This window comes from Microtus pennsylvanicus, chromosome 8 (assembly GCF_037038515.1).
Source record: "Microtus pennsylvanicus isolate mMicPen1 chromosome 8, mMicPen1.hap1, whole genome shotgun sequence".
Taxonomy (NCBI): Eukaryota; Metazoa; Chordata; class Mammalia; order Rodentia; family Cricetidae; genus Microtus; species Microtus pennsylvanicus.
This window is the reverse complement of record NC_134586.1, coordinates 79318290-79462468: the sequence shown is the minus strand read 5'-3', so window position 1 is coordinate 79462468 and position 144179 is coordinate 79318290. Positions and strand designations below refer to the sequence as shown.

Genomic DNA, 144179 nt, shown 5'->3' with positions numbered 1-144179 from the left:
AGACTTCATCTCTGCAGAATAATTTTCATAGTGCTAGAAAGCTCAATGCATGCTACCAAAGGAAAAAAACTAATCATCAGTCTTACTCAATCTGAACCTTGTGAGCTACAATAATGAGAGGCTTTGCAAGTCATGCCCATTTGTGCAATAGTGGCACCAACATTATAGGTGTAAACAACCATCCTCTGATTGGCTAAAATCTGGTGCCATCAGATGAAACCAATTCCTGTCAGCATTATTGGGCCAAGAATCTGTGACTAGACAGATCATAGACCTAGGGGAGGACTTGCTACTATTAAACTGACTCTTCATAACGCATTGTTATATCCATAGATTAATATATCTTTCATTCTTCATCTGAGAGACTTCTAATTTTAGTGGATGGTGAGTAACACAATGTCTAATAACTGGCCTAGGTACAGAGGATAAGAGACTTCACAAAGTCCAGTCCTAAAAGGAGTACTTCCTTCTTCCAAGGCTCTCAGATCATTGATGAAGAGGATCTAGAAAGAGTTTAAGAGCCAGGGGCAGAACTACACTGAACTCCATAGAAGAGAAAGTAGGAAGTACACTTGAACGCATTGGCACAAGAGACCACTTCCTAAATATAACTCCAGTAGCACAGACCCTGAGAAAAAAAATTAATAAATGTGACCTCCTGAAACTGAAAAGCTGTAAAGCAAAGGACATGGTCAACAAGACAAAACAGCAACACAGATTGGGAAAAGATCTTCACCAACCCCACATTGGACAGAGAGATGATCTCCAAAATACACAAAGAACTCAAGAAATTGGTCACCAAATAAAAACAAATAATCCAATAAAATATGTGGTACAGACCTAATCAGAGAACTCTCAATAGAGAAATCTAAAATGGCTGAAAGACACTTAAGGAAATGCTCAACATCCTTAGTCATCAGAGAAATGCAAATCAAAACAACTCTGAGATTCCATCTTACACCTGTAAGAATGGCCAAAATCAAAAACACTGATGGCAACTTATGTTGGAGAAGATGTGGGGTAAAGGGAACACTCCTCCATTGCTGGTGGGATTGAAAATTGGTACAGCCCCTTTAGATATCATTATGGCGATTTCTCAGAAAATTAGGAAACAACCTTCCTCAAGACCCAATAATACCTCTTTTGGGTATATATCCAAAGGATCTCAATTGTACCACAAGGACATGTGCTCAGCTATGTTCATAGCAGCATTGTTGATCATAGCTAGAAGCTGAAAACAGTCTTAATTCCCCTTGACCAAAGAATGGATAAGGAAAATGTGGTACATTTATACAGTAGAGTACTACACAGCAGAAAAAATAACAACACCTTGAATTTTGCAGGAAAATGGATGGAGCTAGAAAACATTTTGAGTGAAGTAACCCGGACACAGAAAGACAATTATCACATGTACTCAGTCATAAATGATTTTTAAACATAAAGAAAACCAGCCTACAAACCACAATCCCATAGAACTTAGACAACAATGAGGACACTAAGAGAGACTTACATAGATCTAATCTACATGGGAAGTAGAAAAAGACAAGATCTCCTGAGTAAATTGGGAGCATGGGTACCTTGGGGGAGGGTTGAAGGGGAGCAGAGGAAAATGTAGAACTCAATAAAAATCAATAAAAAATTTCAATTTCAATATTTCAACCTATTTTACAGTTAAATTAACCTGTGATTTCTGGTTTACAGAAAGAAATAGGATTTCATTTCAGTTCACAAAATATTCTAAAAAAAAACCCTGCATTTTTCTTGTTTTACTTAATTGCAGACTCTGAGAAAGCTGAGGAATGCTGATTAGTGTGGAAGTTAGTTTTAGTTCTCTGGATTCTATTAGCTACAATACACAATCTTTTACTGTTTTATTGCATTTCAAATTAAAATATAATTTTATTAATTAAAATTATAAATTAATTTGTAGCTAAGCCACAGAAATACTAATGATACAGTTTAACAGATATAAAGTCAGAAGTCAATTTTGAAGGTTGGAGATCCAACTTAGCAATTAAGAACACTTACTGCTGTTGAAGAAGACACAGGTTTGGTTTCCAGCCCCCACATGGCCACCTGCAACTCCAATTCCAAGGGATTAGAGGTTCTTGTCTGACCTCCACAGGTTCTTGCATGCATGTGATATACACACATACATACAAAATCAAATAAGTAAATAAATAAGTTCAAGTCCATTTTGGTGATTGTATTCAATTTTATTGTGCTTTTACAACTCCAAAATGGAATTGATACTTGAAAATCAGAATTATTAGGATAGGTCTAACAAAAGGAGGGTCATAAGAAATACCCTTTGGTGCATATGGCCACATCTGATACTTTTTTTCCATGCCTGTAGATCTGGTTTAAAGTAGGCTATACTCAAGTCCCCACAAGTACAACCTGATAACTTTGCTTACCACATGTCTTAGACCTTGTGGATTGGCATGGGAAGCCCGCAGGAACTACCTGGTACTCACAAATCTGTAAGCTGTGACACATTCTTGGCTGATGAATGATGGGGTGGATGGAAATGCTTCCTTTTCTCAAACCTTACATGATGGTCAATTGATGGAGGAGAGTCATCTGTCTTTGTGTTACTCTCATTGGTTAATAAAGAAACTGCCTTGGCTTTTTGATAGGGCAGGATTTAGATAATAAGTGGAGTAGACAGAACAGAATGCTAGGAGAAAGAAAGCATAGTTGGTCAGATGCCATGGAGCCAGCTGCCAGGTCAGACATGCTGAATCTTTCCTGGTAAGCCACCACCTCGTGGTGCTACACAGATTACTAAATATGGGTTAGAGCAAGATGTGAGAATTAGCCCATAAGAGGCTGAAACGAATGGGCCAGGCAGTGTTTAAATGAATACAGTTTCTGTGTTGTTATTTTGAGGGTGTAAAGCTAGCCGTGCGGGAACCGGCTGGAGGAAAAGCTGGCCCGCAGCTCCTTCTACAGTCAATTCTTATATACAGCATAAGGTTCATCATACATTCCTACAAGGAACATCCACTGACTGTAGCAGTGACCAGTTAGTATTTGTGTTGGTATTTCTTCCTCTCTGCTGGGACTTGTGCATCAGTTATCTTGGTCTTAGTGTCTGTGTGATGCTGGGATTGACTACCTACCACAGGCTCTGCAATTTATAAAGAAAAGAAATTCATTCGTTAGTTGTGAGACTGAGAAGTACACTATCATGGTGTAAGCAAATAGCAAGAACTGCTAATGAGTGTGTGAACAGGAGCATTCATCTTGGCACTGCATGCTTTACTGGTTATTTGTTGATTTATTGCCCCAGGACAGCCTTGAACATTCTAGCCATCAACAATGACCTTAAATTCCTGACCTTTTCCCCTTCACTTTAGGGTAGGGATTATGGGCAGGTGCCACCAATCTTGACACCTATGGTCTTGTATCACCTAGTTTTGATATGGACAGGGGGAATGGATAAAGCACGTTTGCATTTGATGTTATGAGGGGACTTCTATATTCTGTATTATAAACCGGAATCAACATGTATATGCTATTGCTAGTACAGCATAAGCACACTGCTAATGGCATGTTCTGGATTAACTCTTCAGCACAAAGGGCTCTGGAGAAATAGGCAATTGATATCAGTAGACACTCAATGGACTCAGTATCCATACAAGTGCTTGAGTGCAGCCATCCAGAGGACAGGGAAGAGTTCGATAGGTAAAACTATGAGAGACATGGTCATCACAGCTCTCAGAATACAGGTCATTGCTTGAGAGCAGAAGGAAGATGAAGCCTTTGCCCCCATCCTTATGCAAAGCATGAATGATGTCTGCATGAGAGGGAAGGGAATTTCCCAAAGTGAGTGTTAACCCACTGTCTTCTTGGGCCATTTGTTCTCAGAATGAAACACAACTTAAATTCAGGTGCTGTCTCTACACATTAGTGTTTGTGGTGAGCCAGTTATTATTTCAAGAACAAGGTAGCTGGGGTTGCTAGGATTGTGGATGCCTGGAAGTGGGAACCAAGGGGCCATTTTGGAAAGTAGCCACAAGGCTTTCACAGCACTTCTCTCTGAATCCTTGGGCTCACTTCTGAAAAACTACTTTGCTGTGGCTGGAAGGGTTTTGCCTCCCTTGGCAAACTCATAGAGTGGCACTCCAACCAAAGTGATGGCATTTGGCAGTGGAACTCATAATAAATCATGGCGAACCTTCATGATCTGTTAGTGTCTTGGCAAGAAGAACTCTCTCCCACACACGGACACAGCAAGGAGTCAACCACCCAGAAAGCAAAAAAGAGGTCTCTGCGTCTCTCTCTTGACCTCCCAGTCTCCAGACTGTGAGAAACTTGGTTCTGCTAAGTTGCAGAATTCTTGTCTTTTTTTTTTTTTTGCCACAGCAGGCTAAGCTGGTTTCGTACAATCTTCCATCGTATCGATGAATTTTTTCCTTGAGTTCATACAGTGCTAGGCAAGTTGAGTTATTCTATAATACTTTTAATGAGGCAAATGTATGCATGTGGGTGCTGATTAGTAACTAGTTTCAAAATATATTTTGCATGCTCAAAGTAAGGTTTAAAATGGTTCTATTTAATAAAGCTGACAGACTAAAAATAAAATTTAATGTTATTTACTAGTAATCATTTCGGGGAAAAGGTGAGTTCATATTCTTAGTACTCATCTTATTCTCAGCACTATTGGAATTTTCGAGACCCAGTCTTTTGTTCCTTTAGGGAATAATTTGATTTAAGAGGTAGTGGGGTTGTGAGCAATTTTTATTTTTGCTGTCATTTTCTGCCTAAAAAATCCTATAGTGCTTTAAACAATAACTGTACCAGTCAAAAACACTATCTTTTACCACTCAGGACTGGAGACAAAACAACAAGGAAAGCAAGCCTTAATCAAGACAGGATGGTATTCAGTCTCTCCAGGAGGGAGGTACAGCATCAAACCAGTTACTTCCTATATAAGAAGACAAGGAAAGAAATAATTGTGAATAGTAAGCACCCATGCTCAAGCATACTTCTTGAGAGTCATTGCTCTGGCTGTGAGCCATTTTCTAAACACCCCATTAAAGCTCCAGTGCATGGTAGAACAGTCTGGAATCACGCCTAGGAGACCATCTGAACTCTGACACAGAGATTGATAATCAGTTCCTATTATCTTCCTGATGCAGTACAGGTTAAAAAACAAAGCAAAACAAAATTCTTGTCTTGAAAAGGTAATGAGAAGAGATGTAGATGAAGCAGGTGTTAAATAAAGGAGGGGTTTCAGCATCAGCTCTCTCTCCCCCATTTAGAGGCTGTAGATGGGAGTTCACATAACCAGAGGTACTGCGTAGCTAGTTAAGCTATTGGAACCAGTAACCACCAGGTGGCGCCAAACTGCAACTGGGAAGCAGGATAGATTTGGTTGTATTCACAGATCTCAATCACTGATAGATTCCAGGATCTGAAGGCCAGTTCACTAACCTGGAATGAAGTCACCTCATCTTCACCTGGACCTTAAAACAGTCCTGTGTGATTGTGGCAAAATGTTGCTGTCACAGTTAACAGGAAACTCTTGTAGATGAGTAATTTCTGAATAATACTATCACATTAACACCAGATCAGATTTTATATTTCTATTAAAAGTGTTCAACTTGCCAGTTCCATTAGGTTATTGGCATCAGGAAGAGAGGAGATGGACCAAATGCTAAATGTATTCTTAAGAATGTATTCTTAAAAATGTCTTAGGAGACAAAAGGTAGAAATTTAGAAAGTCAACACTTTTCTCCAACTTTCCACTGTCTTTATCACTTGGTCCATCTTGTCAGCAAGGAAAAGGGTACCTGAGTCATTGTGCCTTTAGCATGCTCTGAGCTCTGAGAGCCATGGTGCATCCATTTTCTTGAAGTAGGAAGTCTTCTCCTTGTTCTGTCCCTTATACTCTTGTGGGTAAGAGTGGTACCACACTTTACTTTAATGCCCAAGCCATATATTCATTGCATATTCCTCTTCTGACCCAATTAACTACTTTTTACAATCATTATAAAATATAATGATAAAACCCTTTTCTCTATTTCATGGTTTTTTTTGTTCCTGAAATAAAAGTAGAAAACTTTCTTTATATGTATCCCCTCGTGGCCCTGATTCAGAGTGACCAGAATTTTGTATTTTTAAGATTTTATTTTTATTTCATTTATGTGTATGTATGCGGTGTGTCCACTTAAAGAGGCAAGAAAAGGGCACCGTACCCTTTAAAGTTAGAGGTACAGCTGGGAGATGGGTGATGGCGGCAGAGGCAAAAACGTTTGTCACCACTAAGCCATTTTTTTCCAGCTCACAAACAATCCCATCTTGTTTAAGGATGGGGGTGGCATAACTCCCTGTGGTTACCACTCTCCTCTGAAGCCATGAAAATAAACGTTTATACCTGCCTTTATCTAGGGAAATCAAAATACACTATTTGGAAAGTTACCTGTGAGTATCCCCATTAAGTGTAACAAAGAGAACATTTTTTCTTAACATCATCCAAATGTTTCCATAGGAAAGACTGAATGGTGGCACTGAGGTTGAGCAAGCTTGAGCTGTCACCTGTTGGTATCTGAAACACCCTGGGAGGAATGAGAGGGAGCTCCATTCTCTGCTGACCGCGGTGGGGGACTGGCAACTCACAAGGACATGGTTGTTAAAGATCCCAAAGCCTTGAAACAGGCAGAAGAGACTTAAAAAAAAAATGAACTGTAAAATGCCACCTATCATACAGTCTACATTTCCACTTGGAGCTTTCTGAAAATTCATTAGTAAATTTACATTGCTCAGAGATCCTTTATGGAAACGAGTTCCTGGTAGAAGAAACTGAAGATAGACTGAGTGGGTATTAGGGCTAGCCATCTACAGAAGGCGAGTTAGGGATGAAAGGAAGAATTCAGTCATGTGACTGATCACATGTCCACCTCCTTACCAAAGCCCTCATTGTGGACCATAATGTGCACCAACACACAAGGTTAGATTTCCTAGCGATCATTCTATGTTTTTATTTAGAAAGAATAGCCATGCTTAGCCAGTTCAATGTTGAGCTGAGTGGGGAGCAAGGATCTGAAGACAGTAATATTTCAGTATAAAGTCTGTAGTCTTTAGAACTCTAAATTACATAAATCTGTTGGAGGCAGGTCATTTGTTGGTTCCTGGCAGCCCGGCTAGTTTAGACCTGAAATAATCACACAGAAACTGTATTAATTAAATCACTGCTTGGCCTGTTAGCTCTAACTTCTTACTCGCTAACTCTTACATATTAATCTAACCCATTTCAAGTAATCTGTATATTGCCACGTGGCTGTGGCTTACCGGCAATGTTCCCAGCATCTGTTTCCAGCGGGCTACATGACTTCTCTCTGACTCTGCCTTCTTCCTCCCAGCATTCTGTTTAGATTTCCCCACATAGCTCTGTTTCCTGTGCAGGCCCAAGACAGTTTCTTTATTAACCAATAGCAATCACAGCATACAGAGGGAAATCCCACATCATAAATCAATGATTTTTATTCAAATTGGTTTAATTTTAATTTCTCAGGTGTGTGTTTTGCCTGCTTGTTTGCTTGTTTTTGAGACATGGTATCTCTACATAACCGTGGATGTTCTGGAACTCTTCACATAGACCATGTTAGCCTTCCTGCCTCTGCCATGCAAGTACTGGGATTAAAGGCATAAGACACCACACCCTCCTTTCTCTCGGTCTTTTTTTTTTTTTTTTTTGAGAAAACTCTTCCTCTGATGCAAAAGGCACATCTAAGAGTCACTGCATCAGTCTTCCCTGCAGCTGGCCTTGCTTTCTCTCAGAGTAGCTCCTGTTACTATCTTAGCTTTTGCTTTCCCTGGCACTGACTTGACCTTTGGGGCTCTTTGATTCCATTTACCAACCTGAGAGCTACATATGAATGCTACTTGTGATTTTAACAGCTGAGCACTGCAATTAGGCACTTTGTGGAAGGGTAGGGGAGCCATTTTATTAAGATCATTAATTCTCTTGTTGTTTATCTCCTGTCTATTTAAACCTTCTGTCTTACTTTCTTCCACCATCCAAGATGGCCGTGACTCACCATGGCTCAGAAATCTGACATGCTGCCTTCTGACTGTGGGACTCTGAGTGAGGGCATGGTGTGGCAGTCAGAAGTTTCCTGACCAGCAAAATACCAGGTTAATACTAATCCTGGTATTGATGTTATTGATGCCTACATTGTTTTTCTCTATTAGCTCCCTCCAATGTGGCCTTCATCTCAGATCTCTAATAACACAACTTTTATTGAAGTCCCAGATGAAGCTCACACTTTAGAAACCAGAGGGCAATTTTCAGGTCACTTACAGTCTGAAGGGACACTAGCCCATTCAGGCACATGGCTCTGGCACGTCTTGCCCTTCTCTGCCATCCCCTCTGCCTTGCTAAAAAATTACACGCCTAAAGCTGGCTCTCAAGGTCAATTCCCTTATGTGGCCACTTCTGCCTCCTAAGATTGACTAACAAGGCTCAGCGATCCAAAGCTCCCCTCCGGTCACCTAATTAACATGCCCAACTAAAATTAAATGCCTAACATGGAGTTTCTTATACCTTTTTAAAATTAACATACTTTTTTATTGGTCCTTTGGGAATTTTATATCATGAATCACAATCCCACCCGTTTCCCATTCCCTTCATATCTACCCCTCAACCTTGTAGTGCTCTCCAAAAGGGCAAATAAATAAAATAAAATAAAAATAAGATAAAAATAAAAGTGCAAGTAATATTAATTAAAGAATAAACAAAAACCTGAAACCAAATAAACAAGAAAAACAAATAACTCACTGGTCTGTTTTCCTCACCCCCCTATCACCTCTTCCATCCTCTTGGTGGCATTGGGAGCTGCTGCTGTCATGCAGTGTACCCCCTGCCCTCCCCTGCTTGTCCAAACAGCTTCCCTTACAAAATGTGCATTGTTCAACGTGTGGCTGGTCAGGTTCGAGGCCTCTGGCTTCTGGTACACTATCGGTGCTGGGCCCTCACCGAAACTCCTCTTGACTATCCTGCTGTTCCTGCCACTATGTTTCTTCAGGACCAGTTTCCTTACATGGTCCAGCAAGTCATAGATGAGGAGACAGATGTTGGTGTGCTAACTCAAAGCCCTGGATGTGTGGTGGTAGCTAAATTATTCTGACTAGGCTGCTAAGACTGCAGCCCCTTGGGTGAGGTGAGGAGCCAGGTCTCCCACACCCTTAGTGAGGTCTGGAGTCAGCTTTCCCAAGTGTGGAGATGCTTCAACACATGGTTTGTGTGGGCCCCTATGGTTACACAGGTAACGGACATCAACACAGGCCCCAGCTGTGGCAGGACCATGGACCCAGACATGACCAACAGTATGTAGTTTGAGTTCAGATGTCACCATGGCCCAGGGTAGCAGCGTGGGCTTCTCATATCAGCATAGGCCCAGTAGCAGAGTGTTTCCCGGACTCCAACATGGCTGCTGGTGGTGGAGGTGATGGCCCAGACCCCGGGTAGTCACATAGTATTTGGTGGTAACAAGAGTTATAGACCTTAACAGAGATCTTAGCTGTGGTAGAGCCAAGGATCTAGGCATGACCCCCAGCCACACCTTGGCCCCAGAGGTCAAGATGTCCTAGATGGCAGTGCAGGCCTCCCGAGTTGGTACGGTCCTGGAAATATCATGATAACACCCTGTACCCTTAGAAACTTCCATTTTCCTAAGTGCCACGTCTGTCTCTTCTCTACCAAAAAAAAAAAGTCCTTTGTCCTCCCTTCTTCCCCTTTCCCTCCCTTATCTACCATCCTCTGTCTTCTGTATTGGTCTCTTATTCCATGTCCTCTGTCCCTCTGGTGCAAAGAAATCTCCTTTGAGCCCAGAACTTGGTCTTGGTGGTCCTGAGCCAATAGTTTTCTTTTCAAACTTGTGGAGTTTTTACACAGACCTGCAAACCTTCCCTCCTCCTCTTTGTATGCATCCTGGGGCACCAATTTTGTTTTTCTCCCAGATAAGTACATAATTCTTTCTCCTCTTTTATCTATTTAGTGATTATTTCATGCCTTTTTCCACTAGAGCATCCCAGAGCTCACTTTGGGGCCTTCTTTTCCTGGATGGTGATCTGCACTCCGACCTCAGGATTTTCAGGTCATCAGCATGCATTCAGCCTCCTGCCTGGTGCTCTTTATGTCACATACACGCTTAGCTATAGTGGATTGCAAACTGAACTCAGGATTTTCCTTTTTAACTCTTATATTCCTCACACAGACCTCATCACAGGGGACAACACACCTACTTACTTACACAAGCAGACCTTTCCAGTCTTCCCCCAGTCCCCTCATGTTGCTCTGACTTCAGACAACACTCAACTGCATCATCTGGCCATCAAATTCCTACGTCTGAAATAGCTGAACCACCATTTGTATCTCTGCTCCTCTTAAGACACTTTTCAACACAGAATCTAGAAGAATCCTTTGGAAAACAAAGTGATATTGCAGCATTCTCTCACTCTTGACCCAATATCTGTTAGGGTAACAAAGACCCTGAGTCCAGAATAATCTACCCTTTTTTATTCCATGTTGTGTGACAAGACTTTTCCTGGGGAGATGCAACATATCCATCAACTTAATCCATATAGAGAGTCCATGACAGTCTCACGTATAGATACCACCAAAGTCCAACTTGGTGAATCAATGAATTGTATTGGTATTGTTTGCAGGAATATAGCTGAGGGGTTACTGACAGGAGCAGAAATGACTCAAAGACAGCTGAATTACCAAAGCCTGCCCCATCATGGGGGACAGCTCACAAAAGCTGGGAAGCTGGAGTACACTGCACAGCCTGCTGGCAGCTCAACAGATTGGTGGGCATCCTCTCCGAGTGACTCCATTGGTCTAAACCTCTTCCAGACAGCCCCGCTGGTCTCTGCCTCTTCCAGGTAGCTGGTATGGTCCTTGAGTCTTCTTTGTAGCTTGTCTAGGAGCACCCCTCAGCCATCTTTGTTCATTCTGGGAGAGAGGGATCTAGTGGATCTGGTCAGTTTCAGAGAGCTCCTGATTTGATCTTGAATTGTTTACCTTCTGTCGTAAGGAGCTTCCCTGGGAGATGGAAGGTTTTGGGCTAGAGGGAAGCTGCTCTAAAACATTCTACAATTGCTTCTTCTTAGCACGGCCCTTCTCCAGCATCTTTACCGATAGTGCACCCTCTGCCTTGAAGGCCACACACCACCCCAGAATCGCAGGTGCTCATTGTCATCCTGAGTCACCTTCACAGCACAGCCTGCTGTGATCGCCAGACCCCACACCCACCACCAGTTTCAAGTTACTGGATCTTATTTATTGCCACGTGACATGTTCTGTGTTTCACTTGCTGTTGGTGTCCTGTCTCTTCTGGGTCATTTTATGCTCCACCATGGCATGGAGGTTTGTTACTTCTGGTCCCACCCAGAGCAATTCTTGACACATAGGAGGCATTTCATAGGTATAGTTTGAGGAAACAAATAACAAAAAAGCAGTATTTCCATCTGACTACAGAACTACCTCTGCTCCCCCAAAGGGACAATATCTGTTACTGATACTACTCTGTACAGTGATTTGTAGAGATAATCTTCTCTCGCCTACTTGTTTAATGTGCCTGTTTCAAGTATTAAACCTCAAGCTGGTGTGTGAGGGAAAAAATACTACCAAAAGCTAAATTCTCCAGAAAATCCAATATGCCTAAAAGTTTGAAACCATATAATATTTGAAAAATATTTGGGAAGAAATCACATTTGGAGGTGTTAAAACCCAGAGCAAATACACACACACACACACACACACACACACACACACACACACACACACGTATTTGAAATATGAACATGGAAGTACAAACTTAATTTTAAAAGTTGAATCCAGAGAAGAAATTTTCCAGCTCATTGAACTGCTGTGATACATTTCATTTTGAGAAAAAGTAGTGATCTTAAGTTAAGAGGGACTCTTTGTCCCATGAGATCCCCTGCATATAATGACTGGACACTTCTGGGAAAATCAAATCAGTCTCTTATTAACCTTTATAATCTGTAAGGATGTGTATGGCCCTGCCATTTCTCTCTCTCTCTCTCTTTCTCTCTCTCTCTCTCTCTCTCTCTCCCTCCCTCCCTCCCTCCCCTCTCTCTCTTTGTGTGTGTTTGTGTGTGTGTGTGTGAGAGAGAGAGAGAGGGCGGGGGGGGGGGAGATCGGGGTTAAATGGAGAAAGTCCAGTAAAACAGTAAAACGTCATTTCCATCCTAGGAGACATCAAATATATATATATATATCGCAGGATATATAAATATATATAGCTGTTATGATATATATGTATGTATATTTATATGTTTAGGGACTGTACTTTTCTTTCAAAGTGATTTAAATTGCTGAGATTTTCAAGTGTGTTTTTCACAAATACCTTTTTGATAGGATTGTATAAGGCTAATCTTGGACGACAGGCTTTCTAGTTTAATGATGATTCTGATTATCTTAGAAGCTAAACTGGTTCCATAGAGATTCAGAGATATTGATGCCGAGAAGGAACACTTAGGGAGGATGCCAAATAAACAGGAGAGAGCATTCTCCGGTAGCTCTTATGGCTGCATCTGCTGCATCCCATCCCTGTCTACCAAGCTCAGCACCTCCAACTCAACATCCGCCGAGAGCGTGAGAAATTGCAGGCGCAGTAGTCCCCACTGCAAGTGCTGTAGTCCCCACTGCAGGTGCTGTAGTCCCCACTGCAGGTGCAGTAATCCCCACTGCACTTGCTGTAGTCCCCACTGCAGGTGCAGTAATCCCCACTGCACTTGCTGTAGTCCCCACTGCAGGTGCTGTAATCCCCACTGCAGGTTCTGTAATCCCCACTGCAGGCGCTATAGTCCCCACTGCAGGCGCTGTAATCCCCACTGCAGGCACTGTAATCCCCACTGCAGGCGCTGTAGTCCCCACTGCAGGCGCTGTAGTCCCCACTGCAGGCGCTGTAATCCCCACTGCAGGCGCTGTAGTCCCCACTGCAGGTGCTGTAATCCCCACTGCAGGCACTGTAGTCCCCACTGCAGGGGCTGTAGTCCCCACTGCAGGTGCTGTAATCCCCACTGCAGGTGCTGTAGTCCCCACTGCAGGCGCTGTAGTCCCCACTGCAGGCGCTGTAGTCCCCACTGCAGGTGCTGTAGTCCCCACTGCAGGCGCTGTAATCCCCACTGCAGGCGCTGTAGTCCCCACTGCAGGCACTGTAATCCCCACTGCAGGCGCTGTAGTCCCCACTGCAGGCACTGTAGTCCCCACTGCAGGGGCTGTAGTCCCCACTGCAGGTGCTGTAATCCCCACTGCAGGTGCTGTAGTCCCCACTGCAGGCGCTGTAGTCCCCACTGCAGGCGCTGTAGTCCCCACTGCAGGTGCTGTAGTCCCCACTGCAGGTGCTGTAATCCCCACTGCAGGTGCTGTAGTCCCCACTGCAGGTGCTGTAGTCCCCACTGCAGGTGCTGTAGTCCCCACTGCAGGTGCTGTAATCCCCACTGCAGGTGCTGTAGTCCCCACTGCAGGTGCTGTAGTCCCCACTGCAGGTGCTGTAGTCCCCACTGCAGGCGCTGTAATCCCCACTGCAGGTGCTGTAATCCCCACTGCACTTGCTGTAGTCCCCACTGCAGGTGCTGTAGTCCCCACTGCACGTGCTGTAGTCCCCACTGCAGGTGCTGTAATCCCCACTGCAGGTGCTGTAGTCCCCACTGCAGGTGCTGTAGTCCCCACTGCAGGTGCTATAGTCCCCACTGCAGGTGCTGTAGTCCCCACTGCAGGTTCTGTAGTCCCCACTGCAGGTGCTGTAGTCCCCACTGCAGGTGCTATAGTCCCCACTGCAGGTGCTGTAATCCCCACTGCAGGTGCTGTAATCCCCACTGCAGGCGCTGTAATACCCACTGCAGGCGCTGTAGTACCCACTGCAGGTGCTGTAATCCCCACTGCAGGCACTGTAGTCCCCACTGCAGGTGCTGTAGTCCCCACTGCAGGTGCTGTAGTCCCCACTGCAGGCGCTGTAGTCCCCACTGCAGGTGCTGTAGTCCCCACTGCAGGTGCTGTAATACCCACTGCAGGTGCTGTAGTCCCCACTGCAGGTGCTGTAGTTCCCACTGCAGGTGCTGTAGTCCCCACTGCAGGTGCTACAGTCCCCACTGCAGGTGCTGTAGTCCCCACTGCAGGCACTGTAGTCCCCACTGCAGGCACTGTAGTCCCCACTGCAGGTGCTGTAGTCCCCACTGCAGGTGCTGTAGTCCCCACTGCAGGTGCTGTAATACCCACTGCAGGTGCTGTAGTCCCCACTGCAGGCGCTGTAGTCCCCACTGCAGGCGCTGTAGTCCCCACTGCAGGCGCTGTAGTCCCCACTGCAGGCGCTGTAGTCCCCACTGCAGGCGCTGTAGTCCCCACTGCAGGCGCTGTAGTCCCCACTGCAGGAGCTGTAGTCCCCACTGCAGGTGCTGTAGTCCCCACTGCAGGCACTGTAGTCCCCCCTGCAGGTGCTGTAATCCCCACTGTAGGCACTGTAGTCCCCACTGCAGGTGCTGTAGTCCCCACTGCAGGTGCTGTAATACCCACTGCAGGTGCTGTAGTCCCCACTGCAGGCACTGTAGTCCCCACTGCAGGTGCTGTACTCCCCACTGCAGGCACTGTAGTACCCACTTACTTTTTTATGCTAACACTGGCTAATTCTCCTGTCATCTTTCCTCCTTGGAAAATCTTTCCAGAAACCCTGAATTAGACATGAGTACTTTGTGCAAAGACAATCGTGTCCACAGACACATGAATGAAATTTGCATACACTGTTATACCATGACAGATTATCATGTACCACATTTTAAATTGCATTTATATATGATGTTGCTATAAACAGGAATACCTGTTTATAATAATAAACCTGAAGATAATTAATAAAATATTAAGCCAACACAGGATTTAAAAATTACACACAAGTTTCTAGTACCAAATCATTGAAGTAATATGACTATAATAACAAAATGAATGATAGATTGCAAATTATTTTAGAATGTTAAAGGAAATTATTTTCTGTGGTATTTGAATTTCCCTTACTTTACACATTTTGCTAATATTTTTACCCCTACTTTTCTTTAGATTATTTCTTCAATTTCAAGGAAATTGTAAATATTGATACATTGTTAAATACGTTTTGAAGTACGTTAGAAGTTTTGATCATATAACTTTGAAATGGGTGGGAGTATACAGGTGAAAGCTTCAAGGCTGTCTGTTTATAGCTGGTTCTGAGCTCAGGAGGTGCTAACTCTGCTCTGGGTCACTGGTTCCACACAAAGAAAACCACACCCAGAATGGGCTTGCTTGCCCTTCAGGCAAATTCAGACAGATGTTTCCTATCCAACCTCTGCTCCAATTTGCTTGTCAGACTTTTCTAAAATTGCTTGCATTTTAATTGTCACAACTAAAATGATCCTTATAAAAAAAGTGGTCTCACCAAATTTGCACCTATTCTCCTGTTCAAAAATGGGACCACCGCTGCTGTCCTTGATCTCCACAGTTTTAGGGTCAACCTGGGCAAAAACACTGGTTTGTATGCAGTCAAAATGGATCATGTCTCTCTGTGTTAATCCCTGTTGTCCAAATCCCAGACTCTTTTTTCTTTCTTATTTATTTATTTATTTATTTATTTATTTATTTTTACATACCAATCCCAGTTCCCCTCCCTTTTCTCCTCCTGCTCCCCCACCTTTCCTTCTTTCCACCTCCCAGCAACTCAAAAGTGAGGGTAAGGCCTCCCCTGAGGAAGTCAACTAAGTATCTCCCATCACCTCACTGAGGGAGGACCAAGCTCCCCTCTACACGTGCCTAGGCTGAACAAGATATCTTTCCATAGAGAATGTGTTCCACAAAATCAGTAGATCCTGGTCCCACGGCCAGTGGCTCCATATACTGCTCAAGTCATATCATTGACAACTGTATTCAGGGAGCCTAGTTCTGTCAGTTCAGAGTCAGTGATGTGCCTCTAGCTTGGGTCAGCTGATTTCTGTGGGTTTCCCCATCATGGTCTTGACCCCTTTGTTCATATTATCTCCCTTCCCTCACTTTATTTGGACTCTGGAAGCTCGACCCAGTGGTTAGTTGTGGATCTCTGCATCTGCTTCCATCTGTTTCTGGAAAAGGGTTCTAGCTTCTCTGGAGTTGTAGACTGTAGACTGGTTATCCTTTACTTTATGGTATTTACTTATGGGTGAGTATATATTGTATTTGTCTTTCTGGGTCTGGGTTATCTCACTTAGATGATGAAAGATGGCTCAAATGTTAAGAGTGCTTGTTCCTCTCGAAGAGGACTCTCGTTCTGCTCCTAATACCCTTGTCTAGATAGATGCTGACAACTATGTGCAACTCAGTTTCATGGGAATCCATCACCCTCTTATGGACTATCACAGGCACGTGCGCTCGTGCGCGTGCGCGCGCGCGCACATACACACACACACACACACACACAAACACACAAACACACAAGCACAACTTAAGAAAAGAAAACAAATGACCCTAAGGGGGGCCTGAAAAGATGGCTCAGTGTGTTCAGACACCTGTCACCAAGCCTGAGAACATGAGTTCCAGCTCAGGTTCCCACACGCTGGAAGGAAAGAACTGACTTCTGTGAGCTGATCTCAGACCTGCATGCATGTGCTGTGGCACCCTTCTCCACAGAAACAAACAAACAAACAGCTTTTTATTCCTAGCCTCTTAAACTGTGGGTCATGAAAATTAATGTGGGGATTGTAAAATTCTGGCACCAGTAAAAGTTTCTAAACGTGCAATTATGAAGTATTAACTCAAAATCCAACGTGTTATGATCTGCGTGTTTCTTGCTGTGCGAGCCCATGATCTGTCACACAGCTTCACTAACGCTTTGGTTCTGACACACAACAAACCACACACTGCCAAGGAGCAGTGCCTGCAACAGCTTGCTCCGGCTAGTGGAGGCCAGTGTGTGTTAGGAATTAGTGTTTTCTCTGTTCACACATCTTTGGCTTCCATACAAGCACAGCGGCTAGTCACATACATTTTTTCCCCACTGTCATTCCTCAGCACATGCCTACTACATGGGAATATCTCTGTATTGCACTGTATTAGACCATTTGCTTATCAAAGCTGTTGTTTGATAGGCTGTTCTGGCTTTCATTTAAAAACTGAACTGCAAAGCATTCCTTAGAGAAAACAATCAAACATTTCTGTCCCATTAGTGCACATTTTAGTTTTCATCTTTAATATGCATGCTTAAAACTGCCTTAAAATACATTTTATCATGATTTGTACAAACCCTTCATTTGTATAAATATTTTATGTATCTATATACTTGGGGTCACATGAAAATAAAGAGAAGAGGAGGTCACAAGTGGACAGAATTTAAGGGGCAACCGCTCACAGGGTGTCTTGTCACTTTGAAACGGTTTCAAACGCTTTGAAGGTCTTTGTACACCGGCCAGTTTTGAGACTCTTGAGGAACAGACATTTAAGGGGAATTTAATGAACTAACCATCAAAATTCTCTTTCTCCTTGTAGGATGAGATACAGAGGTTAAGCGAAAGCACTTCGTCTGGAAAGTACCGGGGTGATGTGGATGGAGGGAACTGAAAGCAATCTGTACGATGGGAAGCAGTAGCCCTGGAGAAGCCTTGCAAATGCTTCTGAGCTAAGTCTTTAAACTATGAGTCATGGGTCATGATCTGTCAAGTATTGCTCTTCGGCTTTCAGTAACCATGAAAGTAGTTTTACCCCTCCCGTGGTGACAGCTAGAGAAGATAAACTCCCACGCAGAGAGGCAGTGGGAGTGTCGGGGGAGATGGTTACAGGCTGTGTGGGAAGCTGTAGGCTGCTGGGTGCTTCATCGTCCTGGGATGGACCCCTACTCATTTAGCCATGGCATTACTCCTTGGAATAGTTTCTTACTCAGTGTGTTCTTCCACCCCTTAAATTTGGTCTGAACTTTCAAAAGCCTGCTTAGTTTTTAAAATGAAAACTTGGGGCTCGTGTCAACTTGTACCAGTATAGGAGATAGATTATGACCCACTCCCATGTGTTTTTAGTATTCAGAATGCATGTGTGTGTTTAAATACATTGTTGGGTTGCTCCATTTAAAATAAAGACACCGTGGATTAAATATATTAAATTCGGCATTTCCCTGGAAACTCCCCAAGGTTTTGGGTCACAGTGTTCACAACTATTGCCAAGGAAATAAGACCTATATTTCATTGTTAGTTAAAGGCTGTGCCTCAGAACTACTGTAGAAGACAATGTACTCCCAACAGAAGCAGCAAATAAAAATGGCTATCCTGTGTTTCACCTTAAAATTAAGCAAATTCACTTTCAGATCTACACACACAAACACACACACAAAATTGCTTTATTACCTTAAAAACCAAATGATTTCAAACTTTAAACACGGTATATATATTTTTCATATATGTTCATAAATATAAATACACATGTATTTATATTTCTATGTGTATAAACACATGCACCCATGTAGAATGATTTAAATACAGTCACTGCCCTTCCCAGTTATTTGTATTACTTCATGGATGCCCAAGGAGGGCTCTGATGTCTGGCCTTGGCTGAAGATCTGACCTCCAGCATCCATAGTTTCTCTGAGGAGCTTTGAGATGATGGGAAGCCAGGGTATCCCCTGTCTTTTCTTTTTGTTTGGTTTTGTTGTTGTTGTTCCTCATTTGTACAGGGTAATTAATCGGACAGCACTGCTGCTTAACCAAGTTCAACCCTTCATCAGCACAACGTGAGGAGAGACTTCCTCTTTATCCACAGTTTTGGTACAAACCCCTTTGCCATTCATTTCTAGAACATACTTTCTTTTAATACATCCATCACTAGAGTCGTGGAGAACACAGAGGAATTTGTAGTGATATTTCATTTGTATTTTAATAAATAAAGCTTGCCTGAAGATCAGAAAGTAAAACAGCCACCTTGGTCAGCCTTAAAGACCAGACAGTGGTCAGCCTTACAGACCGGACAGTGGTGACACACAATTTGAATCCCAGTAGCCACACTACTTTGCCATAACTGGGCAGTAGTGGTGCATGCCTTTAATCCCAGCACTAGAGAGGGATACAAGGCAGGAGGAGACAACTCTCAGTCAGTCTCATTCTGAGGATTCCTGGAGGCAAGATCTCCACTTCAGACTGAGATAGAGGTAAGAGTCCAAGGCTGGCTGTCTTGCTTATGTGACCTTTAGGTTGAACCCCAATATCTGTCTTGGGGTTTTTATTAATCATGCTACGATACGAATAAAATATCACTACAGGAATTGTACCCCATGTCTCCACGTCCATCAAGACAGGGGCCTTGGGTCTTCAGAGGCTGGCAGACTCCCCTGCAACAGAGGAAGAGTAGAATTTCACAAAGATGAGGCCTGGGAGCATCAGGCCTCCAGGGTGATTCACTGGTGCTCCCTTCCTGGTGTCAGAAACCAGGTAGTCTTGCTGTAGCAAAGCCAGGACCAGGCTAAAATTTTCATGAAGTATTTCCTGAAGGGTTAGAATTCCCAAATGTAGGAGAGACCCAGCCAATCACCTTGCTAGCAGGGGGCGGGGTCCCCCGAGGATATTTTTTTTAATTTTTTATTGAGAAAAAGAAAAAAAAAGTTTCCGCCTCCTCCCAGCCTCCCATTTCTCTCCCCTTCCTCCCACCCTTCTCCCCCTCCCCCCACTCCTCTCCTCCTCCCTCTCCAGTCCAAAGAGCAGTCAGGGTTCCCTGCCCTGTGGAAAGTCCAAGGTCCTCCCCCCTCCATCCATGTCTAGGAAGGTGAACATCCAAACTGGCTAGGCTCCCACAAAGGCAGAACATGAAGTAGGATCAAAACCCCGTGCCATTGTCCTTGGCTTCTCATCAGCCCTCATTGTTATTTTTTACTTATAAAGATTGCGGGCGTGCTCCCAGATGCCCCTTCTGCTTTCCTGTTCTCCGTGGGAACCTGTGGTTCTGTAAGTCTATTTCCCCATTAAAGCTGTATATATTATTACAATCTGTGTACATTCATTTACGCCGCTACACCCAAAGACAAGACTTAGAAGGCAGTGTATAGATGCTTCTCACACTCCTGAAGAGGCTGTTACAGCTGGAGAGGCAGTGAGTCTGCCGTTGCTCAGAGAATTAACCTCTGAGGCAGAACCATGAAATATCTATTAGTTCTTGAGACAGACACCAGAAGCAGCGAGGAATGAGCCAGGCAAGGAAAAGCGGGCACCTGTGTCCTGTTTTGAGATTTATTTTTTGGTTTGCGAGAGGTTTGTTAATTTGAGACAAGATCTCACTCTAAATGCCAAGTTCTAAATTTGAACTTGCAGAGATCCTCCTATCTTGAAACTATAGACATAAGCCGCCAGGCCCAGATACAAGCCATGTTCTAGACTGGCTGGAGGAACTCCCAACTCTGAGAAGGCCGTTCTGGGAACCCTGAGACATCGGCTCTATTGGCCTTCAGGCTTCTAGCAGAGCAACAGTTGTGTGCTCGAAGTCCTTTGTGATCAGGGAGACATTTCTTTATCCTCTTCTTGCAGCGAGAATTCCAGCAGGTGCTCACACTGTCCTCCCAGAACCTGCATGGGCAGTAGAAGAGAGGGAGTTCTCACAGGACTGTGTGAGATACCCCTGGTTCCCAACAATTTGTTTCAATCATTGAATAACAGAAGATGAAGAGTCTGACAGCAGCTGTTGTGTAAGAGTATAGGAAGGATGCCTCAAATTTTCCAAACTGTTTACAAATGAAAAAGCAGGCACTTCCTATGTCTCTTTCAAAAGTCTATGATTTTGAACTGTTTATATTTTACATTTTCTTATGCTAGACTCTTGTAATTTAAAAGTTAAAGAAATGATATTATTTTAGGTTTTGGGGTGTTCTTGATTCTCTGGAACCCTAGCAGATTTGTAAAATAGAGAAAATTTTCTTTTGAATTGAATACTTTATAAATAATTGGACATTCTTATACCATAGAAAACATACAATCACAGTTTCCCCTAAGACCTATTTACCTTACTATTCAGATGTGAAAATTTTAATTCTGCTGGGAATCCAACACTAGGTCTTGGATATTCCAGTTTCATATTTGAAAAAGTTTGAATTCCATAGTAAAATTATGTTAGACTAAAATCAAGACATAGTAGAGCAATGTAAAAGTCATATTTGGAGGATCTCTTCCTGTTATACAAGGGCATTAAAGACAGACTGTGGGAGGTTGGAGAGATGACTCAGCAATTAAGAGCAGCCAGTGTTATTCTAAGGATCCCGGCTTAGTTTCTAGCACCCAAATGGGAGTTAACCACCATCTGTAACTGCAGTTTCATGCCTGGTGCCCGCTTTTGGCCTCTGTGGGTACTGCACATATACGGCACATAAATTTGTACATACACTCATACACACAAAATTAAAAGTAAGTAAATCTTTAAAAAAAGATCACCCAGCTTAGAAAAGCAGACTACTGATTCTGTGCCATAATACTAAGTTAAATAAAAATGTGTTTTCTAATATTTGTAATGCACAATGGTAGATTATTTGTCCTGGAGGGATAAGCTCACAGTCTGTGCCAATCTCATTTTCAGAAAAAGCAACTGAGACAACCAATGTTTAAACAGACCTACTACACAACAAGGCTGTCAGGTCAAGTGCCACTGGAGAGTAGCGCAGTGGTTTAAATTCAACTCCTATAAATAGACTTTCTCCTTTGTGAATAAAATAACTTCCAATATAGGATTCTGTATTATTTTATGAGTTTCAAAGCGCTTGGTCAAAATTTTTACATTTGCAATATAACTCTCTGAGTCCTTTGGGACAGAACAATGAGGCCCTCTCCTGGCTTCCACTTAGTAAATTGCTTTGCTTTAAAATATCCACACCCTGCCCATAAGCCATCTGTAAACTTCTAAGGTTCCTGTCCATTCCTTTGTGCATGACCTTTGCAACAGTTTGGAGCGAAGATCTGAAGATCATGGGAAATGAGGGTCACAGACAGTAGGTGGAACTCACAGATTAACATCAGGAAATACTTTTCTTCTTTCTTTTCAACTGAAAACAAAGCATGTTATCTGAAAAATATTCCTTCAGATTGAATGTGTAACACTTCCAGGACTTACTAGCCATTCCACAAACGGAGACTGTAGACATCATTCAGTGGCTGAATTGAATGGATTTCGTCCAAATGCCTGATCTCTAAGTTACTACTCTCTGGGTGGTAAGAGAGAAGAATGATCAAAGGCAAAGTTGATGTTTCAAACAGGCAGGGGGCCTGGAACCCAATGAGGAAGTATATCCATGCTCACTGGAAACAGGAAAGGATACAAGAACGAGGGGAAATGTCACAGGTGCTGAGTGTCAGAGCTCTCCAGGGGCTGATCTGCACCATCAACACCTAGGGTTGCTTCTAAGAACTACAGTGTCCTTTGGGCTTGCTTGCAGTGATAACTGGACATGGGTCCCAGACAGCTGTGATTCTCATTTATCCCATCTCTAATTCATCTCCATATTTCTGCCTTTTCAGGAAGGAAATGTATGCCCATTTCCTGTCTCACATCTTTGCACGATGTATTCTTCTTTGGAACAGAATTTTGCCAAACAAAAGTTGGTTCCAAAAGCAGAATGTGATGCTTTAGAGAGATTCAATTCATGTGTTCTTAAATTTCATATGATCTACCCTGAACTGCCTTTGAAAAGCACACTCAATGGGTGCTGGGTGCTGGGGCTGGAGCAAAAATATATTAAACTGCTTTATTCTTTGAAATGACCATCACAAACTTTAGAGTTAGCTAGGCCCAATTCTCACTCCAGGTGCCTAAATATGATAGAAAATGACATTCCTTCTTATGCATCTGGAAGTTTCAAGCTAACAAGGAAATTTACCCAAAGCATCGTGATCTAGGAGACAGCTGAACACAATCTTGCAATACGACCTTCAGCTGCGGCTCCTCATGTAGCTATTTCTGTGCTTAAGTAGTATTACAGGTGATGCCCTGAGGTTGTGAGAAAATTTCAGTCAATCTCTGGTGGAAATCTTCAGTACCGAAGTGTGGACAGAGTTGTGGTCCCTCCCTGATGGAAGATGCTGGAGGGTTGTCTGGTATCCCAGTTCTCAGAAAATTGTCACCTAATGTGTTAGGACAATTGGTAAAGCTGAGCTTACTTCAGACAAGTGTTGCTAAATTGGCCCTCCTGCCTTTTCAGAGAAACTTGATGGAGGTGAAATCTCAAAAGTATAATCTGCAGTTGCATCTACTGTTTGCTTACCTTCAATTTCTTATCTGTGATTTGGACTTTGGATGCTGTATAGTCAAGCCAAGTCTAAAGCTTCTGTTTCTTGGGTGCCAACATTCGCGTGTCTTGTCTTACTTCATGGGTCTCGGTCTCTCTCTTTCCTCACCCTTGTCCTGACACTTGCGCCCTCAAGGCGTGTAAGCTTCACTTTTCAACAGTCACTTTAGACATACGTCTTGAGGTTTTATTAAAAATGTTAGCTCATTTCCTTGTTTTTCCCTGAACACAAATCGCTGGACAGAATGATCTCTTGTGAGCAGCCCTGGTCACTTAGCTGGCAGATGGCTAGCCCATGATGTTCTTGATGTTCCGTGGCTTGGATACACTGAAGAGATTCAGGACTTCAGGGATCTGTGCTCACTCTGCTCAATCACAGCATTCTGCGCAGAGAGAGTCCAGGGCCTCTCTCCAGAGAGAATGGTGTGAAAAGTGCTAACACCTTACATCCACTCTTCTCCCCACAACACCTTTCCCATGGAGCTTGTCCATTTCTCATTTTTAATGGAAAAATACCTTCTCCTTTGGATTGACAGATTTGAAATATGCTCCTATGTTTCTCTCATGTCACTTAATTTATGTGGTTGATCATAAAGAGGCCAGTAAAGAGGCCCCGGCTTGAGACAAACTGATTCTTCCACACACTTTGGAAACTCTTCCGAGTTTTAGTAATAATGTTCGTGCCATGCCTTGGGGCAGCCTTCCGTTGTGTGAGTGGTGCTAACAGCAAGGGAAGACTTTGGTAATATGTAAAGGTCTCACCCTGCAAGGACAGGTTAGCACCAGCGACCTGCTACTAGAGGCTGCATTTATTCTTGCTGTTCTGACCTCACACTAACATGACATATTCCTATGAATATGAAATGGCAAGGACTTATTTTTTCCTATGGGGAGAAACAAACAAGGTAAATGACATTTTGTGTCAGTTGAAAGACTCCTCAAAGGGCACTCAAAATACCTTATGTCTAGAAACAGTGGTGTGTCATCAGCTGTGTTAAATAACTCAAGTTAAGGGCAGTTTGTTTCCTGTGTTGATTTATTTTTGGAGATGTTTACTTGCCTGCCTGTGCAAGCTATGTGGTTTTTTTCCTTTTGGATATTTTTGAAAATATAGAAAAGCATAAAATTCTAAAAACACCCATGACTTCAGACCCCCTCCCAGAAATGATAATTTTGAAATACTGTAATCTTTTTTTTTTTTTTTTTGGTTTTTCGAGACAGGGTTTCTCTGTGGCTTTGGAGCCTGTCCTGGAACTAGCTCTGTAGACCAGGCTGACCTCGAACTCACAGAGATCCGCCTGCCTCTGCCTCCCGAGTGCTGGGATTAAAGGCATGTGCCACCATCGCCCGGCTAAAATACTGTAATCTTAAATATGCATTTCTTTTAAGCCTAGTTAGCTAGCTCCTGAGAGTGGAGTTACAACATGACAGCTTTTGAACTGGTCTCGAATGCCTGCTGAGTTGAGAGCTGGATTGGGGCAGTCAGACTCACAGAGCAATGCTTGTCACTACTCACTCTGCTTAAAGAATGAATTTAATGCGAGCAAATGGTATCGATAGTCAGCACGGATTACATTGGGTATTTTATCAGCAAACATTTCATTCCTGAACTGGAAATGTCTATATATCTGTCCAACTCTGGAGAGCCATGCCATTGCTTAGTACAGCTGTTCTCTAGGGTGGCAATGCATACAATTCTGAACCTCCTAATATTATTAGACAACATGGAGATTATAAATATGATTCCACCTCAACATAAGAAAACACTCAGCTGCTGATTTGGGCTTATTTCTGAATGACTTTTAAGACTGACTATTTAGATATTAACTAGGTGCTCGTTCTCTCAGGGCAAGAAATGGTAAGATGAAAGACAGGAACATTCCTAGAAATGAGTACTTGACCTGTGTGCTCCTTACAGTAAATTTTACTAATTCTTAACTTCTGTTTATGTGTGTGGTGGTTCTTTAAAGTTGATAGAACGTTTCCATTCAGTGGGCTGGTGGATTTCCTGTAGGACCCCAGCTGCCTGAAGAGGTATGCTGTTTTCTTGTGTTTCCATTGCACCACTAGAGACTCAGAGGGAATCCTCTGTGGTATTTCACATAGGTCGTGGATCTTTTATCTATAGGTTGTGTTTGTACCGAGAGGTGAATATTAATAGCAACGGGTAGCAGAGCTACGGGGGGAGGGGGAGTTCCCTGTGCATGGGCGGATTAACCTTTCAAAATACATGATTCTATTTAAGCCACTTAGTCACTATTTGATTGGAGCCTTGAAGACAAGGTCTCCATGTTACACCCCGCTGTGCCCTATGTGGATCTGAGAGGAGCTTTCATATAGAGTATGGTGAGTAAGGCCCCATGTGTGCCTTTGCTTTCATTTTGCTTGAGCATACTCTAAGTCTTCTTCTTAAAGTATTTCAACTTTCCTCTTGAAATATTGTGTGTGTGTGATTATGAGCCCGGGACTGTTAGCCACCAGAGCACAGATCTGTGTGTTCTAGGTGGGAGATGGCATGGGACTCGTCCCGAGTGTAATAATGTGTGATGGTTTCCTTTAAATATTCATTTTAGAGCACTTTGCCATTTAGGTACTTCACAACCCCGTCATGTAAGCTACTGAAATGAGTGCCTTACTGCACGAGTGCAATTTAGATAAGTTCTATGAGTGATAACTAATTTAAGTAAGCACGTGAATAATTTTACTCCAGTCACGGTCTTAGGCTGTTACAGAGTTGAGCAATACTAATTAAATAGGGATCGATGAAATCGTCGTTCAGTGTTCTCCATGGCTGGGGAACTTCTCCATCAGATTCCTTGTGCTACCGGGTAATCACGTTAAGAAGGGCTCCTAAAGTAGTGTCTTTTGAAAGAATAAAGTGATGAAGTTTATTTAGTTAGTTTCTCCAAAGGAGATTAGGAAACAGATTTTCTGGGAATAGTTTAAATATGAACAGTGAAATTGTTTCCAGAGGAAAGTTGTGTTTGTAGTGGACAGAAGTCGGCTGTGGGCATTGTGACAGAAAGCATCGTGGACTGGATCAACTTTCACAGACTATTTTTCAGATAAGTTATCCTCGATATTTTGAGACATCAAACATTATACCTACGATATATTTTATAGTTAATTCCCTGCCCCGTGTCCTCCTTTCCATTTTGCCACCTATGCATCTGTTCGTCTGGCCCTATCCTGCTGTCTATATCACAGATTGTTCCTGCTCCATCTCCATGAAGTATACATTTAATTAAGACATTGTAGGCTCTCACTATAAGACTTCCCCATTAGATTGGTAGTCATTGTGCCCATTTCCATGACATAAGTGAGGCACAAGGAAGAAATAACTTTTCATCCTGAGAGGCTGTGCGTTAAATTCACTTACTTCTGCTAAAGGATTCTAACCCCCATAGTAGGCAAGGAAATGCTTGGACTAATGTAGAGTAAACAAAGTCCCATCACATTGGCTGTGTCCCTGTGAAAGCTGCTGGGTCTCTATCCAGGGATGGAGAAAGTGAGACCTGAGCAGGGAAAGAGCGCTGCTTGGGTTCTAGTCACCTGAACACTTCTTGCAAAGAATAACTTGAGCCTCATTTTAACTATATTAAAACATTATTCTTTAGTGCTCTGCCATTTAGCTTTATTTATAATTAATTAAGCTATCATCTATTTGTAATTGTGGTGATTCTTAATTTTTAAAATATTTATTTTATGAAGGATTCTTAAGATGGAAGAAACTCACTTTTTACACATATGTCTTTAGCTTTAAATAAGGAGGCAAAAATAAAAATATTTTTCCTGGAAATTACACAGAACATGAGAAAAATCAATTCTATTGGAATTAAAATAGGTCCAAGATAAAATATCTCCATGGTTTTAAGATATAAGGACCACAAGGACCAACACAGCTGCAGTGGATAGGTAGCACAGTCCAAATGAATGAATCCCTTGGTGGATTTGAGCCTTGGGTGACAGAGGAACTGTCACAGGGGTGGTCAGTCCACAGTTAGTAGATTATCTTCAGAAGCGCTCAAGGCTAAGTGTTCCTTGCCTCTGCTGACCTGAAATGCATAAATTCTACAGGAAAAGCTTGGTCTCTAAAGCAGACAGGAGCACCGTAGCTAAGAAGACAGTGCTGAGGGGAACTTGCTCCTTTCATTCTTTTCAAGTTGAAAAGATGGAGAAGTGATTCCTTTGGATGTAAATAAGTATAAGCAAGGGCAGTAGGTGTTCCCAGTCTACTCTCAGAGGGTGGTACCCTTGCCATGTGCTCAGTAGCATCTTTGGGGTGTAGCTATAATCTTTTATTTTTTCCAAGTTTTGTCATTTTTCACAAATTCTCACTTGAAAAGTTTTCTGAGAAATTTTCTGAGAAAATGGCTTCTGTTGTTGAATTTCCAAATAAAACAAGCAAATTGGGTACAGCCGCCCATGGATTTAATTCCAGCAATCAGGAGATAGAAGGATAAGAAATTTATCCTCCACTATGTAGGAAATTCTAAGCTATCCTGGGATACATGAAACCTTGCCAGAAAAAGACAAACAAACAAACAAAAAAACAATACTACCACCACCAACAAAAAACCCTGTATACTGCCCTACACTGGCCCGCAGAACAGTGACACTAAGCGCCCTCATGGTTTGTTGTTGGTTGCTTATTTTAGGGTTGTAATTTAATTACATTTTCCCTTCCTTTTCCTTCCACCAAACCTTTTCACTAGGCCTTCAAATTCATGACCTCTATTTTGACTAATTGTTATCACATGCATATATGTATATATGTATTTACATATAGTCCTGAATATAATCTGCTCAATCTGTATACTGTTACTTGTGTGCTTTCAGAGCTGACTATTTGGCCCTGGATAACCAATATGGCAGATCACCTCTCCCATCCCCAGCTTTCCTCAGTTGCATGCAGTTCTTTGTACAGAGCCTAAACCTCATGGGCATTTCCTCACCCACTTTGCCTTGTCTGTTGGCATTAACCTTGTTCAGCTCATGTTTGGGTGGTCATATTGGTGAGATGATAGTATGGCTATGGCTTCTGATATTACTAGGATACAAAAATGTCACAGCAAACTTCCCTGATCCTTTGCCTCTTACAATCTTTTACAACTCCCCTCTTCAGCAATGTTCCCTGAACCTTACGTGTGGACGTGTTTTCTAGATGTAATCCATTGTGACTGGACTCCACAACTCTGCATTTTGATTGCTTGTAGTTTTCAGTAGTGATCTCTGAAGAATACTTTCCTTAGTGAGGGGTGAAGACTTAGATCGGGTGTAAGGATAAGTATGTACAGATTACTGTTAGAGGTTATGCTGGTTTAGTAAAGTAGTGATTGTGGACTCTGATCCAATAATCATGATTTCACTAGTATTGAGTTAGCTTTCTAGCACTAGGTTTTGTTGCCTTCTTGCTGACTAATTGGTTTTAGTACCAATTAGAGAGCTATTGGTTACCACCCGTGTATGTGTGCCACTACTGTACCTGCAAGGTTTTTATGCTTTGCTGGTCATTGATGTGATTCATAGGCATGATAGTTGAGTAGGACTGTTGGTTGCTTCCCTGCCTTGGAAGCTTGTGTGGTACCTTCTGGTACCATGAAAGCTAATCCTCAGGAATGGGACATTCAGGTCAGTTTCAGATCAGGGGTCTCCGGGTCCTGTTTCTGAAGTGTATGATATCTTTAGCAATAAGAACTTACCCTCCACCTCAGGGTGAGGGGGGACAACCAAAGGGAACAACAATAGGCTGTATGTTTTGGGAAGCTCTTATACAACCCTAGCCAACAATTCTAAAGAGGGATTCTCATATCTGATATTGTTGTTTTTGGTAGGTGACCTTTGGTCTATTTGGAAGGGGCACCATCAGCCCAGATGATAAAAGTTCTTTAAAATGGTATACGTGTATTTATACACTGAAATATATGCATTATAGGGTTTTGTAGGTAAATAATAATATAATCCCTTGTGACTTTTCTCAGCCATCCATATTTTTCCTGCTATATTTTTCTTCTTTCCTGAAGAGACCCCCTTTTCCAATGTACCTTATCAGATCACTTGCATCTTGTTAGTCCTCTTTCCTTTCTGGCTACGCTATTCTATATTTACCTCCCACCACGTTGCTAAAGTTCCCCCCTTTTTCCATTTCCCTGGTAATTATTTGAATTTTACTAGTCTCATTTTATTGTTCCTCAACAACTCCTCCCATCCTAGCAAAGGTTTTGTTTTATCCTCCTGATTTTGGTAATTGAATAATATTCCATAGTGTATATGTACCACGTTTTCACTAGCCACTCATAAATTGAAAGACATTTAGATTGTTTCCATCTCCTAGCTGTTGTGAATGGAGCAGCAATCAACATGTCGAGCGTCTGTGGAGTAGAATATTGATTGCTTTGGGCATATGCCAAAGAGTGGTATAGCGGGCTCACATGGCAGATTTATTTTTTTTTAGCTTTTTGAGAATTATCCACATTGGCTTTCATAATAGTTGTAGTCAGGGGAGTGGAAGACTGCTGCAGGCTCCTCCTTTTGAGAAAGGCCAGCATTGTATCTGCTTCACAGCTGAAATTTAGCGTAGCGGGAACTAACTTGTTGAACATAAGAGACAAGGGGAAAGCCGTTTCCTTTTATTTTAAGTCTAATAGGCCTTCCAATCAAAATACTTCAAATCTGAATTTGTAATTTGAGGCTCTCTAATTGAAATTGTTCAATATATATCTACAATGCAAGAGTTCCTCCCAGGAGAAAGCAAAACAAAGACGAAGAACAAGGGGACACTTACCTTGCTGCAGATGTGGGATCATTCCACACATAAGACTTACTTCCCAGGGTAGAAGTTAGTCATTGATGGGCTCAAGCCCACGTGCACAACAGCAGGGTTTCAATAATCCTAGGCTCACCAATTGCCGTGACTCATGGTACTAGAATGAGCTTTGGATGCTATCTATAGGTAGCAGTTTCTAGTAACAAGGGTGAGGGACTCTGGGTTCTGACTACTGATCCCTGGGCTTGGGAACATTTGGAATTGCAGTCTCCCAAGTGCCAATTTTTCAGCTGACAGAAATGCAGATACCCTGATGGGACTGAATTGCGGAGAATTTGTGGTAGCAAAACTTGCCTGCCGTAAAGCAAAAGATTTCTTAGAAGGAAACAGGTGGTAAAAGTCCCCTGCTTTAACACCATTCTCAGAAATATGAAATGGAAAAAGTACCTCAAACCATAGCTCTTTGGTTCTTTCTTTTGATTTATCCAAATGATGTATAGCCAGAGGTCTCTCATTTTAATTTCCCTAGAGCCATTACTGTAAATGAGACGGGTGTCTCAGTTTCCTTCCCTCCAGTTTCTTCCACACAACAAGCAACTTTGGTGCTAGTTAAGTATGAGACTCCTGCTGGCTAGAGACAGTAAATGAATTAAAGTGTAGAAGATACACTCTTTTATTGCTGCTGTTGGCTGACATCATCATATTCTTAAAACCCCAATAGGGTTTTAAGAATCCAGTACTAGGAGGCCAAAGCAGGAAGTCCAAGCGTTCTGGGACAATATGAGCTACATAGTGAGCCTGAGGCTACACTGAGCTACACAGGGAGACACTGGTCACAAACAAACAAAACTGAGCACCTGCCTCGGCTCTCATTGAAGTTATCAGAAATAGCCTGAAACATTATACTGGTGTGTTAGCTTTGTACTTGTAAATTTGGTAAGTTTCATACTTAACTGTATTGTTTTATTTTTCTAAGCAGGTGTACTTCTATTTCATGTGTGCGTGTACACAATTACTATGGGTGACTCTAGGTATATATAAGACTTCCTGAACAACAGACAGGTTACTTTGTGTAGGAATAGTGATTTAAGCTGAACACAATATCTAAGGCATTATTAGGGAAATGTTTTCTAAATCCTGTACTAGATGCTTTACAGTTCCTTACAAAACCATCTGCTACCATACTTAATATTCAGTTCATTCATTCCCTGTTTCTGGGACACTTACGCATCCCAAGAACTAGACTGTGTCTGGGGTGTTCATTTGTTACAGAACAACCAACTCATAGAATGTAGAGCCTATTGTGGAAGAACGATCTGGCATGAATAATCATACACTCCAAAAATTGTACGGCCAAGAGGACTGAGGAAGTTGTGAATTTGCATACTAAAGGATTTACAGAGACCTGGGAGCAACTGCTTCTTCTGGGAAGAAGAATTCCTGGGAGTAGGGAGCCTAGTGGGCACAAGGGAAGAGAGCCCTGTTCCTCGGAGGGACTTGTCAACGTGGTGACTGGGGAGAACACCAGAGAGAGTCCAGTGACCCATTTGAAGAATTCAGATCCTTTCAGCTGTGCTAACAGCTTCTGTCCCTGTGATGGAAGACCACGGAGATTTGTTATTATGTGTGTATGAAAAGGGCTGATGACAAGATTGTTTTAAGAAGATGGCTATAACATTAGACAGAAAATGGGCAGAGCAACCATTGTCGCCAGGATGTCGCCATAGTGGCAAGTGTGGATGGCAGTGTCAGTGGCTTGCACACTCTGGAGAAACACTGTTTCTTATCAGTTGACTTGACAAAGTATTACATGCACATAAATGTTTGACACATTAGATTGCAGTTTTTAGACGATGCGATTCCCCGTTCTGCTTTGAAGGCGGCAAACGTGGAGACTGGCAACAGCAGCGCTATGAAGTGAGGGTCCTCCCCACAGTCCTAGCGCCAACTGTTAATTCTTGGATGTGTTAGTTGTAGTTTCAGACTTCTAGTGACCATAGAGATGACACAGTTAGGCTGATTCTCCTGAAGATTGACAGCCAGAAAGTCAGAGGCTTAAGAGCTTACATTTAATTAATTTAAGAATTGAGCCAGAAATGCATATAGAGAAACAAAACAAAATCTATAATTTCTAATTTACTGTATTTTTCCTTTATGTTACTTCTTATCCTATTTTATTTTGATGATAATATCAGAGTATAGTATTACTTATTATCATCAACATGTTGGCATAAAATATTTTATGCTTTGAAATTTGCAAAAGGGTACTCACAGAAGTTACTAGAAACAAATAGATAACTAAATATTAAGAATTCTATACCTTCCACTCATGCTTTTTTTTTCTTAAATAAATTTAATGAAGCAAGAACAGAGATTCATGTGCTCATTTACCACACCATATGAACACTTGTTGTTTTTCAGCTTCCTGACTCTGCAGGTGTCTGCCCACTCCTGGCTGGGTCTGCCCGACTTCCCAGTCTCCACCCAGTCAACTCCCAACCACTGTTCCCACTCTACAGAATAGGAATGGCACGAAGGGCAGGCCATTTATGTGTGTGTCTGTGTGTGTGCATGCTTTATGTGTGTATGTGTGTGTATACATTATGTGTGTGTGTATATATTACGTGTGTGCACTGCATGTCCATGTGTATGTTAGTGTACCTGCTTATATGCATGTGAAAGCTGAAGGAATAAATGACATCAGGTGTCCTTGTCTGTCACTCCCCACAGTACTCCTTTAAGACAGAGTCTCTCACTGAACCTGAAGCTAAGATGGCAGCCAGAAAGCCCAAGTAATCCTGTCTATGCCCCACAACACCAGTTACAGATGTGCACAGCCATCTCTGGCTTTTGATGTGCTTGCTAGGGATCAGAACACAGATCTCCATCCTTTCATGGCAGGTTTGTTTGTCTTCCCAAGCTACTGTGAATTTATGACTTTCTGTGATGAACATAATCTAAGTGGAATGTCTATGTGCTATGTTGTGTGTACTGTGTTTTATTATCTCAAAAGTGAGAGTATTGTGCAACCTAACTTGTATGCCTGGGAAATTATCAACACAGGTAGTCATCAGAATGAATATGAATGTAACTGGAAAATATCATAAAAATCTACAAGCACTATGTGTTCAGAAAGCATTGTTGCTTTCTTATGAAGAAGTTAAAATTAGAATCCACAGAACTTATCAGCAACCCCGATTGGCAATGCACATAGATTCCCTGCTAGGAAAAAGGCAAATATTTAACTAGTTAATACACTAAATTAATACTGATATATTACTCTTTTAGTGTTAACAATGTTTTATTAACCTTCTACTGGTGGGTCTCCATTGGGGTCTGGGAGAAAGGCTTAATACATACTCTTTATTCTTTTATTTTCTGTGTATGAGTGTTTTGCCTGTATGTGTGTATATGTGCCATGAATTGCCCAATGTCTTCCAAAGACCAGAACTTAGCAACAGATCCCATGGAACTGGAGTTACATATGATTGTGAGCCTCCATGTAGATATTGATACTCAAACCTGAGTCCTTTGAGAGTCAGTGTTCTTAGCTCCTCAGACAGCCCCTGTTACATATTTTTAAATGCTGAAATATTACAAAAATTCAGTAACTGTCCTTACATATAAAAGAATGTGAATGAACATATATGTATTTCAGCCCAGTATCTTTTAGAATTTTTCACAGTTTTATATACAGATGAGTATAACAATTTTGATGATGGTTTAGTTTTTCCTAAGGATGCATCATAAAAAATGTACTGAACCTGGTTAACGTTTAATTTTAAATTTAGTGAAGGCAGGTTCTGAAATGAAACAGGCTTGCTAAGCAAGTATAATGAGCTACAAATGGAACACCCCAGAGAGAAATACATGTTGTAGAGATGGAATCACTTGTCAGCTTCAACTACCTCCTGTCTTGAGTGAAGGTGTCATGCCTTTTGTGATATTTATATTCTGACACATTCCGACAGCCTAGCATAGACTTGATTGGCACAGCATATTTCCAACCGTGCATCTATTCTCCACATTTCAATTATTTTGGAACTGGATTGTGTAAACTTCTGCTTAAACAATCAAACAACTTAAGCTCTTCACTGGTGTACTGAATTCCATCCAAGAATCCAAGGCAAGTTTTGGTTAAGTCAAACACAAAGCGCCATCTGCTTCTTTAGCAATATAGAGATTCCTTTGTGAAGAGGAGGAAGTGTGTGGAGTGAGGAAGAGAGAGAAGAAATTGATCCAGTGATGGGAAGGAAGAAACATATCTGCTTTTAGCTTGGGAGGATGTCGTCAGCCTCTTGAGCATCTTTCCTTCTGTGGCCTTTGGTGCTAAATCTTTTGATTCTAAAAGTTATGTGTGACTTATACTTTGTTTCACTATGCAAACTAATTTTGAAGCAACTTAAATAGAACTTTAATCTTTTTATTTTCCTATTTTATAGACATAAAAATGCAAAAATTTAAAAAATGTAAATAGTCTACTAAAAACCTGAGCAAACCACTGTTGGTGACAATGATGTATAACCTTCTACTCTTAATTGGAATTTGTTTTTCATGTCCTCCTATGCAGTTAGCGTATGATTGTTTTTCTGTCATTAGGGTAGAAAGTCCTCACTGTGACCCATATTGGGATATGAAAACAAGAAATCCCGGATTTCGGACCTCTAAGGTCCTATTTTTCTTAACAGGATGATGACTTCTCCACGGCAATCTTAAATAACATTAACTGATATTAGAAAAAAAAGAGCCTTAGGGATAATACTTTATAGCAACTTCCACACATTGAACTGTGTCAATGTGATCATGAGTCAAGATGGTAAAGCAACCTACCTCTTCAGAAGGAACCAAACCAGCATGATTGCTGCACTGACTACATCCTTGCATATTATATATGCTCAGGGAAATAGGATACTGTGTTCCAATTTCTAAAATTATATAGAGCAAGTTACCTTCCAGGCAGGCTCTCCAGCTAATGGCAGTCATGTGAGGTGGTACCCTTAGTACCCCCACTTACAGAAGAGGAAGCAGAGGGGCATGAGAATATTAGACTCTTCCCAGAGACCTGCTCACCTTCATTCTGCTGCTCTTCTTCTGTGGCTTAAAAAGCAAATCATAACTGAAGTTGGGGTGGGTGGATGGGAGCAACTCTGGGATTTCCGTCCTATGGTCTTTTTGAAAGTATTGTTCATCTTCATTTTTTTTACCTCATCCATCAAACTTTAATGTAGAACTTTGGGATGGTGACTTGGTCAGGAAATGACCTCCCAGGTAAGCTTGAAGATCTGAGTTCAGGTTTCCAGAATCCACTTATAAAGACAGCTGTTGTGGTGCACATCTGTAATGCCAGTGTGAGTAAGGCAAGGATAGCCTGTCTAGCCAATCAGTGACCACAGATTGAGTTGAAGATAAGGTATGAAGCAATGGAGGACTATACCCAACAACGACCTCTGACCCTCACAAGCATAGACAGGCATGTGTCCCCACAGGAACACATGCATACACATTATACCTACACACACACATACACACAAATAGATTTTTAAAAATAAAACCACTGCACACTCATTGAGTGTACAATGAGCAATATGATCTAAGCACATAGTGGCCATTAATGTGTTAGTTTTGTATCTAATTAGTTATCAAAGCAGAAACTTGACTAGTTGCATTCTTTAGTACTTCAGGCTTAAATATCAGGGGAGTCCAGCCTGAACCCATAGAGGTTAAGAGATTTACTACACAATCCACCTTTGTTTTTGCATTGTTTACTTAACATTCACAAGCAATTTTTAAATTTTACTTATTTTTTAGTTGACATACAAAATGACAGGTTTCTTGATAGCATTTTCATGTATCCCCAGCAATGGTTGACACTTCTGTACCTCCAACCCAATTGCTCTTGTAAAAAGTCATCATCTTTGGTGACTGACCCACCCAGCTACCACCCAGGCCCCAAACCAGTGATTCGAGTTAGCCCATCTCAACATGCACCCGATCTATGAACTGTTGGAACATGTGAAGGGAACAAACCTACAGACCCAAAACAGCAGAATCTTCATAACACAAGACAACAACAGGATACCCAGGAGGAGCCCCAGTAAGAACCTGTTATTGGTGGGATGGTGTAGCAGAAGCCAGATGCCTCAATGACTTGTGGCAACAAAGTCTTGCAAGTAAAGATGGATGCACTAAAGGGAAGGTAAACTGTGCAACTCAACAAGTCCCACCACAGCTCCCACAAAAACATTCTTTTCTCTCTCTCTTATTTTTTGCTTTGTTTTTTATTTTGTTTCTGTTTCTATTTTGTTTTGTTTCTTTGTTTTGCTTGGGTTTTGGCTTTCTTTTAAGTTTAGTTTTGTTTTTGGAAGAAGGTTGCAAAGTCAGAAGGCAGATCCAAGGGGACTTGGAGATGAGTGGGATTGGAATGCATGATGTGAAATCCACAAGGAATCAATGCATGTTTAAAATATCATCATCTTTGGTGTCCAGCTTGGTTATTTCATTTAAGATCTGTTTCAAGTATTTAAAATGTTTAATGAGGTAAAAATCTCTTGAATTACAACGTATAATATATGAAGGAGCTATAATTAAAGGTAGTTGCAGTATGCTTCTAGTACCAGATGGGCCTCTGGCTCAGGAATCCTTGGCTGGTGTTTCTGTCTGCCTGCTAGTCTTCATACCACCCAAGGGAAATTCAGTAAGTTCATGAGCACCCAGTGAAGGAATCAAGTGAAGTCCCAAATTAATGTGTATTGTTTGACACTTGCATGACCATGTCAAAGGTCCCAATGCCCCAAACCCATGGGAGTGGCAAAAGCTTCTTGTGAAAAAGCCCAGAGAGACAGCAAACCCCTCCTCTGCTCTGAGTGGTAATGTTGAGTGTGCGCAGAAAATGTCAGTGGTAGTTTTCTCCCATCCTGAAGACTGCTCTCAGGTAGAGATTTCTCCTACCAAGATTACCTAAATCTGCTTTCTTGTTCAGCTGTATCTACCAGCCCTGCTGCCTTATTTATCTCTACACAATAACCCTGCCTCCCTGTTCTCTGAGTAAAATAAATGCAGTAAGCTTTCCGAGTGCTGCAGCTTCTCCATCAGAGAGCACAGTCCACTGGATCACAGCTTTTCTGTGTTTGTGTGTCTATACTTCATTCCCTCATGACCGCCAATCTGGGCCACCAGCATGCAAGGACATGGCAACCCAACTAGATGTTTTCTGAGCTTTGCTTCCTCTGTGAAAATGTTTTCAGGAAAGTATTTTAGTAGAATTGTTTGTCTTGGGCCTTGAGGTTACCGTAATCTGGGATTAAGTGAGGATGAAGTCTGCAGGTTTCCTTTCCATATGCTCATTTTAAGATTTCCCAGAATCCAAATATTGTGATGTCATTGCCTGTGACATCTTTTAATGAGGTTTCACTTATAACTTATTTATTAAATCCTTTTCTGTAAAACTGATCTTCTAGAACTGCCAGGGTAGGCCTTCTTGCCCCTGCCTGTCAGGTATCTCAGGCTTTGCTCCTCAGTGAGTGCGGGGAATTTTGTAACATCTCTGGAGCATCCTACAAAGAAGAGAGGAAGTTGTGCAATTTTGCATAATTAGGAGAAAAGAAGCTACACTAGTTGGTGGTCCAGTTCCTACAATGGTCCCCAGAGGCATCTGCTTTCATCTAGGAACTGGCTGCCATGGTGGCAACAGATGACTTTGAAACAGCTGTTCCAAGCTGAAAACAAAATGAAACAAAAAGCTACCCTCCCACACTGTGTCTAGGTAGCTCGCCAATCGCTGAAATGAGTTCTCCTCAGTGATCTGGGACAAGCAGACTTTAGGGCTTGTTTTTAAAATTCAACAGAAACTCAAAAAACTCAGAAAGCTTCCCATAGACTCGACTCCCTACAGTTTCTAAAGGGATCATGACAATTACTAGTTTCCAGAGGCATTTCAAATGTGTTGATTGCCTGCAGGAATTGGCTTTCAAAATATACATGAGTCTTGCAATTTTTCAAACTCAAGTGTCTGCTCTGTACCATCTGAGGCACCATGCTGCCTGTGTGACTTTTGACACAGTTTGGGTGACTAAGTCGCAATTAATATTTAATAGAAAAAATGAGAAGTAAAAATTGTGTCTTTTAGTTGTAACATCACTAATTCTCATGTTATTCTGAAAAATCATGGAAATAATTACTAACTCGCATTGAGCAAAATCTGGATTAATGGCATTCTGGGAAGAAAGGCCTTGGTGGCACTGGGTGGTTAGGCACTCCTGGACAGCTTGTCCCTGCAGTGTGGCTAATTGAATTGCAAACATGTCGGTCTGACAGCTTTAACAGTTTATGCCTTACATGTTGGAATACCCAGCCTTCTTCTCCTTGTTACTGGACAATTTCCCTCTGTCATCAGACTCTCCCTTAGCCAAAAGACACAGCCTTTGCTTACACTCAGGGCATTACCTTTTTGCTGAAGCAGGCAGAGACACACTTGGGGTCTATCTTCTCATGACTAGCAGCACTGAAAATAAGACAGGAGTGGAAAAACATGGCTTTTGATGGAAAATGCATTTAACATTTAACAGGAGGCTTTCTCTCTGAGATCGGCAGACTTTTCTTCGCATGAGACATGTCTGAGACTTGCATCCTTTGTATTTATGTATTTTGTCTTTTAGATTCCACATCGACACCTCACCAATGAGAAACATGATGAGACGCTGGTGGCCATCTCCCGCCAATGTGAGGATTATGAAAGGTAACAGCGGCGTTTTACTTTCAGGTTACATTCTTCCTACGGAAATACTCTGCTTTGGCCTTCCCACTGTCAGTAATGATAAGGCTGATAAGACCTCTAAAATCTACTGGACGGAATTGAATGGGGCAGCTAAGAGAAGAGGTGGTGGGTACAAACGAGAACCATTTAAGTTCTTATTTTATTGTCTTCTTCATCATCATTGTCATCATTATGAAACAGGGGGGAGGGACAGGGATAGAAGAGAGAGAGAGAGAGAGAGAGAGAGAGAGAGAGAGAGAGAGAGAAACAATGCATGCCAAGGCATATGTAGGGAGGTCAGAAGATCACTTTGAAGAGTCAGCTCCCCCCTTGCACTGGGGGTCAGGGGTCAAATTCTAGCCATGCAGTTTGCACTGCACGTGTTTTGACCTGCTGAGCCACCTCTCTGACTCCTGCTCGACATGATCTGAATACATTTTCTTTCATTGCTATCCAAGAAACAAGACCACAGTGGGTCATGGAAAACGTTTGATTTTTAAAGTATTTGGTGAAGTTCCATCGAGAAGATTCTGGGCTGGAAATGACTCCTTGATACTTGTGCAAAATTTGCCTAAGGAAGCAACGCTTCCACTAATAAGGTGAAGAAGTGTCTATTTTCATGGCCTGATTTGCTTACTCTTTAGCTCAGGTTCAGGGTGAGAAGCCCACTGCCTCCCTTCCTCAGCCACAGCCTTTATCCTATCCATCATTAAAGTCTTTCCTCCCATCTCCTTCTAGTCCCTGATCCAGTGACTAATGCTCACTTCTCTCTTCCATTATCTTTTATGTGCACGATGCTGTGCTAACTGCTTGTAGGAGGCAGAGTCACACCCTCGCCCTCAGCCGCTTACAAGCAAAAATTGAAAATCTATGTGCATAATTCATCCTAATACATAATAATACTCACAAAAAGGCACAAAGTTGGACGTAGTGATGCACACCCACAGTCTGAGAACACAGGAGACAGAAGCAGGAGACTCTTCACAAGCTTGAGACCAGCCTGGTCTACATAGAAAGATCTAGGTCAGAGCTAGTAAGCAAGACCCTGTCTCAAAATGGGAAACTAAGCAAAAACAAAATGAAAACGGGGAGGTCAGATGAACATACTGCTGTGAAAAGTCAGGGAAAGGCAAGGTGTCTATACTTCAGTGTAGAAATGGACATAGAGATGCATGACTTGCAGCAGTAGTAGGTTGGGCAGGAGTGCCAGGGTCAGGAAACAGGCCATTTGTTTATGTAATGTAAATGGAAGGGAAGCTCAGATGAGGTCCTATGGGGAAGCTAAATAGGTAAGAATTTATTCTGTAGACCAACATTTCTTTGTTCGGGGAGACTACTTTTTGTAATAACTTTCTTTTACACAAAACTTTACACTGGATTTTATCTATTATTGACTGTGTGTGGAAATCAGAGGCATTTTATGGAGTCTCTTTTCTCATTTCCACTTTCTGTGGAGTCTAGACTTTGAGCTAAGCTGTCTGGCTTAGCACTAAGCACCTTTGCCTGTTGAGTCAGCTTGTCAGGCCTTTAATACCTTAAAGGTGAGAGATGATTAAAAATTTATTAAAACTCAGATGCTTAACATAGGCTTTCCACTGGAGACATCTGTGGGGCAGGAGACATATTGTCAGATTCTGAGTTTGTGAACAAGCTTCTTCCAATATGAGGATCATAGTTGTGGTGAAGGGGCTCTTGTTTAAAAGCTTGGACAGGGAACTGACGGCAGGAGAGTCGGCCAACAGCGTCTACAACCGATGAGCGAGAAGAGCAGTAGCGTTAATAAGCAGCGGTGCTCACAGTACCCCATATGTGTACAGCCTCTGGCCTACCTGTGCTCTCCTGTCTTCAAGAGGCGACGCACCTGCCGATATTTTACCATCAGATATTTATTTTATATAGGTTTTAATTACAGCATTTGGCTCACACAAAGGAGGCAATCCTAAAAGCAAAAGCTTGCAATCAAATGAAGTTTTCAGCAACCTTAGTCGCTAGCTTCCTTCTTTCAGAGAGGTACCCAATAGTTTGCACAGACATTTGCTTTTCATGGATTTTTGATAATCCTGGAGTCTTGTATACGTGTTTATAAACAGTGTGTGTCAATTAGTTATATACAGGTAAAACACATAAAGAGTTGTGTGCTCTGAATTTTTGTTACTATGTCTGTTTTTATTTTTAAAAGTATATCACAATATTGACCTTTCGCCATTCCTCTAAACTATTTGAATTCAGTGTCTTTCAAAAGCATAATTAACTTCAATTACGGAAAACTTAGTATTTTGTTGTAAACTAGTTATCATTCTATAGTAATGATGTGGGTGTCTTGCCTCCTCTGTAAGATTTTGCCTACTTTAAGGAAAAGAGTCACCACGTTAACAACAGACGAACAGAATGAAATATGGTATTATGTGCAGTAGTCTGAGGATTAGTCATATTAGAACCTCTGACATTAACAAAGAAAGAGTGGAATAGGAATTGGGGAGGCCACGCCTGTCCCAGCACTTGGGAGGTAGCTGCAGAAGGTTCAGGAGTTAAAGGGCAGTGGAATGAGTTTGAGACCAGCAGAGGCAAGAGGAGACACCGTTTCAAAAAATACAAACCACATGAAAGAATTATGTGGGATGAGAAGAGGTGAGAGAGAAAATGGAGATACCCAGAGTCTGAAAGAAAAAAAAAGTAGAAGCCATTCCTACCCTAACCGTTCTTCTCCTAATCTCCAGTCTCATCCTATGGCTTTAAGAATAAAATGAATCCTTTTTATGCGGCAATAGCTGACTTGTGATAGCCAGCCTCCAACCTACTGATAGCATGCTATTCAGCATAACATGCCTGAAAACCACACAGCCTCCAAGAGTTTGCATTGATTTCATATAGTGTCGAGAATTTTGTCCTTCTGAGAAAAAGAGAAAAAGTTAGGCCTATTTTAGATTATATCTAAAATGCACAGATGACTGACAGGTTAGCCTGCGTGGTGGATGTGGCTAGAGGTTCAGAGAGAGGGAGGAGGTGGGAGGCACATGCTGCGTTGATGTATGCCTGCGGGAAACGGGAAGCTGGAAGAAGGGAGATGAGAGCAAGCAAGGCAGAAAGTGGCACAGAGTTAGTGGATTAGCCTCCCTCCTCACCTCTTCTGAACTAAGTCCTTTCTAACATTTCCAGTCTGCAAGAGCAAAACTCAATGCTCTTGAAGTTTCAGGGTTCATATACCAAACTACATTCCAAAGGAAAAGCAAAGACAAGGCGGAAGCATCCTTGCTTCTCGCTCTCTCTCTCCCTCTGTGTGTGTGTGTGTTGGTGTGGGGGGGGGGGCGGCTTTCTCTGTGTAACAGCCCTTGCTGTCCTGCAGCTCACTTTATAGACCAGTCTGGCCTCATCCTCGCTGAGATTTGCTGTGTCTGCCTCCAGAATGCTGGGATTGAAGGTGTGCGCCACCACGTCAGGCTCACATCTTTGATTCTCAGTGTGAGGGATTACTAAAGTCAACACCGATTTTGGTTTCCATGGTCCACTGTGTTCTATGAGCAGCCTCACTCAGCCTGCTGTGATCCTGGAGACAGGGCTTCATTTTAACTTTTGTAAAGCAGATGTTTTACCCTGATTTTTGTTATAACATTTAGTTTTAGTATTTTTAAACGGATTATGCATTCCAAAACTTGAAGGTACGGCCTAGCAAGGAAACCATAATGATTCATCTTAGTCTAAAGCAGAGTTCATCTCAGAAGAAGGAGGTAATCATCAGGTCTTGTGAATTGCCTGGCATTGAACTCATGCACTGCTGTAGTCTTTGGCCCCATGGTATACATAACCTAATGCCAGCTATTCATAGAGCAAACCCTGTCTTCTGGCAGCAAAATACTGCGCTCTTCCTTCTGCATATCCAAAACATTCAAGTATCTTTTTGTAAAACATTGGTGTACTTTAAGAAAATTAAACAATAGGGTGTTTTTTTCCTCCATGTGAATATCATACTCCCTTCCAGATGCAGTGTTTAGCGGCCAAACAGCTGCTATCTATTTAAAAAGTCTCTTAAAGCCCCATTTATTTGCTCATAAAGGGAAGAGAAGTGTAAGTACGTTTATGGGGTGACAGGCAGATGTTTGGGTTGGAACAGGACAATGGTGGTGGTAATCAGAAACTAAAACGATCTCTTTTGTGGCATTGTAAGCAAGTCTTTTGGCCTCTTTGTTTTTAACCCCCTCTTCTCTTGGTTAAAATGTATTACGAACTGGCAGAGTAAAGGGGCTTCTAAGTAGCTATTTCCTCTATTGCAGAGAAGTCAAATCTGTTTGATGTAGAAGAAAAGTCTCTTGAAGAGCTGAATAAATATGTATTTTCATGATACAAAGAATGCGATACATCATAAATGTTTTACAAATTGTACTAATTTATTTGCAGTAGAACTGTGTCAGTTTTCCAGAAATTATATTTTCCCAAACCAATGAACAAACATCAATGGCACTGGGTTTCTGACATCAGTATAATTAAGTTCTTTGTTTTTATGAACTAAGAAAGACATGTGTCAACCATGTGCTTATGTGTGATGTAACAAAGGAGATTCATCCTTAGTTGGTGGAGAGATTCACAGAGAATTGAGACATGGGGCTGAGGGAGCCATGTGTTTTTCATAGGACTCTGTAAATCTCATTGTAGAAATGCTTTCTGTACAGATCATCAATTTCTAAGGTCCCACTTGTAAGGAAAGCCCAAGCAGCTATTAGGGATGTGCAGTGATGGGTCTTTGTACAGATTTTAATAATTCATGCTCACTCAAACTTTGGACTCTGTGTGGCAATCACTTATAAAACTATTCTGGTCATCCAGGAGGTATTTGGGGATGTTATTGTGAAGTATAGGCTTTTCCCAATAACAAACTCACTATGAACCTAGGAAGGAGCCTCCCTGCCTCTTGGAAGGATGGAAGTTTGTGTGTCTGGAAACTGGAGAATGCAGTTTCTCAGTGGAATATTTCTGAAGTCATGGAAGCTTGGCTCTGATATGGAGGTCTGCACTAGGTCCTGGCAGTCACACACAACACATAGTCAGGGAATGAATTACAGCTTCTCTCCTCTCTCCCCTCCCCCTTCCTTCCTTCAGAAACTCAGAGTCATTCTTTATTGTGTGTAAGGTTTCAGAATTTATGTTCAATTGTCTCCTCCAACCTGATAAGTACACAGACCTTCTAGGGTAATAGCACCCCCTCTCTGTGGCTTGAATCTGAGGCAGCTTCAAACAGATCAGCATTATAGAAGACAATGTATTAGCAAAATTCCAATTTTCAGGGCACGATTGAAATCGGAATTCAGAACTTTTTACAGTTTTCTGACGGGAAGTTGTGTGAATACACTGAAGAACAAGGAGGTAGAAAGAAAGAATGGACTTTGGGAACTGAGTTTACTTTTGGTTTGGACAGATCCCTTGGAAAGATTAGCATCCTGAGGGGACCATGTTCTTTTTCAGTAAACTCACAAGAGCCTCTGCTCAAACATGGCTTTACTGTGGAGACCAGGAAATACACCGAGAAGTCATTTTTATCCCTCCCTTTCAGAAATTTTTATCGTTTGCTAGATTTCTATTGACATAGAGTCTATGTGACATCTTATTTTCCAATGTCCTCTTCCATTAAGCAGGTGTGTAATGACTTATGTCCTTTGTGAATTTATTTCCAAGCCAACCAAATTAGAAGCATTTTTTTTCTTACATCTAGGAAATATTTCTAAATCAAAAATATTTTTGTTTTCAAACCCAATTCTTCTCATTGTTCTTATCATTAAAGTTTCTTTAATCTCTTTATGGTTTGCGCTTTTAATTGTCACAAAAATACTAGCATGTGAAAAGCAAAGATTATTTTGAGATGCAGACTGGTTGTTGAGTTGTCATTCATTTTTCTCTGTAGCACATCACTATTTTAATGCACAACAGTAGGCTAAACCCTCGCATATAAACCAGAAATTAAATATAAACATCACCAACAAAATTCAAAGATATCACCACATCATCCTCATTATTAATTAGAATCGGACACCACTGAGTGCTATTTTCATGATCACACCATAGGTTTGTATAAGGTTGTGCATCATATGGAAATTTACAAATTTAAAGTAGTTGCACAGAAAGAGGCTCTTTGGTATAGGATTCTTCATCATTACCAGTCACTTCCATGTTGTTTGTTTAGCTGTTGCTTAGTTAGCTGCTAAGAGAAAAGCGATTAACTGTAGTGAGTGACAAGTGACAAGAGCCCGGCATGCCAGATTTCTCTAAGCAGCTCACTTCTCTGTACGTGCCAACTAACCTGACATGGCCATCTTCTTATTCTTCTTGTCTTATGCTTTTAGGAGTCTTATTTCTAATAATAAAGTTGGAATATGGTTTGCATCAGTTACTCCTGTGTGTGCCAGTTCTAAGAAGTGCTGCATATATGCAGGGGGGTTAAGAGATTGTGAAATATAGACAAGAAAAAGCAAACACAAACAGAGCTCGAGTTTAATCCCTCATCCAAGTTAACTAGTAGCAGACTACTTTGGGTGTCCTGTGTGCTTGTTTGTGTATAATCAGATCATCAGAGCTGGAGATGGTGTTTGCTCAGCTTATCTTGTTTTTGACAGAGCTTAGCAGGCTGCTCTCCTAAAAGCCGTCTCCCTGCTGGACCTCAGCTCCGTGGAACCACTGCAGCTCCTCTCCGCACGATGTCGCACTCATTCTCTGCTCTGCTGTATTTGCTCTTGAAAATGAGCATTGTGCTGGCTCTTTTCCATTATTCCTAATTTTCAACATTCAAATCAGGGTCCAGTTAAAAAGAAAGTTGCAAGTTGGTTAGCATAATCATGCATCACAATCTTAGAATAAACAATTTGATAAAGATTTAAAAACTTAACTAAATAATGGGTATGGGCCAGAGAGAAGGCTCAATAGGCAAAAGCATTTACCACCAAATTTGATAACTTGACTTTGCTCCTCCAGACCCACATTGTGGAGGGAGGGAGAGAACCATCTCCTCCAAGTTCCCCTCCGACCTCCACATTTGCACTGTGGCACACATGCACAAGTTGCCACACATATCCATGCACACGCAAGCACACACACGCTATAAATACATGGAATAAAACTTTTTTAAAATGGGTACTTGAGAAAATTTTACATCTGAATCCTTTATAATATTTTTATGTGTGTGGGTGTTTGCTCTGCTTTTATGTGTGTGTACCACGTGAGCACCTGGTCCTACCAGTGTCTGAAGAAGACGTAGATCTCCTGGAACTGGAGTTACAGATGGCTGTAAGAAGCCATGTGTGTGAATCTAGGTCTTCTGTGAGAGCAGCAAGTGGTCTTAACTATTGAACCAAATCTCCAGCCCCAATTCCTTTTTTAAAGAAGAACTTATGAAAATGTGCAAGTATTTATTTGGAGAGTATCCAGTCATCTAGCACTATGAATATTTATTTAACCATCAGCTTGTTTTGAGACATTCACCCCTGAATTCTGTCATTTAACATTTGACACAGCAATGTAACAAGCAGATTCAAGTCTTCAGGTACATTCATTTTTAGGTTTTTCGGGTTGACTTCCAAATAGCAGATTTGTTGAGTGAGAATATTAGTAAACTTAAGGAGTTTGATAGGCAGTTCATAATATTTTTGAGCAAAATATAACACATCAGACCATCTCTCCAGAAGGATTATTTTTCCTACATTGTTTTTGCTAGAAACATTGTTCACTATTGAACCAAATAATTCCATCATCATTTTTTCTAACAATGATGCTATTAAACACTAAAGTTAATAACCATCTTTTACTGAAGTTGGTTACTGTGACAGACTGTTTTGGATCTGAACCTCACTGAATCAAGAAGGTTCAGGTATTAGTACAACTTGCTTCTGGGACACAAGAAGACAGTAACGGTCATGAATATGGGTCACTGGAATCTGGTATGGGCTCTCTCCTTCTCTTCTTCTCCCTGGACTCCCGTTTTCTATCTCTTTCAGTCATAAGAGTATTCTGCACTACAGACTCTCTCCACCATTATAGACTAAAGCTTCTGAAACTAGGAAGGCAGCTAAATCCTCCCTCCCTCTGTTGTTTCTGTTGTATTTGTTACATTAACAGGAAGGGGTGACTAACACTGCTTTTGTGTGTCCCCTCACTAAGTAAAGTAATGTCTGCCAGATTTCCTCTTGGCATATCTAACAAGATATCAACAGATCACCATCTACCCACCCATGCTCACCTACCAACTTCTTGAGCTCTGTTCTCTCCCATCAGGGCTGCTACTCTACGGCTTGAAATATAACCCTTTTGTCCAGAATTTTCTTCACCACATCAGGATTCCTGACATTTGGCTGTCTTTTACCTGTTTAATTTTGTGGTTTCTTTTGCCAAGGATGCAAAACTTTCTGAAGTGAGGGAAGAAGACTCAGACCATTGTAGTTGGCTGTGTAGAGGCTGTGACCCCTCAGTCCCACCACAATCCTTTTCTGAGTATCAGTCTTCTCCAACCCAAAGGCTCTGACATCAATTTCTCTGACCTATCCAATCTCAGTTCTTGACCATCCAAGCAACGTTGGGTGTGGGTTCTATCTTATCGAAAGGGCCTTAACTCAAATTAGATGTTGGTTGGTTACTCCCACAACCTTTGTGACACTCTTACACCGGCATAGGCAAATCACTCTTGTAGACTGAATGGTTTGTAGCTGTGTTAGTGTTTACCTTTCTCCTTTGATAGCATGCATTTCAAATGGGTGTTTGTTTTTTGATATATAGCTTTTAAAGTTCCAAATATATTTTGGATATTAGCCCTCTATTGGATATGTAGTTTATAAATAAAAATCTTTTCCAATTTTATAGGTTGTCTCTTTGTCCAAATGATGGTATCCTTTGCCCTACAGAATCTTTTCAGTTTCATGAGGTCACATTTGTTAATTGTTGATCTTAGGACCTGTGCCATCAGTGTTCTGTTAAGAAAATCTTTACCTGTGCCCATGAGTTCAACATTATTCCCCACTTTTTGCTCTATCAGATTCAATGGATCTGGCCTTATGTTCAGGTCTTTGGTCCATTTTGAGCTGATTTTTTTGTGCAAGGTGATACATATGGATATATTTGAATTCTTCTACATACAGCCATCAAATTTGACCAGCACCATTTGTTGAGGTTGCTGTCTTTCTTCATGTGTATTTCTGGCTTCTTCATCAGAAATCTGGTGTCCACAGGTGTGTGGAAGGTGTGCGTATTTCTGTGTATTCAATTCTCTTCCACTGATCAGCATGCCTATTTGTGCCAACTATGTTTGTATTGCTATAGCTTGCTAGTACAATTTGAGATCGGGAATTGTGGTACCTCCCACAGTTTTTTCTTTTTTCAGGATTGTTTTAGATATCCTGTTTGTGTGTGTGTGTGTGTGTGTGTATTTCCATATGAAGCTCAAAATTATCCTTTCACCCTCAGTGAAGAATTGTGTTGGAATTTTATTGGGAAGTACATTGAGTCTATAGACTGATTTTGGTAAAATCGCCAAAATTTTTAATATTTCATATTCCCAATCCATGAGCATGGAGGATCTTCCCATCTTCTGATATCTACTTCAATTTCATTCTTTAATGTCTTAACGAAGATTTACTTCTTGAGGAAGGAAAAGTAACTAATACCTGAGTGTCCCTGTTTCAGAATGCTGGGTACTTTCCTCCTGCAGGTCATTATAGCATTATGCATTACCACCAGACACTCAGTGATTTGCTTCTTTTTCCAACCTAGAATTCAGCAGAATCGGTTGTAACCGTATTTCTAAACCTAGCTTTCTTGGTTTGAAATTGAAAATTAAAGTATTCTGCTTTTTCCCTCAGACCTAAAACTGATGTCTCCATCAAATTCCTCACCTCAGTGTTCAGGGAATGGATGGAGGACACTGAGGAACTAAAGCTTTCTAAGCACAACAAAGCTGGTTCACATCAGAACTCACAGAGACTTAGACAGCATGCATAGGGCCTACACAGCTCTGCACCAGATGGGGTCCTAGAGCTTAAAGAAGTGGACGCATGCTCGCATCCCTAACCCAGAAATCATCTCCAATTGATAGCCTTTTGCAAATGAAAAAGTTAGCTTTCTTCAAGGGAGTCTCACTGGGCAAAGTACTCCAAAGTATAGTCCCTATGCCTGGCAGTAGATAACCAACCCAAAATGAACTCAATGGCATTTTGGAGGTTCTTTGTCTTATAATTTTAAGATAGGACAGGTTTTGTCTTTGTGTGTGTGTGTGTGTGTGTGTGTGTGTGTGTGTGTGTGTGTGTGTTTGTTTTCTAACTTACAGGTCCTGTGCATATATATTGTGGCTTCCAGTTTGGGTTTTTATGAGATTCCTGTGTGAGCAAATGTGTGTTTCTGCATCAATATGCGTTTCTTGCTGTTTTGCCTTGGTTTTCTTTTTCTTGTTGCATTGTTCTGTCATATTCTGATTTGGTTTTTTACATTGTATTATTTTATTATTATTCCTTAGATGCCTGTTTGTTTTCTTATGAGAGACAGAAAGAATATGCATCCAGATGGGAGGGAAGGTGAGGAGGAACTGAGAGGAGTAGGGGGATAGGAAACCACCACCAGAATATACTATATGAAAAATCTGTTTTCAATAAAAGAAAGAAAAGGCAGCTCCTCACATAAAATAAATGAACATATTCTTCTTACAAGTATGTAAATTGGTTTTACATTTAGTAAATGGTAAAATGATTATGTACGCAATAAATAAATAAATCAAACAAAGTATTCTATTTCTAAGGTAGACAGTTGCTGCCCTAACTCCTTGTATTTGGTGATAGGGTTTTCTGGGGGATGGATCACTTTCTGCTCCATCTTCTTCACCTGATGAGAGAACAGTCATCGTCAAGCCCAGAGTAGAGGCATTCAAATAACAAGGCTGCAGAACACAAAGTCTCATTCAATTTCTCTCTTATTTACTAATGGTCTAATTTATTAGCAGTGGCACCATCTCACCAGTGCTTTCTCAGCAAAACTGACTCTACGTCTCTTATCTGTTGACAAGTGATGCACTCACTATCTCAGGACACCACTTAGAAACACATTATTGTGGTTAAGAGCGTGGTTTATTGAGTCAGACCATCTGAGTTCAAATCTTAATTTTTAGGCAAGTCACTTAATCTCTCAAGAAAAATCTTCATATTTTTTTTTATTTTCCTGATAGATCTAAGAATAGTTGTGAGGCTTAAATGAGGCAATACATGCAAAGGCACATAGTGTTTCATCACCATCTGGCTGTCCCTAAAACTACAAGCCAAGGTCACCATGCAGAACATGGCTCACTGGACAATATTTCAAACTTCAACCATTTCTTTTAGAAGCAGTCATGTAAAAGTAGATGCCTCTGGATACACTACCAGAAAATATGGCACTAACTTGCTTTTTTATGATTAGAATATATTGTTAAACAGTATTTGAGGATTTCTTGACCCATGGGAAGCTTCATAAACATTTTTTGGGTAGGTAATGTTGTAGTCATTCCATAGGGCCCCCGAAGGACACTCTGAGATAACTCTCATCTTCACTGGCTGGATGTACAGAGCTCACATACAACATCCACCATTACCACATCCTCTGGACTCAACATTTCTTCTCTAGATAATGCTGCTGGCTGGATTCATGTAAACCGCTTACATAGCACTGCGCGCTCTCTCTCTCTGTCTCTCTGTCTCTGTCTCTGTCTCTCTCTCTCTCTGTGTGTGTGTGTGTGTGTGTGTGTGTGTGTTTCTCTCTCATTAAATTGAGCTTTTGTTTCATGCTAATTCTCCAGGGCTAACCAGGCATCCAACATTTCAATTCATCATCAGCTGCCAAGTGTAGCTTTAAGTGGGACTCCTCAAATTTGATCATTTCCTAGAATAGTTTGCGTAACTCAGGAAAGCACTTATGTTTTTAAATGTATTATAAAAGATAGAGCCCAGGAGTATGTCTACAGCAATGAGTGAAAGGCAATGGCCCAAAGAGGGCTTTCTTGCCCTTCCTGGGCCACCCTAGTCTGTGCACGTGTTATCATCAGGGAGGATGTGCTAGTCCCCATTCTTTGTAGATGATTGCGAGTTAGGGAGACATCCCCATTCTCGAGGTGTAGGTGTGATCTTACTGGCAACAAGACCCAACCTGAAGCTTTAGGTCATTACCATAAACTGATGTGTGTTCCAGACAGACTACAAACAATAAAGGACATTTCCAATAGCTTGGGAAATGTCACTTCTCTAGATATTTGTACTACGATTCTATTAAGTTTTGGTATCCTTGTCTAAATGGTACTCTCTTTTGCCCCAAGTCTTCAGGTTTGCTCTTGCTTTTATTCCCAATAATCTCACTTGGTGTTAGAACAGTTAAACAAAACATTTAAAGATTTCAGAAATAATGAAGCAATACAGTGTACAATTTTAAACAATTTTTTAAATTTTAAATTATGTGTGGGCAGGTATGCCACAGGCACATGTGAAGGTCAGAAGACAACTCTGTAGAGTCTCTTTTCTCATTAACCTTTATGTTGGTTCCATGAATCAAACTCAGCTCACCAGTCTTGTACGGCATGGTTTAAAATTTTTATATATACACAATGCATAGCATGTGTGTTTCTAATCATTTCCTCCATTACCGTTTAACTATTATGCTTCATTCCATAATACAGACTGATATCTAAAACACTTTAATAAATTCCACGTAAAAGGAGTCCTTCTCTCCTCCTGGATTTCCCCTTCTGATTCAAGAATTTCTCTAAGGCAAGCTTAATGAGCTCATTATGAATTAGAACACATTGCTGATCTTTTATACTTCTGAGGGATCTGAACTGTTCTTTATACTTCTGAATAATTCTTTGAACATCCCAGATCACTTCTTCTTCAATATCCAATGTTAACATCCATAACAAATAAAAAACAACATGAAAAGCAGCCCAATATGCCTCAATTTTTACAAACACTGCTGTAGAGTATCCTCTTGCCCACCTTACCAACTCTTTCTCATGGTTTGAGCTGTTTGCTCTTTTCAGTTGGTGCTTATATATATAGTTGTTTTTGAATATAAAGGTCAAGGAGGGTGGCTGGAGAGATGGCTCAGTGCTTAAGAACACTGGCTGTTCTTCCAGAGGACCAGAGTTCAATTCCCAGCACCCACATGTCACCTCATAACTATCTATAATTCCATTTCCATGGGATCTGATACCTTCAGACCAATGCACATAAAATAAATTATTTTTTAAAAAACGGTCAAGGAGGAATGAATACTCATGAACACAAAGTTGCATATCTTGGCACCATAAGGAGTTTTCTACAAGAAGTCTGGTTGTGCCCATATTTAACATTTCAACAACTTTAAATAAATTTGTACATAAATAAGTGAGAACTAGGGGCTGCAGAGATGGCTCAGAGGTTAAGAGCACTGGCTGCTCTTCCAGATGTCCTGAATCAATCCCAGCAGCCTCATGGTGTCTCACAACCATCTATAATGAGATCTGGTGCCCTCTTTTGGCATACAGGCATTCATGCAAGCAGAACACTGTATACATAATAAATAGATTTTTTTCAAAGTGAGAACTAATATATAAGTGGTATATCTATGATAAAATACCTGTGTCAGGATAGGTAATGCTGTAAGCATAGTGCTCTGAAGACTGAGATAGGATGATCAAGGTATTGAAGAAAGAAAAGCAAAGAAAGACCTCATGTTTTCTGCAAACATCTGTAGGCCACATACCCATGCACACATTTCTTTATATGAACACGGAGAACAATCTGGTGATCTGCTCATAATAGTGAACACCACAGTCCTGTGGAACTGAAGGAAGAACAAACATGTTTATTGTGTTTTCTAGTATTTTTTAGCTTAAGTGAATGTATTTTGCATGATGTAAAAATACCCAATAATGTAAAAACAGGGGTCTAGGAATGGATGTAGCTCATTGGTACAGCCTGCCATGTGTAAGGCCCTGAACTGGGGCTCTGGAAAATCTTTATACAAATAAAGTAAAAATAAAACAAGCTGCCATAGAAAAGTATGGGATTCAGTAGGTAAATAAATGAGCTAATATAACATAGCGGAATACCTAGATTTTTTAATGCCATTATCAAAAAACGTGGCATTTAAGATAAGCACTGGAGATCATATGAAGCAGTTGCTTTAATTTACATATGAGAAAAATGAGATCTTCACACACACAGGGGATTCTTGCAACACAAATGTTGAATGAGCTGTATGTGTTAATGTGACAGGGACTGCAGAGTTGAAGGGCTCTGTAAACCACAGCTGGCTGGTGACAGAGGTATTCCTAGAGTCCAGCTCTTCCCGTTGCATTCTAGGGCTCACCTCCATGGTGGCACACGCTCTCCATAAAACACAGATAAGCACACACCCCCTCTGCTCTCATCTGCCTGACCTAATGGTGGATAAATATGATCATGGGTCCGTTTGAGAAATGTTAATTTTATTTAGATTTAAAAAATTTTTTTCTGTTGAAGCATTCTTAGATACAGAATGCAAACCCACGAGACACAAAAGGCTGAGTATTGGTGGGGATGTCCTAGTGTGGAACCCACAGCTGCAGAAAGCCACCAGGATGGAGCTGCCTCGGGGTCTGCGTGGCATGACTCCAGCATCAACTTCAGTACTGTCAACGAAGTTGCTAGCTGCGGAACCTCTGCTTAGCTGGGGGTTCTGGACTTTCCTCACACCTCAGAACTTCCTTTCCTGCCCCTTACTCATCCACACTCATCGTTAGAGTCCACTCACAGGTCAGCCTCAGTTTCTAAAGCCACCAAATTTCCCCTTGACCCTCAACTCCGACTCCCCGCCCCCAACGCCAAGTCTTACTTTTACTTGCAGCCAGTCTCTTATCGCAAAGTAATCTTTGCTTCCACTCTAACCTCGCAGATCAAAGAATCAGTTTCCCTTTCTGACACTGTCCTCCTGGCTCAGTTATCTTCCAGTTTGCTCTCAGAACAGGGCCTGAACAGAGGAGCTGAAGTAGCCAGCTGAAGAGGCCAGGGAGCCAGAAATCTGCTGGGGGAGAAAGAACAACAAGCTCTCCAAGAATGTTAAAACAAATCAACAAAAATTCCGTGGGAAAATAGATGGAAAGGTAACAGCTGGCAGATGGTTCCCTGATCTTTAAACCACAACGGGCAGCCAGTCACAGCTCTGTGGACTGAATTGCTCAGCCATGGCAATAGGAGGTACTGTCACCAGCAGGCTGTGGGTGTTACCTAATGCTCCGAGGGAACCTGCTGGTCGGGGCTTGTGCTGGGCCCCTTCGTAGGCGCACAGATTCTGGAGACCCAACAGCTGCCGACTGCCGCAGCTCTGTGTGAAGATGAAAAGCGATGCTTTGACGTGTGAAAAACCCCCTCAGCCTGGTGCGATCTAACTAGGTACAGTTTTGAGAAACTGGCTCTAAATAAAGAGTACGGAGGGCCCTCCTATAAAGTTTTTTGAGAAATCTTAGATTGTTAATATTCTACTTAATTTTGAAATTATGCAAAAGAGACTTTGTGATTCTTGTAGTGCCTTCTCCGCAAAAAGTCTTCCCCAGTTGGCAGTTGGCAAAGACTTCTGCATCCTCTGCTGCGGTTGCTGTCACTGGTTTGGGTAGTAACATAGGCAGGGGAAGTTTAAGAGGATATAGCAGTCTTTTGGGGGACAGGAAAGGGACCAAGTAGAAGTGGTCACATCACCCTGTCTCACAAACAGAATTAATGCCAAATGTCACCCCAACTTTGACAGAGCCCATTCAAGTATGCATGCACTGTCCTCTGGGCACTACTTGCCTACATAGGCTCCCCCCTTTTTCCCCTGGGCAGGAACACCATTCAAAGGTTGTGGGTTTGACAAGCAAACAAAACAACAAAAGTCTCCGCCATCATCCTTCAAGTCAGGTGTGGGTCAGCAATCTTCAAGGCAGATAAGCCACCTGATACATCACCTGATGTCGTCTCACAGCTTCCTGAACCTCGATTTTTCCCTTGGGGTGCTACAAGAATGCTTTGCCTGGAGTGTTGTGATTCCGAGTGTATGTCTGACCAGCTTCTCTTCTTTGGAGCCTTCCTTTCTGGCTACTGCAGCTTGGTGCCCAGAATCGGTCCCAGTAGAGTGCAGGGGAACTGAGGGAGATAAGAATCAGCTCAGTGAGAAACTTCATCTGCTCATCTTGTCAGGGGTTAACGTCTGTAACTGCTGGTTAGCAGCTGCCACTTCCTCTTCCATCTCCGGAGCTATGCTTGCCTTTGGCATGCTGGCTTTTCCTGTGTATCCACTGAGCCACCCAGAGATCCTTCTAGGCTACCCTGGGCCAAATTCTTTTCTTACAAGCCTCATGCTGACTTCTTACTTATATTCTGGGACAGGCTGACCTTAAATTCCTATCTCCTGCTCCTGCCTTCCCAGTGCTGGGGTTAAAGGCATTTGCCACTATGCCCAGCTAATTTTTTATCTGAACTGTCTGTATTCTCTTTGAGGCCAGGTACAGGCCTCCAAGTTTTATCAGCCTGTCTAGCTTGCTCCAAAATTTTCCTTTCTCCTAAACTGCTTTGCAGTTTTGCATCTCTGGCCTTCAGCAAGGATCCAGAAGATCTCCTTACAAGATTTATACTCACCTATAAATCCCTTTTGTTATTGTCTTCAATACTTTGTCTTTTAATTTTTTTTAAACAAATTTAAACACCTCAGGACCATGTGAGTTCTTTGAGGCTCAGTGCCATAGAGGTTCCCGGCCTACAGTCACTTGAAACATTCTCTTTGCCTGATTTAGTCAATATTAACTACTTAAATTTCCAAGTGTATACTGTGGTTTTGTTTGTTTGTCGTATGTCTTTAGGACAATTTCACCAGTGGTTAGATTTTAAAAGAATAACCTTGGTACAGGCCTGATGTTACTCTCAGCTGTCACCTGGAGGTAGACAAGGAAAGGCGGGAAGAATGGTACACCTTTGAGTGAGGCTAACAGCAATGGAGATCAGCAAGCAGCCACAGAGCAGACTGCTACTGTTCCGAGAGAGGGGAAGGGGCTGAGTTTTCAGGAAAGGGTTGGGAAGCCTAATGTATTTGGGAAAGCATGCTTAGAAAAGGGATGTAAATAAGAGGAGGAAATGTTGTGTGGACTCACAAAGCTTCATATCCATGGCCTCGTGAGTACCTGCATGGAAGGTGGGGTTTCTAAAAAACGAACTTGATCTCACTAAGCACCCAGCAATTCTTCCTATTGTTTTAGGAGATGCAATTTTTTTAAGGACTGTATTTATTGTGTATGTGCATGCTTGCATGCAAGTGTGTGTGTGTGTGTGTGTGTGTGTTTGTACACCTTTAGGTACAATCAATGCCAAAGTATGCCTGTCAGAGGACAATTTTGGGGAGTCGGGTTTCTTCTCCCCAGGGGATTTTTCAGCCTGAGTTATCCTCCTGGCCCTAAGTAAGTCCATTTTGAACCCAAGACCACCAGCTTTCTTTATCTTTGCCCTTCACTTTAACTAGAACTTCCAAGCCAGGCTTATTGTGGAACTCAGTTGTGGCCTCACTCACTACAGCATTGTTTGGAGGCAGGATAGAACTGTGGGTTTTGTTGGTCTTAACAGAAACCTCAGAATATGAGCTTTACAGGCCTGGATTTTTTGCTCAGTTCGTTGGTTTTTTTAGTTTGGTTGATTGATATGTTGTCCTAACCACTAAGAAATCTGTGGCCTGTCATTGTTGAGTAACTGTTTGTAGGATGGATGATAAAATCTAATCCTATTTTTTTAAAAAAATTATTTAGCAATGAACAAAACTTTCTTTATGCTCAGAAGTGAGTAAAAATTACTTGTTTTTGCAGCCTTTGCATAAAAATATTCACTTATATGATGTTTTCCAGTGTAGAATGTCACAATGTCTATAGTTCAATAAAAAAGTGTAATAGTAAATATATATGCAATCAGTTTTGGAAGTTATGGGCCATATACACAGAGTATTTATAGAAAGTTTGTTGAGTTAAAATAATCTGTTATTAGTTTCCTTTTTTTTTTCTCATGAAAATGGAGCCTGACCTGTATATCGAGGGCAGACTTCTTATGAGAGAAGTTCCATGGAGAGGTCCGCAGGGAGGTGAAAACCTTCCAGTTCTGAGTTTCTATTTATGCTGAATATTTCGCAATTTGCAGTTTAAATATCACAGTGGGAATATTCCTCTTCCTTTTCTGGAATATTTAGTGCTGATCAGTACAAAGTGACTTCGTGATGATCCCATATTTATTTATTTAGTTGGTTTACTTTATTTGCATTAACTTCACAAATACCAGAGAAAATGTCTTGGCCTCTGTAAGTGATAATGTGGGGAAACTACTGAACTATACCAACCTGTGGGCAGCAAGGTTTACTTGGGACCAAATTGCCAGTGCCATTACTGATGGGGTGGACAGAGAGAAGAGCAAGCGGCACAAAATCAAGCATATTTTCTATGACAGCCAGCAGGGTAGGTGTCTGAGCTCATATGGCTGTTGACCAGGAACTAGTTGACCTTTGGGAAAATATTAAGAGGAGTCTCCTGAGAGATTAAGGGTGGTTTCTGGCAATCAGGAACACACCTAAGCTGATCTGCTTTCTGGTAAACCCACTTTTAGTCTTGTTTATATGATGATAATTGTTCTGTTTACCGGGCCAAGTTCTTCTGTTTAGGGCAAAGTTGTCAGCGCCACTTTTTTTTTTGAGGGGTTGGGGTGCAGCTTTGGACCTAACATTTCAGCTTTTTGTTGACACTAAGGAATGATGAGTCCTTTACTACTTGCTGTTGACAGGGGCCATAACAAGAGGGGAGTCTTGAATGCTGGTCAAAACAGAGTCAAACCAGCAGGCGATGGTAAGAGTCCTGAGGAATGGTTTACTGACCTTTGGATAATTTCACTAGTTCTCTCCTGAAGGAACCTAAAAAGACAAGGAGCAATGATTATGAGAAGGATAGAAGCCAGGGAGACATAGAAGCCAGGGCCCCAGCGAAGACCACAACAAGAATCCCAAATTGGAGCTGGACTTTGAAGGGCAGAGTTTGCAAGCCAGTTCATTTTCACTTCTTCAGATTAATTCATACTGGCTTCTGGCAAGTCCATGGCTTGCCAGTTCTGCAGGATCACCTGTGGCTAGGGAGGTGAGTCTGTTCTGAAACAGATTCAGAGCCACTGGTCATTCCTGGATGGTGTCTGCCAGTCTAGAGGAAATCCGCTGTGAGAGAGTTAGAGTAGGGGCATAAGGTAAGCTAAGGAGCTAAGGGAAATCTTTCCTTGCTATGCCCAGGTTTGTCTTTTTGCCTGGGAACTCTGGAAGACAAAGAGAACACACACCCAACAGGAAGGGAAGGAAGGGGACCTATGACCCATGGGTCCAAGTCACAACTCCCTAAAAACTTGCATGAATCTTTTAAATGTGACAAAAGGGATATGTTTTAGAAATATTAGTATGACCACTGTCTGGAACCTTCACTGAACTTATAGAAGAGGCAGCTAATAAGAGCCTGAAAACAGCTTGAGCAAACTGATACCTTTGAGCCAGAGCAAAGTAAATCCTGAAGTTACTGTCTTTGCCAGCATTCTCTTGCTGTGAAAAGACATCACAACTGTGGAACTGTTGTAAAGGAAAAGCATTTAGTTGAGGCTTGCTTACAGTTTCAGAGGTGTTTTCACAGAGGGAAGCATGGTGGCACACAGGCAGACATGGTGCTGCAGAAGTAGCTGAGAGTTATACATCAGGATCTGTAGGGAGCTGGAAGAGAGCCACTGACTCCAGTGTGGGCTCTTGAAACCTCAGAGCCAACCTCAGTGACACACTTCCTCCAACAAGGCCACACTTCCTAATCCTTTCAAATAGTAATCATTCAAATATATCAGCCATAGGGGCTTTTCTTATTCATACTACTGCAGTTATCAACATGGTAAAAGCATAAACATTTGATTGTAATAGTTACAGAAAAAGAAACTAGAATGAAGGGGAAAGAACTTGAGGATGCAAAAGATGGTTTTGGAATAAAATACTCCTCTGTACAGAGGGCTGGATATATAGACTTGACAGAGAAGGTTGACATATATTTGACAGAATAAGAAGTACTTTAAGTCTATATTTAAAAAATACACAAAATAAATTTTGAGTCTGTGACTATAATAAAATTCCTATTACCAAGACTAGATTAACAATTTATCACAACTTTGTTGATTAATTTTAATCTTTAGTTTTAACCAGGTATTGAACACAATGAAAATGTAAGTCATTAAACATACATACATCTCTAAGCCTGTTTCTTTTAACTGGAGTAGACCATTATAACTTTAGGAATTTATAAACCTTAATCATCAAACATATGATATTTTTAAGTTCTATTTTCCATAAACCTTGCTCATGATTTTATCTTTACTTGTCATTTTTCATTCTCAAGGCAAAAACCATCATACAAAATTCCATCCTAATCCAAAATATCTTCGAGACCTGCTGTTGCCTCCTTAACGTAGGGAGACAAACTAAACCATCTTGAAAGCCTGCTGTTGCCTCCTTAATCTGAAAAATTAGGTACACAAGCAGAACCCACAGGGCTAACTCTTTTATGGATACTGCCATAGCTGGTTTACACCGTGTAGTCAACTTAACCAAAATGTCAAAAGGCACAAGTTATATCTCCATTTAACCTTAGTAAAGTTGGCTGCCAGTCACATGGTTGCTTCCATTCTGATGAGGCCATCAGATAAAATGGCAGCAAGCCACATGGTTGCTATTCACGCCAAGAGGTGAGCCAATCAGGTACACACACTCGTGCCTGTTAATGTATTTCCTAAACAAGAGGTGAATCCAAGTTACATACAAACAAGAGGAAGATTAATGAAAGTGTTTGCTTTTATTCCAAAACCATCTTTTACATCCTCAATTTCTTTCCCCTTCATTTTTGTTCCTTGTTCTGTGTATAAATTTTAAACTATCAACCCTTTTTGTTACAAGTGTTAAGGTTAGCTTTGTTACAGATTTTATAGATATTTTAAATCACATCCAGTAAATTTACAAATAATACTGAGATAAGGAGCTTACACAATGGTCTTATAAATTCTGAAGTAAAAAGCTTTTATACTTTAGCAGAAGTCTTTAGCGAGAGATTATTTAGAGAAGTAAACATCTGTGATTACATTTTGTCATTTTTAAAGATGGTAATAAAAACCAAGGGAGGGAGTATGAGATAAGAGCAGTAATATCTATTTGGGAATAGTTTACTTTCAGCTGTTTTTATGCATTTAGTGCCATCCTGGGCTCCTCTTTTGCTCTCCTTATCCCAGTCACAGAGTCAGGTGGACAGTTTCATACAGCACAGAGACTTTGGGGGAAATATTTGAACAAGAATTCTTGGGTCTGGAAAGAGCAGACCACAGCCCAGCTCCAGGGCCAGCTTTTCTAAGGAGTAGAACAACTTATGACAATATCTATTACTGTCCATGCTCAAGAGTCAGAATCTCTAGACGATCAGAAGGGGGGCCAGAGCAAGAGGGCAAAGACGACTTAGAGATATGAGACACTCAAGAGTGGGGAGTAGAGAAAGCTTCAAGATAAGGGAATTTGGGGATCATTTGCTTGTGTGGTGGCAGACATTATTACAATCTGTGACAATTAGGCCCTGGGCATGCCCTTGTCCAGCCATTGAGACTGATGTTCAAGTTTGTGTCGAGGTCAGGCTGTTTGCAGGAAGACAGTAAGGCTTAATGGAATCTCTTGAGTCTGAGGGGAAAAAAAGGTTAGAAAAGTCAGGGAAGGTGTCATGACACTAATTCTGAGTGGAAAGAATTTATGGCTAGAGACGGAGCAAGCTCCTGGAGGGAGAGAGAAGAGGCAGGAGGGGAGACAAGGGTTTCCACAAGAGCAAGGAGGAGGTGGGAGAGACTTAGGGAAGCTGCTGTAGGAGTCCTGTCCAGAGGATTCTAATAACATAGGAAATGAGACACACAGAGAAAGGAAAGGGTAAGGTGACAGTCTTAATTCGAGGATGTCCCCAAAGGGAAAGAGACTTGTGAGAAAGATGTCTAGGATCCACAGAGGGGTAATTCCTCCTTTTTATACTAGGTGCCCAGGAGCCAAATTTTACCAATTACCCTGTCAATCCTTCATTCCAACAGGATTAGAAAGGATTCAGTCTAGTGCAAGTCTGACATTTCTGTCTTGTAGTCTATGACACTTCTTTGTTCTTTCCTTGGAATTCATGATAAACCTCTAGAACATTACAAACTAATGCTCTGTAGCAATTCGCTCAGCTTCTCTACACTCATGTTTCCTCAAAATTGTATTTTAATGTGTTCTACTATCTGATTATAAATTGGAATTTTCTGATGATTTTGACTATCATTTGTATAAGCTGCAGCTATCTCCCAAGGTTCTCTCATTTTTAGATTCCTATGTGCATGGGTTTGTACTTGTGTGTATATGTGTGTGCATGTACATGCATATATATGTGTGTGTGTGTACTCATGTGTACATGTGACTATGCATGTTTGTGAGTGTGCACATGTGTGTATGCACATGTATGTTCACATGAGTATGTGCAGGATAAGAGGCTAATATCAGATATCTTCCTCAGATACTTTCTTGACAGAATCTCTCTTAAACTGGTCAGCAGCAAGCATCAGGGAGCCTCCTGTAGCCACCACACTCCTGTCAGGAACAGAACTGCAGGCTCTTTCCATATCTGGCTTTTTTGTTTTTTTTCTTCACATGAGTGTCCAGGGTTTGAGCTTGGGTCTTCATGCTTTTATGACAAGTGGTGTACTGACTGAGCTATCTCCTCAGCCCAAAGATTCTCTGTTATTCTTTAGTATTTACTTTAATACCAAATATTTTTTGATTAAGATACAATGAAATTATATAAACATCCCATTCTTCGTCAAACAATGCTATTGACATAGAAATTAATAGTTCATTTGTTAACTACATTGCCCTTTGCTTGTTCTGTGGACTAAACCCTGGCACTGTGCGCATGTTAAGCCAGCACGCTACCATGGAGTTACTCTTAAGCCTTAAACTGTAACTTTATTTTCATTCACTTTGGTGTTGAAAGTATTTAACCAGTTCTTAAAGAGTTCCCTGTTTTCTAGAACAAAAAGAAATCCTAAGTTCATAAATTCCATATCCATATGAACATGGCAAAGAGAATAATGTAGATTACTCCAGTCTACATATATAGCTTTGACAGTTCTTTTAATCTCATATACTATGTCCCTATCCTTTTGTCGAGCTATTAAGAGCAAGCCTCTGTGTTGAGGTGGGAAAAGTTACAGAACATTTTCAATCAAATCATCACTGACTGCTACTATATGTGGGGTGATTATATATATATATATATATATATATATATATATATATATATATATATATATATATATCAAGCGCTTTCTAAAATGTTCATAGTGTAGCTACACAGTGCATGTAATTCTGTTGTAGAGAATATCCGACATGGATTGTGATTACACAGATACTTAATTAAAAAAATAAATAAGTAGAGGTGCTCTTTTTGGTTGGCCATTTACTAAAACTGTGGTAATTTAAGGATTAGCATGGTCTCTGCACAAAGCAGAAATGCGAATTCATGATGTATTCTGTATTTTGAACAGAAATATATTTTATTAAAACTCTAAAAATGTATTAAGCAAAATAAGCGAGCCATAACTTGTATTCACACGGAATCCATACATTATGCTCCTCTACCCATTCTCCCTATCCTTCAACATCTCAATCTCTGAAGTTAATTCAAGATGAAAACCTCAGGGAACGAAAATCAACACCGATTTCCTGATGAACTAGATGCAGAGCGCCCTCTAGAGACAGCATTAAATTAGTGCAGTATTTCCAACTCTAAGGAGGTAGGTAGAGAAAAGGCCAGACAGTGAAGGGAGCCAAAGTGCACCTGCTCTGGTCTTCTCGGGGTTGGTGGTTCTTCTAGACACAGCCACAAGAAGATTGACCAAAACACTTGACATCAGAAGAGTGACCTGGATGATCCAAAATGTAGGGAATAAACCAGGATGCAGCCAAGAATGCAGAAGGGCAATAACAACATTTATATCCTAGTCACCTGGACCTTAATGTCAGAAATGAAATACAATTTTAAAGTGTTATTTACATTATTAAAAACACATGGCCTTGGATAAAAGTCTGGAAATGTTTCTTCTTGCCCAAGAACAATACTATTTTACACATTATCTTAGGGTCATCCAAGGACTCAGTCAGTAAAGGTGCCTGCCAATGGGCCTGCCAAATGGCATCCCGTGGCCCACATGATGAAAAGAACTGACCCCTGTCAATAAATAAATGTAAAATTAAAAAACTTTAAAGACTCTGAGAAAATGCTTTTTCTTCTCCTGCTTCTCAAGCCACAGCTCTTAATGTTTCCATTATTATGGTAACAAAATCATTAAGACTTAATAACTTAAAACACCACATGCAATTCCTTTGTTGACTAATTCCCCCCAAAATCCAAGAACATATGTAAGTATCAATCATACTGTTTTGTGACAACATTCTTGGAGAGATGTAAACGGAAATTCACTCATCCTAGATAGCGATCCACAACAAACAAAAGTCAGGGTACCATCAAAGCCCAGCTTGGTGAACCAATTAATTGTCTAGGGTTTCATACAAATGTAAGCAAGGTTTCACATACAAAAGCAAAAATTACTCACATAGCTGCACCACCAAACACCCCAACAAGGGTGACAGATCATGGGAGCTGGAACGCTAAAGCACATAGCACAATTCTCAGGCCATCCTAGATGTGAAAGAGTGTCTCTTCCAGATAATCTAGCTGGCCTGAACCTCTTTCCAGATAGTCCCACTGGTCTCGGAGAGTCTTCACATTCCTCCCTATGAGTGCAAGCTGAGAGAGGGAGGAACCCAGTGAATCTGGTCAGTTTCAGGGACTTCCTGAAACCTTTGACTTGTTTTCTTTCTGAGTTTTGATGAGCTCTCTCCAAAACAATGTTTTATCTCAAATGAAGCTGTTACACAACATATACTAGTAAGAACTAACATGCAGAACTCTAAGACTTGTTCAGGGTCTTTGGGACCACATTTCTCCGTCTAGGTTATGTATTTCTGGTCTTTGAGCATCTGGAAGTATTTCCATTAAAAAAGAAACTACTGCCAATTTTTCCTTGTCTCAAACTTGAATCTTTGTTCTCCAAAATCTTTCCTTTGAAGGCAAGGCTTGCAACACAAGATAAAAGCTCAAATTGCAACTCTAGCCATGAGTGGGCAGGACATGTGGACCCAAAGGAAGAAAAGCACTAATTCTGAATCCCTGTCCTGGCTTTGCTGTCTGTCCTTTGCCCTACTGATAGTGGCTTCTCTGTCACATAGGGGAAGAACTAAGTATGGTTTTCTGTCTTGTCTGTTGAGTAATTATTTCCTCCAGGAATTTGCCTACAATGCCAGTGCTAATTAAACAGTTATTTCATGTGACCAGGAGACAGTTTGAGTTGTATGTTCATTGTGTACCACCAATGTTAACATGAAAGCATGACTCAAGCACAGGCTAAAATGAGCAACTGCCCAGGGTCTTACTCAACTCATGAACAAACAAGGTATACCCAAAAGATAAACTGGTTCAGTCACAGAGCGCTTGAAGAATTAGGTGTATATATTAGCAATTAACTAGGAACTGTTAGAATAAAGGTTTAGATTAGATACAAGGCTTCCTTTTAAGACAATAAACCACAATATTTGAGAATTTCTTTTTTTCAATTTTCAAATAATATTTATTATTCAATGTTCTTGCTTTATTCTATGCTCCAATGAAAATATTTACAATCTGAAAAGAATACAATAATTTACTACTGATGTTATCTTTAAACTGACTTTATTTGAGAATTAGTGAGAAAAATCATAGAAAAACATCTGTGGTGTTCAAGGTTGGTAATCTTGATCACTTTATGCATATGATATAATGTACAACTCACAAAGCTGTCTTCTGGTCTTCACATATCTGTTATGGCCTAAAACACCCTTAATCACATCACACATACACAACAGAAATTAAAAAAATAATGACTCTTACTGTCATTACATTATTGGCATCTCTGAATAATTCCCTAAAAGGCAATACTCCAAGACAAAGTGTCAAACAGATAACTAATGGGGACACAAAGAAGCATGGAGCATTAAATAGCACATGCATATTTATAGCATCTTAATATACAGCTGATTACTGACTCTCTAACCTTTTGATGTCTCTACCAGAGAGATGTTTTCTACCAGAAATGATTCTACAGGCTAGCAATGGTTTGCTTCTGATCACCTAATAAAATTTAGATAATTAAACGACCCTGGGTGAGCTTTGTAAACAATGGCATTGAAGACAGCCATTTGGGGGCTTAATGTCCTGAATGTTTTAAAGATGTTTCTACTGGAAACCTTTGAACTAATCCTGAAAGCAGAAGAACTCCAAAGATTCCTGGCAATTGCTCATCCTCTCCCTTTCCTCTCCGGTGGTCCACTGGGCTCCGGGAGGATAGACCTCTGTGGGGAAACAGCTCACAGTCATATAGAAGCCAGAGGAAGCTAGTTCCCAAAAGTCCATTGTCAAATTGGCTTAACTGTCCTCACTTGTCTCCACTAATTCCTATAATAATTATGTGATGAAATTTTGCTTTTAAGTGGTCATGAGTGTGTGTGGTGGGGGACAGATTTGTATGCATGCGTATATGAAAGTTAAAGGAAACCTGAGGTTCATTCTTTAGGCATCGTTCACCCTTTCTGACATGCTCTCTCACCAGTCTGGGGTTCAGCAAACAGCCTAAGATAGCTGAGCAGAGAACCGGGGACTCCACATGGCCTTACCCTCCCAGGGCTGAGATTGTGTTTGGTGTGATGTAGTTTTGCTGTTCTTGGGGACAAACTCAGATCCCTTAAAGACAGAGTGTCTCTCCAGCTTCTCTGGTTTCTGTTTTGTTTTACACTCCAGTGCAAACCACAGTTCATTGTGTTACAATAAGGGTATAACTATGTGGATACAATTAATTAGTGACTTAACAAGAAAACAGGCATCTACCAAGGTTAATGATTTCTGTCCCCATTGTCAGGATTGTGACTCTATAGAGAAAAGGCAGGCCTGCATTTCTCCTGGTTTTTCAAGAACATCAGAATTCATAAAGCATAAGGGATTATACTAATTAAAACAAAGTACCAATTTTTTTACCTACTTAGTTCTTACATTGATTAGACTATATTCTTAAAAAAGTGTTAACATTTTTACAAAATCTAAATATATCTTCTTATATCCAACAATGTCACTATTTTAGTATCTTTTATATAAAATTAATTTTTTTCAGCAGTATACTAAATTTCTGAATTCTTCTTTCCAAATTCACTTGTAACAACACTTGATAACCACGTGGCATCCTTAGAATAAAGTCACAGTGGTAAAGCTCTATTTGGGAGCATGCAGCAACACCTCTCCTGTGCTGTTATTATCACCAAGCCTAACCCCAGTAAAACACTGTTTTCCAATTTTATAAACCAAACCAAGGGGATACAGAGAGGGACTTACACTACGGCCCATTATTTTTGATTTTGAACAACATTTATCTATTTAACTTCTACTGAGTTCTTCCACAGAGGCTTCATGTGGAGGTTTTAGGTTATACTCAAGAGTGTCACAGACATGGGCAACAATGAGAAAAAGCAGATTAACACAAGTCCTACCCAATATGCAATACCTGGAGCTATGTATGCCCTTTCCACTTCCATTCCACTGGAAGCCGAGCACTGGGTGTGCATGCCCTCGCCCCACTCTCCTTAGGAGTGGCCAAATGCCCTGCCTCCTGCCTCTACCGTGTGATTCTCTGCTTCACTATCCCTTCTCTTCTTCCTACAGTGGCTGAAGTCAATGATGTGTGGGTACTGAAAGGAATAACCCTCTTCAGAATGTGCAGTAACCCACCTCTTAGAGAGGATGTGTCTGGTTCTGAGCCTGGCAGACACATTTCCAACCATGCTTGTATCAAACAGATGTATCAAGGCCTACCTATGGGGCAGACCCATAGATAACTACCCACCTGTCCAAATGCAAAGATAAGGGAACTTCTAGGCTTCATGCATGTCCAGAAACCAAGCTGAGACAGTGACTTCATAAGGGTTTCCTCTGTGATGTCAGGACTTTGCAGCAGTTAGCACGTAGTTGGAGAGGTGAATATATAAGAATACTTGAGGGTAATGACTGTTCCTGAGTGCCCATTCTGAAGCTGTTCCTATGCTTTCCTGGATTGATGATCCATGCCTTGCCTCAGTTGACCCATGAATGTTGAGGTTATTCGTATGCATTTTAGACAGCATGCAACTTGATGTTTATAACTGTGTTAATCAGTATTTCCAAATAAATATCACCATGGGATCACTCTATTAAAAAACCAGTATCCATGGAGGTACTTGATCTTCTAGTGGGGAAAACACAAAAAAAGTAAATGAACATTTTTCATAGAACTTATAGAGGTGGGTATGGAAGGGAGTGGAACATTGAAACCATATCGAAATAATCAAAGTATAAGAAAAATAAAGCAGAACGGAGGAACAATAGTAACAGATTATACAAAGTGGGTTTGGGTGACTGGTGAAGAGAAGCATCCTTAATAAAGTGGCATTTGAGCAAGACCTAAGTAAACTGGGTAAGCAAGAGCCACAAAGCCAATACTGGCAGTTGGGTCCCAAAGAGGGAACTGTTTGACATTTTCCATAAACTGTGAAGAAACCGGCATGGGAAAGAACAGGGAAGAGAGAATAGAAGACAAAGTCAGGAAGGCAGCAAGGAACCAGAACATTTCAGGACCAGGACCTCAGAGGAGGTCTTCTCGTGGGATCACTCTGCCTGTGTTCTCAAATGCTCAGAATCACTTGCTTTTCTGCCAAAGGTTGTAATGCTAGGAAGTAGTGTGGCCTCTTGGCAGGCAAGTCTGGATCACCATACAAGTCAGAAAGCAACCTGAGGCATTGGTCTCCTGTGTGCTCCAGTTCTACTGCTTCCTAGAGTCCTGATGAATCTAAGGTTGGAGGGCAGTTTCTGTGATGATTAATAGTGATAGACAGTTGACTGGTTTGAGAGACACCTGCAGGACTAGCAAAGCACAGCTCCAGGTATGTCTGCAAGGAACGATCTGCCCATGGGCCCCATCCAAATGCCAGGGATATGATGGAATGGCAGGGAAAGTGGGAGGACAGTTGTTGAAACAACCATCACTTTTCTGCCGCCGAGCCCCTACAAGGCTCATGTTTACTGCCCTCCCAACACCGCCCCAAAGCGATTGGTCCAGCTGGCCATGGACAGATACCTCTGAGACACTGAACAAAAACACATCTTTGCTCCTTTCAGGTATTTGTTAGTGATAAAAAGCCAACATGGTTGCGGAAGGGTTGTAGGAGTCCTCTTAGAGGAGTGTGGGAACCTTGAAGATAGACTTAAAATCTGCACTGTGCTTTTTCAATCTTTCTGGCTATGAAAGGTGCCCTATGGCTCAATGGGTTCTGTTTTACCACAGGGTAGGGCAGGTTATATGTGATGGTGTAAGGTACAGACACTTCACAGTCTGCTAGGAACATTAAAGGAAATGTGAAGATCAAGTTTCATTATTAATAGATTTTTTTGCTACACATAATAGAAAACAAGCAAAATTATCTTTGTTGTTTACAAAAGAGAGAGATAGCTAATTGTAGACATGGGGCAGTAAGGTCAGTTGCTTACTTTGGGTCTAATAATTATAAGCAAAGTCAGGTATTATCATAATCCTGGATGTTACTGCTTCCCCTTTGGAAGTTACTCTCAAAGAGAACACTAGGTTAGGCAAACAGCCCAAGCAGCCACTACTGTGCAGACATACTGTTAGGCCTGCCACCTCCTTGCTTATTTCATATGGAGACAATTTAGAACTCCTTCTTAATTCATGGGGTCTCTCTTTCTCCCTCCCTCCCCCCTCCCCCTCTCTTTCTCCCTCTCTCTGTGTACAGAAATGCCACAGTTAATGTGAGTTGCATTTTAATGGGAAGCTTTCTCTTTCACGCCAACACAACTGGGAAAGAATAATGATCTTGCAGGCTGGAGCAGTGTCTCAGCCTGGAAAGGTTAGGCTCATAATCAAACAGACAAGAATACTGGTCTTGCACTGAAAGGGCATGCTAAACTCTCAGTGTCACCAGTGACTGGCCACTGGAGTCCAGCTTACAATGGTGCTCGCAGAATGAAGCAGAATTATATTCTTCCCACATAGCTTCAACACACTCCTCAGCTATGAAGTAGTGTTTCCTTCTGGTGGGATTTGTTGTTAGGTTAACTGAAGTACTCAGGCAGGAAGAAAATAGTTAAAAATAGCTATAGAATGGAAGTAATATTTCTAGAATTTTACAGTCATTGTGTATAGTGTCCCTAGCAAATCCTTTCTTTGGCTCCTGATATACTAATTAAAAGTACATTTATACTATCATTTTATCATACTAACTTTTCCAGGTTTGTTCATTTATGTTTTATTGAATTTTTTGCCCATATTACATCTTACTAATTCTCTCCTCAAATTGTATTCATTTCATCTTCAAATATTTAGTTCATACACTTTGTAGGCCTTGGCTGGGGAGAAGACTCAGAGGACAATGTATTTGTCACAGAAGCATAAGAACCAGGGTTTGAACCCACATACAGCCAGTCATAGTAGCACACATCTGTAATCCCAGTACCTCCAAGGCATGATAGGAGGAGGAAATGAGAGTTTCAGAAGCTGTAGACCGGCTAGCCTGTCATACACAATAGTGAACAACAAAGAGAGCCTGTCTCAGATAAGGAAGACCTAACAGCACATCCCACCTTCACGGGTCTTCTGTGACATGAATACATGCAGAGTCATACAAACTCATACACACATCATACACACACACACACACACACACACACACACACACGAGTTAATAAGTCATCCTATTGATGTGAGTTTGGCCCTGTCCTACAAGGGTTACAGCTGTGATTTCACTGAGCACGTCAATATCCTGAACTCAAGCTAACATAGCTAAAATGTAGGTAACAGTGACTGTGAGTACGGCCTTTTGTTGGACCTGCTGGCAAAGAAAGATTGCAGAGAGTCCCCCTACACAGACGCCACCTTCCTGTCATCTGTAAGCCCACTACATCCGCGGATAATTTTAATCCACTTTATAGCATGTGACTTTTCTGTGTTCTCTTTGCCAGGTGTGAGAGCATGGAGCTTGATGACAACATCCGGGATTTGATAGCAGGCACCCCAGAGGCCAAATCCAGGCATAGAAGTGTCCATTCTCCAAAGGTAAGAAGTATTTTCCTAATACACACTTGCTTTCTCAATACACACTCAACAATTTGTTCACCCAAATCTTTTCTGGTTATCCAGGAACTTCTCTGATGGCTGACAAGGAAGTATGAACCAGCTCAGTATAAGTACAAGTATAAGCATAAGTATAAGTATAAGCATAAGTATAAGTATAAGTCAGTATAGGGCCCCTGCCAAGAGGAAGCCTGAAACAACACCAGGGTTTGCAGGAGAGCAGGAAAAAGTCCTTCTACTAGAAAGAACACTGAAGGCATCTTTGGAGAATGTGACCGACTCAGTCGCTAAAATCAGCACAATTCATGCCCATGTTTATTTGAAGTTGATTTTATTTCCTTCTGCATTGCTTTAAAAGGGGAGGCTTTACTGATAAAAGGAATTATTTGAGCATTTAATTTCCTTGCTTTTGAAGATGTTCATCTTGGTACTATGTAGTTTTACTTACCTTCGGGCCACCAGTTCACAAATAACAAGATGAAGGCTTACAATTAATTATGAAAGCTTGGTCTTAGGCTTTTCCCCAACTAGCTCTTATAATTTTAACTGACCTATTAATATTAATCTACATGCTGCCACGTGGCTCAGTCAATTTTCTCTCATTTGTACCTTTTGTCTGACTTCAGTGTCTCCTGGTATCTGCCCTCAGCTAGATTCCCCCCCTCCCCCCCCTCTCTCTCTCTCTCTCTCTCTCTCTCTCTCTCTCTCTCTCTCTTCCTCCCTCCCTCCCTCCCTCCCTCCCTCCCTCATTCCTCCCTCCCTCCCTCCCTCCCTTCCTCCCTCTCTCTCTCTCTCTCTCAGGCCTGCCTATACTCTCTTGCCTCGCTATTTGTCATTCAACTCTTTATTAAACCAATCAGAAGACACAATGGCAATGACACATCTTCACAGTGTACAGAAAGATTATTCCACAACAGTACCACTATGCAAATAGAGGTTAAGCTCCAGCTGAGGATGTGGTAGACAGTTTTCTAGGAATGCATCATAAAACCCCAAGAGCTGGCAGTTTTGGATTATCCACATGAGAGTCCATCTCTAACAATCATTTGTAAGATTCAATGTGACTACTGTTGCACTCATGACTGATGTTGAAGGCTAAATGCCTTAGATTTTATAAAAAATAATTTCAGTTCTTATCAATAATTAATACTCTTTGTAGAAAATATTTATGGATTAGCAGAGAGAAGATGATAAAACTCAGACACAAATACTGTAGAGAAAATGGGGATAGATGCCACTAAACAAACATTTACTGTCATAGATAATATGCAACCATAAATTCACATACTTAGGTGACACCTGTGAATGGGTTGTTTGACCCCCTCAAAGGGTCATGACCCACAGGTTGAGAACCACTGGGTGTGACCTTGCTTTTGTGACTGTATAAAAGCCTGAATTCAAATGAATTTTACTCATCTGACTTTCCCTAACCCTTGGAGTACCCTCAGAATATAAATTGTCTGATGCCCTCAATAAAGATGGCTGTTGCATGAGACTTTAGTCCACCTTATTTTAGACTCCACTTTCCTAGGTTCACACCACAAGCTACAGTGGCAACAACAGGCACCTCCACAATAGTCACACACACACACAAATTTCCAAGCATATATGTGTGGAGACGTGTGTATTACTGTTTCCTGAGGTAGGGATTATAAACACATCCTGAGCAATGCTAGTAGAACAAGTAGATGACTAAAGGAAACAGTACAAAGGAAAATAAGATGGAAAAAACAGATAAGCAAAGTGTGTGTGTGTGTGTGTGTGGTGTGGAATGACCCTTTTGCAGAGGTCACATAAGACAATTTGAAACACAAATATTTACCTTATGATTAATAACCATAGCAAAATTACAGCTATGAAATAGCAATGAAAATAATTTTATGGTTGGGTCACCATAACATAAGACGTTGTAACATTAGAAAGGTTTAGAGCCACTGGTTTATGCTGTATACAGTCACAAGGACAGCTTGTGCTTGGAAATCTCATTCTGAATAACAATGGGTAAGATGGTGAATGATCTAAAGTAAACCTACTCCTATTATGCCTGGGAGTGGGTCGATACACATTCCAAAAACAAACCCTATTATGGAGAAACAGAGGTTCTAAGACTTTTGTCATCTCTGGAATTTTCTCAGAAGTTCTCAAAAATTCTTCTCACACAGGTTTTTTTTTTTTCATGGACTGTGTTCTTACAGCCTATGAGGTCAACAAAAAGGGTTACATCACCTGGATCTAGCATTACAGGCAGTTGTGTGTCACTTAATAGGAGTGCTGAGAATTGGGTTACTCCAGAAAAACAGCGAATTCTTTTAATGGCCAAGCCATTTCTCTTGCCTCAAACTTAGAGTTTGGGGATACGTGAATTTTTTCATAAAAATATTTTTTTTCCACATAGTATATTCTGACATCTTCTCTCAGATTCCCCCAAATCCTCACCATATCACTCATCCAACTCCATGCCTATTTTCTCTCTCTTTTTAAAGAAAATAAACAGAAAATATAAACACAATCAAGCCAGAATAAAACAAACAGAGAATAACAAAAAACAAGAACAAAGAAAAAGCATGAGAAACATACCCGCAGAGACAAAACCCATAAAATTACAAAATCAAACACCTACTATAGAAGCAAAACACCAATAAGGAAAAAAGAAGAAGAAAAACAGCCAAACAGAGAGTACTATTGAGCTTGTTTTGTGTTGGCCATCCACTGCTGGGCAAGAGGTTGGCCCTTCAGAAGGGTTTGTATATCCAGGGGAGACTTCTTTGGAGAAAAATATAATTTTTCTTTTATGAACAGCTGTCAATTGCCGATAATTTCTGGGTTAGGGATGGGGGCTTATGCATTGTTTCAATCTCAGCATTGGGGCCCTGCCTCTCTTGGACCTCTGCAGGCCCTGCGCGTGCTGCCACAGTCTGTGAATCTGTGTGTGCGTCAGTCCTGATATACCTAGAAATTCTTGTTTCTTTAGTGTCTTCCATTCCCTCTGGCTCTTACAATCTATCAATACAATGGACACTGGTCAGTTGGGATGAAGGTTTTAGATAGGCACCATCTTGAATTCTCCATGTTCAGTGAGATATTGCTGTTTTTAGCAATACGGTCTTGCCATATGTTTATGGAGAGAAGCCAATAACCTGAGTTGTGTATATATGTGTCTATGTGGCCCATTTGATTAACCTCTTAAGTAGATGTGACCCATTCTTGGCACTAGAGATTTCATTTGGTGGTAGAAGAAGTCTAATTGGGTTTTTGTTGCTCCCATTATTTAGTGATCCCATTTATATTTGCTTCATATATGTATAAATTTTGAGAAGTTTCTACTGTAGTAAGATTCCATTCAACCCCTTGGATGGTCCTTAGTGATAGCTACTCCTTTCCTGGTATCTCCATAACTATATATTCTATTTCTTCTTCTTGGTGGATTATTTCCCCAACACCCCTTATCCTTCACTCTATACTTAACTTGTGTGGTTATACTGATCTTAGTATGTCCACCAAAGGCTTAAAACTAACAAGTAAGAGAACACATACACACTCACACACACACAATTTGACATTTGAGTATGGGTTATTCACTCAGTATGATTTTTTTTAGGTTCATGCACATTTCTGTGAATTTCATGATTCTTTTAAACAGCTGAATAATATCCCATTATGGAAATGTAGCTCATTTTCATTACGCATTCTTCTATTGAAGGGCATCTAGGTTATTTCCATATTCTAGTTATTGTGAATAGAGGAGCAATGAACTCTATAGAAGAATATAGAGTCCTTTCATTAAATATCCGTGTGCATTAGCTGGAACTTGAAGTAGATGGGTTTCCCTGCTTTCTCACCAGCTGCTTTTCATAGTGGATGTACAAGTTTGCCCTCCCATCAGCAATGGATGAGTATTACCCGTACACCATATCCAGCATAAGCTGTCATTTGTTCTATTGATCATGGCCATCCTTTCTGGTGTAAGATGAAATCTCAAAGTATTTTTGTGTATAAGAGGGCAACTGATTTTTTGGAGTTGATCTTGTATTCTGCCACATTACTAAAGGTGTTTATCAGCTGTAGGAGTTCTTTGGTGGAGTTTTTGGGGTTGCTTATGTACACTATCATATCATCTGCAAATAACGAAAGTTTAACTTCTTCCTTTCCAATTTGGATCCCCTTGATCCCCTTATGTTGTCTTATTGCTATTGCTAGGACTTCAAGCACTATATTGAAGAGGTATGGAGAAAGTGGACACCCTTGTCGTGTTCCTGATTTTAGTGGGATGGCTTTGAGTTTCTCTCTGTTTAATTTGATGTTAGCTGTCGGCTTGCTGTAAATAGCTTTTATTATATTTAGGAATGACCCTTGTATCCCTAATCTCTCCAAGACTTTTATCATATAGGGATGTTGAATTTTGTCAAATGCTTTTTCAGCATCTAATGAAATGATCATATGGTTTTTTTTCTTTCAGTTTATTTATATGACGGATTACATTGATAGATTTTCATATGTTGAACCAGCCTTGCATCTCTGGGATGAAGCCTACTTTATCACAATGGATAATTTTTCCAATGTGTTCTTGGATTCGTTTTGCCAGTATTTTGTTGAGGATATTTGTGTCGATGTTCATGAGTGAGATTGGCCTGTAATTCTCTTTCTTGGTGGAGTCTTTGTGTGGTTTTGGTATCAGAGTAATTGTAGCTTCATGAAAGGAATTTGAAATCTCAAAGTATTTTTGATTTGCATTTCCCTGATACTGATAATACCAGCCATTTTAAAGTGTTTCTCAGACGTTTCTATTTTACCTTTCAAGAACTCTCTCTTTACTTCTGTAACCCCTTTTTAAACTGGGTTGTTTAATTGAAGTCCAGTTTTTCTTTAGTAATTTATATATTTTAGATATTAGCCCTCTATTGAATGTGTAATTGATAAATATCTTTTCACATTCTGTAGCCCGCCATTGTGCACAAATGAAGGTGTGCTTTGCCACGCAGAAGCTTTCCTGTTCTGTGAAGTCCCATTTGTTAGTTACTAGTCTTAGTGTCATGCTTTTGGTGTCCTGTTCAGAATGTCTTTTCCTATGCCAGTGAGTTCAAGACTACTCCTTACTTCCTTTTCTAGCAGATTCAGTGTGTCTGGCCTTATGCTGAGGTCCTCAGTCTATGCAGGGTGATAAATCTGGATCTACTTGGATTCTTCTGCACATAGCTATCCAGTTTGAGCAGCACCATTTGCTGAAGATCCTGCCTCTTCCCCAGTGTGTAGTTCTGTTTTCTTGTCAAAACTTGCATGTCATTAAGCTTGTGGCCTCAAGTCTGGGTCCTCAATTCAATTTTTTTGGTCAATGTTTTGTTCTCATACCAATATCATGGATGCTGTCTTCATTACTATAGTTCTGTAATATAATTCAAGATCAGGGATGATGCTACCTCCTGCAGTTTGGGATTATTTTAGCTATCCTGGTTTTTGTTTGTTTGTTTCTTTGTTTTGTTTTTGTGTTGTTTGTTTGTTGTTTGTTTGAGACAGGGTTTCTCTGTGTAGCTTTGGAGCCAGTCCTGGAATGCACTTTGTAGTTTAGACTGGCTTCGAACTCACAAAGTTCTATCTGCCTTTGCCTCTTTAGTGCTGAGATTAAAAATGTGTGTCACCACTGCTTGGCTTCCTGGTTTTGTTGTTTTGTTTTGTTTTTGTGTCCATATGAAATTGAAAATTGTCCTTTGAAGTTCTATGAAAAATTGTGTTGAAATTTCGAGGCTGACAGTATTGAATCTTCAGACACATTTTGGTGGGATGTCCATTTTCACTGTATATATTTCATTCATCTATCATCATGGGAGATCTTTCCATCTTCTTATACTTCTTCAATTTGTTTCTTCAATGTCTTTAAGTTTTTATTATTCACTTGCTTGGTTAGAGTTACTCTAAGATTGTTTTCTTTTCTTTTCTTTTCTTTTTTTTGAGGTTATTGTGGAAGGTATATTGTTTCCCTGATTTCTTTCTTAGTTTGTTTGTCATTAGCAAATAGGAGGGCTACTGATTATTGTGTGTTAATTTTGTATCCTGCTACTTTGAAGAATGTGTTCATTAGCTCTAGAAGTTTCCTGGTGGAGTCTTTAGGCTCTTTTGTGTAGAACATCATATTTTCTGAGAGAGAGAGAGAGAGAGAGAGAGAGAGAGAGAGAGAGAGACAGAGAGAGAGAGAGACAGAGACAGAGACAGACAGAGACAGAGACAGAGACTGAGACTTCAGCTTCTTTTGCATGTGGCCATCCTTAATCTTATTTCTGATTTTGGTGGAAACACTTTAAGTTTCTCTCTGCTTATGATGTTGTCTGTGGGTTTTTTGTAAACTGCCTTTATTATTTTGAAGTATACCCCTTGTATCCATAGTATCTCCAAGATTTAACATGAATGAGTGTTAGATCTTGTCAAAAGCTGTTTCATCTAATGAGATGATCTTGTGGTTCTTGTCTTTTAGTCTGTTTAGACAAGTTTACATATACTTCATGCCTGTATCTCTGGCATAAAGCCTATTTGATCATGGTGGATCAGCTTTTTGATGTGTTCTATTCTACTTAGAATTTTTGATTCTATGGTCATTAGGGAAATTGGTCTGTAATTTTCTTTATCTGTTTGATTTTCCTACAGTTTAAGTATCAGAGCGGTTGTGATCTCTAAAAAATATTGGGCAATATTCCTTCTGTTTCTATTTTGTGGCACAATTTGAGAAGTATTGTTGTTATTTCATCTTTGAAATATAGTAGATTTCTTCCCTGAGTGCATTTGGCCCTGCCTAGTTTTGGTTGGGAAACTTTAAATACTGCTTCTATTTTACTAGAGTCTAGGGGTCTGTACAAATTGCTTATCTAATCTTGATTTAACTTTGGTGGATCCTATATCCAATAAATTTACCTATTTATTTTAGATTTTATAGTTTTTTTGGAATACAGATTTTTAAAATATGTCCTTATGATTCTCTAAATTCCTTAGATGTCTGCTGTTATGCTCCTTTTGTCTCTAATTTTATTAATTTGGAGCTACTCTCCCTATCTTTTAGTAACTTGGCTGAGAGTTTGTCAATCTAATTGATTTTCTAAAATTATCAACCCTGTGTTTCATTGCTTCTTTGCATTGTTTTTGTTGTCATTTCTATTGTATTGATTTCAGCTCTGACTTTGATTATTTATTGCCATATGCTAGTTTTGCATGTTATCTCTTCCTTTGTTCCAGTTTTCAAATGTACTATTAAATTGCTAGCATGAAATCTCACCATTTTTTATGCATTGCTATGATCTTTTCTCATAGAACCACCTTCAGTTTGTCTCATAAGTTGTGGTATGCTGTGTTTTCATTTTCAATCAATTCTAAAATGTTCTCTATTTTCTTATTAATTTTGTCTTGACTCATTTTTGTTTCAGTGATGAGGTGTTCAGTTGCAATGCTTTTATACTTTTATATTGATGATACCCAGTTTTAAAACATGGTCAAATAGGATAGAGTGTTATTTCAATTTTCTTACATCTGTTGAGACTTGCTTAATGTCCAAGTATGTGGTCAAGTTTGGCAAAAGTTCCATCAGTTGCTGAGAAGAAAGTATATTGTTCTATGTTTGGGTGAAATGTTCTGTAAATTTCTGCTAGGTTCACTTGATTTATAATGTTATTTTACTACAGCTTTTCTCTGTCTAGTTTATGTCTGCTTGGCCTGTCTATTGGCGAGACTGGTATATTAAAATCACCCGCTATCACTGTTTAAGGGTCAATGAGTTATGTTAACTGTCATAGTGTTTCTTTTATGAGTCTATGTGTGCTGTGTTTGGTATATAAATGCTTAGAATTGCATTATCCTCTTGATAGATTTTTTTGATGAGTATGTAGTGTCCCTTGATATTTTTTTTATTAATTTTCATTTGTAGTCTATTTTCTCAGACATTAAAATAGATACACAGGCTTGTTTCTTAAATGCATTTGCTTGGCATATCTTTATTTATCATTTTACAACCTGAGGTAATGTCTATCCTTGATGTTAAGCTATGTTTCTTGAATGCAGCAGAAAGATGGATCCTGTTTTCTAATTCAATATACTAATCTATGCTTTTTTGCTGAGGAATTGAGACCAAAAATGTTGAGAACTATGAATGAACACTGTTTATTTATTTCTGTTGTTTTATTGCTATGGTGTGGTTTTTTCCCCCTCTTCTGATTTCCTGGTCTGGAATTATTATTTAGTCCCTGTGTTTTCTTAGGTGTGTCTACCTCTTCAGATTCAACTTTTCCTTCAAGTGCCTTCTGTAGAGATGGATTTATAGATGGATACTGCTTCAAGTTGGTTTTACTGTGGAATGTTTTTCTTTCTCCATTTTATATGATTTATAGTTTTTCTGGATATACTAATCTGGGTTGGCTTCTCTGGTCTCTTAGAGTCTATGGAACATCTGCCCAGGGAACTTCTGGCTTTAAAAGTTGTCATTAAGATTAGGTGTTATTCTAATACGTCTTCATTTATATGCTACTAAGTCTTTTTCACTTGTGGCTCTTAATATTCTTTCTTTGTTCCATATGTTTAATGTTTCAATTATCATGTGTCATAGGGAATTTCTTTTCTGGTCCAGTCTATTTGGTGTTCTCTTTGCTTTTTTAGGTTAGCTAAATTATTTTATAATTTTGTTGGAAATATTTCTGTGCCTTTGATCTGGATTTATTCTCCTTCCTATATTCCTATTGTTCATAGATTATGGCTTTTTATAGTGTTCCAGATTTCCTGGATACTTTGTGCTTAGATTTTTATTAGATTTAACATTTTCTTCTAGCTCATCTTCAGCACTTTAGATTGTCTCTTCCCTGTCTTGTCTGTTTCTGAGACCTACATCTGAGGTTTTTGTTTGACCTTGTAAAATTTACATTTACAGTTTCATCTCAGTTTGTATTTCATTTGGTGATTCTGTTTCTACTAAGGTCCTGAGAGTCCTCCATCATGCAGGCAATAGGAAGTTGATGGACAGTCACATTGAGGGAAGCTTTAACAAAAGAGACCTTAAAGCCTGCCCCCACAGTGACACAGCTCCTCCAATAAGGCCACACCTCCTAATAATGTCACTTACTTTTAGGCTATTGTCTTTCGAACCGCATTGTACATGTGTTCACAAAATATGACAAGTTTGCAGAGGTCAGAGGATAACTTGAATTCATTGTTCTCTCCTCCTACCATGTTGGTCCCAGAGATTAAATTGAAGTAATCAGGTTTGTGAACACACGTCTTTACCCACTGAGTCATCTCACTGGATGCTCATATGCTTTTAAAAAGTAGATTGCTTGGAATGATATGAAAGTATAATACATAACAATGTAGTTTTTGTAAATGAAGCCAGCAATAAACAACCTGTTGATTAACATGTGTCAGAGAAGGGTGAGATTTAGAATAAACTACTTCTAGATTTTCTTACAAATCATTCTCAGAATCCACAGGGGAAACTAATGTACTGTGTTCTTATGATAATCAATTTTTTGTTATTGTGACAAATGGATTAGAGAATTTAAAAAGAAGAAAGATTTGTTTGCCTGGGTTTCTTGAGCTTCTTTTTGTTGTAATATGAGCAGTGGGGCTGCGTCCCCGGCACCTGGCCACCCGCACGGCTAGCTTTTTTTTTTTAATTTTTTTATTGATAACAGGAGGATAAAGAAAAGAAAAAAAAAACAAATTTCCACCTCCTCCCACCAGCCTCCCATTTCCCTCCCCCTCCTCCCACTCTTCTCCCCCTCCTCCCACTCTTCTCCCCCTCCTCCCACCCCTCTCCCCTTCCCCCCACTCCTCTCCCCCTCCCTTTCCAGTCCAAAGAGCTGTCAGGGTTCCCTGCCCTGTGGTAAGTCCTAGGTCCTCCCCCCTCCATCCATATCTAGGAAGGTGAACATCCAGACTGGCTAGGCTCCCACCAAGCCAGCACATTGCATAGGATCAAAACCACGTGCCATTGTCCTTGGCATCTCATCAGCCCTCATTGTTCGCCATGTTCCGAGAGTCCAGTTTTAACCCATGCTTTTTCAGTCACAGTCCAGCTGGCCTTGGTGAGCTCCCAGTAGATCATCTCCACTGTCTCAGTGGGTGGGTGCACTCCTCGTGGTCCCGACATCTTTGCTCATGTTCTCACTCCTTCTGCTCCTCATTGGGACCTTGGGAGCTCAGTCCAGTGCTCCAGTGTGGGTCTCTGTCTCTATCTCCATCCATCGCCAGATGCAAGTTCTAGGATGATATGCAATATATTCGTCATTATTGCTCTAGGGTAGGGTCATTTCAGGTTCCCTATCCTCAGCTGCCCAGGGAACTAACTGGGGACCTCAGCTTGGGCACCTGGGAGCCCCTCTAGGGTCAAGTCTCCTGCCCACCCTAAAGTGGGTCCCTTAACTAAGAATTGTGGTTCCGCCGCATGGCTAGCTTTACCCGAAATAATTACACGGAAACTGTATTCTTTTAAACACTGCTTGGCCCGTTATATCTAGCCTTTTCTCGGCTAACTCTCGCACCTGGACTAGCCCATTTCTAATAATCTGTGTAGCCCACGAGCTGGCTTACCAGGAATGATCTTAACCTGCGTCTGCCTGGAGTGGGAGAATCATGGCGACTCCTTGACTCAGCTTCTTTCTCCCAGCCTTCTGTTCTGTTTACTCCTCCCACCTATGTTTTAACCTATGAGGGCCAAGCAGTTTCTTTATTACTTAACCAATGAAATCAACAGATTGATATATGACACTCCCACATCATCTTTTTTGTTTTAATTTATTTTTCTGAGCATTTAGGAGACAGAACAACATACCAGAAGGTAACCGAATAACAATGTTGCTTACCTTATTGTGGCTAGAAAAAGGAAGCTACTGAGGGGATGTAGCCAGAGGCAAAGGTATCTTTCCAGAACCTGTACCTACTTATAGATAGAACCTATACCTACTCACTTATTTCTTATAGCTAAAACATGTACCTACTAACGTGTTTTTTATAGACAGAATGTGTACCTACTCACATATTTCTTATAAATAGTCCATGTACCTACTCACCTATTTCTTATAGATAGGCTCCATGGCCCCCTTTTCAACACTTCCTAATAATGTTGTCATATTATAATATATCCAAGGACACAATCACTTCCCAAGTCTATCAGTTTTTAGTCCATGAGCTTGGGACGAACACGCCATACTCAAACCATCCCACTCACACCATCTCCCTGCCCTCACATGAAAGCTGCCAGGCCATCTTTCTTATTTCTCTCTCCCACTGTCTGCGGACGGTTTTCATCCACGTATCTTTTACCTAGATGCCTGCTCTTTGGAGCACTGTCAGGTAACTTTCCTTGTACCACACATTCTTAAGGTAAGGTCTGTCCTCTGAAGTCCCAAAGGCAACTGCACACTGTGGCTTCCTCCTTTGAAGACGAGAAGTGTATTTCTCAGCATTGGTCGTGCAGGCTCCTCATGCTGTCTTGTACTTTCAGTATTTCCCAGAGATGTGCATCATCACATTCTAACAGCTTCCTATTGTCTGGGTTCTGGGAACTCTCTAGTAAGCAACTATTCAGAGCCCAGCAATTTGCAAAACATTTGTCTGTTCACCCACTGAATCTTTAACTCTGTCCAGATGTGGAACAGGTTCTACAGTATGAGCTCAGACTGGTGTCAGGTGTGACACCAGCCTCTTGTGAGCAACTTCTCCTCCTGAACACAGCACCACCCTTGGTTCACCCAGTATACCACTCCCTCTCCTCCCTCAGAACAAACAGCCTTGGAAGTCTTCATTCTGACCCACTAGACTGTCCTCTGAATGTATTTTCAAATATTTGATTCCTTGCGTCAATACCTTAGTCTCCAGTGGAAGTGGCTGAATGGTGGTTTATGCAGTAACACTCAGAAGGAAGCAATCCTCTACTCAGAACAAAACAAACACTTTCACACTTTCGCTGTGATAACAGCAGAATGGAAAATATAAGAAATTTTCTATTTGAGTAAGATAGGAGTGGGCCAGTGGGCCAGGGACTCTGGAAGGCAGCTCTCTGGATTCCATTGACTGGAGTCATCATTAAAATAGTACGTGGACTCTTTGGGCAGGAGCTGAAGATGCATTTAAGACTTGATGAGTTTGGAGGTATTGGAATAAAAGAGATATAATTTAATGAAAGGCTCTGAGACAAATGCATAGTTCTCTTCAGCTTCTATTGCCAAGAATAAGTAAAGAGTGTGGAGACCTGCAAGAGAAATGAGCAGACCGACACACTGTGTGCAGGAAATGGGAAAGCGGGAGAAGAACGCAAGGAGCCTCATCCCAATGAAAATGGACATAACATAGAAGAGCCTCTGGGGTGCAGTGAGGCTTCATGGGGGTCACTTTTAGGGAAAAGAAAAACAATTGCCTAGCTGAGAATCAGATATCATTTCTTTGTGGAAATTATACCTGATGTAAGTCAGAAGGCCAAGAGATTATGTGCAGAAATTATCAGTTATAAAAGCCCATTTAAAAAAGAAACACGAGATCTAGAAAATCATTTTTATAAAATAGAATGGAGACTTGATACTTCAACTGATAGACCCCTTAGAGCAGAAAGAATTACCCTTATTTCTATAGTGGTCATTATACTTGCATCTTCTCTGGGACAGATAATGACTTAATTAAGCAAATTTATACGAGTGTCCTTTTCCATGGAATGATTGCATAACAGTCAGGAAGTGTTAGCTCAGGACAATGCCACACAAAATATGTTTCTTGGCAGATTCGATGCAAAACTTGATGCAAAGTTTGCTTAGTGTTAAGTTATTAATGTGTTTGGTTTTATCGGATCTAGAACTCTCTGGGAGACTCCAAACCTGACCTGGACTTTTGATTTTAACACCTCAATGAGTCCTCTTTCTTAAATAAATATTCTTATTTCAAGGTTCACTAAAAACTACAATGAGTTTGGAAAAGTTAATAGAAAAAACTCAGGCACACTGAGGAATGTATATAGCATGCTAATATTCACGTCTACCTAGAAATGAACTTAAAGACAGTTTTTAACTCATTTTACACCTTCAGAGAGAATAAGGAAAGGCCTATGAAATACATAAGAATATTTCTGTAGGATAAATAGCAAAAAGCCTCAAGATTATTCTTTTTATTTAGTAAGGAAAATAAATACCCTAACTACTACTGAAAGTACATTTAAGGACAAGAGAGATGGCTCAGGTAACTTGCTGCCAAGGTAAACAACACGGGTTGTTGAATCCTTGTGACCTGCATTACAAAAAGAGAGAACCAATTTCTGCAGGCTGTCCCTTGGCCTTCTCTGACCCCACACATGTGCTGTGTCACACCCACAATTTAATAATTGTAGCAAAAATTTTTAGATACAATTTTCATTTATTATTAAGCCAATATTAACAAATGTTGTCATATCTTATGATAGTATATTCGAAGGTTTTCCTTTGATTTTGGCTTATTTTGATACAAAATTCCCTTGATGTGCAGAAAAACTCCTTCAGTCTTCCCTGGAAGCCTTTCCTCTAGATGCTTCATCTTTGTGTACACATATTTTTCACTGCTTTTATAATAATAGTTAAAATAACATCTGATTATTGGTGTAGTTTTGAAGGTTAAATTCAGACTCTTCATATAACAGTTTATTGTGGAAAGTTTCAAATGTACATTGAAGTCAAAAGCATTGTATGGTGTGCACTGATATTCTCACTACTTGAATCTACCATTAACACTTCAATCTACTTACACATCAAATATTTATGCATCTACCACCCCCTTTCCACTATCAACCAATGTCTCTTTTTGAGTTATTTTGACTTTTTTTTTCAATTTATTTATTTATTAAGGATTTCTGCCTCCTCCCCGCAACCGCCTCCCATTTCCCTCCCCCTCCCCCGATCAAGTCCCCCTCCCTCATCTGCTCAAAGAGCAATCAGGGTTCCCTGACCTGTGGAAAGCCCAAGGGTCGCCCACCTCTATCCAGGTCTCCTAAGGTGAGCATCCAAACTGCCTAGGCTCCCCCAAAGCCAGTACGTGCAGTAGGATCAAAAACCCACTGCGATTGTTCTTGAGTTCTCAGTATTCCTCATTGTCCTCTATGTTCAGCTAGTCCGGATTTGTCCCCTGCTTTTTCAGACCCAGGCCAGCTGGCCTTGGTGAGTTCCCGATAGAACATCCCCATTGTCTCAGTGTGTGGGTGCACCCCTCGCGGTCCTTAGTTCCTTGCTCGTGCTCCGTCTCCTTCTGCTCCTGATTTGGACCTTGAGATTTCTGTCCCGTGCTCCTCTGTCTCTGTCTCCTTTCATCGCCTGATGAAGGTTAATATTCATGAGGATGCCTATGTGTTTGTCTTTGGGTTCACCTTCTTACTTAGCTTCTCTAGGAACATGCATTATAAGCCCAATGTCCTTTATTTATGGCTAGAAACCAAATATGAGTGAGTACATCCCATGTTCCTCTTTTTGGGTCTGGCTTACCTCACTCAGGATAGTGTTTTCTATTTCCATCCATTTGCATGCAAAATTCAAGAAGTCCTTGTTTTTTACTGCTGAGTAATACTCTAATATGTATATATTCCATACTTTCTTCATCCATTCTTCCGTTGAAGGGCATCTAGGTTGTTTCCAGGTTCTGGCTATTACAAACAATGCTGCCATGAACATAGTTGAACATATACTTTTGTTGTATGATAGGGCCTCTCTTGGGTATATTCCCAAGAGTGGTATTGCTGGATCCAGAGGTAGGTTGATTCCGAATTTCCTGAGAAACCGAAACACTGCTTTCCAGAGTGGTTGCACAAGTTTCAAGAATTGAGTTATTTTGAAATAAATTGCAAGAAGGTTTTAGCTTTTCCAACATCAACAAAACACATTTCAGAACTTTGTATATCAGTCTCTTATTGGAAAGCCTTTGCCTCTCAGAACTCAGTGGGATCCAGGGAGAAGCACAGTTTTGTTTGGCTGGATGGAACTAATTTTTTTTTCCTTTTAAGTCTAAGCTTAACCAGCCATGAAGCAAATGACAATGCTTGTCGACCAAAGAGAGAATGGTGAGAAGTGTGTGCTGTGAGGAGTCATCGTTCATGTGGCAGCACATTGCTTCAGCCCCTAAGAGCGTATGTACAGCGGAGGAATTGTTACTAAAGATCATGGAGCTGCCATTGACAAATTTCACATAGATACGGTCACTTATAATGTTAATTCATTTAATCTCAAGCAAGATTAGGAAAGATGCTTTAAGGATTTATATTGAGTTAAAACATTATTGATCTAAAACGAAGTGTGGAGGGAAAGGTGATCATTTACAAGTTGAATGTCTACATTAAGGCAGAATAGTTTAAATGTGTTGATGTGTTGATGTTCCTACTTGATCACCTCTGGCTTGCTGGCAAAACATACAACTCTGTGTGTCTCTGCATCCCGCAGTGTTCTGAGAAGCAGAGACAAGCTAGAACCTACTGGAAGAGGCTGCTGCAGGGACAGATCCATTTCTGAGTACACTAATTCCTACCCTGAAGGTGTTATGCTGTGTCCATGTCTAAATAATAAATGAATACCAACCCCATCTTCAGGAGGTTTGCATAAGGGGAGTAAGGTAGAGAACCGTGATGTTAAGTGATAGGGTGGATGAGTCATCAATACCTTCAGAGTACAATGGAGGATGTAGCTTGCTCTCATCTGGAAAAGAGGGTTTTTTGCTAAGTGTGGAATACTGAGAGACATTTAAATCGAGAGGTTTCATAGGCTACAGGCTAGTCAGTGAAAGCTAGCTATTTTTTCTATACACAAAGTGCAGCAAAACCTACAAATGTATATTTGAAACAGAGGGAGACACTTCCCATATTCCATGGGAAATTGTTCCAGGTTACCCCAGTCAGTAGAGTTAGCATTAAGAAAATGAAAGAGAACAAATCCTGGGTAGAGTGCTTTGGAAGTGAAGCCTTATTCACTTCAGCTAAGATTGGAAACTGGAAGAACCACTGTGAAAATCAGTGTGGGGCTTTCTCAGAAAAATAAAGAGAGAATACAATATAATCCACCCATACCATTGCTGTACACTAACTCAACATACTTCAGACACCCTTGCTCAGCCACATTCATTGCTACCTTGTTTACAATGACTAACGAATGGAACCACCATCCATTTACAGACTCAAGGATGAAGAAACCATGTATACACACAAAAAAATGTTATGTACTCACAAGAAAAAATAAGAACGTGTCATTCCAGGTGAGATGGATGACCTGGAAATCATCATGTTAAAGAAAATTACCAAACTCAGACACAAATGTCTCGTTTTAGTTCATATGCATGTTCTAGTTTCAGGCCATTATATGATTGTGTATTTTGGGGTGTGCATTCACGTGTATATATGGATAGAGAATCTTGAAAGCATAAAAGGGAAGAAGAGATCTTTAGGGATGGAGGAGGGAGCGACAAGGGGAACAGAGTATGTGTGATGTGGAAGTAGGGACCGCAATTTGCAGAGGATAAAGAGGAACAGAAATTAGGGGTGGAGTATGGGGGAGGACAGTGGGAGAGGGTGATGAATAGAATAAATTAAAGTGACTTTGAGGGATAAAATACCCTAAGGAAACATTATTTCATAGGGTAACTTAAAATTTTAATATAAAAAAGAGTTCTGCTTTCACTCTAAGTCAAATGGGATGTCACTGGGTGGGGGGAGTGCTTCACAGACGAGGAACATAAACATTAAAGTCTCACAGGAGCTACTGTGCTGATAACAGGAGGGTGCATGGGGTACAGGAGGGTAATCAGGACAGGCCTTGGGATCTTTCAATACAATGATGGCTTGCTGTCAGTCTAAAGACTCTAAGCACTTTAATTAAGGCAACATCCCTAGTGACTGATGGGACTATCAAATGACATAGCCAGGGATGGATCAATGTTGTACATAATCTCAGAAGCGATCCCATGAATAAAACCAGGGTGCCAATGATTAAGCAAATTATGAAAAAGCATACTTATTTCATTGCCATTTAGTCAGTCATCAGTCATCAAACTGGGAATTCTCTGTTTTTAATAGAAATGGAACGCTATTGCTTAGGGGTCTGACAGTCTAGAAAATGTTCATGGTTATTAAATACAGGCACTGAGATCCAAGGAGGAGTTAAAAATGACTCCATGATTTGGGATCTGGAGAACATTCATTCATTCATTACATTGGGGAAAATGGGTCTTACGAGGGAGTCAAGAAATAGGTTTAGGCACATGGAGACAAGGGTGACTTTGACATCCCCAGCAGAGATGGCAAGATGGCTATTAACATGGGCATTAGAGTTGGTGAGTGAGTTCTTGACCAACTGGTTCTTAACCATGTTGATTGGCATAGGACGGTACATATTTTCAATATTACCTTTGCTAAGATCTATTAACTTGTGTTCAGCATCCTATCTTTTCCATTTAATGCACAGTATACATGTGCAGGCTTGTTTTTACTAGAAATACACTTTGATCATGTAATTACTATGTTCCAGGCTCTATGACAGAAAGTCAAAAGTACCTACTTTAAAATTGAAAATATTATGTATTTTCTGTTATCAGACTTACATGCATGAGCCCTCTGCTAGTCAAAAATGGATTTCTTCTCTGTGCCTGGCTCTGACCATCCCCATAGTGTTTATTAAACTGTTCTTTTATTGCATTACTGCTCAACTTTCACCCTCTCTCCAATCCTGGGCATTAAGTCCTTCCATGACTATTAATGGTGGAGAAGGGGCCACCACTGTTGTGAGCTGTTACTTGCTTTTATAATATTAACCCTTACTCACTGGCTTCCACTTACTCACCAGCTTACATATGTGCATCACACACTGGTGTGCATAAGAACATGTATGTATGCTCGTAAATATCTGTAGACATGTACACACACGTACTATATATGTAAATATTATTGTAAGCAGGGATTTTTGCTTATTTTCCTTTAGAACTCAATAATGTTCAAGGGCACAGTAAGTAACACACAAATTATGGATGGTCCTTTTTATTTTCTCATGTAATCTGCTTGATTGGCACACTTTAAGCATCACATTGTGATCATTATTCAAGCTTTTATTTTTACTATCATAGATAGCCACTGTAGGAAAAGATGCTACCACTATCCCATTGCATAATGCTGAAGTTGAGTCTTGTCTGGTCACACAAGCCATGCGTGATAGAGTGGAGAAATGAAGCCAGACAACTCAGCACCACAACTGGAACCTTTGTCTGTTCCAGCTCCTCCCTCTCCTACAGAGACAGCACAGGCTTCTCAGCAACCACACACATGGGTCCAGATAGCAGAGGTGTTAAAAGAATTCTGTCCCTTTTGCCTGTCAAAGCCTCCAGGCATCAGTGGACCTGCATGTTATTTTCTCAGACCGAGAGAATTACTGTCAATACCAACGATAGCAGCAGATTAATGACTGGTAATTCCTTAGGTTAGTTTTCTCCTATGTAAGATATTTTTGTAGCAATTTCACAATAGAGGAATCTTTAAAATTGCTTTGGAAACAGGGAAGCGATACTTCAGTTTCTCTGAAAGTCACCTCAAAGAGTGAAACTTCTGAAAGAAAAGGTTGACTGGAAGCCACACTTAGGAGTAGGTGGAGCCAAGGTCCCGAGGCCAGAGGAGCAAAACCCTCTCTTCTCATTCCTGGAGCAGGCCTACTGAAATTCCTGTTTTCCTCTGCAAAAGTTGTTTCTTCACATGTATTCTGACAGAGAACTCACAGAAATTCAGTTTTCTATCAGTCCGTACAGCAGAGGAGACAGAGGAGCTGGGATGAGTATTGCAGAACTGTTGGATTCAACGTGATAAGCACCATCACACCTCACACAAGGACCATGCATCTGCATCAGGGTGCCATGGCAGCGGAGACCCCAGGCACAGAGATGCCAAGGATAGCATTTGAAAAAAGTGTTCGTGGGTTAATGCCGCTGCATCTACTGCACTAGTGCGACCTAACACAGAGAAGCATAAAGAACGTTGAACAATATGCACCTCACTCTGAGCACATGTATGGGTGGGTGGGGTGCAGGGGTCAGGGCGTATGCATGTGTGTTAGAATAAAATTACTTTTTTTAAATTTATTTATTTTTTTTAGATTTCTGTCTCTTCCCCGCCACCGCTTCCCATTTCCCTCCCCCTCCCCCAATTAAGTCCCCCCCCCTCAGCCCGAAAAGCAATCAGGGTTCCCTGTCCTGTGGGAAGTCCAAGGAACCCCCACCTCCATCCAGGTCTAGTAAGTTGAGCATCCAAACTGCCTAGGCTCCCACAAAGCCAGTGCGAGCAGTAGGATCAGAAACCCATTGCCATTGTTCTTGAGTTCTCAGTAGTACTCATTGTCCGCTATGTTCAGCGAGTCCGGTTTTATCCCAGGCTTTTTCAGACCCAGGCCAGCTGGCCTTGGTGAGTTCCCAGTAGAACATCCCCATTGTCTCAGTGTGTGGGTGCACCCCTTGCGGTCCTGAGTTCCTTGCTCGTGCTCTGTCTCCTTCTGCACCTGATTTGGACCTTGAGATTTCTGTCCGGTGCTCCAATGTGGGTCTCTGTCTCTGTCTCCTTTCACCGCCTGATGAAGGTTAATATTCAGGAGGATGCCTATATGTTTTTCTTTGGGTTCTCCTTATTTAGCTTCTCTAGGATCACTAATTATAGGCTCAATGTCCTTGGTTTATGGCTAGAAACCAAATATGAGTGAGTACATCCCATGTTCCTCTTTTTGGGTCTGGCTTACCTCACTCAGGATAGTGTTTTCTATTTCCATCCATTTGCATGCAAAATTCAAGAAGCCCTTGTTTTTTACTGCTGAGTAGTACTCTAATATGTATACATTCCATACTTTCTTCATCCATTCTTCCATTGAAGGGCATCTAGGTTGTTTCCAGGTTCTGGCTATCTATGCATGTGTGTTAGAATAGAATTACTTTTACATTAAAGATATTCTGTATTTTTGATGAGCATGTCTCGGTGTGGATAACATGTAAGTATTTAGGAAGCATCTGCTTCTATTCTCTAAACTGAGCAAGTGTGTTGTAATGTTTACCTCGGAGTTCTGCAGGAACACATTGAATCCCAGGTGCTTTTTTGGATATTGCTCTAAGACAGCACAACTCTCTTTCACTCATCTTCAAAACAGACCCGCAAAATAGCAGGAGGTAAACAAATATGCTTACGAAAACTCACAAATTTGGAGCATAGTATAACGGATACTCACCAATTTACTCATTTCGTAAGGTGGTGAATATTGCTAAGGCAGTATGGCTGCAGACATGAATATAGGAACAAAGAAATGCATAGGTGAAAAGCTTGGAGAAGTGCTCCCTCTGGTTTGGAAGAAGAAAAAGGATAAACTCAACAGGCAAGGGAGACTTTGACTGGGACATGTGTTCACCAGCTATATGGGGAGCGCTATGAAGAGGCAGGGAAAGGTGAGAGAGATGGAAAGGAAGAATGGTCAGACCTTGGACACACATTGACTTTCCACAGTTCTAGCTGTATGTGGGTTTCTACACGAAAGGCTCCAGTCAGGTGTCTGAACCTAAAGACATCTCCATTTTCCTTTCAGCAACTCATTCTTTCTTGCTTCTACTCCAGAAGATGGGTCCAAAGCCCATCTTCAGTCTCTCCATCCACACAGCCCTTTCTACAACTCTTGTCTCGCACCATTAGCTGAAAGGTCTAAAACAAGACAGGAGTTCACCAAAATGTTAGAGAAAATGGATTTAATGGTTTAAAACAGTGCCTTGCTGAAATACTTGAACCTGGTTTATGAAAAGTTAATATTAACCCTGAAAGCAAGCTTCCTGCCAATCCAGAACACTCAATGTGTAAGCCACATGCGTTTTATTTTGTAACAGATCATTTTCTCCTGTTGATTCTGTAAAATCAACACTCACAGATCCACGTGACTCACTATGTTCTACACAGCTCAGCTCACATTTAGAAGGCATTACCAGAAAACCATACCCATAGGAAGCAAGAAATCAAGCTGTCCAAAAGATCAACAATGACCTAACTGCTCTGGGAAATCCAATAGATGTGTGGTAGTTAGGCCACTGAAGAAAAGCCAGGTTTGCCCCAGGCATTCTCAGGGTAGGAACTTCCTCCTTCAGTGGGAGAAACTGCCCAGAAAGGCAGAAGAAGCACAATTTACATACACGGCCAGATAATCTGCCACAAATCTTAGTCATAGCCTGCTGACTTGAGACACCCTGGGAAATCCCTGTTGCATGAAAGCCAATAAAAGTTAAAATCACATTTCTCCTCTTGCATCCTTATTCTGTGTGATTAGCATAGAGACATTTCTGCTACTGAGAACATGTTATTTTCTATCATGAGTTAACAGAGACTTAGGATTTTCAAAGTCTGGGCGCTCTCATCCTAAAAGGCACCACAAGAGATTTTCTTTTTTTTCTTTTTCTTTCTGCCCTACAAGACTCTGAGTAAGACAGCTTGCTCGTCTTCCCCAGGCATGGCTGGACTGAATGCAGCAGGATCTTACATGGAGCATGTGGAGGTAAGAGCATGCATCATGCTTAGGTGGCCATCCAGAACGAAGAACACGAAGGTGGATTGTGTGATGATTAACACCCGCTCTCTATTTTAACAAGTATTATTTGACATACAAAAGGTCACTGGCGACCATTGCCCTGCCTTTGAACTCACTGGGACAGGCTGCTTCCATTGAACGACAGACTCACATCTGAACAGATTCCTCTCCCTCTGCGGTGTACTTTACATTTTCTTCTTGTGAGGAAGAGTTTAATTTGGTGTAAAATTTAAGAAGAATATTGTAAACATGTGTCTAGAAATAGAACATTTAGCAGTAAATGACTTTAATTATTAATATCTTCAGTTGATGCTATAATTTTATTTAGTTACTACAATAACATTCACTATTTCCATGACTTAATTATTGCACCTTCGTAATGTTTTATTGTATTTTTATTGGTTTATTTTGAATCTGTGCATACACGTCTGCCATGGAGTGACTGTGGAGGCCAGAGAACCACCTGCTAGGCTCAGTCCTCCCCTTCTCCTGTGTGGGACTGAGGGAACAAACTTAGTGATTTGTCTTAGTGGCCTGTGCTATCAGCCACTGAGCTAACTTACTGGATTTTCCTATGTTTCTTTTAAACAGATAACCAAAATATATTGAGAAACTATATAGAATCCATCTATTCCTTTAGATACTTAATTTGTTATGTTACAACTTAAACATCTTAGGATATTTTGATAGGGGAAGAAACTCCTTGATATTTTCAACACAGACTTCATTTTGCAGAAAAATAATAATAAGGAATTGTTTAGAAGGAATGATTGTTTCAGTAGAAGGCCCTTCCTAGAACCTAATGACTAAATATCTTTGCATGTACTGTGATAACCCATGCCCTCGTTAGCAACCAAAATGAATAACAAATACACACAAGAACTTACTCCAAACATGAATTGACTCTGATTGGTTTTAACTTGTACCCAAGGCGTACAAGTTATGGTACAATCCTGATCAACCTCTCTAGAAATGTCTGGTGATGCGTGTCACCCACAAATTCTTCCTAGTCTTCATGTTCGCTATCATCTACTTTCAATGACCCCTTTTAACACTGTTGTTTGAGAATCTTGTCAGCTAGTATTCTTATGGTTACAAGTAAGTTTTCTTAAATATTTAGTACAGAAAACTTACTTATAAAATTTCAGAGTCAATGTGTTTTACAGTTTTTGCATAGAGAACATTATGGGAATAGAGGATGCATGGAACAACAGGAGCAAGACTTTGCAAATGTTTGCTACTTAAAAATTTTTGCATCACAAGCAGAACAATTTTAGAGGATCTAAACTTTCCATTTTCAACCATGATGTTGGATGTTAGGAAACATGTTAACAGTGAATATCTTTGACTAGAATACTGTTCAGAGTGCTTTACATGTCACAGACTCCCCTGTGATGTTGTCATGCCCTTGGGGAGAATCACTAGTTTAGAATCAACTTCAGGGCACCTCTGCCTTGCTAAGCGCAAAACATGTGGGTAAGACGAGCCTATAGGACTTTCCAGATCAAGGACATCTCATGCCTTATAGCACTAATCAGAATGGGTCCAGTTACTTAGACTCACCCCCAAAAGAGAAAGTTCAAGTATATTGCCTGACATTGCTGCCACCTACGTTTTGATGTCACACTTCAGATTTAGCCAAAAGCTTCTTGAGGTAATAAGCGTGTGTATTGACCAACAGAAGACTGCCCATAAAATGTGGTTTGATGATAAGACAACTCTAAAGTAAGAGAAGTTTAAAAACAAACAACAGCATCCATTCTGTGTAAGACACCATCAAATCCTGAAACACTGATACATAGATAAGTCAGAAAACTAGTTTTATAAATTGTTTCCAATGAAAGAAGACCTTGAAATCCTCTGAGCACTTTTTGGTGAGGACCAGTAAGTCTGGACAAGGTGCTTAGTTCTTCATGAATGGCTTTTGGGATTGAGGTTCATGGTAACTGTTGTGCCTGAAACTGTGCATAGAATTCAGGTCTGCCCTGATTACCCAGCTCACTGAATTACTTAGTGACCTGGATGGGGTGCACATAGACTACCAAGGTACAGCAATGAGGTAGTCTTTTCTGTGAACTTTCCTGAAAGTGGTCCATTTGCTAGATGGTGGCTGTTTCTAGAACTTCAGTCCCTTTTTTGAATAATTATCTCAATCTCTAGGTGGAAAGTAACTGAAGACAAAGGCTATTAGTTGTCATTATGCCATAATTTATTACTGATCTAAACTGGTATTCTAATGCCCTGCCCCAAAAGGCAGACCAAAATACATAGAGCCTGATAATTTCTACCCAATTCTACAACATATTTGTGCTATGGCCATAGAGGTAGTAAATTTATTCACAATTTGTAATCATTTTGATGCATTTTAACTGTATTCATTAGACTTGCTAATTTATAATTTATTTGTGAACTGTTTTAGTAATTAATTAAAATAAATGAATAGTAAATAGTGTATTAGGTTGGTACAATAGCTTGTCACTGTGATGAGAAGTTTGTGTATTGAGTGCTGGGAATCAAACTCAGGGCCTTGTGCACGCTAAGCACATGCTGTATCATAAAGGCACATATCTCCAACCCCCATATCAAATTATTTTTTTTTCAAAACACAAGATTTGTCTAAATGCATGAGGTTTTTGAAGAACAGAACCAACCTCTTCTCTTTATTTTATAGGCTACTTAATCTCAATCTTTTGTTTTCTTTTATTAAAGTGTGCTCCATCAAGAAGAAAGGACTCAACAAATTCTCTTGAACAAAAGATTAGGCACTTGGAAAAACAGAGGCAAGAGGTAATGTGAAATATTGGATAAAGTCACATAGCCATCTGCTAAGCCTGAGAATAAACCAAGATGCCCTTAATTTCTTTTATCTCTGTCATTAAACACAGTGTTTTATCTCCATAATACTGCACTACACTATTTTTGAAAGAAAAGCTTTTAGAAATCATGGTTTGCACTATGTTGAATGAAAAAGTGTTGATGTCATTAATATGGTAGTTATAACCCATCTTTTCCAATTGTTGATGTACTTACCAATTGCATCATAGACTCTTATGGACTATGACCTTGCAAACTGATATATGATGAGATTTGAACTGTTAAAAGCTTGTGCATAGTGGATTTTAAGTTCAGTGACTTCCTGAGTTAAGCACCTAAATGACTGTGGGTTATAAAACAGTGTCTTCCAGGCTGGAGAGATAGCGCAGTAGTAAAAATACTTGTCACTATTGCAGAAGACTCAGGTCAGTTCCTGGCACCCACATGATGGTCTGTGTCTTCTGTAACTCCAATTCCAGATCCTATATCTTCTTCTGACCTCTGAGGATACTGGACATACATGCAGTTCACATACATGTAGGCCAAACACCCAAACATATATAATAAAAATTAAAGATTAATCTTCAATAGAAAGTACATAAATGACATAAGAAGAAAGGTGATTTCTGAGGTGACATTGGGAATTAGCAGATGCTGTTAGATGTACCATGGCTGTGTTCTGGGTTTAATGGGTGCTTGAACTCCTTCCCCTTCTCAACAAATTACTATGCATGGCTCTCACCAGGAGAGTAAGCTTGACTCTCCTGTGAGGAGCCCATACCCCACACTTTGCAGTTTGCCTTTTTCTTTTTCTGAGTGTTTCTCTTCCTATAAACTCCCTGTTTAAGTCTAACTTCCTTTTCGGGTAACTCCAGTTCTTACTGACTTACTCTGAACTCTTTTCTGTGGTGAAATCAAACATCTGGCTTCCCCTGTGTGTTGGTCCCTACAAGCTAAGGGAACATCTCAAGATCTATGTAGTAATGCTGGACTGTATCCACCACAGCACCCCTGACGGCCATTTCGATAGACACATTTTCTTATTTTCATAACAGGTTCATGAATAAAGATTTATTAAGTGTTAGACCATGTCTTGACAAGTCAGTTGAGGCATTTATTAGAAAATCTCAACTTTTCTTATTTTAGTTTTCATCTTTGTTTAACTCATCCGGAGTCTGATGAAACTCTCTAACTATTTTTGTAAGAATTATTATATGAAGTTTCTCTTTCCATATTCTCCTGTTTGTTTACTATGGCTATTAGAATGAATTCTTGTGACAACTTTTTCAAAGAATTTATAGGACCACGCGGAGTGCGTCCACCCACGGAGACAGTGGAACTGATCTAATTGGGAGCTTACCGAGGCCAGCTGGACTGGGACTGATGGAGCATGTGATCAAATCAGACTCTCTGAATGTGACTGAAAAATGAGGGCTGACTGAGAAGCCAAGGACAATGGCACTGGGTTTTGATCCTACTTCATGTACTGGCTTTGTGGGAGCCTAGTCTGTTTGGATGCACACCTTCCCAGACCTGGATGGAGGGGGAGGACCGTGGACTTCCCACAGGGCAGGGCACCCTGACTTCTCTTAGGACTGGAGAGGGAGAGGGAGGGGGAGGAAAATGGGAGGAGGGGAGGATATGGAAATTTTTAATAAATAAATAAATTTTAAAAATATGCAATAAACATTAATGAATTTTTTTTTAAAAAAATGAATGTATGTTTAAGTCCAAACTCAACTAATTGGCAGTCATTTACTTGCAGTGGCATGCTTTAGGATGTAAATATTTTTAAATCTTTAATTTTATGATTATTTACTTGCTTCATTTTTATTTATTTTTATTTTAGGTGCATTGGTGCTTTGCTTGCATGTATGTCTGTGTGAAGGTGTCAGGTACCCTGGAACTAAAACAGACTCAAGTTTAAACTCACAGAATTGCATGCCCCCCCCCACACACATCCATCTAGTTTGATAAGAAAGGTTACAGGATGGCCCTCCGAGAGCCCTGAATGGACTGTACTCTGATAAAAATAAGCAGTGGCTCATAAAGTTTGCACAGAAGAGGCTAAGGCATACATTGTACTGTAAATGGAATTTCTAGGGGGATTACTAGACAATCGTGGACTTACAGCAGGAAAAGAGGACAGTCATTGACACTCGGGCCTTGAGCTGTTTTAACAATCTGACTCAAAACCTCTCTGTGTAATAGGAAATGTGTCTTTATATAGACTTCTTACAGTAAACATTGGAGGTCTTGACTTAGCCTAGCTGATGAGAAAGAGGCTTCCACCCGACTCTGGAGTGAAGGGCTCTTCTCCACACATCCTTAAAATTCTCTCTTTATCATCATCATCATCATCATCGTAACTGATGCCCTGGCAATGCTTAAGCAACCCGTTTATGGCAGTTCTCCAGTTATTTCTACTCTGGGCAGTGCTAAGTGCTTGTGTTATGGTCATACCCAAGCTTCCACAGTCTTCCTTTATGCAGTCTATCCAGCATTTTTTGGACCTTCCTCTTTGCTTTCTCTCTCTTTAACCTGCCCCCAAATCATGCCAGCCCAACCAGAACTTGCTAGGAGAGTTGCCTTCATTCATGACTTCTAAAATCTCAGTAAGCTCAGACTATGATTTCACATTTCCTCAACTTTCAAATGGATGGAAATCTTTTGTTGAAATGCCAAATTTTAATAATTTCAGCTCCTGGAAGTCAATCAACAATGGGACCAGCAGTTCCGAAATATGAAAGGGTTATACGAAAGAAAGGTAAGAAACTCTTCACGTGGGACTTTCTTTAATCCTGGTAGTAGGGTCCCAAGAGATTTTTGTGGATCCCTACCTATGACAAATGAGGGGCAGAGTTCCACCATAATATTTGGCCTCTTGCACTGAGGATGGATACAATGTCAGTCAGCTGTTGGAATGTAGCCTTGGTTCCATCCAAGAGTTCCTGTGAGCACTCCCAGCTCTGAGTTGTTACTGAGGCTGAGGTCAGGTCAGGAAAAAGTCCATCAGAGAATCAGCTGGCTTCCATCCATAGAGAAACAGTGGTAACAGCCAGGATGAAAAGGGGATGCCCCCTTCTGCTTTCTTTAAAGCGTGTGGAGAAGCTTTTTAACCAGAAAGAAACTTTTGGGGAAGTTTTTTTTCTTTTTTTTTTATTGAGAAAAGGAAAAAAAGTATCCGCTTCCTCCCAGCCTCCCCTTTCCCTCCCCCTCCTCCCACCCCTCTCCCCCTCCCCCAAACTCCTCTCCCACTCCCTCTCCAGTCCATAGAGCAGTCAGGTTTCCCTGCCCTGTGGAAAGTTTTGGGGAAGTTTTTATTTAATAGGTTAAAGTTGTTATATTATTTGAAAGCATTCCATTTTCAAAAAGACAGAAGAGAGAAAGTAAATTCCCCTAAATAATTCAAAAGGAAGAAAACTGACCACAGTAATGCAAAGTTATTGCATTTTCTTCCTCATTTGATACTCAGAATTAAATTTAGAAGCAGGAAGATAGTGTCCCACTTCAGTAAGTCTGGATCTATACATTCTGAACCAGTTTGTGGCTACAAATTTTAATGACAGTGTTCCCAGAAAAAAATGTTTCCACAGCATCCCAGGGCAGCCAGTAAATCCGGAGAAAAGAACAAATTGGAGGAAGCGCCATATCCAAGGTTCTAGCACAGGGCTCTAATTTGTCAAAAGGAAAAACCACAGATACCCTGGCAAGATTGCCCTTTGTAGAGGGCTCTACTCACTTCCTGACCACCTGCAACTTTGTCTTGTCCCCTGCCTCTCAGAGGCCAGGTACAAAGAGCCCACCAGTCTGTTCTCTGGCTCCTTCATTCTTTGGAAGTAAGGGTCATTTGGAGAAAGGAGGGACGAGTAGGAATCCTCCCTTTGGGAGGAAAGTGTGTGCTTTTGTGTAGAGCAAGCCCACTCTGCTGATGTGTTTTAGGGAAGAGCTCTTCCTTGAGGGACTTCTTGGACAGGGTGGGGTGGGGCACCCCTATTCCCAAGTGCACTGGGCTTGACCGTGGTGTAAACTGTTTCCCTTCCATGATCCCCTAAGGTCCTGGAGCTGCAAAAGAGATTGGCGGCCACAGAAGATATCCACACCATAGAGAAGGAACAGAAACAAAGTGCGGCAGAGGGCGACAGGCAGCTAGAGGTGGGTGGTCAGCCAGTGGCCTCTAGTTGAGCAAGATAAGAGTGGTGAAAAACAGCTCTCTAAGGAGCCACACGCAGGCTCAGAGCACTGAGGTGGGTGGGTGGGTGAAGTGTGCATTGCCATCAGTGGCTAGGAAATTGGAAACTGATTGGGTGAGCACCTTCCAGGGCTTTACAGCCTCTCTTGTGAGTGACTTCCTTTTATTGCTAGGGAAAAAGTCCCACTATGTCCCCCAGAAGTGCTACCTTTCTTGCCTAGAATTGACTTCTTGCCCAGGCTGGCCTTGAACCTGCTGTTCTCCAGCCTAAGCATCCCAAGTGCTGGAATGGCAGAAGTTCTTCACCACACCCTGGTACACAGAACACTTTAAAAACCACTTCACATTCATTATCTCATTCAATATCCAAAGCCCAGCCCTGAACAGGTCAGCACTAAGAACACGGGGTCCTGAACCGAGGCTCTAGGCAACAAGGGTGAGCAGGGACAATGAGAGGGGTTTCTTGTGGTGCAGGCTTTTTCCTCAGGAGCTGGACGTTATGACATATATATAAAGTGATGCTGAAGTCTAATGACAGCCCTCTGAAGACGTAGTAAGAATAGAAACAAGTATGTGTATTCTCATGGGCAGTCTTGCCGCTGTCATTGTGAAGGCAGAAAGTCTGACAAGACTGTTAGCAGAAGCTCTAAGAGTCTGGGTCTGGGTGTCCTGTCTCAGCCACTTGTGCTCAAGAGGCAAATTAAAGGGACAGTTAATCATAAAAAGCAGAGAGAGGAGATTTTGTCGGTGTACCCACGTTGGGAAGAACAATAGAGAAGCCCAGTGACCTCAAGAACACCTTCAGGGTGCTGACGTGAGTTTAAGTTTTAAACAGAGCTGAAGCGGCATCTGCTGCTAAGCAGTCCTGGTTGGGGCACGGTTCTTTGTAGATACTGTCACCACTCTGCCTCAGTCTGCCCAGCAAGATGGTCTGGCAAACTGTCCAAACCCTACAAAAATCTCTTGGGCTAGCACCAGGCTTCATTCCTAGCATGAGATTCCTGGGGAAATCCCAAATCCTTGGAGACATTATCTCAGTAGTCTAACAGTCAAAGGAAGGACCTGAGTGTCTCTGTGAACATCTTTGCTCCTGTCAGGAGCAATACCTCCCATTCCACAGCCCAGTCTGGCTCACCTTGCTGAGGTTACAGTTGGGGTGAAGCAGGAAACAGGGTTCTGACAAGCCCCTCTCTGGCATGCAGTACACACTGCCTCCTTCAGCTACACCCTAGCTTGGAATTTCAGTAACTTTTCCCTCATGAACTTGGGAACATTTTCTAGATGTAATAAAATAATATTCATGTAACTGACTCATCTAAGTGTGTAGGTTCAGCCTATTAAAGCAAGTGATGATGAGATGTTTTCACTTCTAAAGAAAATAAGTTGCCTAAAATTGATTTCTTAAATTTAGTTACCATATTGGAATGTGACTAAAATAATATTTGAATCCCCTGCTTTAGTTACTTCTCATCTTGAGCTATATTCTGCAATATTTCTTTTTCTAGACTGGATTCTCATTAAGGATCCAATTTACTCCACCAAATTTTGCAACCTACTGTATAGAATGAAGAGTTGAGAGATGAGAATCAGGACTTTCAGTTGTGTAAAATGGTGAAGTTCTTGGAGATTGTTGGAGGCACTGAGCATGCCAGCCGCTGGAAGGCTGGATTTCTGCCTTTTAAGGGTAGTTGTGGTGATGCTGAGCTGTGAATATTTATCTGCAGCGAAGGTCCTTTTTTGTCTAAAATTTCCGGTCTTTGTCTCTGATATAGAATGGTGCAGGACTGGCCTTGAGCTATTTAGCATCAGTTTATCTCAGTAACCTTTCTTTTTCTTTTCAGGCCTTTTAAATGTTTTTAAGCAGTCCCTTGGGAACAGGGGTAGATTGCTCCACAGACTCATTGATTTGACTATAGAATGTGAGGATTAGAGTTTTAATGGTTTTTCTGGGGGTCACCACAGTATCCCTAAGTTTTCATAAAGGAAAATATGTTCAGTAGCTCTGTCCTCTACGTCAAGAACATTGCTCAAAGGAATGTTAGAGAAAACCTTACGGGTCCCATTTGCTTATGTGTGGTGGATGACTGTCTGCCAGAAGGAGCCAGTCTCTTCGGATTTCTGCCTTATCCTTCCCTGTGGGAGTTTTTGATCTGGGTCATGTTTTCTTGTCTTTTTCTTCATAAGGAAAGGGAAAGCCTAAGGGAAGAATTGCGAGCCCTGAAGAAGGAGAATTTGCTGCTGAAGGAAAACAATGCTCTCGCAAATAGGAAGAAAGAACATTATGCCTGTGAAATTAAACGACTCAATAAGGTAGCAGAACAGGGTAGGGTGAGATGGAGGGTAAAATGATAACCTCAGCAGCAGCTGAGTCCTGCCGGGTCACAACAGAGTGGAGCCCACAGTGTGCCTCGTCCTACATCTCCTGAGGTCCCTCTCTGGTTTACACAGAACACCTAGCCACAGCTGGCAGTCACATTTGGCTAGGATGCTTTGGGAAATTTCTGTCCCTGCAGAGAACCATGAAAAGGGGAAACAAAGAAAAATTATATACATCAGTAAGATTTTTTTTTAAAGAAGCACATAACGGCACTGGGTGTTTGTGAACAATAACGTATCTCTTGGTTGACCACAAAAGCTTCCTGAGGAAGCAAGCTGCTCTGTAAAGTGAAGGCTGTGGAGCTGGGTGTGATGCATGCATGATGCATGGACGCCTGCTTAGTGCCAGATTCAAGACTGAGATGTCTGATGCCTAAGGAGCCAGCCTAAGTCCATTGTGAGTAGGATCTGACAGAAAGAGGCAAGGCTCGGGGTGCAAACATGTGGCTTCAGGGTTAAGCTCAGAGGAGAAACTAAATTGTTTTAAAGGAATGATGATGAGTATGTGAATGTGTGTATGTGTGTATCTGTATGTGTCTACATAATATGTGGGTGCGTGCATATATGCATGTGTGTCTGAGTTTATATATATGTGTAGGTGTGTATGTGTATATATGTATGTCTGTCTGTGTATATGTGTGATATGTGCATGTGTGATGTCTATGTGTGTAGACGTGTGTATGTTTGCATATATGCATGTATGTGTGTATGTGTATATATGTGTGTATATGTGCATAAATGTGTGCATAAGTTTATATATGTGTGTATATGTATGTAGATCAGTTAATGAACTAATGTGATATTCTGGGGAATGAGAACACTAATTCAGTACAAAAACATAAATCCCATACTGTTGTTATTTCAAGAGGTAAGCCAAGAGTAAACACAGGAATGTTGAAATATATGAATGAGTTGAAATCTACATCATTCAATTAGGGATTTTTATGGTCAAAGTAACAGAAATGATCTTCTATAGCAAAAGAGAGTAGTTGACGGCCTTCACACTGCGTTCAGTCCTGTAACTTTGGACCGCACTTCAGCCCATGCTCAGAGGTGCTATTAAAGACCCCAGGTAAGATGTACGCTGGCATCATTGACAGGATGCTTGCAAACCGGATTCAGCATTAGGTCTGCTTATAGCATGAGTCATTCTTCAAGAAAGAACAAGAAAATAAAGAAAGACTTCCAACCAGCATTTCATCCTTCAGAGAAAAAGAAAGTGTTCAGACACAAAGTTTCAGAGCAATTAATTCTACGTCTTTTCCTTTTTATCCTCTACTGGAAAAATTACTCCATAGAAATCAGAGGACGTAGGATAACTGCAGTTACATGTGACGTTCTAGTTCATTTTGCCATATGAATGCAAAAAAGTTCATTTCTGTCATGTGAAAGCCCCAAAACTAAAAGAAAAGCCCTCCAAACCCAAACAACCCCAAAACAAACCAAAACAAAAGCTCTGTGCATATAAACAGACAAGAGTTTTCTATTTTTTTCATTTCCGTATGCACATTAGTCTTTGCTATTGGTGATTGTGGTTGAAAGAACATTTTTAAATTCAAAGAAATAGACAGCTATAATCTCAGCACTTCTGCCTCAGGTTCAAGGCCAGCCTGATCTCCATAGCTCGCTCCAGGCCAGGCAGGTGTATCTCTAAGGAAAAAAATAACTTGATAATTTGGTACCTAGAAACATAAAACCTCATTAAGAAAAAATAATTTAACAAAAGTCATGTCTTTACTCAAATATAACCTTTCCAAAGAATATCTTTTCTTTACATCTCAATTAAAATTATATGCCCTCATTCCAGATACAATCTTTGATTTCTTTCTTGGCATTTATTATTGCTACCCAGTACATAATAATGTACATTTATCATTTATCATCTCGTCTCTATTGATCCACTATTGATTGTGAGCTCCTTGAGTTAGGTTTGGGCATAGTAGGAACCCTGGTGGCCACAGTAAATACAGTGTGTGGCCATAGGGCATATAAGGGCTTATAAATATGTCTTGTTTCTTTTTAAGTAGAAGTAAAATAAAGTTTTAGGTTAAAATCATAAAACATATTATATAGTCATTATTCACATAGCAAAGTAGCTATAAAATACAGTTTTCCTATGCATCCTCATAATGAAAAGGCTTGATAGAAACCAGCCAGCATGCAGCCCTGACTTTTTCTGCTTTGGTCACTGAAGTTTCCTGAGTGTCTAGTACAGGGCCTTTGTCACACAAAGTTCTTTTTTTTTTTTTTGATTTTCTTTTTTTTTAATTTTTTTTATTGATAAAAGGAGAATAAAGAAAAGAAAGAAAAAAAAACAAATTTCCACCTCCTCCCAGCCTCCCATTTCCCTCCCCCTCCTCCCATTCTTCTCCCCCTCCTCCCACCCCTCTCCCTTTCCCCCCACTTTTCTCCCCCTCCCTCTCCAGTCCAAAGAGCAGTCAGGGTTCCCTGCCCTGTCACACAAAGTTCTTAAATGTTCACTGAGTGATGAAAGGGTGAGTAGATTAATAAGTACACAACATATGCAACGATCGGTTTTTGACCTGAGAATCATCATTTAACAGGCATCACATTACCATAATGCATAATTTATTGCTTATGATTAATTGTGATGAATATGAAAGAATGCTTAAAACCTCAAGAGATTTCATCCCACGCTGCTCAACTGAAACTGTCCCCTAAAAGCTTAGATAGAAAGTGATGATTTCTGAGATTTTTCTTACTCATTTAGCACATTTATTAGTATCTAATCAGATACACATTATTAATATTGCAGTTATTGCTGTTGGACTTAAATTGCTTGTTTATTTTTATTTATATGTGTGTGCCTGCCTGTTTTTATGTGCTCCATGTGTTTGAGCCCTCAGATTCCAGAAGAAGCACTAGATTTCCTGAAGCTAGAGCTATAGAATAGGGAGTAGCATAGTGTGAGTGCTAGCAACTGAGCCCCAGGGCTCCTAAGTGTCAGAGGTTTGGATTTTGTGATGAATGCTTTTCTTTCCCTTTTTTTACTATTATAATAAATATGGAGATATTTGAGTATTCCCCAGAGCATGAATAAGTCAACCTTTAGCTTCTTGCTAACTCACTCACTCAGAAGAGACACAAGGTTAAGAATGAAAACTTCAGGAAGAGACAGTTACACAAGTAATTAAATGAGCTTTTCAAATGTGTGCCTGAACTCAACTCAGTTCATCTGCTTGGAAGAAAATACCCCAGGATTTTGCTAATATCAAGTTCTTACAGAAATGTTAGATACTTAGCCAGAGTGAGAGTTGAGACTAGTCAGCTAATGCCATCCTGTGCAAAATTGACCTGTCTGCCACCTAATGATTTTGGGAATGCAGCGGTCGATCATTTGACTAAATGTATCAGAACCGGTAGTGAAAATGACTAATCTAGAAGAGGTTCAAGGAAGTTGGAAAGCACCAACAAATGTTGATTCAACTCACGTTTCATGCATGACTCATTTTAAAATTTCCTGAATAGCATTGCGGAGTAAACCAGGAAATTAAAATAAGGTATCTGCAGAAGTCGTCCAGTTGTGAGTCCTGGACATGGCATTGGCACATTTGATCATTGCCATTCATTTGCGAAATCCTCTCTGAATCTTCTCTACTGTCATTTACACAGCATAAAATTATGTTCAGCTCTCCTTATATTTCCTAGAATTATGAAGCTTGTGCATGTCACAAAAGGATCAAGTGCCACTTCTGGTTCACACTTGTAAGGAATCCTAACACCATTGTAAATAAATGAGTAAATTAGGACAAAACCCAACTTTTTTTTTTTTATCAACTTTGTTCTTTCTCTAAGTTCCCCCTGGAGGAAGAAAAAAACAAGTTGTTTCTCCTGAAAAGTTCTGATATGTACATTCTATCAGGCTAGGTGGTATGTGTAGTTCTAAGATATGCTGTTAGGGAATTCCCAGTTCAGGACAACAAGCTGGCTTTTCCTGCCTGCTTTATGACCATACTGTGTAGTGGTGGAGAGAGTACTCTGCCGCTAAGATCATCCATTAACCTCACTTAAGTTCAGGACAACAAGCTGGCTTTTCCTGCCTGCTTTATGACCATACTGTGTAGAGGTGGAGAGAGTACTCTGCCGCTAAGATCATCCATTAACCTCACTTAAGTTCAGGACAACAAGCTGGCTTTTCCTGCCTGCTTTATGGCCATACTGTGTAGTGGTGGAGAGAGTACTCTGCCGCTAAGATCATCCATTAACCTCACTTAAGTTCAGGACAACAAGCTGGCTTTTCCTGCCTGCTTTATGGCCATACTGTGTAGAGGTGGAGAGAGTACTCTGCCGCTAAGATCATCCATTAACCTCACTTAAGTTCAGGACAACAAGCTGGCTTTTCCTGCCTGCTTTATGGCCATACTGTGTAGTGGTGGAGAGAGTACTCTGCCGCTAAGATCATCCATTAACCTCACTTGAGTTCAATAAGCTGTGCAGTCATAGACCTCTGAGATGAACCCTTTCTATGCCTGGAGTACCCACTTGACTAACTAATAAGCTGTCAAAATGTGGTACTGAGGACACTCATGGATGAGAGTGTCTGTCACAACAGCATCGTTTTTATGAAATTCATCATGAAATGTAAGTCTCTAAACAAGAGTTAATATCCTTGCATAATCTAAGTATGAGCACTACAGGCTCGTGATAAAGGATGAGAAGTTACTAGCAAAAGCAACTTTCTCTTATTGCTCCTTATTCCATGACAAAATCATAAAGTTATAGCACATACCATCCCACACAGTCATGAGTAAATAAATGCTTTGATAAATCATAAATATGGTTGGCTAGGCCAAGGAATAGAGTGCTTGAAAATGTCATAACAGAAGAGAAATGCAGCAGGGCCTAGAGGCAGTGACTATACAGTTGGCCACATGATATGGATTGCCTTGGAGACATGGTGTGGTTAAACAGCAGTGTCCTTGCATCCCTCATTAGACCTGCGGATTTGGAAGCTCTGGAGACTGCCCAGGGAGGCTATGTCTGCTCTCTCTGATGCCCCCAAATAGAAAGATTACAGAGATAGAAAATATACTGGAGGGAAACAGAGACTCTGCAGAAGACTCTTGCTCTTTTCTTTCCTTAGCTGGGTGACAGGAAGGCCAACACAGTAATCCCCTTTAACATAGTGGAGGTTGAATAACACACACATCATCACGTGGAAGACAGAGATTTGGAAAGTATGCACATATGCAGAAAACTAAAAGGAAAAAAAAGCTAGCCAGCCTTGTAGGGAGCATTAAAAATAAATGCTTCTTCTTGTACTGGAGGGGGTTGTACCAATTATGAAATAATTGCTAAGGTCATTGTAAACCTCCTGTCAACAGTGGGCTTCATTTTTACCACAGGCTCTTCAGGATGCCTTGACAATCAGGAGCGCTTCGCTTTCTGAGGGCTCCAGGAACTCTACAGGCAGGTGCAGCCATGCCGAGATGAGAACAAAGGTGGAAAGTCACAAGCACCAGGTAAGAGGCAGAGGCGGGAAGTGGAGTAATCTTGGGAGAGCACAGGGCTCCCTGTTCACGTTCCTTTGGACAGGTCTGCCTGTCTTTCGATTAAAACAGTAGGAAGGATTTTCTTATTTAGTTAGAGTGATTCAATTTTAAAACCAAATAGGAAAAATGGAGATGGGTTTTTTTTTCAGCCCCACTATTCCTAGATGAATTCATAAAAGAGGAAATTGAACTTTAGATGGGTTAAGGGGCTTCACCCAAGATCACCCAGTCAAGAGAGTGGCAAGTGCATTATGCTGGTGTGAGATTCTGCCAGCAGTGAGTCTTGAGAGTCTCACGTAGATATAGAGTATTTCTACAACACTTTAAACTCTGGCCCTTTTCAGAGAATGGTAGCAGTAGGGCCTTTCCACTGTAGCTGCTGGCCTCTGGTTGGCTGAGTAGTAAGTGTACACATTTGTTTTTTTTTTAATTTAGTGCCATTTATTTATTTATATGTGGATGTGCAAACATATATGATGGTTTGTGTGTAAATCAGAAAAAGCTGGCTTTCTCCTTCCACTGTGCATTGAATTCAGGTCTTCAGACATAGAGACAGACTCCTTTTCCACTGCTGAGTCCTTCTGCAGGTCGCAGTAAGTGTAGCTTGGGAAAGAATTCTCCCCACAGATGGAATCACTGGCAATCAGGCTAGCTCAGCTCCTCCCATCTTTGGGTAGATGATCAACAGTTTGCTGACAGATATCAGTTTCATCCATCCACTACCTCAGCCTCTCTCCAGCTCACCAAGTGAACTTTGTGAGGAAATAGAGGATCTGCAAATTAAACTGTAAAGTTCCATCTTTTCTCCCCCTGCAAGGAGAAGTATCTGGGTAAGTAGTTTAGTTTGGGTTTGATGCAGACAGTAACAGGTATACAATGGTTCATAACAGCAAAGAGGAAAGCAAAGCCCATCTACTGTGCTTGGATGGCTCTATCACTAATGACCCTAATTTACATTTTAACCATTTAGTTCCTAACTGAACAGCTCTAATGGACACATCACTAAGTGCCACATGAAATGTGTGTGGTGTGTGGAATTATGTGGCTTCACTTAGGAGCTATTGCTAGTTAGCTCTGTTTTAGAACTTGAAATACTGTTCAGACATTAAAAAGCCCTTCCTTCATGGATATGGTTAACTTACTCCACCACAGCAGTGCATGACTTTGGCCAGTGGTCCACGATGAACGATGGAACAAAGTAATAAGTAAAGACAAATTTTAAAATTATTTGTGCGGCTTTACTTTTGAGCTCCTAATGTGTGCTCAAAAATAAAGATTTGTAAACTGGCTCTTCTAACAGCCAAAGATAAAATTATAATCATAGGTATCTCTATATCCACCATGGGGGATTATTCATGAACAGAGACTAAGAAAGCTTTAGTTTGGAAAAGCACAGATAGTATTTTTTAAAAAAAATAATTAAAATGCCTGAAAGGAAAAATAAGCTCTCATTCCCTGTTAGACAGACTGAATTCTCAGGTATAGAACAAAGAACCTTTGCCAAACACATGTGTGTTCTTTTTTATTTTATTTTTTTTTTAACCTCAAGCCCTTTAGAATTCTGGGGATTGTCACTCGGTATTTTAAGAGGTTATTACTGGGGATGAAATAATTTCCATACATTCTTATAAGGAGATAAAAACTACTAGAAATTCCTTTCAACTTAAGTGTATTAAAGAATTACCCATGACACTGGGTCCCAGAGGCTATTTAAGAAATAAGAGTTCTTCTGGTCTTTTTCTTATAATATTTGTCTTGGTAGATTTGAGAGTTTAACTACATACTATGCAAATACAGGCAAATTGTTCTGAAGCCCTTTTCTTTGAAGAGTTGTGCTGGAATGTGTCTGCCTTCCAAGACACACATATTTTTAAATGCACATGAATAGAGAAATCCCAGGATTTCTTCGGTGGGTTTCCAGAGTTAATGGAACTGATACACGTTCAAAAAAGCGGGTTTCATAAAGCGTGTATTAAATAAGAAAGTTATGTGTAATAAAATATATAAAGAGTAGACTCAGGAAACAATTGTGATGAGTAAATACTGATGTTAATTAAAGAAAATGTAGTTAATGTCACCTTTGAAATAATTTCGAAGTTAACATAATGTAAAGGATTTCATTATATTTTTATGCCTGGGGCTCCTTTGCTTATCTTCTACTTCCTGATATTCTTCCTCCTCAGATATGCTCCTCCTCTCAGATTCTCCCCTCTTCTCAGATGTTCCCCTCCTCCCAGATTCTCCCCTCATCCTAGACGCTCCCCTCCTCTCAGATGCTCCTCTCCTCCTCTCATGTTCCATGTATTCATTCAATATGCTTTCTACTTTCATGCTTTTTCCCCTTAAGATTTCTTTCTCTCCTCTCATGACTTTCTATCTTAATATCTTCACACACACACACATACACACACACACACACACACACACACACACACACACACACACACGCACCTTAAATAATGTGATTTATACTTAGAATAGCTAGAGCATTTTTCTTGAAAGGCTTTGCCATGCCTTTTAGTCAGGAGGGAATTGGTGTGAGACCTGCTAAGATGGCCATTTTGCTTCAAAATGTTTAAGTCTTTTAAGAAAAGTTAAAAAGTTAATCATTCTTTCCTTCTTAATTCATAGTAGATTGTGAGTTAAATTTTGCTTTCTTGACGCTTTTTCCAGGACCGACATAAAATTCTCAATTTTACATGTGAGTTATTTTGGCAGAACCATTTCTAAGAAATTCAAAATTATTTTATGCAATAAAGAAAAATTAAGTTAAAGGGAATCAAAATATAATTAGATAATTTTATGAAAATCATTTATTCGTTCTAATAAGTAACAACAATGGGTGAAAAATTCTAAGTGTTCTTAGTGAACAAATTACTCTCTTATTTATTTCTTACATGCGAAGCTACTTTAATTCTTTTTGTTTGAGCACAAATTATTTTTTCCTTACATATTTTATTCCTATTATATTAAATTCAGATTGATGATAACTCAGTGTTGAGGTCTGCTGATGTACTTCCAGTTACGGAGCTCTGGTCCAGTCAAGAACAAATATCCATCTATTTAACATTATGGAGAATGACCAACAAATAACTTTTGTTCCCATAACATTTGTAATTTTTTATTAATGTCAATAAAACAATCAGTTTTCTAAGTACAATATGGCATAATTTTGCTTATAAGCAAAGAAACAACAAATCAGATGTAATATTTTAAGTCTATCAGAATTTTTCTTTTTTTTTTCTTCTTTTAAGAGAAAACACTCAAGTTTTAATAATGGCAAGCTTTAACTTGGAAAAAAAATAGGACAAAACCAGTGGGGTTTGGTGTTGTGCCATCCAAACAAAGCAAGCCTGTGGGTTTCACTTCTGACCTATGGACTTCTGATGTTTCATTGGCCAGAACTCCTGGGTGCCATTCATCTCTCAGGGGTCTTAGGCCTCCCAGAAGCAACTATAATTCCTCTTTTTTTTCTTCTTTTCCTTCTTACTTTTTTATTTTTTTATTAGAATTTTTCTTTCAAGCTACGGCAGCCAAATACTTTTAATGTCTCATTCATTGTTGTAAAATTATAATCGAATTTATAAAAAAAGGTGCAGGACATGATTTGGTCTTATTAAGTGTATTGACAAGGACATTTGGCCATAGTGTATCTGTGGTGATACAGAACATGGGATGTAGGATGTCAATGGTTTTGACTAAGAAATCAAAAGCCAGCTCCCTTTGGGTATATCAGGTAGGAAGGATCCCAGGCTGTGACTTTGCAAGACAAAGTTGGGCCTTAAACAGTGTGAAGACATAGCTGTCTGTGTCCCAGAGTCCTCATCTATCAGTTGGAGATCATGCTGTACTACAGAGAGACAGGGAGACTATGCTGACTGTACAGAAGGTCACAGGGCAGCTGCTGTCCCACGTCAACACATACCATACTTTGCAAACATGCAGAGAGAGTCTCAATGGCAGGCTGACCAATTCCAATTTATTTAGCAAGTGGTGGAAGTGTCTATGTTTATATCCAACTACATTTACCAAGAAAGAATGGTATGAACTGACAAATTTGTATAACACTTAAAGTTATCTGACTTTCTAACTTGCCTTTGGGAATTTCAAGATAGAATCAACATATCGCAGGCAGGGCAGTTCAGTTGGCATCATTGCCACCCTTGGACTTCCGAGTGAGCAGGTCACTCATAGCTGAGTCAAAATCAGTTTGGGAACTAATGATTTGAAATCTCCTGATAGGTAACATCTTTTTCTGTATATAAACTCTTGTCAAATAGAGGGGGGAAAACTACAAAGCAAGCAACTAAAATGGGTATTTTGGCCCATACACAAGTCCTCTTGTCTTTAATCTACAAGTTTTTTTCCCCACATTTCTCGTGGTTCTAATCATGCAGTAGATGGTCCAGAACCATCCATGTTTTCACTATTTCTAAAAATGTCAGTGAATAGATAGTACTTAGGAATTGCAGAGGTCATGGAACCCTGTAATATGAGGGACCTGCTGCTTGTTTGTGTTTCTGTCCCGCCCAATACCCCACAACTGTTTAGCCCTAAAGAAAATCACACATAGGTCTCCATAAATTATAAGCTGATTGGCTCATTAGATCTAGCCTCTCATGTAGCTAATTCTCACATCTTGATTAACCAATCCATTTTTCTGATGTTAGCCATGTGGCTCAGTACCTTTTTCAGTGAGGCAGATCACATCCTGCTGCTTCGGTGGTCTGGGCAGGAGTGGGAGGAATCAACTTCCTCCATCCCAGAATTCTCCTATTCTCATTGCATCATTTCTACTTCCTGTCTGGTTTTCCTGCTTATACTTTTTGCCTGGCCAATCAGCGTTTATTTATAACATGATTGACAGAATACAGACAATTCTCCTGCACCAGAACCCATGTACCTCTCAGAGTATATCACAGGTACACAGGGTGTGTCAGAGTAGGTTCCAGCAAATACAGATCCCTTCACAAACCCACATGCACCTGAGAAATGCAGTTCTTAGTTGTTCTCAAGTATTCCAGATTTCCTTAATGATAGTGCCATTTTGTGCAAGACTTACTTCATGAGACATTTCTATCACACCTAAGTTCTTATTGACATTTATTGTTTTGAGCAAGTATTACAATATATTAGACTAAACTTTCAAATGTAAACAAAGACTGGTTGTATATAGCAAGTGTCAGTGAGACTTCTAAATTTTACCTACTTGAAGTAAACTGATACTATTGCTCTCCCCAGATGTGTCTCTCAGCCTGTAACTGTGGCCTGGTTTTCCATCTGCAGATCCCATGAGTACCAAAAACCACAGAGCCAGTACAGCACCCATGGGAACATGCACTGAGTAAGATTCCCTCTTCCAGCATATGAGTTTATAGGAATGTCTGTTGGAGGAAATGATATATATCTCTTAAATAAGAGCATCTCTTTTACCTAACCTCTTATTTGCAATCTTTCCCTGGTCCTTGAAACACTGAACCCGTAAGAAATAGGGATATGAGTAGATTAAGTAAAAGATACCAAATTGAACTCTAATTTTTTAAACAAACCTATTTATACAGGCCATTCTCAATTATCACATATGACACCACCCAAAGTACATTTTTACATATAAGATGAACAAAGTAAATATAACCAAACCAAACAAAACAACTGTGATGTTCTCTTTGGTTATAAACTGGTATTGAATTACTCTGAATATTTGTAGGCACATGCAAAGGAGTTTTGAGCTTTCCAGTTAGAAGGGCTTTTTTGGAGTATTCAAGAAAAAGTATCCCACTAAAATTCTCCATTGCAGCTGTGTCTGCCAGGATAATTGAGTAATTACTTGTGAGTGGAATTGATTTGGCTTGTCAACCTGAATGAGTCTCTTGATGTCCAGAGCATGCTTGCTGTCCTTCCATCCCTATGATCACTATTTGATTCTTCTCTGCTTTGCCAGCATGGGCAGAGTCTTCATCCGTGTGGAATGGTCATATATTTTCTGCATCTTGGAATGACCAGACAACTCTCCTTGCCCAAAAGTAACCATTGTAGTAGGAGCGGCAGGCTGTGTTCCAGCCCAGTTCTTGCACGGCTAGCTTTACCAGAAATAATTACACGGAAACTGTATTCTTTTAAACACTGCTTGGCCCATTAGCCCTAGCCTCTTACTGGCTAGCTCTCACATCTTGATTAACCCATTTCTAATAATCTGTGTATCACCATGAGGTGGTGTCTTACTGGGAAGGATCTTAACCTGCATCCATCATGAAGAGGAGAGCTATGGCGACTGCCTGACTAGGCTTTCTTTCTCCCAGAATTCTGTTTTGTCTACTCCACCCACCTAAGGGCTGGTCTATCAAAGGCCAAGCAGTTTCTTTATTAATTAACCAATGAAAGCAGATGACATTCCCACATCAAACCATGACCCAACTCTGATACTGGAAGTAGGGTTTTTCTAGCAAAGCACTTAAATAAATGTTTTTCTCCCAGTTGCCTGGAACCTTTGTACTTTTGTGTGGAAAGCGTAACTAAAATCCTTCACTATGGGAGAAGATGAAGTCTATTTGATGGCAGAAGGGCACTGGAATTTAGTGATGTCTCCTTTTGGACCTGTGTCTTTCCCTGATGTGGCAAGTTGTTAGTCACATCTGCTCTCTGTCTTTGTTACTGGCCCTCCTGGTCATCTATATTACCATACACTTCTGGGCTTTTCAACCTCGGCCATCATTCTTTTAGAACCTTTCGTTCAAGGATGTAGAAGTAAATTAAGTTTGTGGGAAACATAAGGAAAAGGAGTTCTACAGTTTGGGAAATTGGATAGTCTTGTGAAATACAAGGTACAAGAATAATTCAACTTTATGTAGGAATGGAGATGGTTGGTTGCTTCTGTCAAGCCTTCATTAACAGGAAGAAGGAAGAATTCATGTCCTATGGTGTAGTAAACTATCCCTGTTGATTAGAAGAGGCAAGGAACTCCAGATCATAAAATTATCACCCCAAAAGGCCAATATTTGATGAAAGCGATGTAAAAGCTTACGTTTTAAGCAGTATTCTGTTGTATGAAATCAGTGTTACGAAGCCTGAAGGTGAGTTTTAAAAGAATAATTCATTATTCTTTATATCTAAGCCTGATTTAAATCGCATCTAATAATGTTGGTAAGATTACACTTTATTACCTCATTTTGGCAGCTCTCCTGGAATATAAAGCCAGGGCATACATTACTTATCCTATGTGTTACTTAAGACATCTTAAAATAAAGGAGAATATAAAGAGATAGAGCTGATCTCATTTCCTCTTGTAGTTCTTTCATGGGCCAAAGCAGCCATGAGCCTGGGTGTCTGAGGGGTGAGGTGGGTTAGGCTTCGGTGAAGGCTGCCTTTCTTGGTAACTGAACTAAATAAACTATGGTAGGTGAGCTTTTCCACTGAGTTTTGTATTTTCTATTAACTACAGATTGCTGTTGTTGCCACCTTGTGAATTCTCCAAGCTGGCTAATTTTCCATGCTTTATATTTAGTATAGAATTAAATAATTGAGTCCAAGGCCTGCATTATCTGTGGGAGAATGGGGAAAAAAGGATGTCATGTGAGTGTGAGCAGAAAATTAGACCAACAGTATGGACGAGAAGAGATTGTGACTCTTCACTCCAAGAAGTTAAATGCAAAGACAGTGGCTTGGAACTTTCTTGGCAGTTTAGGACAGTAAGTGGTGATACAACATCACCAAAAGAGAGTTGGGAAAGAAAGGGTTTGCTTGATTTATATATCCTGAATGACAGTCCATGAAGGGAAACCAAAGCAGGAGCTCAAACTGGAGAGGAACATGAAAGCAGGAGCTGATGCAGAGGCCATGGGGGAGTATTGCTTACTGGCTTGCTCCTCGTGGCTTGCTCAGCATGCTTTCTTATAAAACCCAGGGCTACTATTCCAGGAGTGGCACCACCCACAATACATTAATTAAAATGGCCTACAGGCTTGCCTACAGCCAGATCTTAGGCAAGCATTTTCTGAATTGATGTTCCCTCCTCTTAGATGACTACAGCATGTGTCAAGTTGATATAAAACTAGCTAACATAAAAAAGTATAACTTATTCAATGCTGCTGGCTTATTCCCTGAGAGCCAACACTTAAGTGTAAACTTAGGAGAAAATTTTAAGTGAGAAAAAAAGTCTAATCTGTTCAGTATAACTGCTGTATAATGTAGAGACTACCTTCTTTAAAGCCTCAGCGAAAGGGAAGCTTTATCCTGCTTTGCCTACTGAACTGCTTGCTGAAATCCCAAGATATCTTTCACAATCCACTAGAAAATATTAAGTTTGTATTTTTTGTTCCTGGCTTTCTTATTGCCTGCAAATGAAGGTATTAAAATAGTATTTATTGACAGCAATATGTTCTTTATTTGATTTGCTTGAGATTGTAAGATTTCAAGGATGTTTATACTTCTTCAGAGATCCAAACACATCATTTCAAGACAGGGAGAAGAATAGAGAGAGTAGTGAACAGAGAGGGGGTTGGAGGAGGGGAGGGGATGTTCTAGATATTGTCTCTTTCTATGATAAAACACTGACTGAAATCAACTCGGGGAGGAAAGGGTTTATTTGACTTACATGCCTGCATCACAGTTTATTATTGGAGGAAGCCGTAGTAGGAGCATAAAGCAGGAACCTGAACTCAGGAACTAAAGCTGAGACCCTGAAGGAATGCTGCTTTCTCCCCATGGCTTTCACAGCGTAATTTCTTATACCAGGACTAGCTGCCCACGGGTGGCACTGTGCACAGTAATATAGGTCCTCCCACATATATTGTTAATGCCCCATAAGTATGCATACAGATCATGTGGAAAGAAGCAATATGCCTCAGTTAGGTTCCCTCTTCCTCGGTGATCCTACTTTATGTCAAGTTGACAAAAATTAATCAAGACTGAGAGGCCGGAGGATGAAGGAAAGGAAAGAAAAGAAAAAAGAAAGCAAGAGAGGGAAGAGGGAAAGAAGGGAGGGGGGAGGAAGAAAGAGACAGAAAATGTATAACTTCCAAGTCACAGGAACTCTAGCCAGGCACATGCAGGGGGGCTGAGGTAAGGGGGTGAGTTGAGGAAGATTGGCAAAGATTTGTATCAAGATGACTTTTTTGTGTGTGTGTTGACTGTTGACTGCTTGATAAAATCCACACTGTATAATTATATTGTAATGTGCCACAATGCCTTTTTTGAGGTCTATATTTCTGTAACGATGCTTTATTTTTCCCACAGCCAGACTATCAGTGGAATGCTCTTAACCAGACTCCTCCACATGTACAGCACAAGGCACACGGTAAGAGCACAGCTTTAATGGGCGTTCTTTCATGTTTACATACAAGTGGGGTCTTTGGGGGAAGGCGTATTCAATATTTGTTTGTACTAGGAAGACTTCCTGTGTAGCTCTGTCACGCACACACAATTCTAATTTGGTGGTCTGGTGTGAACTCCTCCAGACAATGGTAACATGATGAAAGAAACGTGTGTCTTGGTTCTCTCTTCTGCTCCTATTCCAGGCTCAGAGTCAGAGACTTAGAAATGAAAACATTAAGTAGAGCCATACCCAGTAACATCAACAGCGCTCTAATTCTACCCCAAAGGACAGGTGCAAACCCACAGCCCAGGGGGAGTCAAGGCAGGCTCTTGTTCATTTTGTTTTGAGACTAATAGCTTCAAACTCACTCTGTAGCTAAGGAGGAGCTTGAAATCCTGATCATGCCATGATGTCCTAAGAGCCAGGATTTCAGGGGTGCATCACCAAGCCCAGAAAGGCAGATGTTTCAAATGTCATTGGCATACAAAGGTACCCCAAAGCTCAGAACAGTTTTCCCTTGAGATGTGATGGCAGATTCTAAGGAAACAGTCTTTTCTTTTCTTTTCCTTTTTTTTTTTTTTTTTTTTGGAAACAGTCTTTTCTGTTCTGCCAGAGTTGCCCACAGTACCCGTCTCACACAATGCTTCCTCCACATGTAACCGCAAGGCACGTGGTAAAGTAGGAAAAATACCAAATGCAAAATACTCAAGACTGAAAATGCCTGTCAGGCTCATTTTTCTTTGCTTTTCTAGTCTCACCTTCTCTCTAGAATCAGCCTTACTTTCTGCTTGTTTGAACAGTACCTTTAGGTCTTCCAGGAGTGGGTATTTTGAACAGAATTATAAGTAGAGTCCCTCTGCTATTCTCATCCATTTAAAGCCTTCTCTGACACACACTAACTTGACCTTGTTCATTTTCAGAGATGTGTATTTTTCTAGAAGCCTCAAGAGAAGCTCTGTAGCTTTAACTTGTACTTGAAATGCTATCACATTTAAATCCAAGCTGAGTTAATTTTAGTTTTTAACATGCTACACCCCCCCCCCCCTGCTCTGATATCTGCAGTGCACATTTCCTTTCTCTTGGCCCAGCATCAATCCATGCCCACAGGTATCCATGACAAATATCCCATGTTGTTGGCATCTCCAATATCCTGGAGTCTCTATTGCCACCTCGGCTCTACCTTCACAGCCTTACAAAATGGTCTCTGAAGACCTCCTTGCAGGGACTTGGATCCTGCCACACGTTGCCTGACCTCAGCTGCTCTCTGAAATCACAGAATGGAGCAGAACTCCAGGACTCTTACAACCTTGTCTTTCCTGCCTCTAACCCAACACCATATGGATTGCATTGCCAAGCTCTGCTGCCATCAGTAGATGTAACCTGGGGCAATTGGACCACAGTTACATCAGCTTCTGTGCTCTGAGCCTGGGAAAGCTCTCTGTTGCGTTTCCACTTCTAAGGAACAGGGAACTCCTTTGGATGTTTTCTCAGTTCAGGCTTTCTCTTTTCGTGTAAATTTGAATTTTTATAAAGTGGAGACTTTAATGAGTACATCGTATCTTGAAGTCACATTTTATATTGGTTCTAATGCCGAGTGCCATCTTTCTTATCAGTGGAGCAGTTCTTCTGAAAACTCAGAGCTGCTTCATTGTCTGCACTCTGTGTGAAACTGCAAGCTTGCTCATATTCCCTTCCTCAACCAAACAAATTGCCTTTAAATTCAACTTCACTCAAGTTCTCAGGACACAGGTAGAATGTAGTCACATTCTTTGCCAAAACATCATGTGAATGCTGGGAAACATTAAAAAATGGGGATTCTCTAATAAAATATCCAGATATATTACAGACAACTAACTAGACTTTTGATTTGTTTTGTACTACAGATAGATTACAAATTTCACCAATAAAATTTTGGGTTCCTTTATAATGGAGAAATTAATTAGAAAGGCATATGCTTAGCCAGGACTATTGTACATCATTATCAAAGTCATCCAAAGCCAAAGTCACAGAAGATAATAATCACATAAAATATGAATTGGTTATGATATTTATCATCTAAATAAAACATGTAAAATGGAACTTATTAGTCATATAAGGTCTGCTGACATATCTGCCTACGAAAATACAGTCAGCTTTGTGGTGCATAAACTTGTAACATAACAGCGTCTACAAGGATAACACTACAATCAAGAAAAGACCTGTAATGTGCCAACTTCAGTAGTTTTATAACACTGTTTCTTTTAATATTCTCAGCAATACTCTAGCATAAGTTTGCTTTATGCTACCTCATATGTAAGGAAATGAGCTGTGGAGAATTTTAGTATCATTTTGATTTCACAGTGCAATTTAGCACTGAACTTAGATTCTTTTACACACGGGATTGCAAACCTTGTGATTTCAATTTCAATTGACAGTGTCTTTGAAAGCCCAGTCCCATTACTATATTAGAAATGCTAAAAAAGAGAATGGGGATTCTTATTTGGGTAATGTTTAATTTTCAATAATTTCTATGCACTCACAATATGCGTTATGCCTTTTTCTATTTTTTTTATTATAATTAAAAGTAATAAACTCATTCTACAAACAATACAGTTTCTCCAAAGGAGGGCATAAAAGCCACTATAAAACACAAACAGAAAGCATTGTGTTTTCTTTATCTGGTATTTAGACTATCACTAGGAAAAGACACAGCACTGTATATAATATTAGTAAACATATCACTACCCAACTCATGCATGAAAGGACTGGCAGAGCCTCTCAGGATAGCTGCTATTGAAGCCTGTCATTCTCTATTCCCACAGCACTGTCACTGACTGTGTCTGGATACATCAGGAGGATGACTCTTTGTGGGCTGGGGATACCAGATAAGTTTCTTATGCAGAATTAACTCTTTGTGTTCCTACTTCCACCTTCTACTCTGTAGCTGTTTCATAGTTCAAATTAGGCTGTATTCAGCAAGTCTCTGAATCTGTCCTCATCACAATGAGTCCTATGCTTTCATTATCTTTACCAGTGCATCTTGCTGTGCTTTGGTTCTTTTGCTGGGAGTCTCTTTAGATCTGTAATTTTAACTTAGTTGTTTTGAATGTTCATATAAGCACGTAATGGTGATGATTAGTAAGAAATCGTAGGTTTAAATATTTTAATTAAACATTGTCTTAGTTTCATCTCTGCTGCTGTGATAAAGTGCCCCGATCAAAGCAACTTAAAGGAGAAAGAATTTATTTGACTTATAGTTCTAAACCAAAGGACTGATATCTCTCTTTCCTTCTCTCCAGGACTCAGCCCATGAATTGGTACTGTTCAAATGCAGAGTGGCTCTTTCCATCTCAATTAACAAAAATATGAAAATCCCTCACTGGCACACCTACAACTCAACCTAACCCAGAGAGTTCCTTACTGAGAGTCTCTTCCTAGTCCATTCTAGATTGTGTTAAATGACAATTAAAATAAACCGTCACATACATATGATTGTTTAATGACAGTAGTCCTTGTTTTAGCATCTGACTAATATATTTATCTACTCTTCAAGAACATTGTTCATTAGTATAACATGTTTAGATTGGAAATACTAGAAATAAAATGATGGAAGAAAAAGTGAGTGAAAAAATTAAATTATTTTTCTGATAACATATAAACAAAAGTTACTTCTTAGTATTCCTGTATATATATTTTTAAATGTGACAACTACTTAAAGTATTTTACTTCTGTGATCAGGAACAACACCTAGAAGTGTGACTATTTAATTTTTAATTTTTTTCTTAATGAGTTTGTAACTATATATGAGGCACAGTGTGGTATTTTTGCTCACGTGTGGCTCACACTGATCAATCAGAATGGTTAACACTTTGTATACTCACTGTTTCTGAGTATATAGAATCCTTGAGATATCCTAGCTCTTTACAAGATGTAAGAAGCTGGCATGCTCTGGCCACCCATAGTTCTGTGCTTTGATATTTACTATCCACTTTCCTATCCCCCAAATGCTAGTCACCCTTCTTAGCATCTAGTGATTACTACCATAGTCTCTTCTGCTTTGAGACGAAAGAGTTCAGCATTTCATATGTAAAAGAGAACTTCTGGTATTTGTGTCTTTGTGTCTGACTCATTTCGCTTAAGAAAACAACTTTAGTTCTATCCATTCTGTTGCAGACAATAGGGTCTCACTATGTTGTGATTTAGTAATATTCTATCCTGTACAAAACGTATTTGCCCATTAATAGATACATAGTGTCTTGGTTAGGTTTCTGTTGCTGTGAAGAGATACCATGACTGTGGCAATTCTTATAAAAGAAAAATTATGGTAGCTTGCTTGCAGTTCAGGGGGCCAGTCCATTTTTGAACTTTTGCAGGGAGTATGGTGGCATGCAGGCAGATGTGGTCTTGCAGAAGTAGCTGAGAGCCACACACTGGGTGGTATCCTAAACATAGGAAACCTAAAGCCCGCCTCCAAATTAACACACTTCCTCCAACAAGGTCATAATAACCCCAAACAAAGCCACACTTTCTAGTAGTGCCACTCCCTAAGAGATTAAGGGGACCAATTACATTAAAACTACCACATTCCAATACCTGGCCTCCATAAGTTTGTAAGACTATCATAATGCAAAATGCATTTGGTCCAACTTCAAAATCCCCATAGTCTAAAACAGTTCAAAACTTGTTTCAAAGTCCAAAGTCTCTTCTGAGACTCATGCAATCTCTTAACTGTAATCCCCTACAAAATTAAAATCAAAAAGCAGATAACATACTTCCAACATATAATGGCACTAGATATGCCTCACCATTCCAAAATACAAGGAAGGGGGCATAGTGAGGAAATACTGGACCAAACCCAGACTGAAAACCAGCTGGGCAGACTCCAAACTCTGCATCTCCACTTCCTTCCACCTTTGCTGACTGCAACACACTTCTTTCCTTTTTGCTGGTTCCACTCCCTGATAGCAGTTTTCCTCAGCAGACATCCCATGACTCTGGCATCTCTAATATTTTGGGGTCTCCAAGGTAATCTAGGCTTCACCTTCACAGCTGCACACAATGGCTTCACTGGGCCTTCATTCAGGGACACCCCTAACACACACCTGACCTTGGTCGCTTTATTCCATAACTCTTTTTCTTCTATCCTTAACTCTAAAACCAGACCCATGTGGCTAAAGCTACCAAGGTCTGATGATTCCTGGGGCTGGAACATAGCCCCCTTGTTCAATTACTTCAATTATAATTTCAATTAAAAAACCTCGCCAGCTTTCTGTTTTCCTTACAATCTAAGTTTGACTGTCCTTGGATAAGCACTTTAGACCAGGCTGGCCTCAAACTCAGAGATCTCCCAGTCTTTGGCTTCCCAGGGCTGGGATTAAAGGTATATCCCACCACATCCGGCTTTTAGCTTCTATTTAGTTTCTTTTCACAAGTTGGAAATTTAGCTCCTTTTATTCTATTTCTTAATCCATTTATCTCCTTGAACATAGAATTTAGCTCCATTCCACTTCCTGGTGTTCTTTTTCTCCTCAAAATTTGCATTTTATAATTTACCCTGCTCAGCTTACTTCTTTTTCATTATAAATCTTCATTAGAGTAACCACTAAAAACCATATAACAGGGTCTATACTAGGCTGTTTGATATTTTGTATGCCAATGGAATTAATCCAAAACTCTTCACCTCAGCCTCAGGCAGACTCTTCAGACAAGGGCTAAAGGCAACTACTGTCTTTGCCAAAACATCACAATAACAATCTCTAGGCAACATATTAAATTCTTCTCCTCTGAAACCTCTTGAGGTAGCCCCACAGATCATCATATCATATTCAACACCACTGTGTTCCATGCTGCTACTAGTATGGCCCATTATGGAGTGCTTACAGCATTCTACTATTTTCCTAACCCAAGGTCCCAAAGTTCGTATTACTTCAAACAGAACTATGGTCAGGCCTATCATAGGAATACTACAGTCCCTGGTAACAGTTTATGTTGTTGTGAGGAGACATCTTGACCACAGCAACTCTTATAAGGAAAACATTTCATTGGGGTGGCTTGCTTACAGTTTCAGAGGTTCAGTCCATTATCATCATGGTGGGGAAGATGGCAGCATGCACCATGGTGGTGCTGCAAAAGTTGCTGAGAGTCCTACATCTTGCAGGCAACAGGAAGTTGACTGAAACCCTGGGCAGTATCCTAAGCACAGGGAACCTTAAAGTCTACCCCCACAGCAACACACTTCCTCCAACAATGCCATATCCTCTCCAAAAAAAACCCATATCTCCTAACAGTGCCACTCTACGATTATGGGGGCCAATTAGATTCACATATAAGTTGAATCTATGATTTTGCTATCTTTTTAATACAATGATTGTTTTCCCTAGGTATATTTCTAGAAGTCTGAAAATTTGGCCTTGTGGTTGCTCTACAAAAAAGTGGACATTTTCTATACTATTAATTGCATGTATAACTTAAAGATCAGCCAACACTGTTGCTATTAGTTTCCTGTTCCTGGTTGCTGACAAGTTTATTATTATTTTTTGACTTCTGAATAATGGAAGTAATAAAGGTAATAATTTTTATCGCAATGTCTTCCATTATAATTATTCTAGTTATGAAAATGATAGGGTTTTTAAAATATCTTAGCTATTTATATGGAAACGACTTCATATGTCTTACTTTGTTCTTATTTACAAACAAGACTACATTTAAAATTTTATTTTTGAAGTTAGTATAAAAGGTAATGGGTTTCACTGTGGCATTTTAAAACATACATTTCATTATGTTTTCTTATTTGTTCCCCTCCCTCATCCTGATGTGTTTTCTGTTTCTTTGACCTTGTCATGTGTATTTTATTGGCCTCTCTTCCCCATCAGGATTTCTTCCTTCCCTTCTGATGACTATAGGTTTGTTGAAAATGCCATTATTATATTGAGGTATATTCATTCTATTTTTACTATCTTTGGGTCTTTTATCATAAACGGATGCTGACTTTGATTAAATGTATTTTCTGGGTCATGTGATTTTAAAGTTTTTTTAGATGTATTGATTTGTGTGTAGAATCAGTCCTGTATCCCTGAAATGAAGCCTATTTGGTCATGTTAAATGATCTTCTTAATGTGTTATTGAATTCACAAGAATGTACTGAGAATTTGTGCATCTATGTTCATGAAGGAAATATGACTATAGCTTATTATATGCTTTCTTTTGTTCTTACTCTGTTGGATGTTGGGGATATATGAGCTTCACTGAATGACTTTGGTAGTGTGCTTTCCTTTTCTGCTTCCCAAACAGTATGGAAAATACTAGTGTAAGCTCTTTTTTAAATGTTTTGTAGAATTTGCATCCAGTCCTGCATCTCTTTTTATAATTAGGTCTTTTATTACTGCTTCAAACTTGTCGTTTGTTTGGATCTACTTAAGTTTTTAAAATATGTCTTTGAAATAATTTTGGAAATCCTCTAGATTTCACTGGCATCTGTTGTAATATGCCCTCTTTGATGTATGATTTTATTGATTTGGGTCTTCTCTCTGTTTCTTTTGTTTAGTTTGTGTAGAGTTTTGTCTTTCTTTCTCTTTTGTAGCTTGATATACTACCTTGCATCCTCTGCCTCTCAGTCTGTGGTGAGAATGCAGTGTCTCTTGGAGACATCAGATGATTGGGTCTAGTTTTGTACTTCAGTCATCCAGACTGGGTCTCTTGATTGGTGAGGTGAGGTCATTTACACTTAAGATTTTATTGGGAAATATTTACTGATTTCTATAACTTTGTGGTTGTTTCTGTGTGGCTGGATTACTGTTTGATCTGTTCCTTCTGGCATGTCTATATCAGGGGTTGGTTTTCTATGTGGGATGTGATGAATTTCCTGTTACTTATCCTTTGTTTAGCTACTCTTCACATGATATTTATTCTTTCCACTTTTGAGGGGACTTGTGTTTGTGCTTCCAAGACCTTCTAAGGGTGCAGACGTCCTGAGGGAATGATGCAGCTGTAAATGTCAAGCAGACTGCTGGGCTTCAAAAGTTTCAGGTTCTTCAGCAGTGATCAGAAGTGGATGGCTCTTGAGGTTGCCTGACCTCAGTCTCAGGACTATCAGACTTCAGGGTTATTGCCATTCATGGGATCTGCTCCTGGCAGCCTAGAGCAGAGTTAGGTACTTTAGCCTTGACAACATCTATCCTCCAGCATTTCATAATGGCCTTCAGAGGCTGTTTATTAGCCTGTGGCAAATTAAATTCAGGTTTCTGGGGTCTTGTGATTTTTTTTGTGTGCTAATGTTACCAGGGTAGCTGTTTTAAACAATAAGTCCTTGCTGTAGATGGCACCTGACCCCTGTTTCCCAAGCCATACTGAGTGACAAAATGAGATTCCTACATATCACAGAGATTTCCATGTCACTAGAATCTACAAATTGACTTTGAAACTGTTGAAGCCCAGAGCTTGCCCTGAGAACAGGACTACCAGTATCTTTCTAAAGAGTGATCCTGGCTGACCTTTTGGAGGAGACTTCTGCCTCTCTGCCTGCTAAGGGGAATCACCTAACTGGCTTCTTCTCTGGATAAGATCTTTAATTTTCTTTGTACTTTAAACACATCCTACTACTGCCTTTGTGAACTTCCAGCTCTCTGTTTTTGAAGAGAGTCGTATTTTCTCTCAGTTTGATTCTTTCCCTTCACTGGGTCACCTGGAGATTCGTGTAGGCTGCCATCTTACCTGAAAATGCTTCATACATTGTAAAAGGGAAATAAGTGATGAATGGTGATGAATGGTGAAAGTTCAGAATTTTGAAACAATCATTATCAGGTTCAAGAACAAATAGAGAGCTGCACACTTTATATACATTTTATAAACCGTGCTTAGAAACTGTTACAGTCCGCTTCTTGCCCACAGGTACCCTCTAGGCTACCATAGTGCTCTTGCATGTGGGTTTTAAGACAGTACAGCTGGCACAATCTGATTCATGCCTTCAACCTTCACCACACCACAGACAGTGTCTCCTGCAGGACCCTCAGTTCTGCAGAGACTGAATGTATCCTGAAGAAGGTTTAGAGCCATTTAAACAGGGTCTTTGGGGTTCATATTTCTATACCAGGAACTTGTTTGGTACTATAAGCCCATAGGACTATACAGTGAAAGTACAGCTGAATGGTCTCTAGACTAAACTCATGGGAGGAACCCATGTGTGGGATTCCCCTCTGTATGATGTGAATATTATTGGTTAATAAAGGAACTGCTTTGGGCCTATAGCAGAGCTATAAAGGAACAGAGCTAGGTGGGGAACACTAAACTGAATGCTGGGAGAAAGGAGGTGGAGTCAGGGAGAAGACATGGAGTTGCACTGGAAATAGACAAGCTGAAACGTTGCTGGTAGGCGATGACCTCATGGTGATGCACAGATTAATGGAGGTGGGTTAAATTAAGATGTAAAAGTTAGCCAATAAGAAGCTAGAGCTGCCGGCCAGTGGTGGCGCACACCATTAATCCCAGCACTCGGGAGGCAGAGACAGGCAGATCTCTGCGAGTTTGAGGCCAGCCTGGGCTACAAGAGCTAATTCCGGGACAGGCACCAAAGCTACAGAGAAACCTTGTCAAAAAAAAAAAAAGAAAAGAAACTAGAGCTAATAGGTTAAGCAGTGTTTTAAATAATATGGTATCTATGTGGTTATTTTGGTTCTGGGTGGCCAGGACAAACAAGCAGCCTCCTCCTACTGAACCCAATTTACAGATCTTCAGGAATACCTGTCTTTTGAATAGTCACTGTCATTTCTGTAAAACCCTTGTTCTCCCTTTCCACAATGGGATTCATCCCCAAATATCCCAACAGTTTATCATTTTATTTAATCATTTATTAAGCATAATTTCTTTCTGTACTAGTAACTGCATGAACTCTTCCCACATTGTGGGGCCCTGGTGTGAAAGTAGTCATTCAGTCAAAGAAACCTTTCTTCTCATGGTCAAGTCTACATAAAGCTAGCTCCCCAAATTGTCCTTTATGGCAGAACATTCGACAAGGAGAGGAGCCTTGCAAATAGACCACATAAGAACCTCAAAAGACAGGCACCAGATAGATTACTGGGGATAGTTTTCCTTATAAAATACATTTTATTGTTCTACTAGTAGTTAATATAGAAAATCTATCAAAAGTTTGACTTATCAATAAATGTAGTGATTTTGCTAAAGAAATATTTAAGCATATATAAACATAAAAGTGAGAAATATATTCCTCTCCAAACATTGATTGTAAATGAATAAAGATATATAGAGATTATATATGATAGACAGATGATAAATAGGTGATAGGTGAATAGATAAAGGATAGATGGATAGAGAATGGATTGAAAGATACTGTATGATAGAAGATAGATGTACGGGTGAATGGTAGATGATAGAGGATATATTTGGTATTAGATGGAGAGACAGTAACTACATGAACATTTAGTAGATAATAGGTAATATAGACAGATGATAGGTAATAGATAATCTATGTCAGAATATAGACTGGTGATAGATAAATGCAGGCAGATGAATAAATAGCAATGATGTATAATTACTTATTTAAATTAGTAAATTGTTCATATTCTCTTAAGTAGAAACCAAAGACTTTTAGGAAAGAAAGCAATATGTATATTATTGCACCTCAAATGGGAAGGAGATTTGGGGAAAACTTGACTAGGTTTGGGGAAAACTCTACCTTCCCTTCAGGAAAAAACAGGTTTGACTTTTTTTTTTCAAATTCCTATTATTCTCTGGCTTATTTCATGGACACAGCCTCTTTCCAAAGCAAGATTGATGGAGAAGGGTCATCTGTCTATTGGTTAATAAAGAAACTTCCTTGGCCCTTTAATAGGACAGAAAATTAGGTAGGTGGAGTAGGCAGAACAGAATGCTGGGAGAAAGAAGCCGAGTCAGGCAGTCGCCATGATTCTCCTCTCTGAGACAGACGCAGGTTAAGATCTTTCCTGGTAAGCTACCACCTCGTGGTGCTACACAGATTATTAGAAATGGGTTAATGGAGATGTGAGAGTTAGCCAATAAGAGGCTGGAACTAATGGGCCAGGCAGTGTTTAAAAGAACACAATTTGTGTGTTGTTATTTCAGGTATAAAGCTAGCCATGTGGGAGCTGGGTGAGAACGCAGCCCGCCGCTCCTACTACACAAGATGATAAAAATTTTAGCTCTACCTATCTCACAAAAGCACTGGCCAAATGACAAGAGGCACCTGCAGCCAGGAGCCATTAGTGTATTTGGTCCTAACACCCCCAGTTACATGAGTAAATGATACTTCAGTCTTAAAATTATTTATCTTCTCAATGTACAGAAAGCTTCTAGTTTTGGTTTCTTCATTATTATGGTTTACTTTAATAAGAAATGTTGTCATATCACATAGCCACATGCATCTTGTTCCTCATTACGGAGTGTGTGATAATAACATTCCTGCAACCTCTTTCTGAGGGAGTGTGTAATCACTCACTCCTCCTCACTGCCATGGCACCTCTTCCATTACCTTCTTTATGATGGCCGCACTTTTCTGAAACCTGTTTTTTTTAAATTTTTTTTGAAAAATTAAAATATAAATACATCATTTCCTCTTCTCCTTTTCCTCTTTTTAATTCTTCCCATGTATCCCCTCACTTTCTTTCAAATTCATGGCCTATATTTTTAACTGTTGTTACATCTCTCTCTGTGTATACATATATAACAATAATTTATAAATATGTAAATGTATTCATATGTTTAAGAATATATGTTCATATGTAATATATTGTTTATATATTTCTAAATATATAACTAAAACCTGCTAAGTCTATATCATGCTAATCATTTTTATATGATTTCAAGGCTGACCATTTGGTATCAAAAAAGCTATTGGGGGCTTTTCCCTGGAGAAGGCTATTTCTCCCATTCTCAGCATACTTTTGTTGCCTATAGATCTTTGCCTACAGTTGTAGCTCCATGAACTTTCCTCCTGCCATGATAGCCTGGCATTGGTATCTTTGTTCAGGTCATTTTTAGGCAACCATGTGATGAGAATTCATGGGTGTAACCTCTTATATTTCTAGGACACAGTCTTACAGAAACTCACTGTTCCACTGACTCTTACGACCTTTCTGCCACCTCTTCTACTAGGATCACTAAACCTTAGATGCAGGAGCTGTGTCGTAGATACATCAGTTGGGACCACATCATCACTTGTTCTCTGCATTTTGATTGGTTGAGGTCTTCTGCAAAGATCTTTATTTGTTTCAAAGAGAGTTTTCTTTAGATGGAGAAAACTGACCTTTTCTTCATGGTCTTTTGCTTGTTATTTACACAGATATGAGCTTCTCATGTCTTCAGTATTCCAAAAGCAGATATCAAATATAAATATTCAATACATTTATGCTGTCATAGATAAGTGAGACATTTTTTAATATTTTTTTTCATTTTACATACCAACCCCAGTTGGTACCTCACCTTCTCCTGCCCCCTTACTTCCCCCATCCCACCCTCATCCACTAATCAGTGTGGGTAAGGAATGTTTTTTCCCTTGTCTGGCACAGCAAGTTGAAGACGGACCAAGTGTTCCGCCACCGCCATCCCCCCCCCCCCCCCCGCATCACACTCATATCAAGATTGAGCATGGTATCCCACCATAGAGAATGGGCTCCAAAAAGCCAGTTCATACACCCAGAATAGATCCTGGTCCCACTGCCAGGGGTCCCTCAAATAGACAAAGCCACATAACTGTCACCCACATTCAGAGGGCCTAGTTCAGTCCCATGCAGGTTCCCCTGCTGTCAGTCATGAGTCTGTGGGCTCCAACTAACTTGGGCTGGTTGTCTCTGTGGTTTTCTCCAATATGATCTTGTTTCCATCAATTACTGGATACAAATTCCTGTTTCCTGTTGCCACGTGTAAACCCCTGGTTCTATCTACTTCATCATGCTCACTTCTGCTGTTCTATCCAAAGCCTATGAACTAGGTCAACACTTTCATCTTGGTCTTCATACTGCACTAACAAATGTTATGAATTATGGCATTTTCTGTGGCTTTTACAATACAGTCAGTACCATTTTATCTTTCCTTTATTTTTTTTTGTGACAGAATATTGCTACATAGTGCCAGCTGGTCTAGATCATCCTCCTGCCTCGGCCTCTCAAGCACTAGATTGCAGGCAGGTACTAGGGAAACACTTGGCAAGTGCTTTTTCTTTGGAGGGAGTGGGGCATGAGACTGGCAGGTAACAGTAGAAATGACTTACTTTTACAAGCAAACATCTAAGCCCCCGCAATGCCAGAGATAATGAGAATTCTAGTGTAGACTGTTCCTCTCCACTCATAATTAAAATTAGACTGAAAATGATCACCTCAATGATAAGCATAAGTTAGTTCTTGAAACAATGACCATCTATTATGACCTTTTGGTTTCTGAATAAGTGTGTGGGGAGATCAAGAGTAAAATATCTCTCCTCTTTTTTTTGTCAACCCAGAAGTTTATGTTACTTATCTCTAATCCAGAAGAAAAATGAAATTTAAAAATTTAATCTGAATCGTTTTCTTACTGTCTTTCATAGGTTTCTCCTCAGAACGGAAATTCAACCAATAGATGTGCACATTAGCAAAGAAGAGCAGTGGACTCTCAGTTTTGACCACTTTGCTTCTGCAGGACAGCTGTCAATGTTCTCCTCTGAGATCTGTTCCTGGTTATCTTCCCTGTGGCCAGAATACAGGAAAAATAAGGACCCCCGAAACACAACAGAGCAGCAAGACATGCTGTAACCAAGCTGAGGTTTTCTCCACAAATGAAGCGGGGCACCTGCTTATATGACACATTGCTCCTTCAACTTCAAAACTCTCTTCAATTAAATGCTGATGGGTTTGCAAAGATGGTGCCAGGACTTGCCTGACTCCAGCTATGGCACTCTGACATTATATACTAATTTAGAATAACAGATATTAAGACAGGCAAGGTGGAACAATCCTATAATTCCATGAAAAAGTTGAGGCAGGAGGATTGCAATGAGATTGAGGCCAATCTGAGTTGCAACACAAGTGCCACATCAGCCAATATTCCATCTCAAAAAATGAATAATATGTGATATAGTCTCTGGGAGAAAGCCTTTTTCCATAGTTGCTAACTTAGTTATTCATTGGTTTGACAGTTGGACTAGATCATATGTTCATTATTACTGAATTTGAAACTAAATGAATTTGAACAGACAATCAAAAGATCTATAGACTCCCCTGATTAAATGGGTGACCCAAACTGAATAAAATGATAAACATGAACTGTCCTTCCAACGGATCATTTTTAGGGTTGTCAGAAACTATGAGCCTCTTTCGTCTTTGTATAAAATGAATTATGAAAGGGTAATGCCCTAAAAGGATGGAGATGGCTTCCTTCTCTCTACATGTAGGTAGCAAGAATTGCCAGATACATGCATTGAGGTTCTTTCTCTTTGACATCTTGTGGATTTGAGCAATGGTTTAAGAAAACTTAACTATGACTTCTTGAAACTAATTAACCTGAAAATAATATATACGTAAGTTCTATTGCAGTTGAGTTGCAAAGTGATCGATCAGATTTCTGAAGGAGTTCCTGTTTGTAAGGATGAGCGTTCATGACAAGAGTGTGAGATCTGGAAATAGCTCTCACGTCTAGCTGAACTTAAATAAAGCTGGGAACATCCAGGGCATGTGCAAATAAAACAACCGGATCTGTCTAACTTCCCTTCCAAAATTATGCAGCTTGTCTAACTCAAACAAATTTTGTTTTACTTTGTGGGTACACACTGCATAATGAGGTTAAAAAGAAAAGTCTTAGGAAACTAAGCATTTTTCCTTTGGGCTTTGTCTATGCTGTAACTTAACTCTTTTTTTATTTTTAATTGAGAAAAGGAAAAAAAAGTATCCGCCTCCTCCCAGCCTCCCATTTCCCTCCCCCTCCTCCCCCTTTCTCCCCCCCACTCCTCTCCCCCTCCCTCTCCAGTTCAAAGAGCAGTCAGGGTTCCCTGCCCTGTGGAAAGTCCAAGGTCCGCCCCCCTCCGTCCATGTCTAGGAAGGTGAACATCCAAACTGGCTAGGCTCCCACAAAGCCAGAACATGAAGTAGGGTCAAAACCCAGTGAGCAGCCCTCATTGTTCGCCATGTTCAGAGAGTCCGGTTTTATCCCATGCGTTTTAAGTCACAGTCCAGCTGGCCTTGGTGAGCTCCCAATAGATCAGCCCCATTGTCTCAGAGGGTGGGTGCACCCCTCGTGGTCCTGACTTCCTTGCTCATGTTCTCCCTCCTTCCGCTCCTCATTGGGACCTTGGGAAATCAGTCCAGTGTTCCAGTGTGGGTCTCTGTCTCTATCTCCATCCATCACCAGATGAAGGTTCTATGGTGATATGCAAGATATTCATCAGTATTGCTATAGGATAGGATCATTTCAGGTTCCCTATCCTCAGCTGCCCAAGGGACTAACTGCGGACATCAGAATGAGGGCTGGAGAAATGGCTCAGAGTTTAAGAGCATTGCCTGCTCTTCCAAAGGTCCTGAGTTCAATTCCCTGCAACCATATGGTGGCTCACAACCATCTGTAATGGGGTCTGGTGCCCTCTTCTGGTGTGCAGGCATACACACAGACAGAATATTGTATACATAATAAATAAGTAAATATATATATAAATAAGTATAAATATATATAAATAAGTATATATAGTATATATATATATACTTACACATATATAAAAGCAGAATGATCCTGCCACATTAGTTTCCAAGCCCCTTGTTTATGCTGCCATTTTTCAGAAAGACAAGTCATCCTTGGGTGTTACTTTACTTCATGTATTAAAAGGCAAAGTATTGACTCAGGGCCCACAAGACCAAATTCTCAGTACAAAGGAGATTTATTTGCCCCAGAGGGACAGAGGACAGGGAATAAGAGACAAAAATGGGAGACAGAGGGCAAGAGAGAAGGGAAGGGAGCAAGAGAAAGGGGGCAGGGGTATTTGTCCTGGAGGAGGGACAAAGGACTGCCACTTGATAGAGGAGGCAGACAAGGCCCATATGCAAATGGTGGTTTATCAAGGAAAAATGGGAAACCTCATGTTGGGATAAGGTGTTTATTTTAATTTGGCAAGTTAATTAAGTGAGCCAAAGGAGACTTTTTATTGCTGAACTTTAAAACTTGGATTTAGTATTTGATTGCTTTGGTGGTCAGACTCAAGAGCAGGGACTGGCAAAATAAGAAACTAGATCTTGAGGGCTAGCTTCAGGAATTAATCTAATGAGTTTTAGCAAGGCATAGGGAATGGGAGAGCAAGACAGGGCCTGCCATGTGGGAGCCCACAGAAATGGGTGTTTGGAGCCACATGTTAGCTATAGTAGGCTAGTGTCCCTTCAAGTATTCCAGAAAAACAACTGTCATCTTTAAGAAGGCATATTTATTGCGTATTGGAATTCCATTTCTTCACATTGTTTAAAAAAAAGTCATTGTAGGGTCTGTTTCTCTTTAAATTAATCTATGAAACAAGATGTGCTTATAGAATAAAAACTGTACACACAAGGAAACACTCCACAGGCCAGTAACGAATGCCTGCAGCAATAAAACACGGTTTAACTATCCGACTTGACCCCATGCTATTACCAATTAACAACGTTCTGAACACTGACAAGAATGCATCATTTTTGACCTTGGGGGAGAATAGCCTACATTAATAAGAACTAATTTCATTTTTTTCTCCCAGTGTGAGGGACTGACCTACAAGTGTGAAAAGAGAACCCTTTATGCAGAGTTTAACTGTTCAAGAGAGATTTTAATTCCCCAGTCTTCCTAAATCCCTCTCCCCAGCAGCATGTCTGGAGACTTCTCTGCTTGGGATCATAATAAGGTTCATATCCTCATATCTGTGGCTCTATTTTATTTTCACAGAGACTTTGTGGACATTAGTGAGGAATAGCTGTGTTGCTTTGAAAGGAAAGGAGGTCATGACGCCTGTCTGGGGAAGGAAACATGAAAGTAGGCACACTTCAAGAGTCTGGGTGATCCTGGAGAATTTGATCTTTGGCTTGAAGACATCACATGAGGGAAAGCATGTGTTCCCTTTGTTTTGGTTGCAATGTGAGTTTAGTAGAAAACTGTAGGTCTGGTAACACCTGGGGCATAGGTCAGTTTTGCCTCCTCCTTGCTGGCTTCACTCTGATTTATTTGCTTTAGGCTTTGTTTTCTGTTTTGTAGTGTATTCACTGAGCTCTGACACCACCAAGGGAAGTATAATTATGTTCTGGTGATGGGTGATCGATCTGAAGCTTACAGAGGATCAGTGATCTTCCCAGAGACCCATGACAAATAGGTGACAGAGCCAAGATTCAACACTGAACACAGAGGGGCAGTCTGGGTGTGTGGATGTCACAGTTCTGCATTCTAGGACACTTCAGAAAGTTCTGTTCACTGTGATGGTCCACTTGGTCTTCATTAAGTTCTATCATAGAGGAAAATTTTGAAAAGAAATTAGAGAAAACGCTACATACCATATAGAATTATTAAAGTTTCATCCTGAGTTAAGAGAAATCTTATTTACATCATGTGAAGAAAGTAAGATGTTTACAAAGTGTGTGACACTCCAGGTATGGGCATGTTGTTACTTTTGGCTTTCAACTTTTTTAACAAAGGTTTAATATAGGCCAGTCACTAGTAGAATCAGATCTAAAATATATGTGGTACGGTGTAGGTGGACTTATCTGTGCCACTAACTGCTCTCCAAATAACCACACAAAAACTTATATTAATTATAAATGCTCATTACTAACTAGCCCTTACAACTTAAATTAACCCTTACTTCTTATCTAAGTTCTACAACGTTGTTCATGGCTTGCTACCTCATTTTCTACAGGTCCTGCTTCCTCAGCATCTGGCTTGAGACTCTCAGACTCTTCCCTTCTTCCCAGCATTTTTTTTTTTTGCCTCCCAAATCCTGCCTAGCTACTGGCCAAACAGTTTTTTATTAACAATGAAAGCAACACATATTCACAGTGTACAAAGATTGTTCCGCAGCAGTAGGAAACAGATATTGGAGGGTAATGTTGAGTCTAGCTGTCATGACTTACATACCCTCTTCTTTTCTTTTAAGCAGCCCTTCTGTCTGCCTTCATGAACTACATGTGAATGGATCCATATTCGAAGGGGAGGGCAGAACAGTTGTCAGCAGAGTATCTCCCCCAGCTTAGGGTCCTGTTGCTGCTTTTTCTTGTTTATTTGTTTCTGCCATTTCTCTCTCATCTTGCTGAGATCCGCATGATTCTAGTTCCTAGAGAGCCATTCTGTAGCATTAGAGATATAAATGCATGGAGGCTTCTTTTTCTGCCCAATTGCTTGCACCCAAGTTACAGGGTTCAAAAGAAAAAAAAAGGTTTCTATAGTCTCTACTTGTCAGTTATTTGAGGATTCATTTCGTGTGACCAGTTTCTCTTTCATAGGATTCCTTTCCCCATCTTCTTCTCTAAGAGAGAACACTGCATGAAGAACACTCTACTAAGTTTACTTCTCTGCTGCTATGATGAAGCTCTGATCCAAAGCAAGTTGGAGAAGAAAGGGTCTCATCAAGTTTACAGGGAACAGTCCATTTAGAGAAGCCAGACCAGGATCTCAAGACAAGAACCTCGACAAAGGAGCTGGAGTAGAGAACATAAAGAAATTCTGCTTTCTGCCTCCCTCAGTTTGTTTGCTTTCTGGCCTGCTCAGTTTGCTTTATTATAGAACCCAGGACCACCTGATCATGGATGGCTCTACTCACAATGAGCTATGCCCTCCCACAATCATTAATCATGAAAACTTCCTTAAGATATGCCCTCAGACCAATGTGATGGAGGTACTTTCTGAATTGAGGTTCCCTCTTCCTAGGTGACTCTAATCTGTGTTAAATTGAATGAACTAACCAGCACAAGCAGTTACACTCCTCGTCTTTGTGATTCCATAGGAGAGGAACCATTTCTCACCATACACCTACACACATCACACACTACTATATATATATTTGGCATATACATTTGCATGTTCTTCATATAGATACTGCACCTATTATATGCATATATATGTGTGTGTAGCAATATGTATATATAATATTGATCACATAAATACAACATACACTTACATTGTACATTCCTCATGAGAACTTTACACACATACAGGAAGCAAAGAACACTGCCTCCTCAATATTGTAAGCTAACTACTTCAAGTATCATGTCAAATAGGTATGGAGAGAGTGGACATCCTTGTTTTGTTCCTGAGTTTGGTGGAAATGAGTTTCTCCTGTTCAGTTGATTTGGGTGCTGGGTTTGCTGCAAATTGTCTTTATTATGTTGTGGTATATCCCTCATATTCCTCATTCCTCCAGGATTTTTATCATAAAGGGATATTGCATTGTCAGGGCCTTTTATGCATAAAATGAGATGATAATGTGGTTTTTGTCTTTTATTCTGCTTATTGTTGGATTAAGTTTATTGATTTACATATATAGAACCATCCCTTCATCTCTGGAATGAAGTCAAGTTGATCATCTTTTTGATGTGTTCTTAGATTTGGTTTGCAAGTATTTTATTGAGATTTTCTGTATCTATGTTCAGAAGGAAGGTTGTTTTATAAGTCTCTTTTTATTATGGTGTTTGTGTGATTTTGGTATCAGGGAAATGGTGGCTTTAAAACAAGAATTAGGAAATGTTGCTTCAATTTCTATTTTGGAGACTAATTCGAGTAATGTTGGCATTAACTCTTCTTTGAAGGTCTGGCACAGTTCTACACTGAATCCATCTAGCCCTGAGCTGTCTTTTGTTGGGAGATTTTTTAAAAATTACTGCTTCTATTTCACCAGGGGTCATGGATCTGTTTAAATTGCTTATTTGACCTTGATTTAACTTTGGTAGCTTTTGTATATCAAGAAATCAATCCATTTCTTTTAAGTTTTCTAGTTTGGTGGAATACAGATTTTTAAAGTATGTCCTTTGATTCTCTGAATCTCCTTAATGAGTGTTGTAATATCCCCCTTTTCACCTCTCATTTTACTAATTTGGATCTTCTATGTATGCCCAGATAGGTTAATTTGAGTTAGCATTTATCATTAATTTTCTCAAAGAATTAAATTTTCATTTTATTGATTTTTAAAATATTGTTTGTTATTGTTTTATTAGTGTCAGCCCTGAGTTGGGTTACGTTTTTCCTGCAGATTCTTTTGGGGTATAATTTATTCTTAGTTTTTCAGAACTTTCAGATATTTCATTAAGTTACTAATATAATATTTCTCCAGTTTTTTTTGTTTTTGTTTTTCTGTTTTGTTTTGTTTTTTGTGCAGGCAATTAGTCCAATGAACTTACCTCTTAGAATTACCTTCATTCTATCTTATAGGTTTGGGTATGTTCTATATTTATTTTCATTCAGGTCTAAATTTTTTTTATTTTCTTCTTGATTTTCGTCTTGACCCAATTTTGATTCAGTTGTGAATTGTTCAGTTTCCATGAGTTTGCACAGTTTATTTGTTTGTTTGTTTGGGGTTTTGGTTTTTTGTTTGTTTTGCTATTTCTATTCTTGAAGTACATCTTTAAACCATGGTGGTCAGATGGGATACGGGATGCTATTTTGATTTTTTTTAATATCTGTTGAGACTTATTTTGTGTCCTAATACATGCTCAGTTTTGGAGAAAGTTCCATGAGTTGCTGAAAAGAAAGTATATTCTTTAGTATTTAGGTGAAATGTTCTGTAGCTATCTGCTAGGTCCATTTGATTTATGATATCACATAACTCTAGCATTTCTATGTTTAGTTTTTGTCTGTATGACTTGCTTATTGACAAGAGAAGAGTATTAATGTCTCCCACTATCACTGTGTGAGGACCAATATAAAATTTTAGCTGCAGTAGTATTTATTTTATGAACATGGGTACTTCTGTCTTTAGTAAATAAGTGTTTAGAATTATAACAACTTCTCAGTGGATTTTTTTGTTTAAGAAGTATATGGTGTTCTTTCTATCTTTTTTTGATTAGTTTTCATTTGAAGTCTATCTTTTCATCTTTTCAGATATTGAAGTAGCTATATCTGATTCCTTCTTGGGTCTCTATGCTCAGAACACTGTTTTTCATACTTTTAAACTAGGGTGATATGTATCCTTGATGGTGAGATATGTTTCCTGGACAGCAGAAAGATGGATTTCTAATCCAGTCTGTTACTCTGTCTTTTTATTGGGGCATTAATACTGAGAGTTATTAGTGAACAGTGTTTTTTTCATTCCTGTTATTTTTTTTTTTGCTACTATGTATTTTACTTTTCTTTTGCATTTACTGTTCTTAGATTATTTATTCCTGTGTTTTCTTGGGTGTGACTAACCCCTTAGAATAAAGTTTTCCTTCCAAAACTTTCTGTAGAGTTGGATTGGTAAATAGAAACTACTTAAATTTGTTTTTATTGTTGAATGTTTTTCTTTTCCTATCAGTTTTGATTTCTAGTTTTGCTGGGTGTTGTAGGCTGTCATTTGTGGTCTTTCAGAGTTTGTAGAACCTATGCCCAGGCTCTTTAATTTTAACAGTCTGCATTCAAAAGTTAGGTGTTACTCTAATGGCCCTGCCTTTATGTGTGACTTGTCTTTTCGCATTGTAGCTTTTAATATCCTTTTTGTTCTATACATTTAGTGCTTTGATTTTTACGTGTGGTCAGGAGCTTTCTTCTGGACCTGTCTATTTGATGTTCTATATATTTCTTGTACCTCAATAGGCACCTATTTCTTTATATTGGGGAAGTTCTCATCTAATAAGTTTGTTTAAAAAATGTTTTCTGTGCCTTTGACCTGGGTTTCTTTTCATTCTTCTATCCCTGTTATTTGTAGGCTTGGTCTTTTCATAGTACCCTAAATTTCCAGGATATTTTGTACCTAGATTTTTTTGTTTGCTTGCTTTCTTGTTTTTAGATTTGACATTTTCTTTGAGTGAGCATCCCATTTCTTACACCTTGTCTTCAGATCCTGAAAATTTTTCTTCTATATCTTATAATCTGTTGTTGAGGTTTTTGTTTGACATCCTGAGTTTTTCGTTTTTAGTATGCATTTCTTTAGTGATTTTATTTCTACTTTCATGTCTTGAAACACTTTCACGGTTTCATTCCACTGCATTTTCATAGTGTGTAGTAAGGCATTTGTTCATATCCTTTTTAAGATCTTTGAACATATTGGTAATTACTGTTTTGAATATCTTATCTTGCACTTTACCTAAATTCCATTTCTAATGTTCTATTGCAGGAGGGTTACTGGCTTGTGGAGGTGGTACATTTTTTGGCTATTCATGTTTGTACTTTTGCTCTGGGATCAAGGCATCTGGAAATATGATGTTTGAGGTGTTCCTTGGTGTTTCAATATCTTATTTTGTCTTTGTTGGAAGGGTGTTCCATTCTTTGGGTGTTGTTGACCAATCTGGATTCTAGAAGTGTGGTAGTTATGGGGTCTCTGATAAAGTGTGCTTCTACTGGTAGTTGGGTGATATAAAAGGGTAGAGATGGTGTAGGACAAAAGGCTGAAAGAGGTCATTGGAGAAGACTGGGATACCCTGAATGTGTATCAAGAGGTTGAGACTCGGGGAATAGATATAGGGTAGGAAGAGGGCATCCTCCAGGCAGGCTGTAGCAGGATTAAGAGTAAGTCTGGAAAGACCAGAATGAAGAACTAGAAGGATAATAAAAAATTTCTTACCTGAATCCTATCCCAGTGTGGCCACTGAAGTCCCCGCCACTCCCTGCCAGAAAGTGTTTCAAAGTAATGGAGATAGACTAGATGGGAAGACTAAGAAGAAAAGAAGGAAAGGTTAGGAAGACCCTGGATCCACACCAAGAGGCCAAGTAGGTTTTATTGTAAAAGATTTGTTTGCTTTTTTTTTTCATTTTTTTTTATTGATAAAAGGAGAATAAAGAAAAGAAAGAAAAAAAACAAATTTCCACCTCCTCCCAGCCTCCCATTTCCCTCCCCCTCCTCCCATTCTTCTCCCCCTCCTCCCACCCCTCTCCCCTTCCCCCCACTTTTCTCCCCCTCCCTCTCCAGTCCAAAGATTTGTTTGCTTTTTATTCCTTTATTTTGATATGTAAAATCTTACTTCTTGTACCTCAGTTTTGAAATCACCCTATCTTCTGGCTTGTATTCTGATGGTGGTGATGGTCATAGAACTCAATAACTTTGGATTCTTAACAGTTGTGTTTTCCAAACAAGGAGGACCGCCTGGTCCCAGTGGCTAGTTCCCCATTTGCTTTGTCTTTAGAGGGTACACTCATTGGTTTTCACAGTTGAGGCCAAGGCCAAACTTATATTCAAACATGAATGTTCCTGATTACAAGACTATTCTCATGAGATGAGGCCGAGGATATCATGTCCAGATTTGATTCTCCATTTTAGAGCAAACAACATCTTGGAAACACCTCAGAACTAGAAGATCTGATGTTTATGTTGGTCAAGACTTAGAAGAAGATTGGTAGCAATGTCCTGGTCTTGAGAAGCAGACTCCTGGGCATCATTCCATGACTGTTATGTCTCATCGTGTTTCTTCTAGGAAAAGAATCATGCAGGTATACTAGGACTGACAAAAATATCGAAGAGACTGCAACAATTTAAATAAACAACCTCGAAAATCAGTTTTGCCTTTAAATACAGTTGAAATGAAAGCACAAGAGAAATTCATTGGAGGGTTACACAAAATACTCCCAAGCAAAGCCACTAGGATCAGATAAATACATTGGCATCAGCTTAGTAAACTTTGGAGAAAAGTGACCTGGGGTTAGGGAGAAAAGTTGCATTACAGAGGTCAAATATGCAGCAAAATTCTTGATTTGGAAAGTCTGAAGAGTTGGTGAAGCTTCAGTGTTGATAACTAAGAATTTTGAGAAGTCAGTTGTCCTCCTTTGTTGACGTTCCAATGTTCTTAAGAAAAATCTTCAAGGCCACAAACATTAAGCAGTTACAAAGGTGAGCTGCCAATGTCACTCTGGTCATGGGACCCTCACCCTGCTGTCACCTTGTCTCTAGACTCAGATTTTCTGGTTCTGAGATGTTCCCAAGATGTTGTTTGCCTAAAAGTGAGAATCAAAGCTGGGCATGATATCCTCGGCCTCATGAGAATGGTCCTGTAATTAGGAATCTTCATGTTTGAATGTAACGTTGGCCTTGGACTCCACTATGAAAACCAATGAGTGTAGCCTCTAAAGGCAAAGCAAATGAGGAATTAACCACTGGGACCAGGCGATCCTCCATGTTTGGGAAACACAGCTGTTTGGTACTCAAAGCTGTTGAACTCACAGTATGGGCGTAAAAGAACTCTAGTCAATCTTTCTTCAGCAGTTCCATCTGTAATTTGTGACTACCTAGCTTGGCCTTATATGCGGAGTAAACAATGGCACCATCAAAATCCTGACATCCTGGAGGAGGGCTAATTGAAGTCCCTTTGTGTGCACAATCAAACAATGCTCTGCATTGGACTTAGCCTTTTGCATTTATATGGGCACATTCAAGACGTTCACACCACATGAGCATAGCCTATAACTGCAAGGGGAACAAACAGATTTCTTTTTTCTCCCAGTTAGAGGCGTACTAAAGGGTGCTGCAGAGGCCATGCCACATTGATCTGGGCTAGGCTTTCTTACACCATCTGGCTCCTTTTCTAGGGATATCCTTAACTAACCCATCAGGGCCTTCTCTCCTATACATCCATCCACGTGAAAACAACAAAGGGAGTCAATTGTGCTGGTTCTCTGTGTGAGCCCCCATACCAGGCTTGTTAGCAGAAGCCTCCTTCACCCAGCCTGCCTAGCCTCCCTTTCTCAGTCAGGAGTCTTCATTTAAGTCCCTTTTAATGAGAGGAGCTGAGCGCTAACTCAATAGTTCCAACCTTCCTCTTAAAGAAACTTGAAGGGTGAACTCCACCCTCCTAGCACAGCCACTTCCAACAGCATCCCTAATAAGATTCTGTAATGTTTCCTTATGGTATTTATGCAGTGCCTACGCAGTTTTATTTTCAGAACCACTGTGCTTCTTTTCAGGATCACTGTGTTATAGGAAACCGATTCCATTTGAAGTACGACCCATCTCTTACTGTTTTCCCAAATTAGCTTGTGGATTTATATAATTAGAACAACTTATGAGTAATGTAGACTGCCGGAAAAGTTGGTTAATCAGAGATAAATATTAGAAACTCCTTCAACCATACAGCTTAAAAGTCCTAGACTGCTTATTATTTCATTGGGTAAAACTTGTTCACTGAAGAGGTGTATTTGGCAGTCAAAACAGGAGGAACAGCTGAAAGAGTTAGCTCTGCTTCCAGTGAACTCAGTGATTCATTTGGAGCTATGTAAGCCATTTAATCAAGAGGTGCTTAAATAATGTGTGGCCCAGGGTAGCTTGCTGACTTGTGGTGATTCTTTTGATTTGAAAAGAATCCATATGGCTCTCAGACCACTTATTACATCACCAGGAAGTCTATTCTTCCTGTTCCTTTTGTCCTTGTTCCCAACTTACTGTGTTCTTCAAATGTATTGTGTCCAAAGACAAATTTCAAAGTGATTCATGTTGGGGGCACATGCAGGCCTTCAAACTCACCACCGAGAATCTTGACATTATTTAATGGAAAACGGAAGCCAGTTTATATTCTTGCACCTTCCATTTACTTGGCATACTCTAAGCAGGCTTGCCAAACCCTACTGCCAACTTTCTTCATCTACGAGACAGGTTTGAACCACTGCTGCATCTCACTTGTCACATCCTTGGTAGGTTGTCCGTGCCAAACTACCTATCTTTCTTAGTAGCAGAGAGGTCCACGTGTCAACTTAGGGACTTCACTACAGTTTTGTCATTTTAGTGTTAGTCCTTCACTGTAAGGAAGTACATCACTCATATTTACAAATGCTGTTCTCAAAGTGATCACCAGCAGTAGCAGCGCCAGCTAGGGGCTTTCTAGAATTGCGAATTATCAGGCCATAACACAGAATCTGGATTAGAAACTCAGTGTTAGAGGTTGCTGATCTGCTTTGACAACACCGCCCTCCACCCCCGGGATGGTGGGTTTAATACCAGCTTGTCTGAAAGTGGAATCATCCAAGCAGGAACCACACCTGAATAACTCTTCTAATTTGTCTTACCCAGTGTGGAAAAATCCCCTGTCCCCAAATGTGGACAGCACAGTCTGTTAGCAATCCAGGTAAAAATGGCACGGCCGAAGGAAGATTATTTGCCTTCTCCTCCATTGCCCTTCCATCTTGCCTGCCTGAACTTTTGTTTTACTGTTGAACTGAGCAGATTTACAGTGTTGCTGCTGCTAATTCCTTTGCTGATAACAGAATCACTGGGTTGTTATCCCAGGTTTCCACTATTGCGTAAGGACCAGTCTTTCTCCAGGAACTTCCCAGGTTTTCAGTGTCAGATTGGGACTGCTAAGGCACTCACAAGACTGGGGTACTCCCAGGTTTGCAGCCTCTCAGGTAAGCCAAACCTGTTGCTGTTACTTTAGTGTGTTTATTTGATAAATTCTTTTAGTATATATTCATTTAATCTGTTCTGTTTCTCTAGAGAACCCTGACTAACACTCTCCCAAAGCCTTATTGACACATATACTTAAGAGTGAACCTTACCTGCCCCTTAGCTGGGGAAGTGACTTACTATATGTTCTATTCTTACTCACAGCTCAAAAACACAGTGGCCAGAATGGCACAGGAGACTTGAATAATTTTTTTCTTAAAACCATTGTCTTTAGTAGAAAAAAAATGCTGAATTTTAACATTTTCTCATTCACAGTCAAATCCATTTCAACATATTAGTCTTAAGTTTGCTTCTGGAAAGGGGGACCTGTTGAAAGGGAGAGACCAGTTACAACGCAGTAAGATGGCCAGAATGGCAGTGATGTACAGGCAGTCATTGTTCCTCGTGTGCCTCTCAACTTAAAACCTGCGTGTGTTTTCAACATTCAGTCATAAGAATCTTCACCTGTGAGAATTTTTCCTCCCACATTACTAAGCTAAAGCACATCATTGAAAGGTATCTTGTCCTTCATTGACTTTCTTCTCAGTGTTCTCTAGTCGTCTTGACTGGCCTTTTCATCCTGGATGATCTTCAGTCTATGGTCTCATTCACTTCTCCTTGTCTTTTTCTGGCATCTACTTAATATCTGACTATATCAGGTCTCCTCTTCTATTAGGGGGCATCCTCTAGATTCAGAGTCTAGAAGAGCAGAAAGAGGCTTAGAGAGTATATTCAAAAAGGAAATTCACTAGGGTGGCTTACATGAGTGTCTGCATGCTAGAGAAGCTGAAACCCCAATTACTGCTCAGTCCATGCAGCTAGATGTCCCAGAATCACAACCCAGTGATGAATGTCTGGGAAATTCCTGGGAAGTCCTTACTCTTAATGTTAGAATGCCAAAGGTGCTAGCTGGTGCCTGATGTTAGCAGAGGTGGCATTGGTCACAGAAAGAGGAGGGATAGATACTCTCATTCAGCAGGGAGCAATGCCAGGCAGGCAATTAGACTGTTTGTTCCTCAAACTTTTTGTAATCTAGACCACAAGTAGGAAGTTGCCACTACCTCAAAGGAAGATCACCCTTAGTTAATCCTTCCCGTAAATGTCCCCACAAACCTGATCAGAAGTGTGTCACTTGGGTGATTCCAAATCCTGGAAGGCAGACAATCAAGATTAGTCAGCACAACTCCCTTGTGAAGGTCAACTTTGAGCATGGAAAATTATCAAGAGATCGGGAACAGTCTTTAACATACTGAGCCACCTTCAATTCTGTGTCATTTCCCTTTCTGTACGTATCTTCCAGCCTTTGGAAAAACAATACCTTTGGTCAAGTTACAAGAAGTGGACACTCTTAACCATATTAATGATAAGATGACCCAACCCAGAGGACAGACAATTTGACACAGAGTGTGTCCCCCATTCCCTTAGATGGGTATATACAGAAAGATAGGTGAACCCCTTTTAGGGAGGTCTAGCTAGCCTCAGGGACTGCTGATCATGAGGTGGACAGATCTAAAAGCCCAATTTTCATGCCACAGCTTAGCCTGATGCCTTTCTCATGTCAGCTTGTATGACCTGATCCACAGCCCCCAGCTGCTTTCTGCTGCATCCAAAGCTATGTTGCTTAAAGCATCGTTCTTGGTCTTGTACTGTGAGTTAGAGGCAAAAAAAATCCTAGAGCTCTGCTGTAGACTCAACCCAAGAAGCAGCAGTTTGTAACCACATCCTGCAGAGGGTTGCGCTGCCTACTCGAGGGGAGTCCTGTGCATAGCAGGTCCACAGTAAATACCTATTGGTTGAACAAACAAGTGAATTCCTCCTTCAAAGACATCAAACTCGATCACACTTTCCCTTTGAGCAGCCCTTCACCACGTGTTTG

The 144179-nt window shown here is 40.4% G+C and overlaps 1 protein-coding gene across 3 annotated transcripts; it reads left to right on the top strand.

The window, feature by feature from the left end:
• Positions 1 to 25543: 25543 nt before the first annotated feature.
• On the top strand, positions 25544 to 130505 carry Tnip3 (TNFAIP3 interacting protein 3). Of its 3 annotated transcripts, none has more exons than XM_075982066.1 (11): positions 25544 to 25613; positions 38688 to 38767; positions 69996 to 70089; positions 91524 to 91604; positions 94347 to 94424; positions 97153 to 97218; positions 98508 to 98606; positions 100828 to 100953; positions 106386 to 106502; positions 115764 to 115824; positions 129371 to 130505. In XM_075982066.1, exons 1-11 carry the CDS (start codon positions 25611 to 25613, stop codon positions 129400 to 129402), a joined length of 837 nt encoding a protein of 278 aa, XP_075838181.1. In that variant the 5' UTR covers positions 25544 to 25610; the 3' UTR covers positions 129403 to 130505. The 3 variants fall into 3 exon arrangements, with proteins under 3 accessions (XP_075838181.1, XP_075838182.1, XP_075838183.1); XM_075982067.1 differs by lacking the exon at positions 129371 to 130505 and adding an exon at positions 119121 to 119420; XM_075982068.1 differs by lacking the exon at positions 98508 to 98606.
• Positions 130506 to 144179: the final 13674 nt, after the last annotated feature.

What these genes read in the sequence shown, in the direction of transcription:
- Tnip3 (XM_075982066.1), top strand. An exon ending in CTTACATGGAGCATGTGGAG is followed by an intron (nt 91,605 to 94,346) that starts GTAAGAGCATGC and finishes CTTTTATTAAAG; the next exon opens with TGTGCTCCATCAAGAAGAAA. An exon ending in TGTACAGCACAAGGCACACG is followed by an intron (nt 115,825 to 129,370) that starts GTAAGAGCACAG and finishes TGTCTTTCATAG; the next exon opens with GTTTCTCCTCAGAACGGAAA.